Genomic DNA, 123,128 nt, shown 5'->3' with positions numbered 1-123,128 from the left:
CTCAAGTATCGTTTTTTAAATTATAACACATTCCAAGTCTTGAAGAATATCCTCAAGGCTTGTCTTACTTCTCTTTTACACAACCTTATTAATTTATCCATCCTATATTAATTGGTACCCACCATGCCAAACAGTGTAATGCTATCACCTGGCTGTGCATCTCACTCTCATGTCTTCTTTCGTCTCTTTCTCAGGCAAAAATTTCTGCCATAAATCCCATGACCATATGTGATTTGTCTACTCTACTCATGGAAGGTAGTTGAATTTTAAATACTGGAGTTAAGTATTGGTTTTAGGGGCCAAAAGATTACTCTCCACTCCCAGCTCTGCTGTTTGCTAGTCTTGTAACTTTGTTTGACCCTCTTAATCTTTGGTTGTCTTCATTTGTAAAGTCAGAGGTAAGAATAGCTATATATAGTGCTTATTTAAAAACAGGAACAAATGGAATAACACATGTATTGAGTAAAACTTTTTGTCTTGGTTACTTTTCTGTCACTGTAATAGGACACCATGACCAAGACAACTTAGAAAAGAAAGAGTTCATTTGAGGCTTACAGTTTCAAAGGATCAGAGTCTATATCCTATATCAGGTAAGATATCATGGTAGGGAGCCTGGTGGCAGGAAGATAGGCATGGCTCTGGGGCAGTAGCTGAGAGCTTAGATCTTGATACACAAACCAGAGGATGGGGGGCAAGGGGTTTTGAGATCTAAAAGCCTGTCTCCAGTGACTCACCTGCTTCAAGGCCATACCATCTCATCCTTCCTAAACAGGGGATCAAACATTCCAATATATCAGTGCATGGGGCTACTCTCATTCAAAACATCACATGTGGGTACCATTGTTCTAGGTGAAGACATGTGACTTCACACTACCCTGTTAGGACTGGGTCAATGGATAAATCAGGACTCTTGGGATGCCAGTATTCACCTGAGTCCCCCTGCTACAATGTTTGTTGTAAATATCTGGCATCACTTTGAGTGACTAGTATTCATACTAGACTTGGAAACAACTGTGCCAAGCATACACAGACTGAGAACTTAAAAATTCATCCCAAACAAGCCCTTTCCGTCTGTAAGTTACTTTGCTTGGGTATGTTGTCACAACAATAAAAAGGTAATAGGATAAAAAAAAGATAATAGAATCCTAAAATAAGATGTCTAGGTAATTCAATCACCCACCTAAAATATAATACCTAAGTATGAGAAGAAGCATAACTCAGGGAAACAACTTCTGTGATAAAAATCACATGTGCTTCCACATGTAAATACATGGACAGCAAGGCACTGAAGACATAACAAAGTGGTTATATGCTTGCACTTATTTATAATGAGTAAGCATGGGTTCAGAAGGCCTCAAGTCCTTCTGTTTAAGATGTTTGGTGAAATGAAACAGGGAAGTAGGAATGGGTACAAGGACAAAAAAAGGAGTGCTGGCTAAGTACCAACAGGCTAAACATTTTTGTATCTGATAATCAAAAGAAGGGAATCTTCTGGACTTAAGTAGGGAAAAATGTCAATGGAAAATAAATTCAGAGTCTAGATGTGTTCTTGCAAATAAGCTAACCCATGTTTATGACAGTAATGTCAAAATAATTCCCAATGTTATTAAATGGATTAGTAAAGCTACAAAATATCAAAGAAAATTTCCTATCTTTTAAGACATGCAAGTCTTAGATCTCTCTTAGAATGCTTTTCTGTGACATCTACAGATGAAGACAAACAGGTTTGCGGTCCAGCTTACTCAAGACTAAGTTGGGCGTGGTCGCTTCGAGCATCATTTTCCAAAATGCTAATGAATCTTGCTGAGGGGGATCATGACAAAGCCCAGGATAGCTTTCTTTTGCTCTTTAGTTAGTTTTTACCCTGAATTTTCTGCATATCTTAAGAGTGTTTCAAAGACTTCATGTCTCTGTGCAAAATAGCATTTGGGGTTAGGCTCAAATAACTGCAAACAAATTCTCCTTTATGTGACTATTTGGTGGCGGCGTGGTGGGGAGGTGTATTCAAAGGGTGAAGATTTGCCTTCCTCTTTGGGTTTATTTCCTCTGCCTTGTAGGGCATTTAGCAACCCTGCTCTATCAGAGACTACAGAGTACAGTCACCAATTGTGGAAACCAGCAGGGCTCCCAAGCATTTCTGAAAAGGCCTCTAGGGGGCGGTACCACCACTACTGAGAACCAGCAAGATGGTTGATGTTGCTAGCGTTTGGCAGGCTCTTCTCTACCAGCCTCTGAGAACACACTTTCTGTTTGTTTCTTGGTTGCCTAACCTAGGAAGTCTGATATGATAATTATAATTTTAATGTTCAATGCACTATAACAAAAATTTTTAAAAGAAACCCCTGAAAAAGTACAACTTGATGACTCTTTTTTTGTTTATACATAACATGTGGATGTTAACATAGTAAAAGAGATACTTTAAAGTATTTCTCAATGGACTTTATGTTGCTTCTCCACCAATGAGAACAGCCATTGGTCTGTAATTGTTGCTTTTGGTGATTTCTGTTGCAAACATTGAAGAGGACATGTTCATATACATTAGCAAGAAAAGAGGGATGGTCTCAGTGCTTGGGACCACACTCACTCCTTAGGAAGGACAGCCATCCATCAAGATTTATGCCTGAAGGGCACACAAGGCATAGGCATAGCCCAGAGGATGAATGGAGTAAGTGGGGAAAGGAAGAATTTGGGTATAACAATATAAGGCAACATTCTAAAGGCTAGGTCAGCAAAGTAGAGTCTTGGCAAGCCCACTGCCAGTAGGAAAACTTCCCCACTTATTCCTGTCCTGTATGAGACTCATGTGTGAAATTACTGGTCTGTTTGAGTGGCCTTCAAGAGCAAAGTATGATGTTGTGAAATATTAGCTTAAGATGTGTTACATTTGTTTATGCCATGGAAATTTTTTTAAAGATGTGTTGCATTATTTTATGTTGCATTTGATTAACTCTGTGAATCTGTGTTATTTTGCCTGCCTAAAACACCTAATTGGTCAAATAAAGAGCTGAACAGCCAATAGCTAGGCAGTAGAGGAAAAGGTGGGGCTGCCAGGCAGAGAGAATAAACAAGAGAGGAGAGAAGGGAGAGAAATGAGAAAAGGAGGAGAGGACGATGCCAGGGGCCAGCCACAGCCAGCCATGGAGTAAGAAGTAAAGAAAGATATATGGAATAAAGAAAGGTAAAAGCCCACAGGCAAAAGGTAGCCAGGATAATTTAAGTTAAGAAAAGCTGGCTAGAAGCAAACCAAACTAAGGCTGGGCATTCATGAGTAAGAATAAGTCTGTGTGTATTTATTTGGGAGCTAGGTGGCAGGCCCCCAAAGAGCAAAGAGTTAAAAAGAAATCAACATAGTATGAAGTAGAGGCCCTGATACCAGGGTTTGGCAGAAGATCTGAGGACTAATCCAGGAGACAGGCTGGCCTCAGAACAGAGCTGAAGAAGATGTCTCAGCATGAACAGCAAGGGTGGGCCAGGTTGGGAGAGGTGGCAGCTATTGCAGACTCTACAAGCAAGCAAGTGGTCTCAGGTCTCCAATGTGCCTTACAGCAAGTAGGACCCCAAGAGTTATGTGAAAAGACGAATACCTACTCTTGGACCCTTGCTCCACAAGTTGGTGCTGTTGAATCCAAATAAAAGAGAAACCATGATTGTTTGAGTAACTCTTGGCTTGGTCTGGAAAAGTAGGATCTGGCTGGGCTCAATGGTAAAGAACCAAATAAAACAAAAAATGGAACCCAGCTGGGTGGGCGATAAAAAAAGGGGGGTGGAGGTGAGTTAGAAACCATCATTTATTTAGAACAAAGTTAAGTAGGGTGATATATTTTAACCTATAATGCACAATGAAGTGTTTGAATTCTTATTAGTTTCCACTCTGTAAGTAAATCATGGGAACTAAGGCTTAATACTTAGTGTCCCAAACAGAGGGTAAGCTGATCAAAATTTCCAGGCTTTATTTTCAGTAAGTAAAATGTTAGGGAATGGCCTAAAGTATTCCAGATGGAATGTGACTTGAAGTGGGGGGCAGGAAGGAGGGAGGAGTGGGCGCCGTTTCTCACCTTGACTTTACATCTGTTATTACTTTCTCACTTCCCTGAAATACCAGACTTGTCTCCACAAAAACAATCCCCTCTTCATGCACACTACTCCTGAAGCCTACCCCCCAAGAACACAAGAAAGCAGAAGCATAAATGTAAGATTCCTTTGTTTCTAAACCTATCAGTAGGATTGATTTTATTTGAGCAACAGTTATCCTAAATTTCAAAATTGTCTTATTTCTCAACAAAGTAATGACTCCTTGCATAGAAACCCGTATCACATCACCGTTTAAGGAAAAGGATGTGATGACAGGATATTTCACTATAAACAAAAGTCTCATTTTATGTTATGGAAATCTTAACCTTCTCAAACAGCACAATGATGTATTAAGGATTCATGGTGAACATTACTCCCAAGCAGGATCTAGTGAGGACCCCAGACGGTCTATAAAACCCAGCAGAAATCATTATTTCAACCTAACATTTGTGCATTTGTGGTGTGTGTGTGTGTGTGTGTGTGTGTGTGTGTGTGTGTGGGTGTATCAAAATCAAGGAAAGAAACAGAATTGTTTGAAAAATAGAAAGCAAAATAAGCAAAAAAATATATAAGTACATATCTGGGGGTCTAGAAAGTTATGCTTGCTGGGGAAAAATATTGTTCACTTTGTTGGTTTGTTCATGGGTTAGACTTAGAAACAGTACATTTAAATTCTGGAGGCAAAGATAAGGTTTCCATAGTGATGCTTCATGGTGATCACACAGCTTTAGACAAAGCCCTATGATGCTGTGACCAAGTACAACCACTGCTGAAGGTCAGATTCCACCTGGATGATGATAACTAACAAAATATTGTTGCCACACTGTATCAGTTCTCACTGTTTCCCAAGTCATTCCACATAAGCTGAAAGCTAGATTAACCCACAGAAACCAAAAGAATTCTTCCACATTTTATAAGAAGCATGACTGCAAAGATGTTTTGTTGTTGTTTTGTTTTGTTTTTTATTTTGAAAAAAAATGATCCTAACCAGGTTGGATAAATTAAACCTATCCTTGTTATTTTGGGAATGGACTGTGTTTCTCTTTCCCTTGACTACAATACCCTCTTTCACAATACCCTTTACCTCATCTACACTACAGGACACCCTGTGCTCCTCTAAGCACTCTGTCATTCATCACTGTAGGCCCTGGACCTCACTGCTCACCTCCTACAGACCCGATAAATCCTAACTCTATGAACTGACTTGCATTTCTAAGTGTGTGTGTGCTGGCTGTTGCCTTCTTTACCAGGACAAGTACTCCCTCAAAGTGAGTCTACATTGGAATTGTACAAAAATGAGTTGCTATTACTATTTCTGGCAAAATGAGTTGCCAATTTACAAAGCACTTCTTCCCAGCACGTCCTCATTCAATCCTCATGGTTACCCCATGAGGATGCTACCATCATTTCATAGACCAGGAGATAGTTCACAGCCATCATATTTTCTGCCCTTTAACCCTCAGGAAATGAGTTTGGTGCAGGACAAAGGCCCTCTCCACTGTATCTAGGCTGAGAAAGTATCCCTCCATAGGGAGTGGGCTCCAAAAAGCCTGTTTATGCACTAGGGATAAATACTGGTTCCACTGCCAAAGGCCCCATAGACTGCCCAAGCCCCTTATGTGACACCCACATTCAGGGAGCCTGGTTCAGTCTTATGCAGGCTCCCCAGCTGTCAGACTGGGGTCTGTGAGCTCCCACTTGCTCAGGTCAGCTGTTTCTGTGTATTTCCCCAGCATGGTCTTGACCTCTTCAGCTACTGGATGAAGGCTGAATGATGGCATATAAGGTGGTCATCAATCTCATTATAGGGGAAGGGTTTTTAAAGGTAGCCTCTCCACTATTGCTTAAATTATTAGTTGGGGTCATCTTTGTGGATTCCTGGGAATTTATCTAGTGCCAGGTACCCTATGAAACGTCTGTTAGGTCATTTCTCACCTTCTGTACAGTTAAACACAGCAACTCAGGGTTAGTCTTGTGCATGTCTCTTGAGCATGTTGCTGGGGTTTCTCTCCAGCCAATGTCAAGAAGCAAAAATGAAGGGCTCTTCAGCCAAGGTCAGTGTATCCATAGCTAGGCATTTCTAGTGATACTTATTGCCAGACTTTGAAAAAAAGTTTCAGAACGATCAGTATGGAACTGAATCTTTATGTGGTTTAAATGCATTTCTCTAATTACCAGCACAATTGAACCCCTTTTAGTAGATTTATTGACCCCCTTATCTTCTCTGAATAATCTGCTTATCATCTGTGCTCGTCTTCCCTAAATGTTTCCTATTGGTGGAGTAAGTTCTCAGTTGTACGTACTGTGGACCTCACTCACTTGCACTACTGTTCTACTGTAACCATGGAAGTTTGGACTGCTAGGATAGATACTCATTAATGTGTAATTTCACATTGCACATAATGTGTAATTAATGTAATTTCACTACATTAATGTGTTTTCTAACTTAGGGCACAGGGGTATTTCCCTGATGGTTCTAGCGTGCTGTCTCTTTGATGCTTAGTTCTTCCACCTTGCTTCCTGTATACATGTGGTGTGAGGCAGGGATTTCCTTACTTTCCATCTGCAAGCCAGGTGTCCTGGAGCTTCATGCAGGGTAACCCTTCACTGACCCTCTGCTATTTCTGTGCTTACCCAGTTTCCACAAACTTCGGATGCTTGATGTGGACTCCCGTTTTCCATCCTGTGATGAGAGATTTGCAGCTTTTTACCTATTAGAGAAGATTCCTTACTTTAAATTCACTCGACTCTCTTTCGGCTCTTTGTTCTTCCATGTAAGACTAAAGACAACATCATCTAATTGAACAAAATCTTTCAGTAACTGATTACATTGATAATTGCATTGGATTTATAGGTGTACTATAACCATAACTTCAATAACTAAAATTTCAAATCTCAGCACTTAACACAGCCATCTATGTATACACAGACATATGCACATACACATACACTCACATATATACACCCACATACATTCATATACATGCACATGAAAACTTTATGCATTCTGCCCAGTCCTGCAGCCCCTTATAAAATAATCACTCTGAGATTTAATATTAATTATAATTGTTTGGCCAATGGCTCAGGAATATTACTGACTAGCTCTCACAATTAAATCAACCCATTTCTACCAGTTTATATTTTACCATGAAGCTTGTGGCTTGTTACCTCACATTTTGCTTCTCTGGCAGCTATACGGTGTCTCCCTGAGCAGTATACAGAAGGACATCCCACATCACATACACTCACGTACACACAGACACCCCTACACAAACACATGCATAAACTCACATGCATACACACATATGAACATACACACACACTCACACACACATACACATGCACATAATACATGTATACACATATGCTTACATAATGTAATTGCTATTAGAAAACAACCTTCCTGGAGAATTAGGACTCTGCCTGTTTTGTTCACTGCTACAAGCTGGTGCTCACAAACATGTCTAAGCAGAGTGGGCACTTGACAGCTATCTGTACCACAAATGAGTGAGCAGGGGTGGGTATGCATCCTCGTAAACTCCCTTTCTCATAACTGCACTTTGAAATATCTTTGAAGCCATTACAGAGAAGATAAATGTTTTTCCTGGTATATTTACAAAAGATGAAAAAACATCACTCTCAGGAGACATTTCCTACAGTGTGTTATCCTTTTGCTTAAATTAAAGATAAGGAAGAAGAGGCACAAGATGAGACACAGGATGAGACATATTAGACATGTTAATTACTCTATTATAGGCCCGACAGAGTAGAGAGACTGAGAGAGAAGAGAAACAGGGTTAATGGCTGACTGCCGTGGCAGGTCGCCATAGAGAGAGAGCACGTAGGTGGGAGAAGAGAAGAACAGAGAAGGAGAGAGTAGAGAGAAGAGTAGAGAGAGAATAAAAGAGAGAGGGGTCAGTCTTTTAAAAGGGTCCTTTGCACTTGCAGGCAGACTTAGTTCCCATGGAACCCTGGGCTGACCCGGGTACTGCCTGAGCAGATTCCGACAGGTAACAGAGGCAGGCCAGCATAATGCCTGAACCTTTCACAGTGCCCTACACAGACATTAGACCAAGAGGATGTTGGGAGAGAGCATTTGGCTGTTGTATCTACGAAGTCAAAAGAATACTTGAGACACGTTATGAGCATGGTTTTCTTCTTTCAAGTGTTATCTTGAGTTATATATTTGTTCACACAATAACTGGTTTAGAAGTCTCTTCAGACCTGTGTTCTGGATCCCTGCCCTCGAGTGTTCTTTCCACAGATCCTTAGTGCGTATACCCAAGCATCAACCAGAGATACATGCTATGTGCTGGACTAATTAATGGCACCGATCAGAGAGGAACTCCTGACCACTCTGGCAAAGAGGATAACTTCCCTCCCAAACAACAGTCTCTGATACTCTTCTTTGTTTTACTCCCTTACCTCTGCCATTCCTGACTTACACTCTCCTTCTTCGCCCTCCTCCCGTCCTCTTTTCAATCCTTCCTCCCTTTCCTATCCTCCCTCCAGCTGTCTCTAAAGAGTTAGGACTTCATTTACTTGGTGTTATAGATTCCAGTGCCTATGATAGTTGGTATAGAATACGTGTCAAAATATATTTTAAAACTGGAGGTAGGAAGGAGAGAGGGGAAGGGGAAAGGAGAAGGAAAGAAAAAACTGATTGATATATCCACTCTTCTGGCTAGTTTTCCATCAACTTGACACAAGCTTGAGTTATCAGAGAGGAGGAAACCTTAATTGAGAAAAATGCCTCCATAAGATTAGGCTATAGGCAATCCTGTAGGACATTTTCTTAATTAGTGATTGATGGGGAAGGGCCCAGCCCATTGTAATGATGCTATCCCTGGCCTGGTGGTCTTGGGTTCTATAAAAAATCAGGCTGAGCAAGCCATGGGGAGCAAGCCAGTAAGCAGCATCCCTCCATGACCTCTGCATCAGTTCCTGCCTCCAGGATCCTGCCCTGAATTCCTGTCCTGACTTTCTCTGATAATGAACAATGATGTGTAAGTGTAAGCTGAATAAACACTTTGCTCACCATATTGCCTTGGTCATGGTGTTTCATCACAGGGATAGTCACCCTAAATAAGATATTCAACTTGCATGGATATAAGAAAATCACGTTTTTTTTCTAAAATCTACTTTGGAAAAAAAAAAGGCTGCAAATATCACTCCTCAGTCACATGTGTGGGATGGAACTATATTGTCTTACTCCTCTAGTTGACTTTCATTTCTATATTGAGTCCTTGGGGCTCCATTTTTATTTCCAGGGTTATCAAGTGTTAGTGGGAAGGCAGGTCAACTTTCCATTCTGGCATCTGATAAAGCCTTGTTGCTGTCTAAGCCACAGTTATTCATCCACATAGGTCCCTTAAGATGTGGTCAGTTTAGCTAACCCCTGGCAACATCAAAGGCCAGGATGAAATAACCTGGGAAACCATGCTTTCTTGGCCTCTTCAAGATATATAGACTGTATTGTTACTTCTGAGTAGAGAAGATAGTCCAGTGGTTCGTAACCTTCCTAAGGCTGCAACCTGTTGACACAGTTCCTTGTGTTATGCTGACCCCCAACCATAAAATTATTTTCATTGCGATTTCATTACTGTAATTTTGCTAATCACAATGTAAATATCTGATATCTGATATGTGACACCCCCAAAGGGGTCTCGACCACAGCTGGAACACCACTGAACTAGATAGTAGAGGGTAGGACTTCCGGAAACAATTAAGGAATAAACAGAGGACAAAGCTCTGGAGATGGCCAAGAGGCAACATGACAAAGGGGCAACTTGGGAACCCATGAAGGGGTTTGTAAGGGAGATAGCCAACAGTATTAAATACTCAAACACTGATAAAAAGCAATGGGAGGTGAAAGAGAGGTCTTAGTATCATGTTCCCTGGATGTCCAAAGAGTAATTATATAATTAAAAAATATCTTAAGGGATTAAAAATAGAGATTGGCACCGTATAACATAGACAAAACAAGGGGCACGAGTGTGGGCATGCATCTGTGTGTGTGTGTGTGTGTGTGTGTGTGTGTGTGTGTGTGCGTGTGTGTGTGTGTGTGTGTGTGTGTTTAGTTTCCACACAGGAACTAAACGACAAGTGTCAAATGCTGGTCCAGTGTGACCTTGCCACTTTTTGTGAGATCATTTTACAGCAGGGTTGGTCACTGACTGTTTCCTCATGCCCTGATTGAACTGACTTGGCACACTTTGAAAATATTTAACATTTCCTCTTTCACTCTGTGCTGTTTCTTCGATGTCAGTGACCTTTCGCTATGGTCAGTTTCTCACTTGCTACCCACCCCACTCTCTCTGAAGGGATTCCTAGAGGCATTACACAGAACAGCTGCTTGGAACATGCATAGGCCAGTTTACATTAGGCTGTTTTTTCTTGAGAAAGTCATAGTTTAAACAAATGGTTGTGTCTATTTTAATCATTTTTGCCCTCTTTTGAAGTGTTTTTTTTCAAACATGAGGGTTTTTTTTTGTTTTTTTTTTTGTTTTTTTTTAATCCAGTTTTGCATTATAAATTAGCCTGCCCTACCATGTGGCTTTTAAACACAGCTGTTACTCCAATGTAAACAGAGTTTTAAAATGTAGATAAACAATTACTAGAGGAAGAGCTTCAAGTGTCTCTAACACATGGTCATTTTTTTGCTTACTTGAATACTGTGGTTTGAATGTTGAATTCAAAATACACTTTTGATTTCAAAGATGTCAGCCTATTCAATACAGCTGTTCCGGATGTCCCCCAAAAGGCATTTTAATGTCACAGGCAGCACAGTTTTGACAATATCACATTTTTGAAATCATGTCAGTAGTAAGCCTAAAAAAGAATACGGATATTCTACAACAGCACCCTGCACAATGCTTCTTTCAGGCAAAAATGTTGAATGGAAAAATTATCTTGTGGACTGAAGCTATATTATAAAAGAGTTTGCAATGGCCATTCCAAGAATGTGACATGCGTAGTCAGTGTCCATATTTTGAAAGGAGCTACTGTGTTATTCCTGGGAAGAGACAATGAAAACACTGACTCATCATTGGGAGGGGGGACTGTGTGCCCTAAGGATTTCTTTCAAAGCCTACACCTTAAAGAGTTTAAACTCTGATCCTATTTGGATAGAAAGCTTTTGACCTATCTAAGTGTATTATTTTAATAAAAGTTAAACAAAGCAACTTAACATAGCAAACATTTCGTATGTCTGTGTGAGGGGTGCATGCATACTGGTGTATGTGTAAAGACACACATGTGTGCATGTGTAGCCAGAGGTCAACGTCTGTTCTTAGGAGTCGGCCACCTTGTTTTTTGAAACAGGGTCTTTCACTAGGACCCGGGGCTCACCTATTTGGCTACCAGGAAGCTCTGGGAATCTGCCTGCCTCTGCCTCCCTGGCCCTGGGATTACATGTGTGCCAGTGTGCCTGGCTTTTTATGTGGGTGCTACAGATTGAACTCAGGTCCTCAGGCTTGTATGGTAAGCATTTTACCAGTGGAGCCATATCCTCAGTCTCAAGAATCTCATACGTCCTGATGTCAACTACAAACCTTAGGTCTCCCAGGTACAAAGGAAGCCCAGCATTTGGCAGCAGGAAAGTATTTAGGCTAGAGCATTTAAATAATTTTGGAAGATAGTAAATTTGAAATCAATTCTCACATTAAATACCTGATAATCTATTAAAATATTCTAATATTATAAATCATCTTGAAAATTCACTTCAGTTAATATTTGAAATACTACTTCAATGTGTTGTTTAGCTGTAATGCTGTGATTTTTGCTACTTTAAGTGATAGTTGTTCAAATCTGATAGTTTTCAAAGATTATTTGGCAGATGCATATCTAAGCAATGCCACATAAAATAAAACTGAAAATAAAATTAAATTCTATCTAAAATGCAGTTTAGCTAGAAATAACATTCATTTAAATGTCCAAGAATAACATACAGAATTTCTCCCCATATTTTTTCCCAAACCGCTATGTCTAAGTTATGGATCTTGTGGAGGAAACTGGGTTGCTGAACTTAATTACTCTCTGTTTGCCTTGGAAAAAACAGTTAACTGATTATTTTGTTATATCACACAACCCAACATGACCTCATTTTCAATAAAAACATATGATTTGATCCAAAGCCTTCTGTAGTACTCCATAATTAGACACCTTATCCATCAGGCTGCAAGGAAACAGTGGTAAAGACAGAAACAAGAATTTTCATGTGTTAAGTTATACACCAGAGGGAGTCCCACGAATATAATACAAACATACTGATATTGCCAAAGAAAAGCCAATTAAAAATTATATGAACTCTAAGAGTCACAGAGCTCAAAACATGTATAATCCAGATCAAATATTCATGAACATTAGACTATTTATTAGTGATCATCCCTAAGATTGCTAAGGATTTTCCTAGATGGATTTTAGAACTGACAGCAAAACACCCAAACAGCATAGTTTCTTCATCAGAATGCTCTGTGTGTTTGTACCTAAGAAGACACATATTGTGAACTTACAGGGAACACTGGACTTGGCTCCCCTCCCTCCTGCCCCAGGCTTCATGGCACATCTCCCCCTCTCATGTTTGTGTTGCTGATAAATGTTAATCTTGTGGAGAGTTAAGTTGAGTGCCTCTCTTCAATAAAAGAGAATTTTGATTTCTTCCAAACACTTGTCCTGTATTTTTTCCTGTCGGTGGTGGTCTCCTCTGCCTGCCCGAAATCATATAAGTGCAACTAAGACGACTCACTTCTGTGTCTGCCACCATTTCCCCTTGTTTCTTTTTCGTTTTTAGTCAGTTTTACACTGTTCGGTTTGCCCGGAGACAACAGTGGCTCTGGGCTTGGGAGGCTGCAGTCCCCAGAGAGCGTCTCATAAGGCTTGGAGCTTTCAGTTCAAGGAATGCTGTTACTGTCCTCACAAGCACTCCATTTGCTTTCTTGTGTTAAAAAGTTAAATAAATACCATAAAGTGGTATTTTTCCCTATTACTTCTGCCCATTGATGTAATTAGTACAAATTGCATCACCAAATGTTATTTTATTAGGACAATACAAAAGGAGCCTCCCCCATTCATTACTTTCTAACTAAGGGGAAAGCATCAGTTGAGATACTTTAAAAAAATTTCAGATCTTGTGTTAAATCTCTGGTGAGACTGTATATTCTCCCGATAACTATACCTCCTTTGGAGGTGAACACTTAGTTTCACACTGGAAGGGGTTGTCCTGAAGTTAGATATCAAAAAAGGTTTTAGGTCATGAGTAAGATTAGAATCCTATAAGAACGTAACTCTTTGACATTTTGACATAGGGTGTTTCTGCAAATATCACCATTCCTAGAAGATGTTAATTCTCATTTTTATAAACAGGGCCAGGAGTCTTCAAGGAAGGGGTACTGTGGTGAATGGAATCTGCTATTCTTTACTACATTCTGCCTCCTACACTCACAAGCTTTCTCTTGTCCTAGTTTCTGCCCAAGTGCCTTCACATCCTCCACCTCACATTAGCTGCCCCGTTTTCAGTTTTGCTTGCATGACATTGGTGATGGAGAAATGGAGGAATAATAGGTCTTCAGAGTTTCAAGTGTGACTTGATTTAGGGGCTTATACAATGGTACTGAAATCTTTGATTCTTAATTTTGGATTTCCCTCTTTCATTCCAGCTCTAGAGATACAGTGAGAGGAAAGTCATAGCTCTCTCCTGGTGGCTGAGTGATTTTTTTAACCACATAAATTTTAATCATTTGGCAAAAGAACTGTGGTGGTCAAAAGTTCAGGCTCTGGTGTCAGCTTGGCTGGGTTCAAGTTGTCACTCCACCAATGACTAGTTGTGTGACCTCGGGTAGGTCTCTGAGTCTTAAGTCCTGGTTTCCTTGTGAATTGAGATAAGGAAAATATCTGCCCAAAGCGTTATTGTGATAGACATACAAATGATATAATTCTAGACACCAAAGTCTCCAAAGCCTCCCCCAGTCTTTCCTCTAGTTTCTGAAAAGGGACACTGCTGAACACAGGTTATGTCAAATAGAACCTGGGGGATATTGTGCAGTCTACCACACAGATGCAGGGCTCAGCTAGCTCAGTGTATGGGACTATCCGATCTCATGAGACCCACCTTTATGCTTGAGAGCGATACAACTTTGAGTGCCTCTTAAGTGGTACCCGGCTGCCAAAACAGCATCATGACTCGATTCTTCACACCCTGCCACTGTTGTTTTGCCAGGGATGTACAGGGGAGAAGGGTTGTGGTGGAGGGTGTGGAGGTATCTGAACAATTTAGCTTGAGTTTTCTCTCCATGTGATTTTCTTCCAGGTAAGGAGCAGACTCAGCCCACATTACACATTAGTGTTTGCACCTACCTTGTGTTACATTACATTTTGGGGGTGGATTTTTTTTTTTGTCTACTGTCAGATATCTGGCTAAATGGGATTTTACTCCGTGTTGTTCAGCCATTTCAAATTAAACACTCTGGATTTTCATCTCACACCTCAAAATGCAAAGTGATTGTTCAAACGCTTGTTGTTTTAATCTCTGGGTTTAGTTCTACAAATTTCACTTTTCAATTAGTAGTTTTGTTGGATTCCCTTACTGTCCCCCAAACAGTGAGGTTTCCAAGTGACTTTGAGTCAAGCTCACAGTATAGCCTAGAAGGAATAAAGTAGAGAGAAGGCTGAGGGATGTGTATGATGTTGGAAGTGGCACCAGGTACTTAGGCACATAAACCTGTCACTTCAGTTGCCCTGTATTCAAAGAAGGTAGCATAGAAATTGGTAAAGGAAAATAGATTCACTGACAGTTTGGCCAGAATTGGAAAGAGAGAAGTTACTATATACTTCCCACTCTCCTTTAAGTAGAAACACAATCGTGTAGAACAGATGAAACTAAAGTAATGAAGCATGCATGTGTGAATTTATCCCCAAGTAAACAGGAACAAGTGAACAAGCAGGACAACATACTGTATAGTAAGTGAGATACAACACTGGTCGGCAGTGCTCAAAGACACACTACCCTCTGCCTCCTGAGTCTTTGTACTCACAGGTGGAAGTTAGCATTAGCCCTTCTGGAAAGGGAGCCAAGGAAATAACTTTGAAAAACAAAATGCTGATTTGGGCTAGGCTTGTCACAAAGGAAGCTGACTTTTTGGCATCAGTACTGCTTCTACCCGTTGTATGGGCTGATATGCTATGGATGTCTGCTGTTTGTGTATTCACAGCAGGCTGCTCCTCCAATGGTAAAACATACCCATTTCCATTTGGGAAATCAACCACCATAGAATGCAGTATTGGTGTTAGGTGGTGGTGGCACACACCTTTGATCCCAGCACTCAGGAGGTAGAGGCAGGCAGATCTCTGTGAGTTAGAGACCAGCCTGGTCTACAAAGCAAGTTTCAGGACAGTCTCCAAAACTACATGGAGAAGCCCTGTCTTGAAAAAAAAAATCAGTATTGACAGGATGTGGTAGTTGGAATGTAATTGGTCCCCATAAGCTCATAGGGAGTGGCACTATTAGGAGGTATGGCCTTGTTGGAGGAAGTATGTCACTGTGGCAGCAGGCTTTGGGGTCTCCTATGCTCAGGCTATTCCTAATTCAGTTCACTTCCTGTTGCCTGTGGATCAAGATGTAGATCCTTAGCTCTTAGCTCCTCCTCCAGTACCATGTCTGCTTGCATGCCACCATGTCTTGGCATGGTGGTAATGGACTAAATCTCTGAACTGTAAGCCACCCAAATTAAATGTTTAATTTATAAGAGTTGCCGTGGTCACGGTGTCTCTTCACAGCAACAGAAGTCCTAAGACACAGGACCCATATTTGATTTGGCAAGGAGTGGGAATGAGATCCAAATGTAGACTCTGCATTTTCTCCTCTGTGATTTGATTCTGACTGTCAAGTATAATGACTCAATGAAGGGACTTACCTCATCCTGACTCTAGCAGCCTGCTGATGACACAAGGACATCTGTTCCCTAAATGACTGAAGCTATGCTGGGTCTGTCCTCTTTAACCCCAAGGCAACAATTCTCTTTAATTATGAAAACAACCCTAAGCCTTTATTGATTGATTTGGCCTGTCTCACTTTCCTTAGCCTGCTACTGTGGAACTTGAGGAAGTCTTCACCGGACCTTGGATGTAGAAGAGTCACTTAATAGTTATCATCAATTTCTTCAAAAGCAGATGGAATAATGGGGCTGAATGATCACAAGTTGCTTTTATTTTATGACATTCTGGAATTTTATCTTAAGCTAAAACAATCTGTCTTCTTAGTTATATTCATTTTAAAATAGAAATTTACTGAGTTCCTATTGTGCTTCTCACTGGACCTACAGAAGTGAATTTGGAATAACATATGTTATGATCTATTTCAGGAGGTGAATTATAAATAAATACACAAATCTGCGCCCTTAGTGTAACCCCACCTACTTAGGAGGCTAAGGCAGAATGATCTCAAGTTCAACATTAGCCTGGGCTACAGGATGAGGTCAAGGCCAGCCTGTACAACCTGGCAAGACACTGTCTCAAAATTCAAAATAAGAAAAAAGAAAGAAAAGAAAAAGCCCTGAGATATAGTTTAGTGGTATAGTGTTCCCTGGCTTACTTGGGACATTAGGTTTAGTCGTTAGCATAGCAAACACATAAGCAAATGACATTTTAGTTATAGAAGGGCTTTGCAAACCTCATACCAACCAGTTTGTAAGATAGACAATCAGTGGGTAAGGCCAGTTTAGATAAAATAGCCAGGGAACCCTGTTTGGAAAATTGGAATGAAAAGCCATGGATAAGAATGGTTCAGTCATGAAAGAGGAGGGGAAAGGACAGTCTATGCAGAGAGAACAGGGAATGTCAAGGTCTGGAGTTAAGAAAGGGTCTTGGTTCCTAGACTATAGAGAGGAATGGGGAGAATGATAGAAAACGAGGTACAGGATGATGGAAACCAACACCAGGCTACAATTGGTGAGCCAAAGAAAACCATTTTTTTTATTTTTCAAGATTTTATCTTATTTTAAATTCTGTATGTGTGGAAATGTACACCTGAATGCCATGGGGGCCAGAAGTCAATGAATACTCAGGAATTACAGGAGCTGAGAGCTGGGTTCAAGAAACCAAACTTGGGCCTCTATAAGAACAGCCTGTGTTCTGATGAGCCATCTCTACTGCCTACAAACTTTATCCTAAAAGATCCAACTTAGAATCCTCCGGGAGCTCTGTGGGGTCCAGAATGATGTTAGATGGGTACAGAAGCCCTTAGAAAATGTAGAGCAGGAACCTAGGGAGAAGGAGCCAGAGACTTGACTGGAAAGGTGTCAGTAAAGGACAGAGAGAAACACTTGGGTTTGCTGACACTCTGTGACCAGCAGCAGAGGACTCAAAGAGGACTGAGTTTCAGGAAAAGAGAGAAACCTAAGATTACCCTGGGACATTTGGTCTGAGTAGGTGAAGCTGGTCCCTTTGTGAAATGAGGGGTCGAGGGAGTGATGGGTAGAGAGTACATGATAGTGGAAGGGACAAGGAGAGATTCATTTTACCTGAAAGTTTAATATCCTTATTAGACATGCCAAGTATTGAAAAATCCAAAAAGTTGAATATAAATGTCTGGAACTCAAGGAAGAGATCAAGGCTCTTTGATATGATCAAGAGATCAAATCTCAGTAAAGGTTTGAGGATCTAAGCACCCACGTGCTATTCAATGCTAGGTGAATCTGTGGACTCTTTGGAGGAAGGGATTTAAAGACAGAAGAGTTCCCAAGTAGATGCCAAGCAACATTAAGAGTCCAACTAAGGGCCCTGAGAAGTGAGGAGGCTGTGTGGGAGAAGGAGGAAGGCAGGGGAAGAGGGGGAGGAAGGAGGAGAGAGCAAGCACAGGGTGTAGTGGGATGGATGCTGAGTGTGTGGATGCTGCCTGAAGGAGGGAGTGGCTGACTGACTACACTACCATTCGGGGGTTCTTGAATGTCAGAGATGCACAGAAGCCACTGGTGACCATAAGCAGAGCAGTACTAGTAGAGTGGTGGGGACAAAAGCCAGAATGGCAGTCCCGGAGTCCCGAGTGAAGGAGAAGTGATAAGGCACTGATAGCATGTTCAGAGAAGTCTTTGGAGAAATTTGCTCTGAAAGAAAGCGGAGAAATGAGGCAATGGCTGACTAGCCTAGCTGAAGGGCTGACTAGCCTACTTGAAGCAGACTGTAGTCCGGGCATGCTGTTAACATAGCCAGGTGTGGACGCTTCAATAGCACAAAAGTACTGGTGATACTTTTCCTTGCTGGCAAGGAAATGTCCCCAAGGAACTAGAGGAGATAGGGTTTGAACATGAAGGAAGAGACTCTTCGTCCCTTTAAAGCATAGAGAATTTCTTTCACAAAAGTAGGAAGAGTGCACCAATGAAGGTGACGAAGCAGATGATGGAGTGGCCATGTGGGCTGAGCCACCAAGGGGCTGGATGAATGCCTGAAGCTGGGTGCCAAAAACTACTTGGAGATTTGCAGCAGCAAGAGAAAAACACGATGAACAGCGAGAAAGTTACGAAGGAATCAGTTTGAAACAGGCGACAGGAACACATCTCTGGGATTTAGGGATCCTAATTTCAAATTGGGCCCTGTGGGTGGGATAGATCCAGGTGGTGATATATTATTTATGATTTAGTAAAGCCACTGGAGATCAAAATGCAAAGCTAGCCATAGCCATAGAGCCAGACAGTGGTGATACACACCTTTAATTCCACCAGGCTCACTAGTTAGCTTTAGAAGCTGGGCAGTGGTGGCACATGCCTTTAATCACCACACTTAGTTCAAAGCCACCCAGGGTTACATTAGAGTGAAGAGAAACAGCTCACACAAAGGTGATCTCAGCACTTGGGATCACACACCTTTAATGCCAGTCAGTACTAGGGAGGTGAGCACAGGAGTGATATGACAGGACGGAGAGGGGAATATAAGGCAGGAGGAGACAGGAACTCAGGGACCGTGGTCTGAGGCTTGGTGGAGAGCAGTGCAGTCTGCATTGTGCTCTGAGGATTCCTGGAGACAGGATCACCAATTTTGGTCTGAGATAGAGGTAAGAGCTAGTGGCTGGCTGCTTTGCTTTTCTGATCTTCAGCTTGAACCCAAATATCCGTCCCTGGGTCTTTATTATTCACGTTACAGATATTCGAAAAGAGATTTAAAAAAGGGTTGAAGCTCACTTACTTACTTTTACCCTCCCACCCTTCTTCTATGGTTCCCACTTTCCCCTCCTTCTTCTCCTCTTCTTTGTTTTAACCAGGAGACACAGAAGGGGAACTGAGGGCTCCTCCAAATCACTGGGGCTCAGTGAGATCCCAGCAGGGTGAAAAGCAGAGTGAAGCTGGAAGGTGCCGTGAATTGTGCACTGGTCACAGGGTGACTGAGGAGAAAAAGGTGGCACCACTCAAGTAGGAACTTCTGTGGCCTCTGGAAGCCATTCACAAAAGTCAGCTGCAAGGGTTCGAGGTGGAAGGCAGGACTGAGGGAATGGGCTTTACATAATCAAGATTTCAGAGCCCACTGAATTAATTGATTTGCATCGGGGATGGATTTGGGGACATAAGAAACAAGAAATGTAATGCTGACAGAGAGACAGACCCATAGACCAATCCATTTGTTTTTGTTTTTTAATCACTCACCTTTCTTTGCCTAAATTTGTACCTATTTTCCAAAACCAAAGGACTTTATTTCTAATCAAACACAGGCTTGAGGGTGTCCTGGCAAGCAGGCTGAATCTGCTCAGCTAGAAATGCATTCTGCTACAAATAATAGAAAACTCAACCAAGAGACAGATGGTCGCTTTTCTTGTATGAGTAGTTTAGAGTGGAGACAACTAGTTTTGTTTTAGGACATAGTCTGTGACTCTTCCACCTTTGCCTCTTGGCCATTTGGTGACTGCAACTTCTTCCTGCATCACAAGTTCTTGGCTAATTCTTTGCTGAGGCCTGTTTTAAATTCTGGAGAAAGGATGAGAGAAGTGATCCAACCTGGGCATCCACTGGAGTCTTTGACATTTGGGAACTCCTGCCCCTTGTTCCTGACTAAATTACAAAAGCTTTCCCTGTAACTATTAAATAGTTAAATGATCATCCAACTCAAAGTGTTATTAAAAGATTTGTTTGTGAATATACATGCTGGATCATTCAGAACCCTGTAATTTATATTTGGGCAAATAATGGCTCAGCACTTACTATTGAGAGTTTAAACATGAATGTAGAACTACAATCAAGAAATATGGGTTTCACCTACAAGGATTTTCCGGCCATTTCTGAAACCCCGCAACCTCCTCCCACTACCCATAAATCCTGAAGCATATCCAGTTTCTTATTGGAAGCAGGTGGGGGGCTTTCAGGAGTTGCCACCTCCATGCAAGTGACTTGAGGTCTGAGTGCTCCGGGCATCTGTGGAATCTAAAACGGATGAATGGGCTAATGAAGGGAAAGTAATTAAAACACTATATATAAAACTGCAACCACCCAACTTCAGAGGAGTTGCTTAGCTATTTTGAATTCTTCTAATCTTGCTTATCTAAATAAAAATCATAGCTGGATATACTGTCTCAATTTCTGGCTGTTTGATCTTTGACGTTTATTGGGTTTGAGGTACTTGGTTTTATTAAATTATTTTATTGTATTCCTCGATTCTCTGCTGCATTATGTCTTTGTGGCAATTAATTATGTGTGTTCATTATTGCTGAATTTAACAGCTTAACAGGGCAGTGTGCCTTCAGTTGAAAAGATGGCATCTAGGTACCTACGTGTCTTTAGTTAGTAGTAGCTACATACAACAATGCATGCTGTCAGAACATTTTTTTGTAGCATGAAAAATAAATGACCCAGAGACAGATAGCAGGGTTCAAGCTTCAAACTGAAGATTAGGAAAGCAAAACAGAAGGCCACTAGCTCTACCTCAGACTCCACCAAACCTCAGACTGCTGCCTCCCCTCAGCGTGGCTGGAGAATCCTGAGACTTCAATGTCTTCTGATCCTCAGTGTAGCTGGAGAATGAATGCCTGATACTGACTACTGAAGACCCTGCTCCTACCTTTTATACCCCCCTGGTGCTGAGATCATCTTTATAAGAGCTGTTTCTCTTTAGGACTGGATCAATCTTGTGAAGACCTGCGTGGCCTTGGACTCACAGAGATCTGTCTACCTTTTAATCCTGAGTCCTAGGATTAGAGGTTTGTACCACCACCTCCTAGCTTCTGGCTGCTGGGATTAAAGGTGTGTGGCTGGCTTCTATGGATTGTAGCTGACTTTGCTTTCTGAATCCTCAGGCAAAATTTAATAAACCATAAATAATATATCATCACAATTTTTAAATGCATATGAGCCCAGGACAAGGGTTCCTTAGAACATGCTCTTAATATTGCTTGCTCTTTATTTTATTTATTTGTTGTTTTTTGTTCCTCCTCCTTTTTTAACATAGGGTTTCACTATGTAAGCATGTAAGCAGGCTGGCCTCAAAGACAAAGATTCACCTGTCTCTGCTTCCAGATTGCTACGATCAAAAGTGTGTACCACGGCGCCTGGGGAATATATATATATATAATATATATATATATATATATATATATTTCCTCACTGTAGATGCTGGAAAAACCCAGACAAACACACCCATAAATAATGGACAAGTTAAATATACATTTACTCTTGACCTTAACATTCCCCACTCAAAACTCATTATTTCCCTGTATAGAACAGATAAAGGGAAATTTCTCTGATTCATGGTGCCCTTGACATATTTACACTTTCTTCAAAGTGTCATTGACCAGCACACTATCAGTATTATCATTGCCATAAATAATGATAAAAACCTCTGAAACTGTAGAATCATATATACCTAATTTCCTTAAGTATTTGTTTACATTTGTGTGTGTGTTCGTGTGTGTGTGTGTGTGTGTGTGTGTGTGTGTGTGTGTGTGAGAGAGAGAGAGAGAGAGAGAGAGAGAGAGAGAGAGAGAGAGAGACCACAACACACATGTGGAGGTCAGAAGACAGCTTGTGGGAGTCAGTTCTCTCCTCCCACCATGTGAGTCCTGGGGTTCAAACTCAGGTCGCAGACTTGGCAGCAAGCGCCTTTACCCACAGAGTCTTCTCACTAGCCTGATGCTCATAATTTCCTCTTTGTTTTTTCTATTTAAGATGTGAATGACAACCTCTATTTCACTCACCATCATTTAACAGGAAAACAAGGAACTTGTAAGAGTTTCTAATAGAAGAACTAGTCTAGTGAGCAGGATTTATAAGTTGCTGTGGAAATATGGACACTAACACAGAAACTCTCCATGAGAATACAGAAAAATGTGTATTTCTATTCATTAGTGTGCACACTCAGTCTTCTGACCAGTTGAGATGGACAGTTTGATGTGGCTGGAGTTGGAGCAAGGCCTTCCTCTCACAGCTCTGTTCATCTGGACTAAGTGACTCGAGATATTGTTGAAAGAGAATTCAAGTCCCAGCTACATCAAGGTTATGAGAGCCAGTTCAGAAGCCAGGAAAGTAGACATTAATATGAATCTGCATAAAATTTACTGAACATCTATTTTATCCTAAACACTGAGCTAAACACAAACAACACCACATACTGCAAGTTATCCCTCCGTTCTTGCTATTGTTGTGTGAGAGTAAGGGAGGTGGGGGAGGGAAAGAACAAGGGACGGGGGAGGGCGAGAGGTGTTGTACATGTGGTGTGTTGTCCTTGGCCCAAGGTCAATGCTCCTGTGTCTTTACTTAATCACTCTCCTTTATTTTGTGAGACAGGGTCTCTCACTGAACCTGACATTCATTGATTCATACAGGGGGGATGGCCAATGAGCTTCAGGAATCTTTCTGTCTCTAACCCATCAAGCCTAGAAATACAGGCACAGGGCATCATGTCTGGCTTTATATGTGTGTGCTAGGAATCTGAACTAAGACCTTCATGCTTGCCTGCAAATATTATGGCAACTGACTCATCACCATAGCCTCTCTTTCTACCGTTCTTTCACCTTTTCCCAAGACTTGGGAGAGGTAAGAAGAGTCAGGAAGCGAGAAAAAAACAGATGAGAATCTAAAGAAGCAAAAAGCTTCTGATGGTGTTTTGACAGGAAGATTCATAACGGTTGCCCATACTCTGTAGATCAACAACAAAGCCAATCTTTAAAGTAGTAATTGATTTGTACAGGATGCAGGTGTCTTTGAGCAAGTCTTCAGACTACTGGAAACAGTTATCACCCCAGAAGACTGACAAGTCCAGCTCTGTTGACAAACCATTAGAACTACTGCCAGGTGTTTAGTGCCGTCTTTGAGTCATGCAGTTCAAAACCTAGCAAACTCGGAAAAGTGTTAATAGCTCTCTTCCCACGCTTGGTTGACATGCTAGATTGGGGAGTAAAGGGCCCTTAGCCTTCCCATTCATATTAATTCAATTCAGCAATGTTCATTTGGAATGGATTGATGACATGACTTGGCCGTAGGTATTTGGAAAGCTCTTCATACCTCATTTTCTCACAAATCCAAGTCTCACTGACTTCCATCTGGCTGGGCTTTCCCTGTGGTTTGATCCCTAACATAATCCTTCTGTGTGTCACATCTCAGGGCAGAGAACACTATCACTTCAGATAACCAAGAGTGGAACCTGACCTCTTTTTCTTCCTTACTCCCTCAATCTTCCTAATTCCATGACCGTTTAACACAGTTCCTCACGTTAGGATGACCCCCCAACCACAAAATTACTTTCATTGCTACTTCATAAGTGTAATTTTAGTACTGTTATGAATATAAATATCTGATATGCAGGACATATGACATGTGACTCTTGAGAATGGGTCATTCTACCCTCGAAGTTGTCTCAATCCACAGGTTGACAACCACTGTCCCACTGTCGCATACAGTGAGTATATCCATTTGTCCTGGGGAGGCATATTCCTGGTCCTGGCACCAAGTGGTACACAAGCCAGTGGTACACACATCTGTACTCCTAGGGAGCATGCTCTCTAGTTGGACAGATAACAAATACGATGAACAGAAATGCATGAGAAGGAAGTGGTAAGATGGGCAGAGAAATCAAAGTTAGGAAAATGGGGGCTGTGGACTTTAAAAATATTTAAGCCACTGGTCAGGTGACTTTGAGAAAAGACTTTTAAAGGTGAAGAATGAAGCAAATGAGTTTCTGTGAGAGATGCATGCCAGAGAGAGGACACGGTAGAGATGAAGGCTATGAGTGTATTTGAGGCATAGACACAGGAGCATGGAGCTGGGAGCATGAAGAAAAGTTGGAGAGGAGATGGAGGCTAGATCATGTAGAGCCTTGTAGACTACCCTAAGAATACTGGCCTTGAGGGCTAGTGACACAGCTCAGCAGTAGAGCTGTGTGCATAGAAAAAAAATGTCTAGCATACATGAGACTTTGGGTTTGAGTTCCAGCACTGCAAACAAACAAAGAAACAATGACAAAATTCTATGGCTTTACTCCTAGTAAGGTAGGACGCCATCAACAGGCTCCAGGAGGGGAGAACATATTCTAAATAGTCATTCTGTGATAACTTTATAGCACACTGAATCTGAAATAAATATGTCAGTCTATTGTGGAAGGCAGAGGGAGAAAAAGGGAAGAAATAAGGGGAGGGGAAGTAGAAGAGAAATGAATGAGTTGCAAGGGCAATCATTTCTTAAAATAACTGCTAAAATGTGTATTTTGTAATCATCATTGCTAGCATAAGAAACAACCCAGGGTTATTAATAGATGCCAAAGCCATAGGGTAAAAGATTGTTGAATATAAGTGTTTGGAAGATGCCAAAATAGCGTGGTCCAGGTTCATTATTAACGAGAGAAAACTTTGCCTCCATTGTCACTGGAGAACTCTATCAACTCATCAGTGGAGTGGTAAGTCAGCATCATTAGTATTAGAGTAACTTGACATCCCGTGCTCCATCCATACATGTGTGCGACATCCCTATTAACAAACCAATAAATCAAAAAAAAAGAAACCATGGAATGTTCTAAATCAAAAATCAAACCACCATTTTAAAAAGCGGGATAAGAGTAAAGCAAAGCAATGTAATAACTAAATGAAATTGCACTTGGTTAGATTCTGGGCCTGAAGAAAAATTGAAAAGCTGAGAAGCTAAATCCTATGGAAGAGTTCTCTCAGTACTTGTGTATGCTTCGGAAGTTTCCGGTAAGAGTGTTGGAGGTACTGTGTCTCTCTGGTTGCTATGCAGAGAACAGGCTGCAGGACAAGGGAGGAGGCCCTTACAGAATGTGAGAGTGGGTGACTCATTAGGTGGTGTAAGAGAAGGCAGGATACACTCAGTTCTTTGTAGGTTTTAAAGATAAAGCTGGGGTATGTGCTAATACACTCACTGTGAAGTGTGTATTTAAAAGAAGGATCAACAATTACATCAAAACTTCAGTTGCAAGCACCTGCAAGTGGATTCATTACTAACAAAAGTAGAGACACCTGCACATCAAAGGGGCTCCATGAACTGACATTCAGATTGGAGCATATGAACTTTTAAGGACTTTGCCAGACATCTAAATGAATATGTTGTGTGAGCCACTGCATATTAGTGCTTAGAGTTAAGAAGTAAAGATGGCAGATCAACTTGAATGTCATCCTAAGATTGGTTAGAATTGCCAAGGGAGAGTTTGCATCAAGAGAAAAGAAGAGAACCAAGGATTGGGCCCTTGGGGATGGAGGAGGGTCTGCCTGCATCATTAAGATGTTGATTATTGGAACATTAAGCTTGAGTCCAGAAGGAATCACCAGGTCCTATGGACTTGGCCCCCATGCCCACTGATCCTTAGTTTGCAAGGTTTGTCCCATTTCCTCTTTGCATGATGATGGTGTGAGATAGCATGGGCTTGGAAGACACACACTGTTCTTTCACACATGGAGACCCTTCTAAGCGTGAAACAAATTATCTAGGGGAGATGAGCGCAAGTGTGGATAGAGGTCATAAAACTAAAGACAAGCCCATGGGATGGTGTAAACGGGATGTGGGGAGGAGGGTGAGATGTGAAAACTAAATGGGAATACGCTGAGTGGCAGATTACAGCAGGTATAAGAGATGAGAAAGGCATGGAGGAGAGAAGTGGGTAAGAATCAACCCAAAGTAAGTGTGCGTCAAAGTGCCACGGGGAAACGGACATCTGTAAGTCAATTAATTTGTGTGTGTGTGTGCAGTGTGTGGTGTGTGTGTGTGTGTGTGTGTGTGTGTGTGTGTGTGTGTGTGTGTGATTAACGATAGTGGATAATGGAGATGTATTTTATGTTGACTCTTGGTTGAATGGTTGGAGTAAAATTGAGATTTCCACATGGAGAGTTTCATAATTAATTTTATGTCAATGTCATGCCCGCCTAGATATCTGGTTTATATGTATATATATATATTTGGTTTTTCGAGACAGGGTTTCTCTGTGGCTTTGGAGCCTATCCTGGCACTTGCTCTGGAGACCAGGCTGGCCTTGAACTCACAGAGATCCGCCTGCCTCTGCTTCCCCAGTGCTGGGAATAAAGGCGTGCACCGCCAACACCAGACCAGGTTAATAAATTTTTGTGTGAATGTGTTTCCAGAACATACCATATAAGAAAAACATTTTGAGTTTCTTATTGTGGGCATGTGTTACCCACATTTTTATGGTTCCGGATATAAGAGAATAACAGAGAGAGGGAACACTCTTTCTTTTCTGGCTTACTTAAGTATGGCATTAATTAAGAAGATTCAGACCTCAGAGTGCAACTTACACTCTTCCTCAAACTTAGTTCTCAAGTATAAGGTTTTCCTAGAATTGATATCATTGCTTGGGCCAATTCTCAGAACATTGGACCAAGATTTGAAAGTGTCAGTGAACTTTCTGGGTTCCCAGGTCACAGGCAGTGAAGACACAGCATGACATCAGGCTTACCTGGGTCAATTTTCTATACTACCCTTTCTCTACTACATATGTCACTTTTCCCAACTGGTTCTTCTTATTTGGGAAATCTCAATTTAAAAGAATATAGTAAACATTCAAATCAAAAAGTTAACGAACCAAAAACAGATCAGGTCTCTTAGCTTGGCACAGAAGGTGCTTAAAGTCTAGTTCTTGGCTTCCCTTTCCGTCTTAGCCTGTACACCTCCCCTACAAATCTCATGCCCTGAGCTTCAGCCATGCTGAATTTGCCAAGTCCCTGCTGCTTAGATGAGTGGAAACAAATACATATCCTGTAAAGGGTCAGTCTCAGCAAATAAACAACAATAAAATCAAGTGTTTACTGCAGCCTGTAAATCTACTGAAGCCAAAAGGGGGCATTTAAAATAAGAAGGTCTTTTTAAAAAAATTATTTTGAAGCCTGGAGCAGTTTACTTATAATTCTGCAGAAGGCTCAGAAGAGGTGACCTCAGACAAAGTTCATTCAGAGCACTGAATCCATTTCCTGTGTGTTCTCTCATCGTATTAGAAATCAGAGCGGCCGGGTGCCCTTATTACTAAATTTTAAAAGCTTACATTTTGGGTGACCCCTCCCAAAAGAGCGCATGAGTCAGGTGATGAGCCACTCATCAGTCATAGGAAACATGCAGCACTGAAAATTTAATACAAACACACCTCCCAAAACCCCCACAAAAACCAGCCACAGTTTCCTATCACAGGGGATATGACTCACGTCTCAGCAGGGGTACACATACCTTATTATAGTCGCAAAAGAAAAAAAGAACATGTCTCAAACAAATGTCTCCCCCAATATCATCTGCACAGGGCAGCTGTTTGTGAAAATCTTTTTGAAACTTGCAAAGTAATTTCTGTCTTTGTGGTTGGTCCATAGTGCTGTGGCTTGTTTTCACCACAGTGACTCTTAATTTAAGGAACAAAATGATGGCAATGACTCCTTTAACCATAATCAGCTGAATTCAGACTCAGTTTGGAGATGAATGGAAAGAGAAGGCCCTTGGCTGACCTGGCCTCTGGACCTCCCAGAAACTGCTCCCACACTCCAGGGGCTGTCCCAGAAGCCCCACAGGATCCTAAGCTGGTATCTTTGTTTCAAGTAAGTTCCTTTTTGCTTACAAAGGAACAATTTTCCTTGCTGATGGCGGGGGCGGGGTTGGGGAGGCATTGGGAGGGGGGAATTAGAAATGAGGGAGGAAGAGAGAATCACAAAATACTAGTATTGATCTGAATCTATAGAATTAAATCCACCCACAAAGTTGCAAAACATATTTGGCAATTTTGTTCATAAGCAAAGGGTAAGGCGAATGAGTGATCAGTAGCCTGGAGACCTCATTTATATATTTATTCGGCTATTCAGTAACAATAATTATGGAGGAAAGATGGAGATAAAATACAGAGGAAGGGCAGTGCAAAATAACAGCAAGGATATCTGGAAAAGTCATAAGGGATCACACTATTAACTACCTGCCTAAAAATAAAATCTGAATACATGTAAATCTATGTGTAAGAATGTGTATTGTGGGGGAAATACTGACCATGCCAGCTTGGGAACTTGCACAGGTGATGCAGACCACGCCCAAGTATATATAGCTTAAATAAAATTTCCTCATCTGGGCTCACTATGTTTCCTTCAAGAGCCAAAGACAACCTAACAAAAACACTAACCAAGCACAAGAAGGCCTCTTTTGAGTTATTTGGTCAGGGTTGTCCAAGAGACTTTTAAAACATTGTAGACTATTGTTATTTTCCTTGGATGCCCTCCAGGGGTGAGAGGTGAATATCTATTGCTAAAACACCATGCTCTTCAGACAAAGGGCCTGAGGCCCCTGAACTGGAACTGACCTGGATACCTCTTTCCTAAGGAGAAGCTCTCTTGGTACCAAAAGGCAAGCTCCCAAAGGAGGGAAACAACCAACAATTCTACCTAGTTGCAGTGCCTATGGACCACAGCAGTGACCATCAAGGCACAACAACTCTAAGGATGCAATAGTGGCATGTATATTTTGGTGGTAACCACAGCTCTCAAATTGCACTTAAGACACCTTCAACAAGAGGGAAATCATGTCTCATATTGTGAACCTAACCAGTTACCCAGGACTAGTGAGGTCACGGGCCTGTGAGGAAAAAAATCACAACCACTTTACTAAACTAGATTAATCCCTAACCACACCCTCAAATTTGTCCTTCTACCTGGAGAAAAGTGTGGTTCTTACTCTTTATCAAGGAAACTTATCTTTACAATAGATGATTATTACAGAACACCACAACCAATCAAAATAAAGAGTTGCAGAGCCTTGCCCCAATACATACATCTACCAAAATAATCCTACCCCTAAGGTTCAGGGAACATTGTGGAAGAAGGGGCAAAAGGATTGTAAGAACCAGAGGATCAGGGAGTTTGCTATGAAATTATGTCTTTTCATAAAGCCAGAAGCTACACATAAGATTTCACTAACATGATTGTCTAAATATGAGCTGGACAAAGATAACAGTAGACATGTTAAAGTGGTGGTGGGGAGAATGAGACACCAGGACACTCAGTCCTACACAAAGTATTACATGCACCTAAGGAATGCTGAGAGCAGGAGAAATAATCTTCCCTAAGGAAGAGTAGACAAATTGGTTATCCAATACCAAATGGTCAGCCCTGAAAACAGACACACAAGCAACATTATAGAGACTGAGCTGGTTATATATAGGAATATACATGGATGTACATATGAAAAATGTACATAATGAAAAAAGAATCCATGAAATTGAAGGACAGTAAGGAGGTGCATGTGGCACACTTTGGAGGGAGAGAAAAAAGGGAGAAATGATATAATCATAAAAGAAGAAAATTTTATGGAGGGGAGGGTTTTTTTTTAACTCAAAACTGGATTTCCCTTCTGTTTAAAATTACATCAAATCATTATAGTGTTATTTAACATGTAAACTGTATGGCTATATAAAAATGAAGTATGATCTAAAAATCCTTGAATCTTTATAGATAGTTCTTAGTGGTTAGCCCCTCTGTTAGATATTTAATCACTTTTAAAATCTATAGTCAAGGCACCCTGTCCTATTATGAACTAATGACTCCTAAATGGTGGTTGACCATATCAAAGTTTTACTGTAGGATAGATATATTTGTATTTTGTATTGCTAGAGAATTAGGGGTTGGGATTAGAGTCCAAAGTAATTACACTTTCAGCTAGAATCCTTGACCTAATGACATTCTTGTACCTTGTGTCTCTCTGATGGTGTCACTCAAGTAGAAAAATGTTCTAGTTTCGGTAAAATTTTTCCTTTTATTGAATTTATTTGTTCAATATTTGTGCTGGATATTGAACCCGGGATTTTATGCATGCTAAGCACATGTTCTATCACTGAGCTTCACTCCAGAACTCCCAGACTGAATTAAGTCCTAGGCACCGCTAGTCCCTCCAGACATTGCTATTTCCTTACACCACACCAGGGTGTCACACCAGATGACTTGACACTGGTGACCAATGTTTCAGAGAAAGCTCAGGGCTCACAATTAATTAGCCTGACAGAGGCACTTCATATCATTTCCTTTCTGTAGACGTCTCCAGTGAGGGGTTGAAGAATGGCTCCCAAAGACACATTTGTTTGAATGCTTGGTCAAACAAGGAGTGGAGCTATTTGAAATGATTGCAAAGATTAGGATGTATGGCCTTGTTGGAGGAAGTGTGTCACTTCAGATAGGCTTTGAGGTTTCAAAAGCCCATGTTAGGCCCATATAACTAATATAGCACCTGTGTGTTTATTTGGGGCTCAAGGGCAGCCCAGACTTGGAGGGACAAGAAGCTGCCAGCGACACCCAGTTCTCTGTTTGGTGCATTATTCCCTTAGTTCTCATGGAGGAATCATTGTCCTTGTAGCGGGTGTGTGTGTGGTGCCCACCAACATCTTGAAGGGGTCACATCTTTTATAATAGATATGACAGGAAAGTGGAGAGTGAATTTGCCTTCTCCCATAGGGAGGGTCTTTTCAAGTTGACCACTTAAACTATTCCATGCCACTGGCCACTGCCATTAAAAGAAAGACCACTCTAGGTGCTTTTACACAGGAGGTAGCGATTCAAACTTAACCAGTCTGTCATTTATTTGAAAGAGGTGCCTGTAGCTATAAAATACCAATTTATCTCCTTCACGATGAACATTTAAGTCTGTTCATTACAGAGCACTTCCGAGATGTACTTTGACAGTTCTGTTTTCCGCTAATCGTTCTGAAACTTATCACATTTATCTTCCATTTGACTGAGTTTCCTGTCCCCCATACCTCAGAGCTTGTCACAGATCATGACCTCAATGACTCTGAACAATTCCTAGGCAGCTTTAGCTCCATCAGCATTACCTGGAAGGCTCATTAACACCAGTAGGGGAGCAGCACCCCACCCCGTGAGGGTTTCTGATGCATAAAGAGTTGGAGTTTGAGACTATTCTACCAGGTTCCAGGGTCACTGCCCTGGAGCATGCAGGGGCCTCTTCAGCCACATCGTTAAAATTATTGCAAGATAGAAATCTTCTAAAGAAAAAGTATTTTATTCACATTCAGAGTTACAAAAAAAAATACTCATGCTACTTATTCTAAACAAAAGACAATTAAAAGTGCTCTTCTACCATTGGAATTTTGACAGAGGTTTTCAAATTGAGCCTATCAATATATATCTCTATATATACAGATAGATGTACCTTTCAAATCCTTGAATGTGTGTATGTGTGAGAGATAGGGAGGTGGCGGGGGATGGGGAGAGCATGCCTTGGATGTCCGTCTTCATGCACTTTTAATTGAGAAAAAGACTCTCACTGGCCTGGAACTCTCTGATTAAAACAAGCCCTAGAGCTAGAGTAGACACCTCTACTAGAGTTAGAATCATAAGCATGTACTGTTATACCCCAAATTCTAGTGTAGGGGGACCTAATATTGCTATTGATACATTTATAATTTAGGTTCTGCTTTCTTTATCTTCAGTGGCCAGGCTCCATACAACTCTGGTAGTTACTTGTCTTTCTCACCCATGCCACCTCATACCTATAATGTCAGTTATATTTTAAGAACCATGTTTCTGGTTACTGTTTTCAAAGACTAACGTAGCTGTATTTCTCTAGGTAGTAATGTTTATACAATCTAGGAGTGTTCTTGAATTTCCTACTTTCTCAGGAATGCCCAGTGGCTCCCTGGTGCTGCCCATATAGACTCTACATTTCTTTGACTAAGCTTAAAAGCACTCATCTCTGGCGATTAGATACCTAGTACATACCACAGAATTCAAAGTTTTTTTTGTTTGTTTGTTTGTTTTGTTTTTTTTTTTTTTAAATCTCATCATGTAGCCGAGGATGGTCTTAAATTGGGAATCCTCCTGGCTTCACATCCCAAGTGCTGGGATTACAGATGTGAACTGGCCTTCCTATGGATTTTTATTTGCTTCTTTTCCTAGACAGGCCAGGAAATACATTTCCAAATTCTTTGTAGACTAACCTGGTTCAGTGTTCCCTTTGGGTAAAAACTGGAATAATGTCCTGTGAGTGTAGCTCACGGTGGTGGACTATGAGCATAGCATGACCCAGATCCTGGCTTTAATCCCCAGCACTGTGAAGTTAACTGTCAAAGAAAGACATTTAGCTACTTTCCTCATTACTACAACTAAGTGTCTTATAGGTATGACTTAAGGGAGGAAGGTCTTATTGTGACTCAGGGTTCAGAGGGTACATTCATGGCAGTAGGGATGCCTAGTGGTTGGGGCAGCTCCACCCATAGCAGCAGAACAAGAGACAAGAAATCCTCACATCTTAGTGATCAGGAAGCAGAGAACATGGGCAAGAACCAGAAATGGATGCTGCCTACAAGATATCAACAGTTCACTTTGGCTACCTTAGACCATAACCCAAAGGTCCCTTAAGTCACCACTAGGTGAACATGCGCTCCTGGGAGACATTTTATATCTGATCCATAACACTACATCGTTTAGGAGAAAAGATCAAAAGGTCTCTCTCAAAACCACTACTTCCAAGATGCTTGGTTGTTTTATGTCCACAAGAAACAGGCAATAGTCTTTCTTCTGTTTCTGTGCGTGACTGTGCCCCACTTAAACCTAACAAGGATGGGCCCTTGAGCAGAGGGCACCCGAGAACATCCGATCTTGTGATTGAATGAATGTTCAGGCCATTGCTGTACTCAGTTTGAGTCACTTCAGGAAATCCAGGGGGCTTTCATTACACATGGTGAGTGTGCTTCCTGCAGGAGGGACTGACCGTACTTGGCATCTTCTGAGTGTGTATGAATCACCACTCCATCTGGCTGCTATAGAAGTATGTATTGTGTTTTATTGAATAAGGGGGTAGAAAGTCACAGAAAAACATCACACACTGCAAATGACCAGGGAATAATTTGACTTGCCATGGTGCAACTTAATTTACACATTGGTCTCGAAGAAGAAGAAGAAGAAGAAGAAGAAGAAGAAGAAGAAGAAGAAGAAGAAGAAGAAGAAGAAGAAGAAGAAGAAACCATCTGTTCCTTAAATACAGCTTAGTCTGGGCACATGCACCAAGAATGGCTTTGATTATTATTTGTTTTAGTTCAAATCTCCTAGCTTTATTTTTTAATTGTAACATTTTAAAAATAGAATAAAGTGCTTCCAGGCAATAAGAGAATGATAAATAGTATGAAAATAGGGAAAGAAGATCTTGTATTAAGCAAAATAGATGAAAAATAAAATAGAACAAAGAACAAAGATCCCTCCGAAATTTTAAAGCATTTATTCCCGACCTTACTAAATATGATCTATTTAGTAGATTTTTTCAAACATCTGATCTGTAGCCGTATTTTAATACTTGACATATTGTCTCAAGAAAGAAAATAAAATGAAATTGTTTTCCAAGCTTAGATCATACAGGGAGTGGGCTATTATTCAAATAGAAGAATCAAGCTGGTTTTGCCAATTCTTCATGTTCTACACACTGTCAACAGTCTTGGAAATGTACAGACATGAGGGTTTTACATGAGCATTGTAAGATGGAGATTTGAGTACTTCTATCAGAGAAGGAGAAAACTCCAACAGTACCTAAATGTCCCAAGAACAACACACATTTGCCTTGAAACGATGTCCAGCTGAGTGGTGTTGAATGTCTTCTGAGGGCAACCTGGATTGCTTGAGACCTTCACCGAATGTGGCTATCCATAAGTCTGAATTTACGGCACAGTCTGAATTTGTTTCTATGTAGGATTAGAATTAAGTAAGAGGACAGCTAGCACCAAAATTGTGCTCTCGGTTGTCTCTGGCTTTCCCATGCCCAAGACTCTATATTATCCAACAGGCTTCCACAGCAGAGTTGAGTAATAGGTATGGGTTTTTAGCTTTTCTTTATTTCTCATAGGCATTAAAACTTTGTTTTTTGTATTGCAGTATGCTGTTTATGTATGTCAAATATTTGCAACGGCTTGCCCCTTCCTAGAAGGGGCTAAGCTGTGGTCTCAGTATCTTGATAATACTGAGTGTTATAATTTAAGAAAAGCAGCTTGGGAGAGAAAGATGCCACGTAACAGGGTTCAAGTAGAAGGGTTTTTTATTAAGGGAAAAGGATCATAAAAAGGGGGAAGGGGAGGGAAGAGACCAGCTTCCAGGGATAGGAGCATTGGGAAAGAGGAAAGATGGGCGCGCGCGCGCACGCGCACACACACACACACACAACACACACACACACACACACACACACACACACACACACACACACACACACACACACTCTCTCGGCGGGCGGGTGGGGGGGGGGCGGGTCAGGCAGACATCGGGAGGGTGAGAGATTGGAGGAAGTTAGTGGATGTCCACAGGTGGTGCTCTTAGTGGCTACAACTGAGGGCATATCCTGTCAGAACCCCAAGGATAGGCCAGCACAGATGCCTGAATACTAACACCGAGATTATCAAGTATTCTACTTCACTGTCTCTTGTCTGCTCAGTCTTCCTGTGCTACACTGAGAGTACTGTAGTCATTAGTAAGTATCACTCCTTGAACTCAGCAACCCCCTCCCCCCCCCCCCCCCGCACCACAAAACTGTTCCCTTCTCCTACAGTGCTTCTTGCTGGGAAGATAAGAATGTCTCCCTAAGGTGGTGAGAAAGTCCTCTTCCTTCAAACCGTTTTCCTTTTTATCTGTGCCTTGGATTTCAGTAGTCAAGCCCTGTCCTAGAGCTCCCATGAGGCAAAGGGCCACATGATGTCTCCCTGCTTAAATATAGAAAGAAAAAGCAGTCAACACCTCAAAGTGTTACCCCATTAAGCAAGTATTTTCTTGCTCTTGGACTTTTCAGCTTGGGATCTTGATGTGACTATTTAAACTCATGGTAGAGACGTGAGGTGCTTTGGGAGTTTGGAACTGAGTTTGGCTGAACCCTGTCACTGAACTTGCATTAGAATGGCTATCGTAAAAAGGATGAAAGATAAAAAATGCAGTGAGGAGGAAGAGAAAGGAGAAGGGATGTACTATGTTGGTGGGACTGTAAATAGAATAGCCTGTTACAGTAATTTGAGCACTAGGGAGGCAAAGGCAGGCAGATCTCTGAGTTTGAGGCCAACCTAGTCTACAAAGCAAGTTCCAGGAGAGCAAGGGCTACACAGAGAAACCCTGTCTCAGGAAAAAGAAAGAAAGAAAGAAAGAAAGAAAGAAAGAAAGAAAGAAAGAAAGAAAGAAAGAAAGGAAAAGAATGTGGACATTCCCTTAAAAACCATAGAGAATTACCAAAGCTCCAGTGTTCCCAGTTTGTGGTATATATTGAAAGAAAACAAAACTAGTGTATGTAAAGAGATGTCTGCACTACTGTTCACTATAGCACTCACTATCCATGATAAGTGAGAATTCTGGAAGTACCCTATGGGTCCCTAGTAGATGGGTGGATAAAGAAACTCGCTATGTGCACACAAAGCTCCAAAGAGAGAAGGAAATCCCATCATTTGTGAAGACAGGGATGAATGAAGAGAACAATATGCTGTGGGAAACAAGCCAGGCATTGAAAGACAAAGAGCACAGCAAGTAACTTATATGTTATTAAAGATAATCTATCTCATAGCTGTAGAGATAGGAGTGATGCTTATCATTGCCTCGGGAAACTAGGGAGGGAAAAGTCAAAGGATGCAAGGTCTGTGACAGGAAGGATGCATTTAAAAAATCTGAAAGATAACAAACATACCGACATGTTCAGTGACAATATTGTATAACTGAGACTGCTTTTCAAAAAGGATTTTAACTATTCTCACCATAGAAATAAAGTATGTGAGGTAATACATAGGATAATTCACTCAACTTAGGCACACTATAATACTACATTATTCAACAGGTAATGTACTATAATAATTTGCAATGTATAACTTTGTCAAACATATAGTACCCTTCTTAAAAACAAAGATTTTATTTTATATGTATGTATGTCTGTGTACCACATGTGTGCCTGGTACCTACAGAAGCTAATCTGAACCTCTATTTTCTTGCCATCTACCTTATATAAGTATAACTTCTACAAAACTCAGAGTTACCAATCTACTTTGTATCTACAGAAAATAGAGAGTGAAGAATAAATAGAAAAAAAAGGCATGCTTCTGATTTTAGTCATGCAGATTCTAGCAATATCCAAGTTTCCTTATGGCCAATTTAATTTCTATTGCTAGAAATTGATAAATATCTTACAAATGCTTGGGGTTTGTTTTTTGTTTGTTTGTTTGTTTGTTTTTTGGTTTTTTTGGGAGGGTTGGCAGGGAAGGTTGGTTTTTCAAGACAGGGTTTCTCTGTAGCTTTGGCGCCTGTCCTGGAACTTGCTTTGTAGCCCAAGCTGGCCTCAAACTCACCGAGACCCACATATCTCTGCCTCCTGAGTGCTAGGACTACAGTCATGTGCCACCACTGCCCAGCAATCTTACAAACTCTTAGCTGCAGGTAACCTCTTCACCCACTGACTGGGCCAACTCCATATAAATGAGTTATGCTTAAGATGAAATACAAACAGTGAGTAGCAGGACAAACTTGTTTGTGGAAACCCACTTTAGGAGCCAAGAACACAGAGCATACCTCCTTCTCTTGTTTGCTGCTGAGAACAAGAGGTGGTCTAGCTGGAGCTTGATAGAGAGGCAAGATGGCCTCAAGACATCTGGGGAAAATTGACTCCATAGATGAGAGGCAGGCTCAGAGACTCTCGTGGGACCCTTCACTTCCAGGGATCTCTTGGAATTCTGGCTTCCTCTTGGGATGATTCTAAGCCCTTTGGCATCATCAAGCCACCAATCAGAGCTACACATAATTCCTCTTCTGCTGGGTCCCTCCATCTTTCTAGCATCGAAGACTTTCCAGCACCAGGGTCTCATGTCCTGAAGTCTACAAGATATCTTTTATAGCCTTCAATCTGTTACCACCACACCTACAGAACCCTTTGTTACCTTTGCCTGTATTTTCTAGTCTGAGTGGTGGTAATGAAGGGCTGGGGGTAGGTTTCAAGTCACCTCTTATATTAGGGATCAGTAACATCAGCCTTTAAAGCCAAAAGTATTTGTAAGATCTCTTTTTAAATCTATAGCAGACTTAACTTCTTCCACTTAAACTGATTTCAGGAGGAAATGTCAGGTTCAAAGCAAAGTTCGGTCTCTTCTCTGTGTGTTTGCAAATGAACAGAGCTGGATCTGTTGTGTCCTGTCTGAACGGCTATCTATTTGTACAGCTTTACGCATCTCTTCACAGAACACCCATGAAGTCACAGCTCATATTTCGGCTCTAAATATTCAATCCTTTGGCTTTAAACACCCATAAAGGCTATTTGTCAAAATGGATCTTAAACTTCGCCCCACAGTTCTGCAGAGGATCTTTAAAGCAATGCTGTAGGGGTGGGGAGGAAAGGGTGGGGGAGATGGGGAAAAGTCGGCCATTGGGCAAGCATTTATTGAGTGCCAAGTACGTGCAGAGCATATGGTATCTAGTAATAGGTGCTCTGAGAGGGATAAAAAAGAAATGGAATACATGTTCTTGCTCTCTAGATAAGGAGACAGAAATATAAACACCGTCAGCTCAGTGCCACATCCAGACATTTCAACCTTGTTTTCCAAAGATACTTGCATGAAAATCAGGAGCCAACAACATGGGGCACAAAAGAACATTTTAGCAGTTGTGTGTGTGTATGTGTCAATGTGTGCCTGTGTGCATATCTCAATGTATGTGTGAGGGTGTGCATATGTGTGTGTGTATTTATGTTTGTGCATGTGAGTATGTGCATGTTTGTTTATATATGTCTCTGTGTGTATAACCCTATGTATATGTTTTTGTATGTATATGTCCAAGAGTTGTGTGTGTGTGTGTGTGTGTGTGTGTGTGTGTGTGTGTTCATGAGCTTGTGTGTGTACTCTTGCATGTACATTTGGCTGTGGGAAACAGACAGATAGACATTAGTGATTATAGAAATAAGATTGATGATGTAAAACACAGTTATACTATGTCCTTGATGAGCTTTCTTTCATCTTCCGACCCACGATGCCTTTACTTCACTTTCTGAGATTCCCAGCAGCAGCTCCCATGTCTCCCTTCATTGCATCAGCACCTTTCTGACCCTTGGATTAAGGTTATTTGCTTTGTCAAGTTTGCATTTCTTGTGGTCTTGGGTGAGGACAAACTTAGCTCCCTGCTGATGGCCATTCACGTTTAGACTGCTTTGGTTCTGAAATGCATGGCAATCAGATACTTGGAGGACACTTGATATGTGTGGGCTCTAGAGGACGGCCTCAGACGCCTGTCTCTGTCTCAAACATATGAGCTGATCAATAAAACTTCACAAGAGCAACTGATCCTCACATTCTTCATCTGCTAAACAAAAATTCCCTCACAACATTATTATGACAGCTAAATAAATTAATGCATGGAAATCAATGAACACAATACTTGACACCTAGTGTCTTGGTTAGTGTTCCCATTACTGCAAAGTGACACCATGACCATGGCAATTCTTATAAAAGAAAAACATTTAATTGGGGAGAGGGCTTACAATTCGGAGGTTTGATCCAATATCAGCATGGTGTTGCTATTAGTATTTAGGCATCTGTGCTGGCCTGCCTTTGGAGTTCTGACAAGATACACCCTCAGCTGCTGCCACTAAAAGCATCACCTGTGCTTTTTCAATATGTTCCCTGACCTGAACAAATGCCTAAATACTAACAATGGCATGGCATACAGGCAGACATAGTGCTGGAGAAGTAGATGAGAGTCGTATATCTTGATTCAAAGGCAACAGGAACTCAAACAGGGTGGGAACCTGGAGGCAGGAGCTGATGCAGAGGCCATGGAGGAGAGATGCTTACTGGCTTACATCTCCTGGCTTGCATCCCCTGCCTTGTTTAGCCTGCTTTCTTATAGAATCAGGACCCCAGCCCAGGGATGGCACCATCCAGCATGGGCTGAGCCCTACCCATCAATCACCAATTAAGAAAATGCCTTACAGCTGGATCTCATGGAGGCATTTCCTCAGCTTATGCTCCTTCCTCTCTGATGACTTTAGCTTGGGCCAAGTTGACACACAAAACCAGCCAGTATACCTAGGCAGCATTTAATAAAATTTTAACTAACATGTGAGCTGAGACAATGGCTCAGTTGGCAAGATACTTGCCATACAAGCATGAGGACCCAAGCTTGATTGCCCATAGGAAAAAATAATCAATGCTAAGACTGGGCAAATAACTGCATGGATAACTTGTTTGCCACACAAGCATGTGAAGCCTGGAGTTTTGATCTCAAAGCCAGGCAGATGTATAGGAAAACAGGATTTCTGGAGTAAGCTGGCTAGCTAAACTACACAGGATTGGTGAGAACAGGGTTAATCGAGAGACCCAATCTCAACAAAATAAAGGGGCGGAGCTATTGAAGAAGATATCCAGATTAATTTCAGGCATTCACAGAAACACACACACACACACACACACACACACACACACACACACACACACACACACAATGACTTTTAAAAGCTAGATACTAGAGCTGTGTGGTGTTGGCTCACGCCTTTAATCCCAGCACTCAGGAGGCAGAGGCAGGCAGATCTCTGTGAGTTTGAGGCCAGCCTGGTCTACAGAGTGAGTTCCATTATGGCCAGGGTTACACAAAGAAACCCTGAGTTGAAAAGCAAAAACACAAACAAACAAACAAAAAAGCTGGATACTCTGATCTGTGCCTATAATCTCAGTGCTGGGGAGGCAGAGATAGAAGGTCCCTTGCTCTCTGGCAGTCAGTCCAGTCTCATTAGCTTAAGGTTCAGCCAAAGACCTTGTCTCATAAGCATAGACTACAGCATGATTGAGGAGACATCAAATGTTGACCTCTGACCTCTACAGGTGCTCACACACACAACAAACTTAAAATTTATGTTAATATCATTTTCATTAATATTCATCTACTGTCTGGACACTTGTGACAAGATTATTTTTATTCCAGCCTGCAAAGTATATAACTAAGAGAAATACAGGAGCTGGGACCCACTCCGTCCTTTAAAGCCAGCCTTTAAAAAAAAATGCTGGCCTTATAGCCAAGCACTGCATGGAGGACTTTCCTCCCCCTCCCTCTTTCATCTCCCCACAAACATTTCTTATATATATTTGAGGTGTTGGTATTGCATTGGATTTTAGGAGAATAATGAGAAGATAGACACAGCTTATGGTCAGGGAGAAAAAAAAAATGACAAAATTACTTCAGGTGTTGAGCCTGAAGAGATGAGCTCTGAGTTCTTCACAAGGGGTTCACAGAACACAGGTTCTCCAAAAGTTCAGGCACACAGCATGTTATGAACTTACATTTTTGAAGCCTGTTATTTGACTGTCATTAATTCAGTGGTGCTTTCATCCTATGGTCCCTAAACAAGACTGCCATTTTCCAGTGAGCTACCAAAACAATTCATACATTTCCAAGCCCATATTTTAAGTGACAAAGTGGACCTTCATTTTCAGATTTGAACATAACAATTGGGCTTTCCCCATCAGCTTCCACTGATTAAAACAAAAACAAACAAACAAAAAAAAAACGAAGTATGAATTTAGTTTAAAAAAACTTTTCAAAATATATCTATAACTGTTTATTTTAGCCAAGAGTTTTAAGACTCTTCTGGATAACTCATAGGGATGGAGAATTTATACTGATTGATTGATTGATTGATTGATTGATTGATAAATCATGTGTGAGAATCAAGTGCAGTCTCATTTAATTCACACAACAAGGAAGGCAAATCAGTTTTGTTTCTATCTCTTTTTATGTTTTAGGAAACTAAGACAGGGAGATTTTGAAACTTAGTCCAAATTTCATATCGAGCTCATATTTAAAGCCAAGGATACTATTTATTGGCTCTGAATGGTACTCCTAATTTGGGTATGAGTGCCCTGGCCATTTATAGATCAAGAAAGGGGTTTCCTTCTACATCCCTGGTCTGTGTGACTTTATATAAGCACCACTAGTGCAAACCTTTCCAACCATCTGTCTCTTCTGCATTGCCTAACACAGCTCTCCTCCGGCTTCTACCCATCAAGTCATAATGTTCTTTCTTCCATTCACAGACAAAGACAATGCTTGTTTCTTAAACTAATGATCTATTTTATATCTCCCATTTCTGATTTTCCCTTGTTCTTTCATTCTGATGATCAGCTATCAGGGTCACTAGGGTTATTTTATATTGTCCAAAGTAACTCTAACCAGGCTTCCTAAGACTGTGTAATGTGCTAACTTAAGAATCACAGCCCTAGATAATAAGAGTTAAAAGTGATGGTTAAGACCTTTTAAACTCCATCCCCAGATCACAGTTCTTGTTAGTCTTCAACATTCTTTTCCTATGTAGCGAATTGAAGTTCCTAGCCCAATGTCAAGCATGTAGGAGAATTCATCCAAGCATCCAGCCATGTACATAGTGTTCATAGAATGCACATTGCTCTAGATCATCTCTTGGCTTCACTCATGCAATCACTATGGACCATCCCTTGACATCTTGCATGGAGTAACCCCTGGAGCATCTCTGGGTGTCATATGTGCAGTATCCCTGTTTCCATCTCTTCCTCTCTGCTTTCATCTTCAAACATAACAGTTTGTATTTTTTCAAACATTTCTGATGCTCTTGTAGGTCCCAAAGCTACTGTGTGTGCACTCTTCTAATCCTCCCAATACCCCGATGTTGTGGGAATTAGCAACAGTCCCTCCAACTCCAAGATCTGTGTTTCTGAGTTTGCAACACAGAAATTAAAATAATGCTACCTGCTCGGACTGTTTTAAGTGAGTTAATATAAGAAGTCCCCAGGATAGGGTAAGCTCTGAAGAGCTTTTATTTAGGAGTGTTATTCGGCTATCTTATAAATTTGGAAATTGAAGTTCATATGGAGTTATAACCAGAACAATCAAAATTCAAACACAGCCGTGTCTCCAGAGTCTAAACCACTCTCCACTGCTCCACCACTTGCATTTTCATCTTCTTTATTCAAATATCCCACCCTCTCTAATGTCAGTCCTCATTTGTATTCCAAGAATACCTTCGAATGTGGTGCATAACATTGACCCTGAAAGACAATACAGAGCTACACACCTAAGACAGGTAAGATGTCAAATATACGAGATATGATATTCTTGTGTCAATTGCCTTGACAGGTGGTGCAAATTTCCCATTCTCTGCATGTACCGAGAAGATTCGTGGAATAGTCCCTGTGGATACTTCTAGCTGTGGCTAAGATTCTTAATCCAGTGCCTTGGACCACTCTGCCACGCTACTCAGCTACAGCTAAGATTTTTTACACCACAAAGACAACAAAAATCAGAGTCAGCAAATGGAAATGGTGCTTGGGGCAAAATCTGCAGGGGAGGAGGCCAAATTTCCAGGAGTCATTTCCCAGTGGGGGCCCTCAAGATGGGCCCATTTCTCTGGCAATGAGTGAGGACAGCAGGTAGGAAAGGGGGAATTATCAGGGGTACTCCCCCAGAGATGTTTGCCCAGGGGTTTCACTGTGGGCCTAGGACACAATAAGATTCCAGACTTAAGAGCCCTTTCTGTCCTTCTTTGGGTACTATGAAAGCAGGTGTTCAGTCCGAACCAATCCTTGTGTCATTAGACAGACCACATTGTTTGTCCCACTTTAGAAATGTGGGGGACACTCCAGTGGCAGAAGCTTCTTTGTGTTAACTTGGAGGGGTGTTGGAAAGAGATGAACATTTGAATCAGTGGGTATCTGTGGCTATAAATAACATAGAGGAGCCCATCTAGTGAACAAGAGGCCTGGAAGAATAATACCCAGCCTGCCTCCCTGAGCAAGAGTGAAATCCTGAACAGACGCTTCTGGACTTCAAATCAGCTCACCGGTGTTTCTTCCCACCAGCCCGTGGACTGGAACTGCACATCAGCTCTTTTGAGTCTAAAGCCTGCCTAGCTACTCTGCAGATTTTGGACTCACTATCAGTGGCTTGTTAGTCAGTTTCGTACAAGACACTTTCTTCTCATCCTACTGGTTCTGTTTCTCCAGAAACCTTGACCCCTCCCCAAACTAAATTTTTCCAGATACCAGCCAAGCCTCAACCTTGCAAGTAGATTTTGCAAGAATTGCAGAGCCCTTGAGAGAAGTCTCCCTCCACTGTGCCTTCCTGTTAACTCATTTCTGCACATTACTAACTTGCGTGCCAGAAGTCACATGGATGTTAAACCATGGAGCAGTGGAGCTCACAAGCAATCATGGAGTTGAAGAAAAAGTACATGGACAGAAGTTGACTGTTAGTGTAGGAATGGTTGAGACAGCGGGCACAGAACCCGGATCAGTGGCTTTCCTGGGGTAGGGGAACATTCAATGAGGACTCCAGAGTAATGAGACTAATTGTGGAGGACTGAAGAAGGCTAGAAACTCTTTGCCATTCCTTACACGAATAAGTAGAGTTGATTTCCTGTATTCCTAGATCTGGAATGGTATGTATTTACTGTCTCTAATAGAATGCAGTCAGTGTGGCATTGTGGGAGTCCTGGAAAGGAGCTTTAAGCAGCCTGGCCCTTTTGTGTTTCTGTTCTTGGGACCCCTGAATAGACAGGTGATGATGCCTGAGTACCTGCTGAAGAAACCAAGAGAAGGGGTGAGGGAGAACAGCCAGACACAATAGGACCAGCTGTTCCAACTGAGGTGACACCCAGCTAATTAATGTCACTGTGCCTTAGCCAAAGTCAGCCTCAGAGGAAGCGTTGGATAAAGACAGACTGTCATAGCATCACCCTGCAGGGTCCCACGGTGACCACGGAATCATGAACAAATAATACAATGAGGTGGCTTGAAGCCAGTAACTGTGGGCATCTGACTTCACAGCAAGAGATAAGCATTACAGAGTGGCAGCTGGGACAGTCGGAGCACAGTGGCTTCCTTGTAATGATGGAGCCCAGAGCAAAAAGCAGGAGCAAGACATCTGAGCTGAGGCAGCAGGGCGGCTCGGATCTTTTCCTGCCAGTTTTCCACTGTTTCACAACACTGACGTGTGTCACTTCACAGCAAAAACAATCTGTACCCTTCTGAATGAGGCACTACCCCGGAATCTCTTCCAGACCTCATCAGCCCTCAAACCACGGTCTGTGAGCAGCCGAGGGAGATCCCATACACAGTGAGTCATGTTTATCTTTGGAGTGCTGAACGCCTTGTGTGGATCTTAGGTCACCGCTGACCCGTAGCCTGCAGCTTGTTTCTTCACCGGGAGCCAAAACACAGTGCATAACCTCATCTCCGGCAACATTCTCAACAGGGCCCGAGTGTCTGTGCACGGGTGCCAAATGTGCCTACAGTGAGTCCAGAAATGTAAGAATTGCCCACAGCCAGTCTGGCCGATTTTCTGGACAGTACTGTTGAGGTACTTAATTACAACACTTAAATCTAAATGTGCGTATCCAGGCACTGGATGCTCCATTTATAGCACAAGGGGAATTCACCTATCCATTTAGCAACACAGCGGGGGAGGGGGGCTGGAGGGTGGGGGGGACACTTAGCCTGTCACAGACACATTTAGAAGCCGTGCTTCCTGAACTCCGGGGATTGCTTTTATGTCTCTCACAAGAGATAAGACAGGATCATAAGGGGATCTGGTCAAGGCAACACATGGGTAAATGGCATAACAGAGAATACGGTGAGAGGAAAGTTCGGGGATGGCGGACATCACTTCTGGCCAAAGGAAATAGAAACTTGAAAGATTTCTTAGAAGTGTAATCTATCACCCTCAAACTCGGCATTTAAAAGCCCCACACAGTTATTAGCTATATGACCTTGTGCAAATCATAAATTTTCGACGTCTTAGTTTGCTTATCTTTTTAAAAGGAAGGGTTGGGCTAAGCGATCTTAAAGGTTTTTCTGCTCTAAAGACCTGGGATACATGAGTTTTCATGAGAAGACCCAGCTAAATGTGTGACAATCTATTCTTCATACAACCAGAGTGGCTTTTAAAACCCAAATAAGATAATGTTTCCCATGGCTTAAAACCCTTTCATGGCAGCATTTCAAAGAAAGCCCAAACTCTTGTGATGCGCAGTTGCCTGTGCTCCCAGCAACTCTGACTCCCCCATCCTCCCTCTGGCCTTCACCCATTCACCCAGGGGCTTCTTTCCCTCTGTCTGAATGTAGGAATTGTATTTTTCAGGGTAGCTGTGTTTCAATTCTTGTTCCTCTGAACCCCTGCTTCCTCTGAGCTAGGCAGCCTGGGAGTGGAAAACAGTACCACCCAGGAATCCTGGCAGGGTGAACCGTTGCAGGGAGAGCTGGCAAGGCGGAGTGTAGGCTTCTCCTTTGCTCTATACTGACTTTCAGATCCATCTCTTGACTTCTCCCCACACTTCCATCTCTGGCTTTCAGGGCTTTCAATTGCTGAAGGTTTTTGGGGAGGCTTGACAATGTGCCTTAGATCCACTACTAAGTGCTCAGTGTTTTGCATTGTGCTAGCCCACCCAACCTTGCACTTTTCAGCTTACAAAAATGTCTTCACTCTTAGAGTCTACAATCCTCTCCTCTCCTCTCCCCTCCCCTCTCCTCCTCTTCTCTCTTCTACTCTCATTTCTTCTCCCCTTCTTTCCTCTCCTCTTCCCCTCTCCTTGGCCTTATCTCCCTCTCCTTCTCCCTTCCCCCCCTCCTTGCCACTCAGTTCTCTCCTTTCCTCTCTCTTTTTTTGTCCCTCCCTTCTTTCCACCCATTCTCTCTGTCTTTGTTTGTGCAAAGACAAGGATTAAGGAATGCCTCATTTCTCCCGTGTTTAGATGGAGTGCATCTGGTTTCCTCTTATGGTTGTTCCTCCTTGTTTAGGTATTAGTTAATGTAAGAGCTGGATTCCAGTGCCTGTTCTGAGCCCCAGTAGGTCCCTCCTGGAACTGTTTATTAAAGAGTCCTGCTGGCTTCTTTCTCAACATTTGCTGTAATATTCAGCTATGTTGTCATTACTTAGCAATTCAGTGATTTTAAGTCTACCGCTCCCACTACAATGCACTCACAGGGGAGGCAGGGGCCATCCTTTTCCTCCCATCAGTTAGTGCTAAGTGCTTAACACAGTACCTCATTTTGGACAAATGCTTGAGGATTCCTCCTAATGAATGTTGGCACTCTCCATTAACTGAGATTTGCTGAGGGGAAAACGGGGTGAAAAGAGACAAAGATCAGCAAATCACACGAGGGAGAAGACTCAGGAACATCATCTTTGGTGTGCAAACTTTAGAATAGGAGCTGTAAGACCTCTCAGATGAATTATGTAACAGGGGACAGAGATAATGATATCCCAAATGAATTACATAAGAGTGAGGGGCAGAGTTAACGATTGTACATTCACTCCTGAGGCTGCCGTACAATTACAATGAGTCCATATAGGTAGAGCTGTGGGAGCAGTGTCTGGCACGTAGTGTTGGAGTAGTTGGTTGGCGATGGAAGCTGTATATCCAAGACCTGTTCATTGCTTTAAGCCTCTGTGGTTATTCAGGAATATTTATTGCACCGAATAACTAATGCAATGTACAACTGGTGGAAATCTCACAAAGCAACCCAAAACCTCATTTCCTTCCTCTCATGGGTTGTCAAACCTGTTTACCAGATTTCAAAGCTCTCTTTTGTTATTTTGACTTTTTGTGTGTTTGTGTATTGTTTGTTTGTTTGGCTACTACTACAGTCTGAATCCATCACAGCAAATTTCATATGGAAACTCAGTCGCTATTTTGTTACAATTAAAACACAGGGCCTGCAAGAAATCCTGGATCACAGGGGTCAGCTCTCAGCTGGGATTAGTGCTCCATAAATGACCCTGATGGTATCTGCTAGCCTCTCCATTATGAGGACATAGCTTACAAGCTTCGTATCAAACATGACATCTCTTTGTCCCTCCCTCACTCACCAAGAAGTCTACCACACCTGTGAGTACATGGGAAGCACACATTGAACTTGGTGGGCTATAAGAGGCTGGGAAAAGGCTGGGGTGGATCTGGAGGAGTTAGGGGAATAGTGTAAATGAAAATGATCAAAGTGCATCACATGTGTGTATGAAATTTTCAAAGGATTAGCCAAAATGTTATATTAAATAAAAGAGCTCTACCACTAAGCTGTATTCCACCTACAAACACCGAACATTCTGATGTCTTTTTCTGGCACCTCTGAGCCTCCAGAAAAGGGAGGACTAAATCACTGCTTTTCATAACTCAACTAAGCTGTGTGTGAGAGAGGGGTACACGTGTGTCAAGCTATGGTTGTGAAGGGCTACACAGGCCAAGGTATGGGCATGGAGGTGTGTGTGGGAGGAGGGCTACACATGTACCAGGGTATGGTGATGGGGGATGTTCTTCTGTATGCTGTGAATATACAATATACGTTTCTCTTATTGGTTGTTGAATAAAGCTGTTTTGGCCGATGTACTGGCGGGATGTAGTCAGGCAGGAAGAATAGGCAGGGCTACCAGACTAGAATTCTGAGAAGAGGAACAGAGTGAGTGAGTTGTGGGAGAGATGCCATGTAGCTGCCCAGAAAGAAAGAGGTCTGGACATCACCAGTAAGCCAAGACCACATGGAGATACACAGATTAATAGAAATGGGTTAAAAATTAAGAGAGAGCTAGCCAATAAGAAGCCTAAGCTATAGGCCAAACAGTTTATAATTAATATAAGCCTCTGTGTATATATTGGAGATTAAACAGCTGCAGGGCTGGTCTACATATGGATGAGGAGGTATGGGGAGTACACATGTACCAGGAGTACGGTTATGCAGGCATGGGGGGAGGGGTAACACATGTGCCAGGGTATGGATGTGGAGGTCAGAGGACAATTTAAAGACTTCGTTCTCTGCTTGCACTATGTGGGTTCCAGGGATTGAACACAGGTTATCAGGATTGGTGACAAGTGTCTATACCTCCTTAGCTATCTCACTGGTCCCCAGTTTGCTTCCAGAGATGTCATGTCCTTTTTCTTAGGCAGCAACTCGTGACAGTCATCCCATGATAGCAAGGTTCCCTCTAAGACTCATCATCTCTTGCCTTGGACCACCACTGGCAACATCATGAGGCCAGGAAACACCTCTCTGCCTCTCAGGCTAGTCACAAGCTAATCTCAGCTAAACAACAAAGCTTACCAAAGAATTGAATTAGTTATTTCCATAAAAGTGGATCCTCTTTTATACATGACCCATCATTAATAGTTCAAAATCCTCAGACTCTAGCTAAGCCAAATGTCCTGAATCCCATGTATTCTGGGGACAGAATTATATTTCACTGTAGGGACATTTTCCTTGACCTTCTGTTGCCAAATACTTTACTCCAGAGTTTTCTGCTCCTTCCCTTCTTGTCCCTCTTTCCTCATTCATCTTACCTAAAACACACACAGGCACACACACACACACACACACACACACAGAGAGAGAGAGAGAGAGAGAGAGAGAGAGAGAGAGAGAGAGAGAGAGAAAGAGAGAGAGAGAGATTCTGATTAAGGCTATTCTTGTTGCCATGTAAGACTTGCTGGCCAAATTGTGGTGAAATTTAACAATGTGGTGAGAACAAGAAATTGTGGCGTCGGGGATAAGTAGTGTCCTGGTGATGCCAGGGGCTACTCGTCGAGCTGACCGTGTGCTGAAAATGGCAGACACTTCTTAAAATGGCCCTTGGAAGAGCCAATGGGAATCCCAAGTAAATGTCAGCCTTCTTGCTGACAGACAGGGAGGGGGAGTTGGGGAAGAGGGACTTCTATTTTCCCAGTCAGGGTGAATTTCCTCCATTGTGATAAGTGACCTCTTCTATTTCCTAGCAAACTAGATTATAACCCTCCAAAATGAAACACCTCGCCACTAATACCTTCATGAAATGGGGTGGACAGCTGTTGTATTTGCCTGTCTAGGCTGTATCACTCTCTAGTCTGATAACAGTCCGCTGGGATCATGGTGGGGGACAGCTCACTCCATACTGGTGTCTAGGGCAGGCTCAAGACTCAAGCTGTGTCACCCCAGAAAGGAACACACTTGCCAAAAAAACTTTCTAAAATGAAACTCATTCACATGCCTTGATTCCAACCTCAGTAACCTGAAGAGGATCCAGGCTGAACCTAGGCTCTCATAGCTGCTCACACACCTGTACTGAGACCGGACTCTTATGCCATCATTTTTATTCTGGGAGCCAGTCCTAGACTTTTCTTTCTCTTTCCTTTTGAAATCTTACAATATGGGTCTCTTGTGTCTTGTGTCTTCAGTCAAATACCTCAAAGACCCAGTGGAAGAAGAGATGGACCTGGGATATCACGAGAGGAAATGTTGTAACCATGCTCATTCATTATTTGCTCTATTGGGGAGTCTGTGGTGTTTCCCAAAAGTATATGTGCTAAAAAGGCATAGTCCCAGCTTGGTTTTATTGACAAATGGCAGAACCTTTAGGATATTAGACCCAGGGAGAGGTCACTGGGGATGCATCTCTGCAGGGGACAGTGAGACTCTTGCCATTCTTTGCTCCTTCTTTGCCTTTTCTACCTCATCTGTACCATATGTTCATACCACAAGAGTCTGTGCTGCCACTGGCCCAAAGCAGTGGGATCAAGCAACTATGAACCCTCTAAGTCTGCGAACCCAAATAAATGTGTCTTCTCATAAGTAGATTTATTTCTAGTATTTATTGTGATAGCAAAGATTTGACAAAAACAAACATGTACAGCAGGAAAGCCTGATTCTCTCATTTCTTGTTCATGTTCATTTCACCATGAAGTCACAAATTTCACGGCAACCCTCCTTCCCCCTACCATAGCCATCATTTCTTTACTGAATACATTTTGAACACCTGCTGTATGTCAGACTGTGATTGTAATGGCAAAAATTCTGTTTTTGGTGAGGCTTGCATTCCAAAAGGAAAAAGAGACATTACTGAAGCAAACAAGTAGATTAGCAAAGCAGCTGGACACAACAGTATGAAATAGGAGAATGGCACAGAGTAACCACAGCCTTGTGGTTAGGGGAAACCTGCCTGAAGAGCAGACTTTCAAGACATAGATCATTTTGGGGGAAGCAACCATGTGAAACTATGTGGGAAGGAATGTTATCTAGGCAAACAAAACAGCAAGGGAAAAGCCCCGACGTGGGGACAAGCATGATGTATCACAACACATGTGAGAGAAAGATACAAAATGGCCAAGGACATTTGCAGGGGCCAAGTCATGCTTGGGCTTCTAGACTTCACTAAGCTAAGAAGTTTGGATTCATCTTCATTACTGGTAAGGTCTGGGAAAAGAATGCCGCAATGTAATTTGTGTTATTACCATAATTGGTCAAAGCGTTGGTAATTGATTATAGGAAGAAGAAACCAGATGGTGGCCATTAATAGTCATTCGTTCTTTCAGGAAATAATGAGACTCAGGTGAACATGGTGAGAGAGAGGCGAGGGGACCCAAGATGTGTTTGGCCATGCAGCTACAGGTGCTGGAAAAGGATGCATAGGACTCTGCTTTTTCCTAAGATGAGGAAAACTTAGAGGTGGGATAGGAAAGGAAGACGTCAAAGCTCCGTGCCAAGGAGAAAATTGTCCTTCAGATGCCCATGTTCAGCTGTCTGGAGTCCTGTGGAATGTGGGGTTAATGCAAAGTTGGAAGCCCTTAGCATATAAATGGTGATTGTAGCATATAGATGGTTTAATTATGGTTTGAGAATCCTGTACCAGGCTTTTTCTTTAGGCCCATCAATCAGCTTCCAAATCATTACATGGAAACTTATTAGTTTTGAATGCTCTGCCTAGCTTAGGCACATTTCTGGCTATCTCTTTCAACTTAAATTAACCTGTTTCTCTTTATTTACTTTTTGCCTTAAGGATTTTTACTTTTCTTACTTCTGTATATTTTACTTTCACTGCTTCTCATGTCTGCTGACTGGCAGCTGCCTGGATTCTTGACCCGGGAATGTCCCTCATTCTCTCCTCCCCCTTTTCTTGTTCCTCTGCAATTGACAGTTCTCTTTGCCCTCCAGCCCTGCTTATGCCTCTTCTTCCTAGCTGTTGGCCGTTTAGCTCTTTATTAGCGCAATCAGGTGCCTTAGGCAGGCAAGGTGAAACAGGTGCAACACATCTTTACATAATTAGGCACACATCCTTACATCATCAAACAGTTGCAGCACAGATGTAATGCACCTTCGCACAGGTAAAGTCACGTTCTGCAGCATAAACAAATGTAACATATCTTTGCCTTGTTAAAATAACATCCCACAATAGTGTCCCCGAAAAGTTCATGCATTGATTGTAAGCTTGATCCTCAATGTGGTGGCAGAGGCTGCATTAGTCATTTTCCCATTGGTGTAATAAAAAATGCCATCACCAAAAGCAACTCAGGGAAAGAAACATGCATTTTTTGGCTTACAGTGTCAGAGGGATAAAGTTCATCATGGGAAGCAGAAGGTGAGAAAAGGAAGGCTATAAAACCTCAAAGCCCACCCCCAGTGATAGACTTCCTCCAGCAGAGGTACCATTTCCTGAAAGCTTCATAACCTCCCTAATATCTCTACCAGTGGGAGACCAAGTGCTCAAAGGCATGCGTCTGTGGAGGTGCATTGCTCATTCAAACCGCCACACATGTAGCGAACCTTAAAGAGGTGGACCTACAGTGAGGTCCTTAAACTCTCAGAGGTACTGTGCTCAGAAAGGAATACAGGGCTCCAGGAGGAAGAACAAGTTATCTTAAGCTTGGAGAGTACTTGGAGTCACTGCCTCTGGCTTCCATCTTTGAAATGGGATAGTTACCCCTACACATGCTCTGCTATCTGCTCTGGGTTCTTATTTGTGTCATGATTCTTGGACATTGGACCCCGGAACTACACATTAAAAAACCTTCTTTACTTATAAAGTTAATCTGCCTCTGGTGTTTTAGTATAGTGATTAAAAATGGGTTGGCAGAGGTGGTGTTTATGATCGTGGGAATACATGAAATAGCCAAAGGAAAATTATGCTAACTGATGAAAAAGGGGCTATAGATGAAGCCTATGTGAATTTGTTAAAAAGTTTAACTATCATTGGTAATTTAATAAGTCATAAACTTTCAAAAACACTTAAGCTCTTCAGCCAGATATCTGATAAGTTTAACATCTAATATGTTTTTAATATATTTGTAATAATTCTTTGATAATTTCATATGTGTATACAATGTATTTTTACCATCTATACCCCTCCACCCTGGCCCTTCACTCTTTCCAAATTCTTCTCACCCCTCAAATTTGTGTCTTTTTTTAATGAAAAAAGATTCCATACAGTTCATTTTGATTATGCTTTTCTTCTCCAAATTTCTCCTATTCTCCACACCTCCCTCACCACCCAATTTTATGCTTTCTCTCTCTCTCTCTCTCTCTCTCTCTCTCTCTCTCTCTCTCTCTCTCTCTCACACACACACACACACACACACACACACACACACACATACACACATACACACACACAAACAAAACTAAACAAAATCAAGATACACAAACCACAAAAATGGAAATCAAAATAAACAAGAAAAAACAAATAAAACAAACAATACCAAAGAAAAGCAAAATGAGACAAAAAGTCTACAAAAATTCCATTGAGGTGGTTTTGTATTGGCATGGGGCATGAGGCTTGCCCTGAAGTATGGTTAATATACCCTGTGAGACTCCACAGAAACCCAATTTTTCCGTTTCCAGGAGTTATCAATTGCAGATAGTGTCTTGGTGAGGGTGGGAGCCAGTGTCCATTTCCTGTTCTGAGTGCTGGGACCCCTTCTGGCTTGAACCTGTGCAGGTCTTGTACATGCTACCACAGTCTCTGAATTCATAAGTGCATCAGTCCTGTTCTGTCTGGAGGACACCGTTTCCTTGGAGTCAATCATCCATCCCCTGTGGTGTGTACCCCCTCCCCACATCTACTTCTGCAGTTTCCTGGCTTCAGGGGAGGGATGTGAAGACATCCACTGAGGACTGAGTGCTTCAACATCTCTCTATGCACTTGGCGCAGCTGTGGGTCTCTATGTTAGTTCCCATCCATTTCAAAACGAAGCATCACTGATGAGAACTGAGAGGGACTCTGATCTCCAGGTATAATAGGATGTCATTATGAGTCATTTTATGGCTCTTTCATTAGCAGAGCAATAGGTGGATGTTTTCCCTAGGCCCAGGACCATTCTAGTCTCAGGTTCTTGGCCATTGTAGCAGGAAACAGTGTTGGGCTGGCATTTGTGGTCTCATAGAATTAGTAGAGGCCCCTCCACCTTTCAGAATCTCCATTGAGATATTAGGTATTATTCTGAGCTGGCCATTTCCCCACACAGCTTTTAATACCCTTGATTTGTTCTGAACACTAAGTGATCTTTATTATTACAAGTGGTGGGGAGTTTCTTTTCTGGTCCTGTATGTTTGGTATTCTGTATGCTTCTTGTACCTTGATATTGCATTTCTCAGGGCTTATGTCAGCAGGGTTACTGGCTTCTTGAGAAGGCTTATTGACACGATTATTGATATTCGTGTTTTTGCACTGGGATCTAGGCATCTGGGGTTATGATGTTTGAGGTTCTTGGTGTTGATATTTGGTCATGACTTTGATAATTGAGTGTTCTGTATTTTTAGTTGCTGTGGTCTTCTCTGTATCCTAGGCAAGTGTGGTAGCTGTAGGCTCCCATCTGCAGGTCAGTGAGTGGCACAAAGAAATGGAGATTGGAGAGGAAGAGCAGCTGGGAGACAGGGTGTGAGAAGGAGCTAGGGGATTGGGATCCACAACAACAAGTGGATTCCCCAGGTAATGGAGGTGGGGCAGGACAAGGGCCTCCTGCAAGCCTTCTACTACAGGACTGAGAGTGAGTGTGGAGAGCTCATAGAGGAGGACAGGAAGGCTAGTGAAAACAGCCTACCTGAGTTCCAGCCCAGTGTGATCTTTGAGAGTGGGTCCCTGGTAAAGGAGAGTGTTTCCAAGGATCAGTGGCTGACACAAAGAATGGAAATGGCCTAGAAGGGAAGGCTGTGAGGGTTAGGTACGAAAGAGGTAAGCTGTGAGCTAGCTCACAGCTGTGGTGTCAGCCACTGGAGCCTAGGTGAACCTACTAGGGATCAGCCTTAAGGAAAATTGACTCTGTCTCCCAGAAGCTATCAACTGTCCAGAGCCCATCAGCTAGAGGCTGGTGCTCATGAGCTCCTCTCTATACGGAATGTTGACTGTTGCTAGAATGTTGCCTCCACCGAGGCAGCCATTTTTTTTTCTTGTTCACTGCAATATCCCACACAATTATAACTAGATTCTGGCACACAGAAATAATAACTATGCCACTAATGAATGAATAACTTAATGTCACAAAAGAGGTGGTTCTTTAGCAAACAGTATTTACTTATCATCCACATTTACTATCTAGATACTATCATCTTTATTGCGAAATACCAAGAAAAACGAAAGCTTTCTAAGAAGCGAGGCTTTCAACAAGCCTTTGTCTTATTCTTGGTTGAAAATCGGTGTTGTATAGTAAGTATACAAAGTGGTGTTTTCCTTCCATTTTAAATCCTCACAGAAGCAGTTTCAGAAGTAACAACATAACGTAATATATAAAAGTAATAATCAGAAGACAGAGAGGCCGTCAATTTTAGAGAGAGTGGGTGAGGGGTTGGAGGGAAGAAAGGGAAGGGGAAACGATGTCTTTATATTTTTAATTAAAATAAAAGATAAAATTTATGAAGAAAATAAGAAAAACTTTTGGAAAATTGGACGTAAAACACAGAGTGTTTTACCTAATGTGTGTGAGACCCGGGTTTGATCCCAGCCATGGAGCAGAGGAGGATTTTCAGTCCATTCGCCACACCCCTTATCATTTAAGTCAGGAGTATCTTTTCATAGGGCAAGTAAAGCAGTTACCCACCATGTGACGTGCTCTGGCCAATGAGATGCAAGAAAATGTTTGCTTGCTCTTCTGCAGTTTAATTTGTCCCATTGGGCAAGTCTTAGTCAGACCCTCACCCCAGAATGAAACAGACAAAGCCAACTTGAACACATCCATTGAGCAAGATGAAATCTTACTGCCCATGCGCAGATCCCCGAAAACGGAGACTGCAGTCACAAGCCGAGAGTCAATGTTGTTTGCTACCTAGAATTAGAATACTTAAAAAAAAAATCAACTAATACCATTTCAAATATAGGTCACCATAGTGGTTGCTCTCCTAGTTGGAATTCAAAGTAGAAAGAAACTTCTATCTTCCATTAAAACCAGCATGAAGGGGTTTTTTGTTTGTTTGGTTGGTTGGTTGATTGGTTTTTTGTTTGTTTGGTTTTTTGCCTTGAAGGTAAGTGCTTTAAAAAGCCCAAAGTGAGTCTTACTTCCTAAAGGAAATGTCACTTAAGATGCCATTCTTATGAAGATAAAATAGTCATGCCCTGAAAATGAGCGAGAGAGGAAGTGAGTCCAGCCTGAGCCACGTCGCCTCCGCCCTTGGGTGAGCCACTGCAGTCTGGCAATCCGGAATGTTCCCCCAGTAGCCAGAGCACGAGGAAGGGAGGGCAGTGTTAGCTACTTTCTGATCTAGCGTTAGATTTTCCGCTCTTCTTTAAGACCAGAGTAAAAATAGGGTAGACGTATTTTATTAATGAGTGGAAATAACTTAAAAGCACATTTTGAAAACACTCCACGCAAATAAATTATCCTGATTTTATAAGCAGAATAATCTTTAAATCAATGGAAAGAAAAAGAAGCGCAAGCCCCCAGATCAAACCCAGTAGAAATGATAAACTTTGTAGGCCAGGGAGCCCATTCCGCGCAACAGCTTGTAGACACTTTTCTTTGATTTAAAAACAATAAAAAGAAAAAAAACGTACTGAAGCACACCATGTTTGGTTATATGAATAAGCTTTTTGAAATCACCAGTGACTAGAAGGCAAGGCTGTTGAAAGTTAATCATGTCTAATGTGATAGCTCAAGCGCCTTTGACTTGCTCTCTGCGTTAGCCTTGTCCACTGGTCTCAGAGCCGCTTCTCTAACAATGATGGACGAGCGGTGCCAAACTTTGCCTCCCCATTATGTCCAAGAGTCTGAGGGCAGGAGTGGAGCCAGAGAAATGATTGCCCTCTTCAAGGCAAACTCTGGGGGAGGGGATTCCTTTTGGGTTTTCTTTTTCTTTCTTTTTATTTTTTTAAACTCCTCTTTAAGGAAGACGATCTGTCTCGGTGCCATGTCTGGTGTTCTCCTGATCGCTCTCTGCGGTCTGCCTGCAGCCAGCAATCTGCTACAGCCGGCTGCTTTGTTCCGCCCAGGAGCCCTGTCATCTCTCAAGGAAGGAGAATCATCAATGGCATCTCACTTCAACAAATTAGCCACAGTGTTTACACTGCAGGTCCGCGGGCTGGACTCTCTTGTGTTTCAAGAAATTCCCAGGATTCTAATGGTTTTCAAAGTGGGAGGGTTTTGATAATATGTATTTTATTTCTCTGGCTTAGCCTACATGGTTCCTTATGATCCTGCTAGACACTTAAAGCAGAATCCCAGAAACACACACATGCATACAGTCATACACAATCATACACATACACAAACACACACTCAGACACATATACTCACACACACATTCTCACACACTCACACACGCATTCTCACATACACAAACACACACACACTCATATACACAAACATTCTCACATACAAAAACACACTCACACACAAACATTCTCACACAAACACTCACACACACATTCTCACATACACAAACACACTCACACACACACATCCTCACACAAACACACACAAACACTCACACATAAACTCAGACATACACACACATTCTAACACACACACACACACACACACACACACACACACACACACACACACTGCTGATAATAAAGCTGAGCACAGGAAAGAACAGATCTTAAAGTCAGGAACCCATGAGACTATGTCCTAATTCTGTTTCAGGTAAGTGGCTTGTATAACTTGCACTTCCAGTTTAAAAGTTTACAGTGATGGTCACGTCAGATATTCCTACCATCTCTCCCAGCTTTACATTCTCTGTCTTTGGACTACTGATGGGTGGCCCAATAGAACTGCATTTTCTTACATCAAGTCAGTAGGAACCACTGTCACACTAAACAGAAGAGTCTCATGATGGGGACAGATTGAAAAGAACACTCAAAGATCCACCAAACCCCAGCCTCAGTTTCCCCCAGAAGATGGGGGACACGGCTCCAGAGGATGCCACTGTTGGGTTCCATTAGCCGGTGCTGGTCTCTGAGAGCACTAAGAATGTATAGTTTTAGCATTTAAAGAGCTCCCGTTTTAGGGCTGAGGGAAAGGGAACAAATAATACAAAAACCCAGCATGGTCAGAAGGAGTAATGTCGCCCTAAGTTCCCTTTAAGGCCACCAGTCGATGTATGAGGAGGGGGTGAGCACATTAGTAAAACAAATGCTCATCTGCTCAGTGTCTAATTATACCTGTCACTTTCATTGTCCTCATTCAAGGCCTGATACGGTCTCTCTCTCTCTGTGAAGTCACATAGCTGTGTTTTCAGATCAATTTCAGGTCCATCTGTGTATTTTCTGTGTGACATGTCTCTTTCACGTGACAGTTCAAAATTACCCAGAGGAACCCTCAGACTTCTCTGAAGCAGAACCCAGCAGGCCAGAGACCACACAGGCCCTTTCCTTTCCTTTCCCCAGTGCCTCCTCTTGAATTCCCAGCCATCTCTCAAGGCCAAGCTCAAATCCTTATTCCTACAAGAAGTCTTTCTCGATCCCTTTCCCATCAGACCTAATCCCTCCATGCCGTCTACTCCCCGAGTGCTTTGTACCTTTATTATTTTAGCACTTACTTAGCAGAGTCTGTCTTACATTAAAGTTATTTTGTGCATATGTCTGTCCTATGGCACTTGGAGCCTCTGGAGGGGAGGAACATGGTTTATTTTCTTTTCTGCGGTGGGCGGCATCCAGCAAGATGCTTTGCACAGAGTGGGGACGTAGAAGTGTCCAGTGAATTGTAAAGACACAGAATAAGTGAGACAGGAATCTCATCTCATTTGTTCTTTTGTTTTCCCATATTAGCAAGAGGCTTTTTTTTCCTAATGGAATAAAGCACTTAACATTGTTGGAACTCTTAAAAATGCATTAAACAAGGCAAAAATAGTAAGGAAGAAACCAATTGTCCCTGTCATTTGTACATAGTGCTGTTAAAACATATTTGGGCTGTTTCATCAATGTCAAGAATGAAATTTTCCAGAGTATTCATTTGAAAGTAAATGCTCCTTTCCCTCATCCAATGGATTCATTCATAACAATTCTGTACACGCTTTAATTCAAAAGGAATGTAAACTTTTAATGAAACACTCAGGTTATTTAATTAATCATTTCCAAAAAGCCATAAAAGACATGAAAAGCCATCTTTTCACTCACACGGCTGCTTCCTAGTATAACAAACTTCTCTAATCTTAGGGCAAAGCTATAGAAATTCCTGATACAATATTTTATATTTGTCCCTTTTACCACCCCCAAGCCTCTCTGCTTATCCTCCCCACACTGTCTGTCTGTCTGACTGTCTGTCTGTCTGTCTGTCTCTTGCTTGATCAATGAAACTCAACCAAAGACTGTTCAAATGATTTTTGGTATGGTCTTTAGCTGAACCCCTCTCTGCCTCTATTTCTATTATACCTGACACCATGACATACTACACAGGTACTTGATTTTTTTAAAAGATTTTTTAAGCATGTGAGTGTGCATGTGTGTTCACTCCTGAATGTCTTGTGTATCACATGTGCAGATTCCCCTGAAGGCAAATTTGGCACTGGATCCCCTGGAACTATAATTGTAGGAGATTTCTAGCAGACAGGTGTGGTTCCTGGGAACTGAACCCACATTCGCCACAAGAACAGTGAGAGCTCTTAACCACTGAGCCATCTCTCCAGCCCGCCTGTATATACTTCTTAAAACTCACAGACTTGTAGAAAATTGTAGAGTCTTGATTACTTTGTTCTTTTTTTGTGTGGAGTTCCCTATAGCACAACCTTCTTTAGATAAACTTAATTTTCTGTAGTAGAACAAATAAGGACATACCCTGCTCTTCCCTCCTCCTGGGTTACTATAAAATAGTGCTTATTAATATAACCTAATGTTTCATCTGCTTACAGAAAGATTTCGGTGGAGAAGCATAGGACAAATGCTACAAATCTCTGACCATAGTCACTCATTCAGCAAAATGCTGCTCACCGATACTGATTATTGAGTATTGTGAGGCACAAGATGACCTCAAAAGACTGACACTCTCAGGGAGAGAGATCATCAATCCTGTAATAAAACAACACTCCAGAGTTCCCCCTGAGGAAACAACAAAAAAGTTAAAGTAATCTGTGGAATGCAGACAAAGAACTGCACACAGTTTTATGGAGGAATTAACGCAAGGAGGAATCTGTTCTTCAATAGGTGAGAATAAAACATTCTTAATACAAGCATTAAGACTTGTATTCTGGGGCTGTGATGGAATTACCCACCTGAAAAGAGTCTTTCTACTGAGGGACTCTTTTCCAATACAGAGATAGGGAAATTGACCAAGAGAGCTTGGTGTGAAAACTAAGTAAAATAGAGATGTCTGAGAGAAAAAGGAAATGCCATTCGTGGCAGGGGTAGGGCAGCATGGGAAGGTTGTTGAGCCATCACCTTCCCAAGATGGTACCGAACTACCTGTTACTTCAAACATGTATCTGTGCTACCAACTACGTGTGAGATAACCAGCCCTGGGTCACCCTTTCACCTCTTCATCTGCTATTGGCTGTGTGAAAACTCTCTCTCTTGAGGTGCAGCTCTTATTTAATAGCCAGGGAGAAAACAAAGAATGGCACCATCAAAGTGGTTTGCTGACTTTAGCTAAGAAAAGAAAGCCCTAATGGAGTGACACAGAGTGTGGACTTTTACTATAACACGGTTAGGGCAGCCACTTCTCAAATTCAGCTCCTTTACTATAACCCTGTGGCAGGGCGGCTGTGGGACATCTCTGACATCAGGTGTTTCTGTTGGGCCGTTACTCAAGAGCCACAATGCCTGTTAACTTTGGGCAAATTACTTTCTGCCTCAATTCCCTCATCTGTAAGCGGTGATAACAATAGCATCCCTTTCACAGGATGACTGTGAACATTTGGTGGGCTACACTGGCAAACGGATTAGAACAGCAGACTGTGCACAGTATACAGGAAGCAAACACAACAGCATGCACAGTATCTGAAATACAACAATCAAACCTAAGGCCTGTCTGACTCGGATCAAGGGGCTGAGGAGGGGAATCTACTCCTATTATTTCCCACCAGCTATGGGTCCCTTCCCACCTCTTCCCTTTTTGTGTTTGTTTTGTTCAGCTGGGGAGACCACCAAGCAGGGTCTCTTCTCTATTACACAGTGAGCGCCTGATAAATATTTATACTAGAAATAATAATGATGTATATGGAAAAGAATCGCTCCATCATCTCGGGATGGGAGCCACTGCCAAGAAGTAGATGACTTCAAGCCACTCGGCTGTGCTCCATGGTAGATTAGGAGAGGAAGTGAAAAACTCAACTTGTTTGGGGATTTATGATGAGAAATAGTTCTAGTAACCAGTCTCTTGGATCCAACCCAGCCTGGTAATCCCACTCGGATACATATTTGGAGGTTTTATCATAAATACAAAAGAAAAAAATTCTCACATAGCCTGAGAGACTCAAAGTGTGTGTGCGTGTGTGTGTGTGTGTGTGTGTGTGTGTGTGTGTGTGTGTGTGTGTGTGTGTGTGTAATGGAATTCTCCCCCACCTCCTAGCCCATAGGGATGGTGAGCAGACTGTAAGGAGAGAAGGTCGCCTCCTGGGAGATATCCTCAACCACACACATCCATTTCTTTCTGCCAAAGCACTTTCTGCACCTGCACTTACTCTAAAAGTGGACCAGAGACAGGCACAGTCTCCATTGTCACCTAGCCACTGGCCTTTCTTTATGCCAGTCCTCACACCTAGTCCTCACACTCTGTTTGACATCTACTCTACCACTTCTTACTGTACTTTTCCCTCCATTCTGCTGGGTACAGCATCCTTATTCTAGAAGGGCCTCTTTGAGCATACTTGCTGGGCATATTCATATTTTTGTGTGAAATTTTCAGGCAATGACCAAGTTGTGGCCGTGTGTCTCAGTTGAGTTTCTGTTGCTGCAATAAAGACTACACACCAAAAGCAAGTTGGGTTTCTTTTCTCTCACCCTTCATCACAGAATAGCATCTGTAAAATCTGTAAAAATCTCTGGAATTTACAGATGGAATGGAATCACCATTACCATCCAGGGCTTCCTATGGGCTTGTTATATGGGAGAAAGGTATTTTCTCTTGCCTAGGCCCCTATTTTTGTAAATGTATTCCCCGTCATATACAACTGAATTTAATCCTAAAATATAATTTAATCACAACTTGTATTAATTAACCTATTTATGTGGCAACTCCTACTCGATTTTGTAATTTTAAAATTTATTTAAAGAATTGGTTTATTTTCAATTAGTCAATTTCATTTTAGAGTACAGTTTCAGATTCATGGTAAAGTGAAGCAGAAAGTATCTAATTCCCATGTAGCACCCTCCACACATTCAGCCTCTCCCATCATCAATGACCCACTCTACATTTTGCTAACCTTGATAAAACAGCATTGACACATCATTATCAACCCAAGTCTATGGCTACCATTATGAATCGGTCTTCCATGGTAACTCTTCAGGTTTTGACAGATGTGAAATGAGATCTATTTGCCCTCATAGTAATCCTGGAGAACAATTGACTGTCCTACAAGTCCCGGAACCCCACCTACTTATCTCTCCTGACCTGACTATGAGCATTTGGCAATCGTGGGTTTTTCTACTGCCATAGTCTTAATGCACACATTCTTGGAACTACATAGTCTATAGTGTTTCTGGATGAATAAGCTTCTTTTGCTTGGTGATTCTGATGTCTCTAAGTTTCCTCCATACCCTGTAGCTCATTCCTATGGATCTGCCTCAGTTTATCTTATTGGGTATCTTGGTTGTTTTCAAGTTTGGGCAATTATAAATAAAGCTACTCTGAACTTTGGTGTGGAACTCAGCTTCTAACTCATTCCGGAAAATATTAGCAAACATGATTGCTGGATGGTAAAAATTACATTTAGCTTTGTAAGAAATTGCCCCCAGAGGTCTCCCCCAGAGCAGCATCCTGACAAGGAACTAATGAGGCTTCTTACCCATCCACAGCCTCACTGGAACTGTCAGAGTTGAATTTAGGTCATTCTATTGGATGTGTGGTGGAATTCCACTGTTGTTTAAATATGCAATTCCATGAAGGTTAATGAGATCAATCACCTTTCCATAATCTTTTAAAATATAATCTCTTCTACAGTGATGTGGAATACCAGTGTTGCTCCCGCTTCTGTGTGAAAATAGATACACAAGAAAACACTGTTTTGTGTGCATTCCGGTCAGGAAGGGTACTGAACCACACTTAGTCTCCTGAGCCATAAAGTCAACTGATGCTTGCTGGCTGATGAATTTTAGGGGTCACTCTGTCTGTTTCATAGGAGCCAAGACTTTTTTTTAAAAAATACTTTGAGGAGAGGTTATGCATGGCCTTGTCTGTGTGTTACTGAATGAAGGTGACATTTGGAAAATTAGCATTTGGCATGAAAAAACAGTCCTATAGTAGACAGGCTTGGCTACCTGAAACAAGGTATGCTGGTCAGGGCCATTCTTGCTTAATGTCAGCCAAGCTTCCCTTTCATTAACTGAAGAACAAATGCAAAAGAAGCCATTGCAGACAACACAAATAAAAAAACAACCCACAATCCCAAAACTCATGGTGCACGCAGCATTTTTATGGAAGGCTTTTATTTCCTTGTATACACTGCAGGTATAAAAGCTGCATGTATACCCTCCAGAAAACTGAATTGGGATTGGGTTCTGTGCTCTAAGCCCAGTGTGTTCTGGCTATTTACCAAAAACTTGATAAATGTAAAAGAAAAAAAAAAAAGAAACAATTTCCATCTGAACTCAGTTATAAAATCACACACCACAACACCCGGCTCATAAATAACAAAATCAAACTCTTCCAAAAGGGAAATCGAGATAGGAACTTCTACTTATTTGTTTGCTTGTTTTAAAGTTCATTTTTGTGTGTTTGTGTATGTGCAGGTATGTAGGTGAATGCTTATGTATACTTATGCACTTGGAGACCTGAAGTCAACCTCAGGTGTCACTCCTCAGGAGCCGCCCACTTTGTTTTTTGAGGCATTATCTCAGGCTATTATGCTAGACTGCACGGTCAGCAAGCTCCAAGCAGCTCTCTTTCTTTACCTCCCCAGCACTGAAATTATAACTACGAGCAGCCGCACCTGGCTTTATATTTATTTCTATGCTAGATAATGAACACAGTTCTTCACATTTATATAGCAAGTTCTTTATTGACTGAGCTATTTTCCCATCTCCAGACAGGAACTTTTAAAATAATAATAATAAAATGTAATAGGTTTGTTCCTGTAGACCATCCCCAACACACACACACACACACATACACATACACACACACACACACACACACACACACACACCATCACAGGTTATTGCCAAGGCTATTGGTTTCTCTCCATAACCTGATGATAAGGCCCTATTGCTGAAGACAACATTTACATACATCACAGAACTTGGAGAAATTAAAGTGTACCCAACCATAAGCTTTACCCCTACTGATAACCATTCATGGTACTGGAAGGTATTCTGTATGCTACCAGAGAGGTTATCATCAATATCTCACCCAGCTACAAGTCCTGCAACCTACAACAGCTATCTGCCTGCAAGATAATCAGGTGTTGTGGAATATTAATTTAAGATTTGTCACATTCATTTATGCTGAGGAATATTTGTTTAATGATGCAAAGACATGTTACATTTGTTTGATTAAATAAAATTAACCTGTGGTTAGGAGGCTGAGTCAGCAAGTAGCTGACATGAAGAGGTAGGGAAGAACCAGGTCGTAGCCAAGGTTCTTAAGTGGGGGCTGAGCAGAGGGACACCTGTTTTTTTGAGGAGCAATAGAATAAGAAGAGGAGGACACTAGGGGCCACCCACCCAGACAGCCAAGAAGTAAGAGTGAAAGTAAGATGTATAGAAAGAAGAAAAGAAAAAAGCCCAGAGACAAAAGGTAAATGGGATAATTTAACTTAAGGAAAGCTGGCTAGAAACAAGCCAAGCTAAGGCTGGGCATTGGTAAGAAAGAATTAGACTTGGTGTGTGATTTATTTGGGAGCTAAGTGGTGGACTCCACAAAAGGGTAAAAAAGAACCAACAACAATCAGGTACAATAGTGAAACAAATGCTATTGGAGTAAACAAACATCCATGAGATAGAATCCATATCTGATTTGGCTAAAGTGGCCAAAGAACTTGAAACAAGATAGGCCATTGTCCCTAGGGGAAGACATACAACTATCATTCTGCTAAAGGAACATAGCAATAAAATGACTCCCAGTGGCATCTGGCTATACTTAGTGTGCTGCTCAACCCTTATCAGAAAAGCTTTTTCTTAAAGTGCATGGTGATTAACAGAGATCTACAACTGGACAATGGGCAGAGAGTGAGAGACTTTGGAGTACTTGGTCCTAAATGGGATTATCAAACCCTTCTCTACAAGGCCCAGGGCTCTTTTCAGAAGGGACTAGGGTCTTCCAGACACAACAGGAAGACATATAAACTCACAGAGGCTGTGGCCAAATACATAGGATCTGCACAGGACCAAACCAAAGTCCCAGCATTGAGAAGGGGAGGTAGACACAAAGTCCCATCCCTACCGTAAAGCCATTTGTAATAGGTCCTTTCTGGGAAAGGGAAATCAGTTTTCTCCTGTGGAGTGTCACTGGGTGTATCAACCATACTTGAGGACAGGCCCCATGCCCAGGAGTAGTTGGCCAACACAAGACAGATTCCATGTTTTATTTTCTGTTTGGAACAGGGGTCTTTATGTTTTATTTTATTTTGGTTTGGTATTTTTTGTCTTTTTGTTTTGTTTTGATCTTTTGTTGAGACAGAGAGAACATGAAATTGGGTGTGTACAGAGGTAGGAAGGAGCTGGGATGAATTGGGGGAGGGGAAAATGATCAAAATACATTGTATGAAATTTTTGTTAATAAAAACCTGGTATCTTCCCATGAATAAGAATTTCTCTTGAGGTTTTTAGTTTTGTCACTTTGTTACATAGATGTTCTAGGAGGCCCTTGGCTACTAGAGAATGTAACATTTGAGCAGTGTTGGGAAGTGGGGTGGAATATTTGGAGATGACATAAATTTTTATTTAGTAAATAGAGCAGGTCCTGAATTCTGTATATACATTTTGGCAGTGCTATGACTTAGTTGGCCATCTTTCTTTTCTTTCTTTCTTTTTTTTTCTTTACCATTTGAAGAATTAAGTAACATCAGCATAGACAAAGTAGAAAATTAGAAGTTGCTTTCTGAAACTAAAGTAAATGCAACAACAAAATAAACAGGGTCTGAGGAGGTGGCTTGCTGCATAAGTGTGAGGCGCTGAGTTTAATGGCTATAGCACCAGTAGGACAAAGGAGGTATGATGACAAGTACCTAGAATGCCAGCACTGGGGTGATGGGAAGACAAGTGAGTCCCATGAGCTTAGAAACTCTTTGACTGGCCAGTTTAATCAAAACAAAAAGGTCTAGGTTTAGTGAAAGACCCTGTTCCCCCAACACACACTCACAAACAAAAAACAAAAAACAAAAAACAACAACAACAAAAAATCAAAACAAAAAACCAGGAAAGCAATCCAGGAAAATGTCCCAAATTGATGTCTGGCCTACATGCATGCACACACCACAGACATACAAACACACACATAAATAAATAAATAAATAAATAAATAAATGGGGGAGAAGGAAGCAAACAAGGAAAGGAATCAGAAAGGAAGAAGGAGAGAAAAAGGAGGGAGAGGGTGGAGGGAGGGAGGGAGGGAGGAAGGGAGGGAGGGAGAGAGAGAAGGGCAGGACAAGAGAAAAGAAGCATGGAAATACAGAGAAAAATCCTCCAGTTCATTCTCATGTTGTTTTGGTGGCTCTCTCCCTCAGAACTACTGAAAGTACCTTAGCCTCTGCCAACATTACCAATGAATTCCCAGACCCTTGTTTTCTGTTTTGTCCATGGACTATGCTAGTATATATCTGTGGCCATCAGTGATTCAGGATTCTGTATTCACTAAAGCATGTCATCACCTTGTCACAAGATAAATGAACTGTTAGAAGACATTGGGGTGCATTGGAAATCTGTGATAAACTGCCTTCCCGAGAAATCAGCAGGCACATGGCCCCATGACTATAATCAGAGTCAGTGATGACCAGACAAACTCAAAGATTTTCGGTTTGTCCTTCTGGTCAACCTTATCGTGGTGACCTTGTCCTTCAGATTTGTCATCTCGTGGTCACAAATTGACTGTCATAATTCTAAGCATCACATCCTGTCAAGACAGTAAGAAAGGGTAATAGTACAAGTCCAAGGAAAAGTCTCCCACCATAAATCCGTCTCTTTTTATCCCCAAAAGTAAGTATGTCTTAGAATCCCCAAGAGAGAGATGGGCAGACCATGTTGCATAGCCAATGCCAGGAGCAAAATAACTTGAAAGAGATGACAGTGAGTCTAGAAGTTTGAGTATTTATCATGGGAAGAAAGGGCAGAGAATGAACCTGTATGAACATCAATGCCTGCTGTTGTCAAGAAACATTCCTAGGTACCAGAGGAAAACTCTTCCCCAAAGCAAATGACATATTAGGGATGTGGGACCATCACACAACCACAAACTCAGTTACGTGAGAAAGTGAGTCCTACAGCTGAGAGAGAGAGAGAGAGAGAGAGAGAGAGAGAGAGAGAGAGAGAGAGGGGGGAGCCTACAATCCCTGACCCGCCTGATTCTCCACTCCTCAAAGTGCAGAAATCCCTACCATTAGTAATGGTCTGAAAGAGGAACTCACTGTACCATGAAGCTGGTTTTGCTATTCTTCTTGCTGCCTGTCTCCCATGGTTCTGTTTCTTAATTCCACTGGTCCCAGATGGGACTCCCTCAATAAAACTTAACTCTTGTTCATTCCCTGGGGCCCAAATGTTTTTCACTGAACCATTAGAGTTGAATATTTTCACGGATTTTCCCATGGAAAGATGGAGGTTGAGAAAACCCACCCAGCCCCCCGGCCCCATAAAATCTGCCATCCCCTCCTCCAGGACTTTCAATCATCATGCCAGCTCAGAAGACTGCAGCTCAAAAGCACATTTTATTTTTCTGCTTAAAATGTGAGGAATGAGTGGGGGTTTTGTTTTGTCTTTTTCTTTCTTTCTTGCAAATAACTGGTCCTTCCAGATTGGAATCGCTCTAGCTCAGGAGTCTCCACTAATTAAGGTGCATTTAGCTTACCTTGTGGAAACTATCCAATTCTCTTTATTTGTTTAAACAATGTGTAGGTTGGGAATTTTAAATTCTTTTCATGCTAAGCATACAACTAAAAACTTCTTTTAATACAAGAACAGAGAGATCATGCACAATGCACAATCCTTAGTCTGGATTTAACTTGAAGAATTGAAAATATTTGCATTATCTTGGTTTTCAGTAGGAGTTGCCCAGCAGGATCAGATCTCTGTTTGTGTGGTTTAATACCACACTTCATGTTTAGGCAGAATCAGATATGCCAAAGAAAAGGGAAAAGAAAATAAGGAGGGAACATCCAGCCTGCTGCACCTGGCCATTGTGTAATAGCCATGCTGGAGTGAGGTGGGAATTCCATCTGGCCCCTCCCTCCACATGTGATCAATTTACATCCTGGAACTTGAGACTTTATTTCCTTGTGTCTTTTTTGTTCTAGTTCACATAAATTTACATGCCAGTCATGCTCATAAATGTCTAATCCATCTGCAGATCCAAGTCCCAAATGCTCCGAGCTGAATATGTCAGTTGGTTCAAAAGATGCTGGGCAGTGTACATCCTTTCTTCACCCCCCCCATTCTTATTTACATTTCCTCTCTTTCAGCTGCAGTAAAATGTGCCCTGTTCTGGTTTGGAACAAGCGGAAGCATACGTGAATTTCTGTCTTACACTGAAAGTTCCCTGTGACTCTAGTTTAATGATTTGCGACTGTTGCTGCTGCAACACTAACTGAGAAATTTCCTAAGTGGATGCAGACAAACTAAACTAAGGAGGATCCAGTGTGCATTGGAGACCCAGAGCTGTACCGGGGATAGCTTTCCTCAGGGTGTGCTTCTGCAGCTCTTCTCATGATGGCTCCATCAAGAAAGGGCTTCATAGTTAGGTGGGCTACACACCTCATCCAATGAGTGAGCGTCTGAATCCCAAGCCAAAGACCTAGACAGCAACAACAAATAGAAAACTGTTGGTCTTATTTGCTTGCCTCTATATTTCCCAAAGTTGATTACCTTTGGAGCTCAGTTTCATGAGAAACGTATCAATTTCTTATGGACCAGTCTTGAAACACTGCTTAAATAATTTACACAACCTATCTTCTCTTCTATAAATAATTTAATCATTAACTATAGCCAGACTCCTACAGCATCCCACAGAGAAAGAGAACCTGGATGGACAGCTCCAAACTCTTGGTTCCAGCTTAGGTCAGATGAGGCCATGGCTCTGCATTTGAATTCCTTAAACCACAACACAAAACTGAATGTTACTACTCATCAAAGCTCCTGACAGGACTGAGTAAAGGACAAGCAAAAGATGTGAGGATAATGTATTCAACAATTTTTAAAGATTATATATTAAGATTCTATGTTCTATATATGCCATAGTCTATATGCACAGCATATATACTATTCCGTTATCTATTATATATACTTAGGATATGTTACCCAGAATCCTTTAATGATATATGTGTATATCTTATATAAAACATACAGACACTTTCTTTTATTAGTTGAGATCTAGGTTACTGCAATCCACCCTTACATTTCAATGCTTTATGTAGCAAATGGTCCATTTCTCTCACATACATCCTCCATTTCAGGTATTGCTCTTCAGGTAATTCTCTTGGGTGATTTCCAGCTAGATAGAAACTCAGGGATCCAGGTTTTCCTAACAGGGAAAAGAAGAATGTATGGAGGACTCCACAAAATTATTTAATACTGCAAGTACGCTCTCATTTTATGGGTTAGAGCAGCTATGGAACTCCTTCTCAAGGCAAGGCGCCTTGGGAAAATGGTATTTCTCAGTCCCACAAAGAAATGGAGTCCGTAAACACATAATACATAAGCACACAGTATTGTCTTAGAGACAGATAAAACTCCCAAATAGTCTATGAGCCTCTCTGAGACGTGGTGCTTGGTAGGTGCAAATGCTCACAAGGAAGCAGTTGGTATGGGTTTGTTTTCTTCTCTGACCACATCCTTTGTTAACATTTAGGACAAAGACCTTCTAAAGTCACGTGAACGATTTCAGAGAAAACTGGAAAACACTCTCATGGAAATGCAGTCTGGAGAGAGACAGAGAGAGAGAGAGAGAGAGAGAGAGAGAGAGAGAGAGAGAGAGAGAGAGAGAGAGAGAGAGAGAGACAGAGAGAGAGACAGAGAGAGAGACAGAGAGACAGAGAGAGACAGAGAGAGAGAGAATAAGACCCTACACAAACACAGCTAAGCACCAACCATAGACTCTGCCAACTATTCCAAACTAATTGCTGCTGTGCACAGGCAACATAAATCTATTTTCAATTGTAGATGGGGTTTCTTTCCTGCCTGGTCCCGCTGCCATTTAAACAAGCAGGAAAGAAACCCTGTCCACAGGCAGTGGGAAAGGCTGAAAGGGTGACATGGGTTGGATATGTGAACTAATTGGAGCCAGAAGGAAAATATTGGGGAGCAGAAATCTTTATACAGTATTTTTCATCAGACTGTAATCTTCCTAGCTACAAAATTACATATATAGGAAAGGCAGAAAAACACAAAACAAAGTGAAAACCACTATTAATCCCAGTTCCCATCCACTCTACACAAAATCCTCACTGTTTAAATGATTATTATCTACTGTTCTTATAGATGAACTCAACTTTTCATAGCATATATTTCCCTCTAAATACCACACTCACTCTGCAGGTTTTGTGGCTCATTTTTATAAAGCTCACAATATCGTCTGGATGTTTCATAATATTATTATGGATGGCTACATAGTCAACAATGGTTGAGCATGACTGTTTCTAGCTTTTTTTTCTCATGAAAAAAATTGGCATATTGAGCATCTCTCTGTGCCCATTTTCTACAGATATCTGATCATTTGTATTCTAAGAGATTTGTGATAATGTTGACTAACACTTAATGAAGTTTATAGTGTGCTTAATTTTGAAGTAAGTTTCTTACTTTCTGCATCTAAGTCAGTCTTTCAAACAAGTGTCTGCTGGTCATATTAACAGTGTATCCATGCTCTACGTAAGGAAACAATGTCTGAGAAAAGGTAAATCCTTTGCCTGTTATGATACAGCTACTTAATGGAAGAAACCGGATTTGAACCCAGAGTGACTGACTTCAGCATCCAAGATCCTCCATTTCCTACTCTACCCTGGAGAGCACTTAAATTCTCACTAGCAGATTAACCTTCATGGAGAGTTGACAGAGTAATGGATATGGCTTGAGAAGGGGTATGTATAATCAAGAGGAACTGCTTATATGATGGCTAAGAGAAGAAGAGAAGGTAAAGTTTTATGAGGGACAGTAACTTTTGCCGGTTGAAGTAAAAACAAAAAACTATGAGTTAATATATCCAGAGAGGCAAAGTCATTTCAAAGGACAATCTCCAAGCCAAAGTTCAGGACTGTTTAAAAATTATTGAAAGGGACAATGGGAGTGCCTGTCCAGTTGAACAAAGAGGAGCGATGTCAAAACAGTACTTGATAAAGACATACTCTGAGTCGGTCTTTGATTTAAGAAAGTGGCCTTTGGCTTGTGGAATGAGATAAAATCCAAGTTTCTGAGGCCTTTTAGGAGACCCTTTGTCATAATTTTCCTCCAGTCTGACAACTTCTCTGTGGGGATGCACTTTCTTCACAGTAGCTGGAGAATCTGAAGGGAGCCAGAAGCCAGGGCCTTAGATCCTGTTTTCACTTCCAGCCTCCACTCACAACCACTTCCCAGAAGGCCTTGCAAGTCCCTGATGGAATCAGGGAGGGAAGATTGATGGCAAGAGGCAGAAAAGTCAACTATAGAAATGTTAGGACAGGGTGGAAGATGAGAATTATGAGTTTATATTCTGTGTTCAGACGACCTAGGTTCAAATGCAGGTGACTGTTGACTAACAACATGACTAGGGCGAGATGACTATCCTCACTGTACCTCAGTTTCCTTAATTGTAAAATATGATAGTAATAATAATACCTACTCTGCAGATCACTGTGAAGATCAAATGAGGAGATCAAAGTCACAGATGCGGGCTACCATCCCCACAAGGTAAAGCCTGATGGCTTGACAGTTCATGCCCATTGTCCCAGCTCTAGGACACCATAGGCCATCATAGATATGTATGAATTTAAACATGAGTTTAGGTCCTGTTAAACCCTTGTTCCTATGGAACAGACACACATTAATTGAAAATCCTAAATATGCTTATTTACAAACAGCTTACACTCTAATGCAGAGATTCTCAACCTGTGGGTCAAGATGTGTCCTTTTCACGGGGGTGACATATCAGATATCCTTAGTATCAGATGTTTACATTACAATTCATAACAGTAGAAAATTATAGTTATGAAGTAGCAATAAAAGTAATTTTACAGTTGGGGATCACCATAGCGTGAGGAACTGTGTTGAAGGACAGCATCAGGAAGGTTGAGAACCACTGTGCTAATGCTTTCTTTTCCCTTCTGAACTTTCTGGAAACCAGCTGCACTCTTCTATGTGCACAGAGAACTCTTGGACCCATGTCCCCTTTTACCTCCTCTCCGTCAGACCTTACTCCCCTCATCTCTGCTTGCAGATTAGGCAATTTCTGTGTGCACAGATGTACAAGGATCTCAGCTCTACCATCTCTCCTGTCCCATTCCCCTGATGGTAGCGGAAGCTGCATCAGGACCAGGGACCTTAGCCATACTGGTTAGAGGAAATGTAAATATACTAGAGACTTGGTATTGCTCCCAAGTTGGCAAAGTACCTAGAAGTCTCCTACTGAAAGGACATAAAGACCCCCACCTACTGTCTCAAATATCTTTAACTGAAGCTTGTTCTCTTAGACGTTAGCATTTCTAATGCTCTCTAAACCTGATGATTTGTTTGAGGTCAACTAATGGACCAATCTTACAATTAAAGCAATAATTATAAGATACACAGCTGCTTGCTGTACTGAGAATTAAATGGGATGGAAGGGATATCTGGGAACTAACTACTATGGAAGAAATTATGTCGATGGGGAAATGCACTCCAAATTCCAGATAACTCATTCACTCACTGACTTTTGGAATATAATGCTTTAATAGGTTAAAAAGACTGACTAAAAATATTAAGTCTCTTAATGAAATTTTTATTCATGTAATTCTTTGGATTTTTATCTTAAGAGATTGAAGCAATTCTAGTCTCCTCCACAAGAATTGTTTCCCTGGTATGGGAGACATAATTAAAAGAGGACTTTGGATTTTCTGAGATGATAGGTAGGACCCAACTATTTTAATTAGTTTAATGGATGTAAGACCAATTGTTTTAAGGCAGTAGACAAAATGATTCATGTTATTGGCAGGTTTGTCCACTTGATTTCCCAAGGGTCAATCATTTCAGCTCACACGAAAGATGCATCTATTGTAGGTGAGAACATTTGAGAAATATTTTGGAATCATTTCAAAATCACATTCTACATGTGGAAGTAACAGGAACCCATCTAAAGCCTTTTTTATTACCTCTACAATACTAATGAGTTCCCGCTCACAAGGAGACATGACATTTATATCCTTTCAAGTTTTCCTTCCTTTTGGGCAGCTTTAAAACAAAAACGGACTATTTTTCCTTCATCATTATAAACTGGGCATCTGGTGAGATTTTTAAGCAAACGAGTGAGAGTTAGCCAGGCTGTGGTGGTGCACGCCTTTAATCCCAGCAGTTGGAAGGCAGAGGCAGGTGTATCTCTATGAGTTTGAGGCCAGCCTGATCTAAAGGGTGAGTTCCAGGACAGCCACGGTTACACCAAGAACCACTGCCTCAAATAACAACAACAACAACAAAGCTGAGAAAAATACATTTATGAAGGACCTTTTTGTCTGTGATTTAAACTCAAGCAGAAAAGCTGCCTCCTGCAAGTGGGCAGGGTGTGGGCCTGGCCAGAAGACTGGATTTTGGCTCTGCTGCCTGGGGCTTTGATGAAGTCACTCACGGGTGAGCCCCATTATCTCCATCTGAACAAATGAGGTTTGGCATCGGTGCCTGTGAGCTCCTTCCCGACCCTCTGTTTTGTTTTTGTGGTTGGAAATAATGCAGGGATTTGGGGGATGCAATCTTCCCAAATCCAGGCTTTCCACTCTGTCACTTCAGGGGAAGCAAGGGGCTGCCAACATCACTTTTGCTTTCAGTTCCTATCAACACGAACTGTGCTTAAACAACCAGTAAGTTAGGCCTCTCTGAACAGCAATTGGTATGTTCCAAAAATTAGCTTAATTTCCCTTTCCTCCCCCCCCCCTTTTTCTTTTCCTCTCCTTCCTTCCTTCCTTTCACGTCTTAAAGAAAAAAAGAGGAGGAGGAGGAGGAGGAGGAGGAGGAGGAGGAGGAGGAGGAGGAGGAGGAGGGAGGAGGAGGAGGAGGAGGAGGAGGAGGAGAAGAAGAAGAAGAAGAAGAAGAAGAAGAAGAAGAAGAAGAAGAAGAAGAAGAAGAAGAAGAAGAAGAAGAAGACGACGACGACGACGACGACGACGACGACGACGACGACGACGACGATGACGACGACCTTGCTCAGCATGGATTAGGATCTAGCTCCGGGAAAGCCCTCAAGTGTTGCAAATGCACAGCAAGGGTCAGGATCTAGCTTAGGAAAGCCTTAAGTATTGTATTCTATCTAGAGTCCAGGAGTTTAATGAAGTGAGCTAAGACACCACTTGTGACACCGCCAACTCTCCCTATTCCAGACAGTTCAGCTGTGAAGGCTCAGATGGCTTCCAGCTTTCAGTTGCCAAATTCCAGGAGGTACAACACCTGCTCAGGAGAGCCAGGGCTCCTAGAGAAACCAACAGAGGGCTGCCCTTTGTCTTCTGCCCCTGCCCCACCTTTGAGTACCCTTACTCTGAATTTTGAGTCTAGTTATAGATAATCTTTAGACATTCGTTTTCTCAAATTAATGCTTCTTCACTTTAAAATCCCATGTTCGATAGAGGGGGGATGCTGAGGTGGAGTGGGTCAGTGTAGGACGGAAAGGCAGGAGGACTGAGAGAAAATGGCATAGTGACAGGGATAAGAGTGAATGATGGGAAGACGAAGCGTGGTCAAAGTGAAAGGACAGGGGAGCGAATGAACGAAACGGTGGGCAAGTGAATGAAAACCAAATTGAGTGTGGCTCGGTCTCTGCTCCAAGCAGGGAAAGGATTAAACAAATACTTTGTTACGACCAGGATCCATCACTGTGAAGAAATGCAAGCGATACCAACCCAGTCCAGGAGATGAGAAGGGTGGTGTTCAAGTTGGATATTTTTACGCCAACCCCACCCCACTCCCACCCGAATAGAAATCTAAAACTAAATTACATTAAAATATGGTGTTTTGTTTTGTTCCCCAAACGAAACCCAAGCACACATACTGCTCTACCCCACCCTCCACCCCCACACGGAAAGCTCCCTCCCTAGTCCAGTCTGTGTGGGTCCTGTGGGTCTCATTCCATGCCAAGCCTTAAGGACATGCTCCTTGCCCTGCTTCCCAAGCCGGATGTGGAGCGCCACCTAGAGTCTGACAAACACATTCTCACAGAGACCACAAGGACGCTTTAAATCCTAGGGTATTCGCCAGGTTTTGAAGATGGAATTATACATACATACATACATACATACATACATACATACATACATACATACATACATACTAAAACACGGGTAAGTAAATTAATAGATTTAATATATGAGCAAAACATCTGGTAAATATGAAGGCAAACACTGTCACTCACTAATGCTGGCACCAGAATGAATTAAAAAACGAGTTTCTAGGAAATTCCAATTTCCTGCCAGGGAGAATTCTAGACAATGAATTGAAAGTAACATGTTCCATGGCCACATCCTAAGTGTTGTTGTCAAAGCCAGAATTTCAAGAAGACATCTTGTTCTTATTAATAACTATCTGACAATTTACTGAGTGCATCTAAATTATGGAAATATTTATACCATTAAGATGGACTCAGCTGTTGTGATTTATGGAATGGGCTAACATTGTGGCTGTGAAGGAAATGGGAGGGGCACAAATCTGTCCCTTTTACTTCATTGTAAGAAAGGGAGCACGCCTGTGTCACCACACTATAATAAGCTTGACCAGAAAATGTAGATAGAGTTGCATTTCACAGACATTATCAAAGACATAAAAAGAAATTTTATGTCTTTACACAAAGCATGTTCTTTGTCTCCCCAAGCTTTGACCTAAGGAGAAAAACATCCAAGTGAGGAAGACACACCACCCACCCTTTAGCAACACTGTGCATCAGAACCACTGCTGAGTGGCTCCAGAGAGCATCTTCTCTCTGAGACATAGAGTCAAAACAGAAGAGCAGGAAAACAGGGTATTAAAATACATTTGAGTCACCTTGGTTCAGTCTTATCTATTCATATAGCTGTATCATTTTCCATACTATCTAGCACAGAGTGGCTAGCCGATGAAGACTTCTTGAACACCAAATGAAGGCTCACTAGAAACACTCATATACGCTGGGTGTTGGTGGCGCACACCTTTAATCCCAGCACTCCGGAGGCAGAGGCAGGCAGATCTCTGTGAGTTTGAGGCCAGCCTGGTCTCCAGAGGGAGCGCCAGGATAGGCTCCAAAGCTACACAGAGAAACCCTGTCTCGAAAAAGAAAGAAAGAAAAGAAAGAAAGAAAGAAAGAAAGAAAGAAAGAAAGAAAGAAAGAAAGGAAGGAAGGAAGGAAGGAAGGAAGGATGAAAGGAAGAAAGAAAGGAAGAAAGACATATACATGCGTAGGGAAAAAAATCAGTTGGTACCTATCTCTCTCATCTGCAGTCCACTTAGGAGGTGGCTGATTGGCATCTTTTCTCCGAAGCCTTCAATGGCTGTTCACTACTCCACCAAATTTCAGTTCTTCTGCCTATTTTCAGATGTCCTATTTACATACAATTCAATATGAACCACCTTGCCCTCTGCTATGTATTTCTTCATGGTGCCACCAATCCTACACACATTTCCATTTGCAAACTTTTTTACCTCTCCCTTTCCCCAAAGCTATGGAAAGTCCACATTATCCAAGAACTATTATTCTATCAGAAAAACATTTTTCTCATATTATGTATTTTTATAATTTCCCCCATCACCCCACCTACTCCATGTCCATTCTCTCTCTGTCTTTCTCTCTCTCTCTCTCTCTCTCTCTCTCTCTCTCTCTCTCTCTCTCTCTCTCTCTCTCTCTCTCTCAGGAATGGGAGGAGGAAGAAAGGAGGGAGAGAGCAAGGAAGGGATAGAGTGAAGAAGGGAGGGAGAGAGGGAGGAAGGGAGGTAGGGAGGGAAGGAGGGAGGGAGGGAGGGAGGAATGAAGGAAGGAAGATCTATTTATTTTGAGTTCAGTGTTTTCCTTCCCTGGTGCATTCTTCCTTCCTCCTTCCCCTCCTCTCCATCTGCTCCCCTCTTGTTGCAAGCTGATACACTCTCTCTGATCTACACCACATCAAGGAGCCATAGCTACACATGTCCTCTCCATCTTCTACTTTCATGGATGTTAGCTTTGTCATTTTGTATAGCCCCTTTACCTCATCCAGTGTATGGTTCATGTCTTATTGTTAATCTATAATAAACTCCTTTTTGGTTGGCACAGAACAAAATTGGGTCTACCTCATGAAGAACCTGGAGTGTCAGGTCCAAAGATTTATTTTAGCCTTGAAACAGACATAAGATTGCAAAAGGAAAGCCAGTCTTCCAAAAGCATCCTCTTTTCCACAGATGCTCAGGGATCACAGCCAAGTAATTATCACTTGTTAATTATAAAGGGAAGATATGGAGGAGGAAAATTCCTACCATGGTCCATGTCCCATAGAGCTTTCTGAAAGCTTTCTGATTGTGTGTGTCCAGTGAGTGGTGAGGGGTAGATGTTGCACCTCAGTTCTCATCTCCCTGTCATTAGGAAAGATGGGGTCTACTGTTGGCCATGAGATGTTCAATGAGCCTGTTCTACCCAGACCTTAAGTGGGGCTGAAGTGTTGCCTGGTTTTATTCTTGATTGGAATGAGCAGATCCATTATCCCGAGGCATCCAGAAGCATGATGATAGAATTAAATATAGTGTGGGAAGGCTGAAGGGGGGAAGGTAAACCAGCCAGAGGGGAAAAGGAGTAGTGTTGGGGGGGAATAATTGAGAACAAAGTGAGACGGCATATATCTACAAGATGCCATAGTGAAACCCATTATTTTGTCTGCTAACCTGAATTTAATTTGAAGAAAAGAAGAAGAAGAAAAAAAAAAGAACTTCAAACAGAATCAAGCATTTTGTTTGTACAACTGTTTGACGAGCTCTTCTCTAAAAGCTACAGTCTTGATAAATGTGCTTAGTAAAAGTCTACTTGAAACCAAATAATGTAACTTTGGAGGCAGAGGATTTGAATAAGAAAAAACAAAAGGGATGCATTTCATGATTCCCTGGCATTTGTATTCAGACATTTGGGCTGAAAGATCAATGTTTCACCTCCTCTCTGAAAGCTGGGATTTCCTTGACGGGGCTAGCACAATGGCTGTCAGGAAGTTGTCAGTCTTCATTATCATAGATTTGCAGTTAGAAATTCACCCGCTTGATAAAAATCAATATTACTGGCACAAATTCATGGACATGCACAGAATGGCAAAAACTGTGAGCCACCCAACTCACAACTTCCCACTTGTGCCTGGACAAGGTGATGCTCTGCCCTGTTGTCTCTGTGTCCATATTAAAAAATGAGTGGGGTTTTTTGTTTGTTTGTTTGTTTGTTTGTTTTTTGCAGAGTTAAGAAGATTTAGTGTTTTGGTTCACTTTGTTAATGATTTAGCTATTTAAAATAAAATGTTCCCAAGTATAGTGCTGTATGTTCCCAAGTGCAAGAATGTGATGTGCTTTATGAAGGAAATGAATGTGTTAGATAAGCTTTCTTTAAACATGCCGTTTGCCAAGAGTTCATCATTTGTTAATAAACAGCATTATGAAATGAGGCCTCTTCAAATAGCCTTTTTTACCCACATCTAAAGCAAGGTTCTGCACTATTGGTGAGGGGAAAATGTGATCAAAGACTTCAGGAACAACTCCTGTGTCCTCTAGAACAGTGGTTCCCAACCTTTCTATTGCAGCCACCCTTTAACACAGTTCCCCACTTTGCCCCAACCATAAAATTATTTTCATTGGTATTTCATAACTGTAATTTTGCTACTTTCATGAATCGTAATGTAAATATGTGATATTCACCGTCTGATATGTGATCCCTGTGAAAGGGTGGTCTAACCCCGCCCCAAGGGTCGAGACCTGCAGGTTGACAATCACTGCTCTAGAAGCAACAGTTCAGCCTTCTTTGATTGAACATTTGCAGCAGCTTTGTAGAACAAAACTACTGAGACTGCTAAGGCTCAGCTCCACGTACATTCAATGGTTGTGGTACATTCAATGACCACAATGAAACATCAGGTCACTTGACATGTGATATAGAACCAGAGCCTTGATTTTGATGCCAGATGCATTGTAATGGGCCTTCAAAGCACCTACCCACTTTGAGGAAGACTGCACAGTTCTTTTTACCTTCCTAAGGCAATGGTTCAAGATGGCAAAGAGAATTAAGTGATGGGCATAGAGTCTAGCACAGTGTTTAGGATGTGGTAATCGGGGATGACTTTGTCACTGTGACTAAATACCTGACAGGAAGCAACTAAGGAAGGAAGAGGTTGTTAGGGCTCATACGTTGAGTATATAGCCCATCATCACAGGGCAGGCACAGCTTCTAACTGGCAGCAGGAATATAAGGCTGCTTGTTCATATCTTGGTTGGTCAAGAAACAGAAAGCAGAATGCTGGGACAATGCTGTCTTTCTCCTGTCTTTTTATTCAGTCTATGATCCCAGCCCATGGGATGATGCTGCCCTCATGCAGGGCAGGTTGTCCCCTACCCTTAGACCTCTCTAGAATGGCCTTCACTGGCATGCCCAAAGGCACACTTTGTTAATATCCTACCTATTTTTTAAGCTAGTTAAGTTCACAATCAAAAATTAACTATTACAAACTGCTTGACACAGTGTTGTTATTGACTGTCATTCTTTCTTTCTCAAATAGATGTCATCTCTGTTTCAGTGGCTCATGACATTACAAGAATGAAAATGACTTCCTGTGGGCAGATCTCTGCATTTGGCAATGGGACACTGAATGCCCTATGTATATAGAAATGTATGTCAAGAGCCAGGCAGGAATCAATTTTCTGTCAAAAAATATAGCTCTCCACCACATCCCAGTTACTGTCCCAATGTCTACATATATACAGCTCAACTGGGCGTAAACAACAATACAACTGTCTTATTGTCAACACTACTCACAAATGGAGCTCTATGGATTGCTCAGCCTGTTCTTGAGTTCAAATTAAAACATCATGTCCCAATTCATCCAGAGTTCCCAGTGGAGAAGATGGTGTTTGTGGAGGGGTGACACTCTGCCATTGTATTATTGACCCCTGTGCATATTCCTCAATGGGTAGCATTAGTCTTGGGCTCCACGCATTGGCCTCCAGCATGGATAGAGATGGAGCCACATGAGCCCAAGTGCACTGCTAGGTGATGTAGATATGAATTCTCAGCCTCTACTGAGGAAGAAGGGGCAAGAAGCCTTGAAAATGAATTTCCAAAATTGCATGTTTTTTTTTTTTAACAGAGAAAATTATCCTCCTTTGTTTGGCTTTTTTTTTTTTTTGACCCATTTTTCTAGAAGAACAGATAGCTGCCTACCAGCCTCAATTTTAACTGCCTCTTGTCTCACTTACTTTCATGATGAGAGTTACCAGAGAAGGTAGGAGAACCAATCCACCCCTCCTGCGTCACAGGTGCCATTTGTTAGAAAAAAAAGAGAAAAAAAACCGACAATTTTCTTCTCCCTTAGCTGAAACAAACAGATCACATCAGTTATCAAAAGGGGGAAGAGATCAAGGAAATCCCAAGTATAAGGAGAAATAACACACAGTCCCTGGATCTCCACAGATTGAAAAACCTGCTGAAGATAGTAATTATGGAGGATGTTTTCCAAAGAATATCAGAGCACATCTGGAAACTAAATAACAACGGTGAGGGTTCCAATCAGCTGGCGTTTTCCAGATAATCCCTTAAGACAATTAATAAAATGCTGCACACAGAGGCAAAGAGAAATTTTCACTCTGCTCTGTTTATGCGAAATCTTGAAAAGAGCATATCAAAATTCACCTCTAATCGCTTGGCCTGATTAAGCGCCCTCCTTGTGGGGTTCTGCAGAGATCCCTGGGATCTGCCTGTCTTGCAACTGTCTCCTTTGGTTTCCTTTTGTCTGCACTGAATAGATGTGTGGCTGTTTCAAATGGTCCTTTTGACACTACACCATTCTGACAGCATCAGTGTGTCTGAGCCCCAAGGAAGAAGGCCATTTGCTGTGGGAGGCAAGGATGGGGAAAGCACATTTTTCTTGAGAAATACCCTGATGAGGGGACTCCCGCCAAAGAGCCAAGGTCAAAATTAAGCCTGGACTGGGCTCTCCCCTGACTAGCGGGAGGCATTTATTTGGAGATCTTCTTTGTTAGGAAGATGGCTATTAGACAGGGTAAAGAAAGAGAAAGGAAGTGACTTCAACCTTTTGCTTATCTGTGAAAGCAGCCATTCCTCCCTGGGCTTCAGTACGGCTAGGCTAGTCTGTCAAAAATCATGGAGTGGGGGCAAATTGAGGCCAGAGTAGAAAAAAAAGGCCAAGTCTAGACTTCACAGCCTCCTCCCTCCCTTCCTCTTCTCTTGCTGTGTTTTCTCTTCCCTTTTCTTCCAGGTACATGCTAACCTCTTGTAAATCAAATGCTCTCTATCCGCTGCAAAACTTTGATCCACTTAGCCTGGAGAACATCCATTGACGTTTTTTCTCTAAAAGCTCACAATGAATTCCTAACCCCAGCCCCTCAAACTACCACCATGTTTTGGAGATAGAGTCATTTCCAAAGTAACTAGGTTAAAATAAAGTCATTAGGATGAGCTCTAATCAAATATGACTGATATTCCTATTAAAGGGGATAACTGGGAGGCAGACACATAGTAGGGTTCAAAATACCAAATGAACAAAAGCTGAACATCAACAGGCCAAGAAGATAGTCCTCAAACAGAGCTTTCTTTCACAAATCACAGCGGAAACCGACCCTGCAGATTCTGACTTCCAGCTTCCAGAATTCTAAACAGTGCATTTCCATGTGGAAGCCATTCCTCAGAAGTCCTTTGTTATGGCAGTCCCAAGACTATAACACTTGCACTCCAGCATGAGGGGGGCTTTGAAATCCTTGGTTTACTTATTTCATTATCATGTCCTTAATTTAAAGACATATAGGCAGGCCTAGTGGTACACACATAATCTAGCTATTCTAGAGACAGAAAGTTCACAAGTTCAAGGCCATTATGGGCAACCAGGTAAGACAGTCTCAAAAATTAAAAGAGATAGACAGCTGGAGATGACAGCACAGTGGCAGCTTGCCTAGCATGTGTGAGGCCTCTGATTCAATTCCCAGTACCATAACAAAGAAAAATAATTAGTTAAGCCACCCATTTGTTGTTTTTATTTTTATGTATATGTTTGTGTGTTTGTGGGGAAGTACACACGTGTGTAGATGCATGTGCATTTGTGCATGTGTGTGTTCGGATGTCAGAGGGCAACCTTGGGTGTCATCCTGTATAATGCCATCCACCTTCATTGAAACAGGGTTTCTCATTGGTCTATATGCCAATTAGGCTAGACTAGCTGGCCAGCAAGCCCAGAGACCCTGCCAGTCTCCTCCCCCTCACACTGGGAGTATGAGTGTGAGCCACTGCACCTGAGAGCTTCCTAAATTTACCATTTGACTAAAACATCTGGACTGTGAATTTACTGCCCCATGTTCTCTGCTTGACCCTCCCCGCTTATTCCTTACTCTATTGTAGCTGTACAGATCTACTCAGGTCTCAGAGAGAACCTGTTCTCTACACATGTGGTCCCCTCTTCCTCACAAATTCCCCCTCCCCGTAAGTCCAGCTTACAAGCACTGTAGACACACAGATTTTCTGAGCTGCCATGTTTGGGAGATGTCATTCCCGAACTGCAAAATCAGGTGAGATACTCCCAGCACCGTGAGCTTGTGTGTGTGTGTGTGTGTGTGTGTGTGTGTGTGTGTGTGTGTGTGTGTGTGTCTCAAGAAGAATATTCTGTGATGAAAACCTCTTCCTTTGCTCACCTCACCCACTAGACTAGAGGAATGGCTGCCCAGTGTTCAGTTTCAGAGTTGCAATACCTGGCTCAGTGAGTATCAAGAAATTCAGTTTCACGCAACAATAATGCATTAAAACTTCTTGTGTTGGAGGCTGCTGGTATAACTGGGTTGTAGAATGCTCACCTAGAATGTACAAGGCCTGGGGTTTGATCCCCAGCACCAAAACAGACCATTGTAGTGTTCTTAACTAATCAATATGAAATAACTACAATAGGAAACTCCACTTTTCATATTGGAAATGGCCTTTCCTCATCCTCAGAGTTTAGCAAGCATTGCTGTCATTCAGCAGACCCAGGACAAAGTCCAGCCTGCGGAATGGTTGCCTTGCCCATCCCAGAGCTCCAAGTGGCTTTCCCTGGGAGTGCAGGCTTGGAGGCACTGAGGGCATCCTTCAGTCCTACTGTGGGCACTCACTGCTTTTCTCATTAGCATTGGATTCTTTGAAAATATTTCCCCAGAAATTCCTCATCCAATGTACTTTCTTAGCATTCCACTTCCCCAAACTTGTTAATGTAATTCTAAGCAAAAGTCTAATTGGTTGTCTTTCTTCAGAGAAAACATACATGCTATCCAAAGCCTATGAGGGGGTTTTGAAGGGATAGATGTGAACAAATAGTTTTTCCTGTAAGAGGAAAACATTCAAAGACACGTGAGTAGTTCTTTCATCTCCTCTTGTAGAAGGTACACATGCTGTAAACAAATAGTTAATTCTTACCTTCACTTTCCTTTCCCTAGACCCTGCTGGGGACCAGTGCCCTGCAATAGTCAAATCAGGGTGAGGGTAGAAGTTAGTGTGAGCAGGATCGTATCAGCCTCAGGATGTCAGCCCTTGGGTAGCAGTGTGTTAAGTCATTGAGCGAGGAAGAAGGTCTGGCTTGTTCTGTCTGTGATCAGACCTCACACTGGATTTACAACTGCCCTTAAACTCTCAGGGATCACCCTGCCTCAGCCTCTTGGGTCCTGGGGATTATAAGTATGAACAACATTCCAGTTCATGGGTTCCGTTTTAACTCTCTTTATGACTTTCTACAGATTCAGAAAAGGAGAACACTAGTTTCACTTCAGAATATGCCCATGTAGTTTCTGCGTCACAGCAGAAAGTAGACACAAGTCTTGGTGGATTTATTTGTGAGGTACTCAAACAAGAAAAGTCAGGAAGTGTTGCTGAGGATGTGAGAAGGCCTTGCCTTTCCAAGTGGTGGAAGGATCTGTCTACCTGTGGTTGACTGAGTCCCCAACCCTGCCTCATCACGTCCCTGTTGACTTTGAGGGAAAAAAAATCTTAGTCATTTGCAAGCCCAGATTCCTAGGCCAGATGTAGCTTCTTCCCTGACCTCCCTGGCTGCCCTGTTTTCAAGACTGACATGTTTGTGTCCACAGTTACCCTGTCTTCCCCTCCCCCTTTTGCCAACATTTTAGCCCAATCTGCCAACTGCCCTATACATCCATGACTTCAGACCTGAAACATTTTAAGCCACAGTGGAGAATTCTGTAGAGCACTTCCCCCAGAGAATTCAGTCTCTAATCTCTTCCCTTCCCCCCCCGGCTGACTCACTAGGGCAATGGTTTCCTCAAAGAATTCCAACAAATTATTTAGGCACTACTCCCCTTCCTGAGAGATGTCGGCTGTCTTTAATCAAGCTTGCTTTTCCAACTGTTCCCCATTTGATACCTTCAAGCAGTTAGAATGTTTTCTTCAACTAACACTGCATGGCTTCTCACTCTCTGCAGACTCACAACCATGGATCACACTTCAGCAGTGGAATAATGTGTAAGACACAGGGAAAGGCTTCGTAAGGCTGATTTTCACAGGAATAGACATTTCCCATCAAAACACAAACGTAAATACTTGTAATCAGAGTCATTGTCAATGCTCACTCAGTTTGTTAGCATTGCCTTTACATATTTGAATGAATGTTTAAGTTAGACCATCCCAATTATGTGATCCTAGTACCATGTAGTCCCTACATACTTGTAAAGGGTATTTACTTCATGGTAGCGCTGCCAAATCCTAACTTCTGAAGTCAATGGGTTATGTTATACAGACCTGCAATTAAATAGCTATGAAACATTTGCTGAAGGCTTTGATAGTTTAAAGCCTTCTGTTAGACTCGTACATAGATATGTATATTCTTATAGATATGTATATTTTGGAATACATGTGTATCTCCACAACACCTCATGTGTGGTCATGATATCCATCACATAAACTTCTTCATTTTTCCAAACCTTGGGATACAATTTCAAACCACATATAAACGGACTTTATACTGCACATATGTGCCACACTGGGCCCTACCACACAGATAGCATCATTATTTCCACACTGACTGATTCACAGTCTAAACCCAGGAAAAGGTCTCCAAGAAAAGATGTTTTAGGACCAACTTTCCGAGTGGAAAGTCTCCATGGGAATGTCCAGAGTAACTCTGATACTTTGTGGTGGGGGGCAACAAAGAAAGCCCCCAAACCAGGACCAAAACCAAACAAAAGGAAGAGCATTAAAAAGCTATGTGATGAAGTGGGATGCTATAAACCTTTTACTATGGCTTGCTTGGAAAGAGCTTGCTTAACAAACGTAGCCATCTTCTATTCAAATGCAAAACAATAAAACATTTTATGGTATACTATCACATACCACGATGTGGATGGAATGGTTAGGTTCAATCGAATCTTGGAAAAGAACAGCGTGTGTTTGCTCTTCGAGGAAAAGTCAGCCCTTTAAAAGAGACAGAAAAGGGAAAAAAGGGAAGAGGGAGAAAGAAAGGGAAGCAAAGAAACTTTTTCTACAGAGTTTTGGGGATGATGGGAATTGTCTGGAAATGATGCCAACTGGAGAATGGGGACAAAAGAGAAGCAAGCTTTTGTCCTGGAAAAGGGGAGTCCAGGGAGGGAGATGAAGACTGTTTTCACATATTTTAAGGGCAATTACTCAGGAGAGTTGTTAATTGTAGAGTTACGATGTGAAGCGAAAAAGAACAGAACTAGAGCCAATGGGTAAACACTGGAGGGGAAGAGTGGACTTGTCTCAATAAAGACCATTCTGCATGATAGCTTCACCACAAAGGAATGGGCTGTGCTGGGAACAATTGAATATTCTGAGACTGAGAGGCTCAGCCAACCTCCAGGAAGAGTGTTCTACACTGCTACAGTTTGGATCTTAAGTGTCCCCCAAAAGTTCACATGATACAGGTATAGTCCCCAGGGTAGAGCCATTAGGGGGTGTTAGAATTTTAGCATGTGAGCCTTTAGATAACTGGAGGAACCCCAATTCCTTTCTTCTCCTGCAGTTTTTATCTGGCATCCCCTTTCATCGTGATGAAAAACACCCTTACCAAAGGACCCATGGATCATGGAAGCTGCAGAAGTACTTCTCAAAACAAACCTTTCCCTTCACAAACTGACAATTGGGTATTTTTTTATAGTGACAAGAAGCTGACTATCATGCACAGGTAATGGATTCCCACAGCCAGCAGACTCCAGATGCCGTGACCTACATGACACTGACTGAATTGGGGTGTCTTACAAGCCTAGAACTTGCTTGAAACTCCAAACCAGTCATTCCAGACATGCTCTCAAAGCTGACTGTGCCCCGAATAGGATTTGCACTGAAACAGTGATACATACTGGATTGACCTCACTGTCTGGCATTCACCATGAAGGAAAGAATTCTTCCTCTTAAAGCATAATTTTTCAAGAATAAAGCCTTTCTCAAATTTGGAGCACAAAGGTTTTGTTTTGTTTTGTTTTGTTTTCTTGTGGGGAGGTGTTTTTTTCTTCCTATCATTTATTCTGAGTTCTTACTATTTATTACATGTGTTGAAGTTTGGAACCACAATATACTGTAAGAGTGCAGGGGAATCCCACTGCCAGGGCCTCCTCTTTTTTTGGCCATCTTCCTTCATCTTTACTTGTCATGTCTTCGTGGGTTCTGTTCTCGACTCCCTTAGCATATTTTCTTTCTGAGGTAAAATGAAGGACACTATTGCTCTGCTCTTCCCTAGTCAAGAAGGCAAACAGCCTTTTGGAAGAGATCAGAATATGGAAGTCAAAGAATCACTGAGGGGGGCTCTTCATCTTGTTCCTGGTTTGTCGTCAGACTTGCCCCTCTAAATTGCCAAGGAAGAGAGAACCTGCTCCATCATTTAAATAGATTCCTTTCTCCTTTGTTTCCACACTTACTTCACAACACAAGAGAACCTAAGGCAGAAGAGGGCAACACAGTAAGTCATGATGGGCTTCATCCTCATGAAGAGCCTCTCATTCCTCAGAGGCTAACCATCAACATTCAACACCCGGATCCTCACTGCTGAGAGCCAGCCTGATGCTGGGGAGTGCCCACAAAAGCAAAGGTTAAGTTCCATCCCAGGCAGTCACTCCCCCTTCCTAAGCATTAACACTTCTCCGAGGTTCTGCCCCGTTGATTTTGCATTGCTCAGTCTAGACAGGAGTCTTCCTGTGTGTGATTTGTTCATGCGTTTTCCTCACCTTCCTTTTGGGGGTTCTCTTCTGGGGATGCTATAAAGCGATGAATAACGGATACAAAATCCGTAAGGTTAGGATAACTTTTAGTAGATAAATGCCAACCAACAGCAAGCCAGAGCATGCCAAAGCAGCAAGGCTAGAGAGCTCCCATGTGCCTTGTCTGTCTCTTAAAAACCTCTCCTATATCACCCTCACATCACCTTGACCACACCCTGACGGCCGTGGTTGGGCACACCTGTAGCCAGTCCTTAGGAGGCATGGTTATGGCGTCTCCCTATAGCGCTATTTTCCCTCTTATGTAGAATTCCTAGTTTAAGTCAATGAAAATCCACTTTGGGTGGAGATTCTATGAAGACAGGGCACCTCACGAGGCACAAAGGCAACTGTCATTTAAGTTTTCCATTACATAGGAATCACTTATAAAGCAAAATATTAAATGTGAACAGCACATGACCTCTAAGTGCCTTAAATGAAAAGGCATCTCCTTGGCTATGCAGATGGTTGAGGGATACATGAAGCAAACTGATCTACCACTGTCGGGGAAGACATCAAGATAACTGGTAGCCCAGTGTGTTTTTTCCAGTATCTCTTACTTTATGTTTAATATTTCATATATCTCACACAATGGACCTATGACAATGTGGCATTATATTACTTTTATCCCAAAGGGGAAAATGGAAGCTTAAAGAGATTAAGCAAGGCCTACTTCAATTCAGGCTAACTCTGAATTATTAGAGAGCCCTTGCTCCTCTGGATTCCAGGATCTGTTCCCCGACCCACCTCACCCCAGGTATTTCTCCAAGAGTGACATTTCCATCTATAGTGCATTCTTCTATTTCTACTTGAGACAATTCAATGTTTATTTGGTTGTGATTTGAGGCAAACTCCCAAGTACTTGAAGTTCTCCAGTCTGAGCAGGCTCTGGGAGATGCCACAGGGGTCTTCATTCTGGTTTCGTTTCATTTCTACTGTGCTCTGGGCCTAATTTCTCTAAAGAGTCCTTGGATTGGGCTTGGGAAGGGCAGGGGGGTGGAGGACAGAATGTAGTCAAGCGTTCATTTCTCACTGAAAGGGCAACTGTCTACTGAGTCCTCACAGTAACTTGAGTAGGTGTGTTACTTAATACGCCAGGAGAAAATGCCCACCCCGAGAGTCTGAAATCATGGATTTAATAGGCCTCCCACTGCTGCTCGGCCGCCTTCCCAAGGCTCGTTTGAATTGTTTCCTCGGCTAGTGGCCCCTTCTGTCAGAGACTCGGGGATACTGTAATTATTGGTCTGTGGCAAGGGGTGACCTGTGGCTGTTCTGCAATTGTGGAATATTAAAATTGATATTAAAGAACTTCTTGTGAAGGATGAAGAGAGACTGGGAAAAGAAAGAAGAGCATTTGATCTTGCACCTGACTGAGTCTGTGCCTCTTGGGGGAAGGTGTTCTGGCTGGTATCCAGCTTTCCACACTCAGAAAAAACTAAGCCTTCTAAAGACCTATTCCGGGAATACCTTGGCATGTGGACACACTGGCCAGCCACGCACAAGCCAAGCCTGTGCAGAGTCTTGCTTAGGACTCCTCACCCAACTCAACAACATCCCACTGTAGAGGAGGTAGCTCAGGAGGAGACGGCTGCCTTTTCACATAGGCATCTCCCTTTTAAAAGGAGGAAGACTCTGCCACAGGGCTGTAAGACATGGCTGTGGAAGATGTGATGGCCTTTTGAGTTCTAGCCTGAGACATAATAAACGTCATTGACCGGGAGACTTGTACAAGTCACTAACTGAACTTGTTACTATTGAAAAGCTATGGATCTAGAAGGTTCTCCAGATTATGAGAAGTACATGCTTCATGAAGTTTAAGAATAGAATCAGCCTTTTGACCATATTCATCTCCTCTTGGAGACTGTAGATAGGTTGCAGCAGCAGAGAAGCAAGAGGTGCTGGCTGTGTGTTTTATAACAATGGCTAGACTTTTCTTCTCTGATTACGCTTCTGTGTTTAATCCTTCATGGAAATGACTGTACCTTTGGCTTGAGAGCTCCTGCATTCTCACCACTTTGACCTATCAGAAGGTTCTAGGAAGAGAGTGCAACTATTTCTGAAACCAAAAATACATTGTACAGACTTCCTTGATGGGGGATGTCCTTCTGTATATATGTTTATATTATTGGTTGGTGAATAAAACACTGTTTGGCCAATAGCCAGTAGAGGCAGGAAGATAGGTGGGACTAGGGACTAGGAGAATTGTGGGAAAAATAGGCAAAGAGAGGTGCCAGTAGAGACACCATGGAGGAACCAGGAGGATAAGATACGCCAGACATTCTCCAGTAAGATAAGACGATGTGGAAATAAATAGATTAATAGAAATGGGTTAATAATTAAGACAGAGCTAGCCAATAAGAAGCCCTAGCCATCGGCCAACAGATTTATAATTAATATAGCATCTCTATGTGCTTAATTTGGGGCCAAACAGAAAATGCCAGTAGCACTTCCTTTCTGAAAAGCTTTCTCAGAAAATGCAACCAGACTCTAATCAATGTTAGACCGAGTATTTGATGGCACTCACCAATCATCTGAGTGTGTAGTGGGCTACACCATCTGTTCTTCATACCTAAACAACAACAACAGAATCACATAGTAATGCATTTCTCAGAGGTGGGAAATGGGGTAAAAGATTCCATATGATGAGAAAACAGGAGGGGCTAACTGTGGGAAAAAAAGGAAGCCAGTTGCAGGGAGAGGGGCAATATGGGAGGAGGACAGAGGTTGGGCACTGTGAAGTAGGGAATGAATGAGAGCAGTTTCAGGACACATCAGTAGGAAAATGTCATAATAAAACACACTATTTGATATGCTAACCTAAAAACTGATTTTAAAAAATTAGTTCATTTCAAAAAAGTTTAGAGTTGTTTACTATTGCAAGCTATCCCACTGCTGCCCCAGTAGGACACAAGTTTCTGTTTATCCAACATACACATACTATGAATACTACCTACCCCTTGGTTTTCAAAATGGCCATTGTGGTGTCACAGTGCTTCTGTAGCCCCTACAGATTCAAATAAACAAAAACAGAAACTACAAAGTGCATATGGAGGGTTCTCTAAGGACACACATACAGAAAAGAACACACCAGATGTAGGCTAGATACTACCTATACTTTCAAACATTCCCCTAAAGTCTTGAAATGGACATCCTGTGGATACTGGAACTTACTTATGTAAAATCTACTTTTGCACACAAGTGCCTAGGCCAGTATATTCTCAAAAAAAAAGTAAATTTATCTTGTCAAATATTAATATGGGAGCATGAGGGAGACATCAATCATTGCTGAGAAGGCTTCTTCATCTGCCAGTGTGACTGGTTCTGCAATCAAAGGTTTAAATTCTGTCTCTGTCACTTCCCAGGCTGGGTGTCAATACATTGCTTGTGTTCTGGTTGTTCAGTTGAATAAAATGCAGATAATACCATTCCTGACACCATGTAGGTATTTGAGAAGCAGTTAAGTTCATATCTATCTATCTGTCTGTCTGTCTGTCTGTCTGTCTATCCATTTCCATCTATCCATTCATCCATCCACCATCTTTGTATTCATCCATCGTCTACCTATCATCTATTTTATTGTGAACTATATCATCCGTGTGTGTGTCTTAAGTGTGTGAGTCTCATGTATGCACATGTGCGTAAAATACATAGGATATTGTCTAAAATAAATGCTCAAAAATTGACAGTGATTAATTTCTAGAACCAGATAGAAGGGATAGTAAAATAAAGGAATTAAAAACCAAAAGTAGGCTTTTAGGTTCAACGGTGAGAGAATAAAAAAGATCAAAGATGAATATGCATTTTCTGAGCAGGTTAGGAGATGCAGTTGAGTGTGCGGGCAGCTGTCAGAGAGGAGAAGCAACTTGGCTGCTGCATAAAAAATCCACAGTTGTCAGGCCCATGCTGGAGGCTGTTCTTCACTGCTTTCCAGGACTCACAGAACCAGCTGCCTGCACCCAGCATGAGCTCACACAGTCCCTTTGCTAATTCTACTCCTAGAATTGAAAAGTCAGAGCCAAATGTATCTAGTACCTCAGAGCAATAACCTCATCCACCAACAACACCAAGGCCTGAGAGTTGAATTTGCATGTGGACTGCAGCAAATACACAGTGAGGAAATAGCTTTGTGTTCTGGAAGCATCCGGCCTCTTTGCAACGGTTCTTCATTTCTTGAAGTTCTGAGAGATTATTGTACTCTCAGGGTGATCCACTCTGTTTCCTGAACCTATAGGACTGCAGACATCCGTCTGTTGGGACAGCCGTACCAACGTGTCACTAAGTGATGGATGCTTTCCTATGGCTCTGCTCAAGAGCTTGAAGGTAAGCTCTCACTTCAGCTCCACAGACAGCTGAGGCAACAGATGGTCTTTCTGGAGGTCTGCTCAATTGCTGCAGTCTGAGGTTTGGAGGCCGGCCCCCATTTGTTGGTAGTTAAAATAGACTAGGAAAGTAAAGAACTCTTACAGAAATGGATGCAGCAAATATAGTGGCTACTAGGATGAATGGGTAGGAAGTTGGGAAATGTTTGTGGAATTGTCTCCCTGACTTTAAAGGATCTAATAAATTTATGCTACAAGGCATATGAGGGAGCCAGAGTTGTTTTGAAGCCATCTCTATAATGCTTGCATCCTGGCTATCTTTCAGCACACAAAAATGTCAAGTGAGCCAAACACAACTAAAAGACAACAGGGTAGATCTCTTCTCAAAACTGAGTGGTATACTTAACAATTACTTATAACCAGGCCTTGGAACATGTGTATTTTCGTAAGCACTTTGAGGGATATGGGAGAATGTGTACTTTGTTTCAGACCATCTCTGAGACTCAAACATCCTCCACAATAAGAAATATCTGTTCATATAAAACTAGAACACTCAATGAGGGGCTGGTGTGATGACTCAGTTGGATGAGTGCATGCTATATACACAAGAGGACTTGAGTTCTGATTCCCAACACAGGTAAAAGAAAAAAAAAAGATAGGTATAATGATGTACCTGTAACCCCCATGTTAGCAGGGCAGAGAGAGATGGACTCCTGAAGCTCATTGGCCAGCCAGCCTAGCTAAATCCGTAATCTCTGGGTTCAGTGAGAGACTCTGTCTCAAGAAGTAATTCAGAGAACAATTGAGAAAGACATCCAAAACCAATCTCTGGTTTACATACATGTTCACATTTATTCACATACCACACACAGAGAGAGACACACAAAGAATATTTGATAAACCCATGGGATTCTTAGCAATATACTAACTAAAAATAGTCATTATTCAGAGACATAAACTTCACAGGAAAACAGTTTGGTTTGAAGCTTGCTATTTATATTGCATGGTAGAAACCTTGATGCCATCTTAACCCTGCAACTGAAGGGCAAGTTGTGAGATGGCTCCAACAGTTTGTCTCTGAGGAGCTGGGGAGACAGTGCAGTTGCTAAGGTGCTTGCCACACAAGTATGCTAACCTGAATCAAGAGTCTCAGCATTCAGTTAAAAACCAGGAAGATATCACATCATAAGGTCAAACGGTTGGACAAGTCTGAAAGTTATATTACAGTGAAGGGCACCAACACTTCAAGAAACGTACTATCAACTAGAAAGGGAAGTTGATCTCAGGACAAAGTACCATTGCAGCCAGGATGCTACGGGAAAGATGGTGATATCCTCAGACTCTCTCTAGAATGCAGTGGGTGCCCTACCACACTAGTGACACATAAAACGCCACAATGTCATAGACCATAAGATGATTCCCATCCAAACAGTGCAGAGCCATGTTTCTCAACCTGTGGGTCACAACCCTTTTTGTGGGTCAAATGACCCTTTCACAGGGGTCATCTAGGACCATCAGAAAACACAGATATTTACATTATGGTTCATAACAGTAGCAAAATTACAGTTATGGAGTAGCAATGGAAATAATTTTATTGTGGCAGGGGGTGGTCACCACGACATGAGGAACTGTATTAAAGGGTTGCAGCGTTAGAAGGTTGAGAACCACTGGGGTAGAGGCAGGAACTGCAGGAACACCTCAGCCTAACAGAATTTGAGTTTTCCAGGGGAAAAGTAGGATCATTCCATTTAGATGGCACCTTTACCTGCACTCTAGAAATGAACACTTGGCACTGATCAGGAAAATTACTTATCAAGCAAGTCACTTAGGTTTATTGTGTCATTGTGAACAGAGATTCTGGGTAAAAGAGAAAAGGATGTAGTGAAAAGATGGCAAAGCTGTACACACTGAAAAAACATTTCAGTGGGGTCCTTAGTCCTTGGCAGTTCTGTGTATTTACACCCTGGTCAACACTCAGCTGAATCCTTACAAGGAGCACTCTGTAAACCTTAGAAACCTCCATCCAGACCATTCTTTCCCCAAAACTAGCTGCCTTGGCAGTTATTTGCAAGCATGGAAGTTAATATGGCCCTTGTTCTCCTGTGGCTCACAAGTGGAAATCTGTTCATTTTAAATGAAAAGTAAAGAGGTAGAGAAATAGTTTAGCAGTAAAGAGCACTGGCTGCTCTTCCAGAGGACCCATGTGAAGACGCACAATGATCTGTAGCTTCCATTCCTGGAGATCCAATGTCCATGAAGTCTCCCCAATATGACTGCCTAAACAAGACCTGAACAAAGTGATACCAACAGCATGCCAACATGGGAAGGAGGAATCCCTTGGGGTCCCAATCCTAAACAAAGAACTACCGGCAATTAAGGAATGCTGAGGATGGGAGAAAAGTCTTCCTCAGTGAAGCCTCCCAATTAGTAATCCAATGCTAAGTGATCAACCTTGAAATTATATACAGAGGCCGGGCAGTGGTGTCGGTGGTGCCTGCCTTTAATCCCAGCACTTGAGAGGCAGGGACAGACAGATCTCTGTGAGTTCAAGGCCAACCTGGTCTACAGAGTGAGTTCCAGGATTGCCAGAGCTAGACAGAGCAATACTTTCTCTGTCTCTCTATCTCTCTCTGTGTGTCTCTCCCTCCCCCTCTCTGTCTCTCTCTCTGTCTCTCTCTGTCTCTCTGTCTCTCTCTCTCTCTCTCTCTCTCTCTCTCTCTCTCTCTCTCTCTCTCTCACACACACACACACACACACACACACACACACATGAGATCTGGACGTGGATATTGACAAATTAAGTCTGAGAAGTTGGGTGAATGAAAACACCACTTCCCCATATATTTAGTGGTGGTTTAGGACTTTCAAAACAGTTTTAATGAACTGAGTAGGTAAGAGACACCAAGCCTGTATTCATGTTCACACCAAAAAAAAAAAAAAAAAAAAAACACAAAATTAAAGTTTCCACACTGCCAGTCTTCAAAGGCACCGAGGTTGCAAAAATGAAATATGAAATATCAGTCCTGTGCCCATTTCCAGCAAAGGCCCTACATGGACTTCAGATTCATTTGCTTAAAAGTGTTTGACTTTTTTTGTCTTTAAGGAAAGAGCACTCCAGGAGAAATTTTCCAACTTTTTCTCTGCCCTTTCCAGGATTTCCTAACCCTAGCAGGGTTTTGTTTTTTTGGTTTTTTTTGTTTTGTTTTGTTTTTGCTTTTTGTTTTTTTTTCCAGCTCTTTACAGCTCTCCAAACAAATGCCATGACACGTATCTTCAATTTGGTCCAGTAAATCTTTTCTGAATGAATCACAGAAAACAGATCCGTAAGTTTATTTAAAAAATGAAATATATAGAAATTAAATGTTTTATGGCACCTACTTATAACAATCAAGGTAATAATCTAATTGCAGCCCCCTCCCTCCAAAAAAAAAGTCAGTAGATCTTCTATGCTCCCTGCAAGCTCGGTTGGAAAGTGAAGCAATTATCTGGATAATTCAGTCCAAAAAAAAAAAGTATTAAAGGAGTAGTGGGGGTGGGCTTTTCCTGTCCCCAATTCACTGGAGCCATCCACTAACATGACCCACTGTGGTGGAATTTGGCATTAAAAAGGCTTGTGTTGGACCCTGTCCAGTGGCGTTTAGTTACTGGATTCTTTGAAGGACATTGTGCAAACATGGTCTCCCATGTAACTTGGGTCTAAGACCTGGGTTTTAAGAACCTTGATCTTACCACGCAGCTCCGCTGGATCGAATTATCCAGACGCTTCCATCATCCCACTTCCTGTTGCCGGGTTTAACAATGACAGTGTGTATTGCCACCACTTCCGCGTGAATGCTTGGATCCTGCAAGCAGAAACAGCTGGGTGAAAGGTGGCCGCCCTTTGCTGCTGACTCTTCGCTCTCTAGCCCGAGCATCTGCACTGAGTCGCTGGGATAATTGTGTTGATTTGACTAATGGTAGAAACGAAGGTGGGATGGCTCCCCATCTCAAACCCGGAGTCCTGCTTTTTCTGCAAGAGCAACCATGCTGGGGAAATAGCAGCATCGCTTCTGTTTGATCTGCTCGTGCTTCCTAACCACGCCTAAGCAGAGGCTTCTGTAAAAGGACCCTGAACCAACTAGGTACACCTGGCAAATTGAAGCCTTCTATCCTGGGGTAGCAGGGAGGAGGGGGGCACACATGTGTGCTGAGATTCCACTTTCTTTGCCTGTAGAAGAGACAAGCACCATCTGGCTCCTGCTGAGACAGTCTCACAGGACTGGAGGAAACACTGCTTAAACATTCTGCATTTACTCACTACTTATCAGTGGGGAGAGATTTCTCAAGAGGAAGGCAAGTCCTTTGTCTCTAGCCATGAGGTCCTCTTTCTAAATAGAGGATGACCTGGGAAGTGGAGGCTGGTACTGTGTTTCCTGTGTGTGAGCCTCAAGTGTGAGCTTTCATTTAGAGGTCTGAACTCAAATAAGAAGTGCATTGTAGAAATACTAGAAAAACTACAGTTTTCCACAACGATATGATTTCAAGAAGCAAATATGTTATCTTGCTTCTAACAGGTTACCTTATCGCCTCTTTGGAGCAAATGTTGTTAAAATTGTGATAAATAATTAAAAAAATAATTTTTTGTGGGGTGCTAGGAATCGAACCCAGGACATGGGCAAGCCACGCAAGTCCTTTACCACTGAGCCACACTTGCAAATCTCCTGAAAATAAGTTTTAATATCATCAACCTCAAGACAACTGACAGCACAGTCCTCTTTGGTGTTTTGTGTAGACAAAATACTTTTCCATGTGGACATACAGATTTTACATGAGCCTAGGGACTCTGGGATATAAGAAAATTCAGGGTCAGACATTTTGTTAATGAATGGCGGTGAAGGGAAGCTCCATTCCCACTATTATATGGGACAACAGAGAAAACAATTTAAAAATTAAATTTCTATATTTCTACCTTTAATTTAGGATGCCTACATGCTTGTTTTCCTTCTCTTCCTCCCCACTTCTCTTTAGCCTTTTGAGACTTGTTCAGATTCTGGTTTCTCTGATATTATTCATGTCATTCCATTTAATGCTGTGCTCAAAGCCATCCAAGGAAACTTACTTTTGCTTAAGTTTCCCAACCATAAAATTAACAAAGCATAATGGAAACCTAACTGACCTGGGCAATTGTTCTGGAAACAGATCTCATTACAATTATATGAAAGGGATTTTTTTTTTAATGGCTGTAAAACAGGAGGCATATTTATGCTCTCCCCAAAGATGAATAGACTTATTTATAGGTAGGCAGACATTCCATATGATAAGCTTAAATTAATCACGCTGCTGAAGAGGTTAGAGTCCAAATTAAATATAGAAGGGCAGCCAGGCTTCTTCCTCTGGTGTATTTTAATGAAGACTACAAAGGCTGAGGAAATATTTATATTCTTTCATTCATATTTTCAGGATTGCCTCATGTCTCAATCTCCAACCACCACCCCCCCATCTCTCATTTAAGGGAGGGTACTTCAAAGTGAATGAGGCTATTCTCAATTCTTCATATCTTAAGAAGAAGGAGGAGAGAAGGAAAGAAGGAAGGAAGGGAGGAAGGAAGGAAGGAAGGAAGGAAGGAAGGAAGAAAAGGAAGAAAAGGAAGAAAGGAAGGAATTAGTGGGGCTGATCATTAAAAAAAAAAACCAGCTGTCTTGACTGTGATTACTGCCATGAGTGGGACGCATGGGGTCACCCTCCAGCACTTTCTGTAGCTTTGGTGCAGATGATGATATCTTGGGGGAGTGAGAGACTTGGACCGGTACTCAGACTGTCTCTAGGTAACCACTGCAGATTTCCCTCAAAGCACACAATAGATAAGGAGCTGTTTCCCTAGCTGTCTAACTGCCTGTGGTTGACAGGAGCCCCTGCGAAGCATTTGGGGTAATTTAGTTAAAGATGGATATCAGAATGCTGGTGGTAAGGGAGGAATTCCTGCCCCAGATGACTTGCTGCTTTCTTCAATGAAGTTCAAGGGTAGAGACGAACCATCTTCCTGTTTTCCATTAGCAGTAGGACTAGAGCACTCAGCTGAACTCCAGAATGCAGGGTCAGGAAGAGACTCCTAATTGCTCTAGTCTTAGTTGGGCTTAAGTGATATCTCTGCCCTTCTGGCCGCACATTCAGTCTGTCTCTCTGCAGAGTCACATAGCTGAATCACGACACCCCAAGTGAGAAAACAATGTCTTCAGACAGTGGGAGATAAGGAGAGAGAGGAGAGTCCCGGGGCATAGTGGTGTGCATGTTGATATCACTGAGTTATGAACTATTTCCTTTTAATCTGGTTTCAAAAGATGACTTCCTCCATATGTGATTAATTCCACATAGAACTACAAGGAACTGCATATTTTAGAACTGTAGTGCCATCAGTACGAATGTTTAAACAATCTCTGTGGTCTCTTTCCCACAAACTGATTTAACATGTATATAAAAAGGCTTTTGGAATGAGCACTTTACATTTGCTTCTCAAACTTCAGCGTCTGTTTTCAGTAAATATTGAAGACGAAACTTCCCTCATTCATGCCTGCAGCACTGGCCAATTGCAACTGAGGAATGCAGTTTCAGGACTTCTCCTGAATGCAAAGTTCTTCATTGTGAACTTTGTTGTTTTTTTTCCAACCAGATCAACCAGACCACCGCAGACAGTGTTCACGGTCATGCTGCTGACCTAGTCATGGTTCTCTTAATCAATATGAAAACAGAGGGAGTCACAGAGGCCAGAGTTCAAATCTTCATTCCAACATTTACATCTGAAGTGACCACATATCCTGGCCAGCAGTGACCCCAGTTCACTGCTCTGATGTATATAATCAAATGTATATATGATTGCCTACTACTAAATCAGCTGAGGTCTCTATCATCCTGCTTGCATTTGGGGGAGGGATGTTTTGTTTTTGGTTTGTCTTTTTGTTTTGTTTTCTTTGTTTGGTTTTTTGAGACAGGGGTTCTCTTTGTAGTTCTGGCTGTCCTGGAACTCACTGTGTAGACCAGGCTGACCTTGAATTCAGAGATCTACCTGCCTCTGCCTCCTGAGAGCTGGGACTAAAGATGTGCACCCCCACCATCTGCCTCTGACCTTGCTTTTTCTGGGTGCAGCAATATGTACCTGAGTTCTAATCCCAGCATCTCATTTCAAGTGACAAAACTATCAAAAACTCATCACAGATTTAACAAAGTTAGATAGCAAAGAAAGACTTCTGTAAGAGAGAAGACAGCACCTCCCCATCCCATAAGTCACCTGCTGCTCTTCTTGACTTATTAAACACCCTAAGGCCATTCGAGACATAGCTAAATACCCCAGATTCCAAGGAAGACAAATGAAGGCATTAAAGGGCAGGCAATGGGAAAGGAAGACTCTTCTCCCTGTTAGGATGGGGTCAGGAAACTAAAGACCCCTGAAGATGTGAGCAGAAGAGGCAGAGGTAGAGACTCTAGGCAGAATCAGTTTGCAGGACAGAGGCAAAAACAGCCACAAAAGAGCTTAAAGCAAGTTAGGGATTTTGCTGAGCAGGGAGGCTAGTGACACTCCACAGGGATGTGTTCAGGCAGCTGGTCCTGCCCAGGAGAGATGGATTCTCTCCATAGACCAGGCTGGCCTCGAACTTAGAGATCCACCTGCCTCTATCTCCTGAGTGCTGGGACTAAAGGCATGCGCTCAGCTGAGAGATTCCTTAGATGATGCCTCCAACAGTGAGAACACAACTGTGGGCTTCACAGTGGGACACCAGTGTACCCAGAGACTGGAGATTTCAGCCCACCCTCCCCAGTTGTCTGTCTTCATTGCAATTAAACATTCTACATTCTGGGAAAGAGGGGGTCTACAAGCAGGAGGTAAATATTTTTGCCATCTTTGAGAATGGATGAAGGCTGGAAGTCAGAAAATTACATTGATTTAAAGAAATAAGGAAATTGATATGTTTTGCTCACTTCAGTTTGTAGGCTGAAATTTATTCCACATATGTCTTTATAAATATTTAAGTGTATAAAACCAAATGTTTAATATAAGATCCACATTGTAAATATTCCTTTGAGAGTATTTTTCTGCATGGACTGGGATGGCTGAACTTCTTAAAATATAAGTCCATGGGGTGGAGGGGACGGTGCCTGCTTTTTTGGTAAGCCGCCCTGGGATACCCACAGGCTTTCTTCACTGCTGCAGGGAGTTCTAATGTACATTTAAAATTCAGATTGTTTGTCTCCAACATTTTCCTTGCCTGTTTCATATGCAAAAATATCCAGAGTTACTGGAAGGTAGGCGCTGTTGGATGAAAAGTTTCCATTGCTTTAGTTAACTAATTACAAAGTTGAACATTTTTTTCTCTAATGACAGTAAATATTTTTATAACATACATTCTTCTTTATAATAGTATCTTTTTAAATTTTATGTGCATTGGTGTTTTGTCTGCATGTATGTCTGTGTGAAGGTGTCAGATCTTGGAGTTACAGACAGTCATAAACTGTCATATGGGTGCTGGGAATTGAACCCAGGTCCTTTGGGAGAACAGCCAATGCTCTTTACCACTGAGCCATCTCTCCAGCCCCTGTAATAGTATCTTATTGGAGCAAGTTAACCTGCTACAGTATCCTCCTCTGTCCCAAGAGGATCACAGTCACCTCTTGGGGGTGCTGCCTGGGTTAAGAGGAGTCTTATGGAACACCTGGCATATATGGCTGTTGTTTGGACCAGAATATTACTCCACTATACTGATTCCACCATAGTAACTGCTTCTATTTCAAGTTCATGGTTACCTTAGTGGGAGGGGGTGTGATTTTCTTTTTGTAATCTAAATGAGTACTCCCAAATCATCTGATCTCCACACATGTGCCATGGCATATATTCCACACATACGTATAGATAGATTAGATAGATAGATAGATAGATAGATAGATAGATAGATAGATAGATAGATAGAATTAAAAGGCCTATTGAATGGGAACAGCTCTATGAAGGTGACTTGGCTCACAGGAGAACCCCAGATCTCCGACTCACCCCCTTCATCCCAATAAATGTGGTCTCAGATCCTACCTCCCCACTTTGTCAGTGAAACTCTAACTGTACCTATTTTTGTCTATTGCCTATCTAAGTGAGATTTCTTTTAACAAACTACCTTTGTAGCCAAAGGCAACAAAAGCAAAGTAAAAAGAGCATTGGAAAAGAAGTCTGATCCGGTCCACCCCTCTATTTTCAGAGTTGATGAAGTTTAACACTAGAAGACTAAGTGTCTTCATGGACATCACACAGCAAGCCAGTGGCAGAGCCCGGAACCGGCTCAGCTCATCTCCTCTCCCGCTGAAAGAGGCAGCTAAAATCACAGAAATTGCAGGGTCAAGATTTACACCTCATACATCAGATATACAAAAAAACAGTAGCTTATTTATTTTATATTACTGATGCAATCTCACTCAAAAACCTTCGTTTCGACAGATGTCAGAAATAACTAAAACTTGGCAAGTAGCAGTTCCTTCTGAGGGAAAAGAGGAGGGAAGTTGACTAAATTCGACTTTGCAACCCACAAGCAAAGCTGATCCTGTCTCCTCGGAATTTCCTGTCACCTCTTCTTCCTCCCCAAATGCTCTCTGGATAATGAGAAGTCCGGGGATGCTCTCAGAGGCCCATTTGCACCCTCTGCAGGCTCTTCCCCTGGACCTCCCTGCCATCTTTGGGCCTCTGCTCTCCCATGAGCTGTGCTGTCCGCAGCTGGAGTCATTTGCGGTCTGTTTCTCTCAGCGTGGGCAATCTATGGTGATAGCTCCCAGGGAGCTGGGCCATCTCTCCTGTGAAAGTTCTACCCTGGGGTGCCAGCGCTGTGGGAAAGCCTGCAACTGCTGTTTAGGAAGACCTTAGAAGACCTTCTTTATCGGGAACTCACCAAGTTAGGACTGAAGACAATCGCAGACATGAGTCCCTTAACTTTTTCTTGGGGCAGAAAATTAAAAGCAGACACATAATTACTTTGAAAAGTAAGTCTCTTCTTGAAGGCAGAAGAGTAAAATCACTGATGCCATCCCCCTCCCAATAACAAAAATAGAAGGGGGGGACACCCTCTCGGCATCATGGATGAAATAGAGAAATCTCTCTAATTCCAAACCACAAACTAGGAAAAGTGCCTGCCAAATATTGCTGTGGCATGGATAGAGACGCGGGAGGCCCTAAACGCTGACAAATGCCGGCTTGGATCTCGTGCAATCAAGAGTTCTCTCAAATTAAGTGAGGCAGCTGACAAAGTCAGACCAATAGTCCTTTGATTAGAGACAGGATGTAAAACATGATGCTTTGGATGCTGCGGATTCTTACTTTCTTCTTTGGGCTTTCCTATGTGTCCTGAATTTTTTGGAGGGGGAGGGATATATTTCTGCCAAATGATAGTTATTCTAGCCATAAATGAAAAGTGAACAGAACAAACAAAGCAAGTGGTGGTACCAACTATGCTAACAAAACTCTCCTTAGGTGGGGCAGTCTTCAGGCAAACATCTTACTAAGCTCAGGGTGCTATAAAACAGAGTTGGGAAGAAGAGGAGGAAGGTCAAGTTGTCCTGCATTTAAAACCAGGCCCAACTACTGGGCTTTGCCTGCAACTGTGTCCTACTTTAGCTGGAGGAGAGGAAAGAAGAAGCCAAGAGATGATGAGGTCAGGGTGAGAGTGGAGGAAATATTAGATCCTGAATTTTCTGAAATGGCCAAAACTCTTTCAAATTAGGCAATACTGAGGTTTGAAAGTAAGTTTAAGTTACCTCGACACAAAACCCTTCTCAATTCTCCTCAGATTTCTACTGTGTACCCACAAAGGCCTTGCTTGTGTCTAGTTTTTCATTCACATTATTGTTCATTTGCTTATTTGTGTCGTGAGATTGAAGAGAAATGAAGGGAGCTAGGAATGAAACAGGACTTACAGGTGGGAAGTGAGCAGCTCAAGTGTGGACTCTGATGCAGCTAATTAAGGAAAGCAAGCTAGAAGCCCACATCTTCCATCCCAGCATGGATCTCTGTGAGTTTGATGGCAGCCTGGTCTACAGACCAAGTTCCAGGCCAGCCAAGCCTACACAGAGAAACCCTATCTCAAAAAGCAAAACAAAAAACAAAAACAAAAAAACCAAACCAGCCAAGCAGTTGTGGTACACACCTTTAAGCCCAGCACTTGGGAGAGAGAGGCAGGCAGACTTCTATGAGTTTGAGACCAGCCTGGTCTACAAGAGCTAGTTCAGGAAAGGCTCCAAAGAGAAACCCTGTCTGGAAAAACAAAAAAGAAAAGAAGAAGAAGAAGAAGAAGAAGAAGAAGAAGAAGAAGAAGAAGAAGAAGAAGGAGGAGGAGGAGGAGGAGGAGGAGGAGGAGGAGGAGGAGGAGGAGGAGGAGGAGGAAAGGAAGAAAGAAAGGAAGAAAGAAAGAAAGAAAGAAAGAAACCAAGCAAAGCAAGATAAGATGTTTACATATAAAAAGACTCTTTCACACTCCTCCCTTAGTCAGTGGGGTCAGGATTGGGTAGCTGGTGTGGATAGAAAACCCTTGATTACACCCATGCCCTGATACTGTACCAGTGGCCCATTACTCAAGTGAACAGTGGGGGCAAAAAAGCCAGATGGGGTGACACTCAGGAGGCAGAGTCAGGTGAATCTTGGTGAGTTAGAGGCCACCCTGGTCTACAAAACCAGTTCAAGGACAACCAAGTGCGTACACAGAGAAACCCTGTTTCAAAACAAACCAAACCATAACAAGAAGCTCCTCCTGCCTCTGTCCCCAGCACAGCCACCTCCTACCCAGGGTCTTGCTCTGGTCTACACAGGGATCCAAGCCACTTTTGCTTGTGCAACCACAGATTGCTGCCTAAACCACACAAGGCTTTGGGTTAGAGGGAGGAAGATGGAGTCCCTTTCATGCAATCTAGGTAGAACTCCTTCCAGGTTTTGGTCTTTGCCAAGATATCTGGGTTATGTTTTTTCATTCTTAACACATTTCTTGTCATTCTGGACTATTCCTGCTGGAGTGTTTTTATCACTGTGACAAAGTCCCTGGGGTGATTTATATAGAGGAAAGGCTGACAGGTCCATTGCCTGTACTGCCGTGACATCACCACAGGGGGTGTGGGAAGTTCAGCTGTTTGCTCTAAGACTTTCATCATGCAGGAGGAGAGGTATACCCACCCTCATGCAGTCCCTATCTTAAAAAATTCCAATAGTATTAAAGGCTGACCCAAAGTCAATGACATAGTCATCTCTGTCCGTGTTTGTGATACTAGGGCTGGAAGAAACGAGGCAACCAAGTCTTATTTAGTTTTGTTTTGAATGTCCAATTTAAAACATAGACAAGAGGGAACTACTTGGCAATCACCAATCAGAACCAGTGGCAAATGGAAAACCCTGCTGAACTGGGATAAAAATGGTTCCTAGGAAGCAATATTACTTGGCTGATGTTTCTAGAAGCTGCCGTCTGGAATGATCTCTTTGATATTATCTTCCATGGATGCCTCTTGAACAAAGCTTTGCTACTGTGGATATCCAGACCTGCAGTTTGTTTATGAGTCCTGGGGGCTGTAGCCAGGCAGTGTTAGGAGGCATGGACAGTGTGGCTTCTTTTCTACCTATTTTGTATCAGTTACATGTACATGAAGAGCAACCCCAGATCCCATGTTCATGGTCTGTGAACCTTATTAGTCACTCTTTACTTTTGACACTACTGTCTGTCTATCTCTTCTCAGATCCCCAATGGCTACTGTTTAAAGCAACTTGAAATCATAACTTCTCAGAGGGAGACACGTCTCTGACCTAAACTTCTCCTGTGGGCCACAGCAAGGGCTCAGAAAGCCCCTGCAATCAATGAGAGTCCCCATAAAAGCTCACACTGTCATTTTAAAGGCAAGCTTCCTAAGAGTTTGCAGAGGGAGTTGAAGAGGCATCTGTCTTGCCATATTCTCAAAGCTGATGGGGCATGTTGGGCTTTTCTTCATCTTGGACATGGGCACAAAGAGAGAGACTCCCCCCAGGGGAACAATGATGGCATGTAATTCCTGAATCTCACCCACCCTGGTTAACAGAAAGCAATCCCTAAGCTTAATTCCACATTGCAGATTCTGACACATTTTTGTCTCACTGTATTTCTTCCCCAACCCGTGTGTGTGTGTGTGTGTGTGTGTGTGTGTGTGTGTGTGTGTGTGTGTGTGTGTGTTTTGTTGTTGTTGTTGTTGTTGTTATTCTTGTTGTGGTGTAGTGGTGGTGCTGCTGCTGCCAAAAGAGGTTATCAAGACTTACTAGTAAAACACAGCAACTTCTTGGAAGGCCCAGAGAAGAGGGGAGTTGAGGCTAGGTTTTAGGAACCCAGTCTAGATCACAGGCAGAGTAGCCTATGGGTGCTGCCTCAGCTGCTCTTTGCCAGCCCCTTCACCTGGAAAATGCCACAGGACCCATTCTGTTCCCTGTTCTTGCTAACTTCCAAATCCAAGCCTCATGTAGATGTGTTTGTTCCCTTTCTATAAATAAGGAAGGAGTTCTGGAAAGTTCTGCACCAGGAAGGTAAAGCTCATAGTGGCAAACAATGAAAATGCAGTGCAGAAATTTTCCAGAATGGCAGCATCTACTGAAAAGGATAGATATTCATCTTCTGTATTGAGAACTTTTCCCTTTGGACTTTTAAAAAATAAACTGGAGGCCCTTGAAGTTATCAAACTTGTAGACCATAAGGGTGAAAACAAGGGCTGACTGAAAGCAGGGGGCAGCTAAGTATCGAGAGTCCCTCACCCTTTCTCCGTGTATTCAGAAAATCATCTTCAACTTTCCCTTTCCTTTCTCTCCTGAAAAATGTCTAGAACTGTATTGTTTGATGAAGAAGGTCTAGGTCTGCAGGCACCGTGTCTCAAGATAGTTAGGGCCAAGAGGCTGGGTTCATAGGCAAAGTGATAAATTTTGCTTGGTGAGGAGAAGATGTGTTTCCAAAGCTCTGAGAGTTGTCTTTAGCACATCTAACCATATTCCCACATGAGTGTTCTAAGGAGTTCCTCCTCGGTTCCAGGCAGTTTGGTTGTGAACTGAGGGAGGAGAACAAAGTAGAGGGTGGTACTTGTTACTTCTACTACAGGATTTAGAAGGGCATGGTGCCCCCTTTTTTATTTTCCCTGGGTGTAGTGGCATCTTGCTTTGCCAGTGAACTTGCAGTGGTGGCACACTCTATGGGCATGCATGGTTTCAGGTGTGCAGATGTGACCCCTTATAAGGTAGAGGAGGGGCTGACTTGTTCTCTTGGGTTGCAGTGAGAGCATTGGAAGGGCAGAGACTGCATCTTCTGGAGCAGGAAGACCGTGGTGGTTATTTACTCTTATCTGTGTAAGTGCTTTCCCAATAAATACCTATCTATCATTTAATAAGGTCTGGTGGACTCATTTAAACCCCACCTTCAAGTCCTGTGAAAGCATCATACAAGGGTTCTGAGGTGCCCTTGGAAAGGTCAAGGAGATTGCCGAGCCTTACCCATTTCCATTTAGGAAATAAATGATTAGCCAACAGCACAGACTTCATTGAGCTGGGTTGTCAAGCACAATATCTAACAGTTAAAACTACACTTTTCTGGAAGACAGGAAGTCCTTGATGCTATTGGCATGAGGTAGCCATGCTCTGGTGGATAGCTTCACGCCCAGCGGCCCTGGTAAAAGTCAGTGGATCACAAAACAAATACAAGACATGAAAAAGTGGAATGGAGACTTCATGGTGGTAGGCGGGAGTGAGGGGAAGATAAGAGATGGATCGGGGAGCCAGAGCAGAATGTATGAGAATGCCAAGGGGTAAATTACTTTTTTAAGGTAAAGAAGAGGTTGAGGCTTCTGGCTTGTATCTTGCATGCATGGATACGTCCACACAAACGTGCACACAGGTAAACACCACACACACACACACACACACACACACACACACACACACGAAAATAAGAAATAGCAAACTGCCCCACTTTTATTCCTAACTGAACTTAGGAGTCATGTGGTTGAGAAAAGTTGGCTTCCCTGGCATCCTCCTGTCTCATGTCTCTGCATTCCACCAGCCTGATGCCAGACGCCATCTGCTGGCTATAAACTATATAGCCCCAGAGTTACCACAGAGGCCACAGAGGGACTGGGAAGTCCTCCCTGTTCCAGGAAGCTTCCACCGGCCCTCTGCTTCAACTCTTAGGCTTGTGCAAGTCCATGAACAAGGTCATACCACTACCTTAATAGGGATGAGAAAAACGAAGAATATCCCATGTGGGCCTCTATCTCAAAACTGTTATTATTCACTTAAAGTTGGTAACCACAGAGACACGTCTATGCTCTCGGGTGATTCAAAGTTTTGATACGGGAAGAAAATATTACTTCTAGAAACATAAATGAGTTGAATTCAGATTGATGTGATTTTTATACCACATCTTCTAAAGAATGAAGGACCTTCTCGGGGACTCATGTCCCAGGCTCTGTACCAGCCTTCGTGATGTAGCATTGTCCTGCTCAGTCTTCCCTGGGTTCCACCCTTTGTTCAACACAGGCAGATATATTACTAGGATTTCTCTGATGCCTGTGACAACAGAGAACAGATAACACTGGCCTGTGCCATTTCCAAAGAAAATGTTATTAAATAATCTTACTGAAAATCACGGTTATTTTTCCTGTGTTCTAATTATCATATTGTTTCCTATCACATTCAAAATTTTTAAACAAAACAGGGTCTGACCCAGTTGCCATGGTGTTGGGACCCTGGAAAGATACTCAGTAGTGACAACCAAATTACTCTCCAGGTTTGTTCCAAGACTGCATTGGATGACTCTGTAAAAAGGGTGGCAGAAAAACAATGCAGATACCCTTGCATGTTAAGAGATGCCTAATCATCAGGGCCACCATTTGCAAACTGTAATAGTAAGTATACAATATTATAAATGTGGAAGACCAAGATAGAAAAATGCTATATAGCTTATTAAGCAATATAAGCCTGGAATCCCCAGCCTGGAAGTCAGGGGATTTCAGTCTTGTTCAGTCGAGTCATGTTATTAATTCCTATAAATTGACTGTTTAAAACTAACGTAGCCTGTGGAGTCTTTATCTCACATTTTATAAGAAGTCATAAGAGGAGCCGTTAACTCATGACGCAATCAGCTACGAGTCTGCCATGATCATCAGCTTGTATGTTCAGGGATTGGAAAGGTTTGGAAAGGCACATGGCTATTTTTCAGGCTCCTATGGGCCTTTGGTGTAACCTCTGGCCAATGTCTTTGTCATGTCTCCAAAATGGAGCCATCCTAATGGTCAAGGCACAGAATCCAATTTAGTTTGGGTTTTTTTTTTCTTGCTTTTTATTTTTTTTATTTTTTATGACAGTGTCTTACAGGGTAGCCTAGGCTAGCATGGAAGCCCTCTACTTTCCATACTTACTCCAAACATTTGTGTCCAAGATCTAAAAGGCCCAGGGCCCAGTTGTAGAGACCAAAGGATAATTTTTCAAAACAGAATTTGAAAGTCACAGAAGAGACACCTCAGTAGTAGAAAGTGAAGTAGGCATAAATCAACCAACACACTCCATCTCTGGTCCTACAAAAAGCCATTCAGAGGGAGGTGGGAAAGCCCATGCAGAAACTGAAGATCTTGCCAATAAGTACCACTATTAGGAAACAGCAGAGCATAACTAGAAATGCAAAGGTGGCTGCTATTCTGGCCTGAGAACAGGCATTTCATGTTTGACACATATCCTTTAGAAAACCTTGAACATTATCCCTGATGTTATTTTCATTTATTTTTTTTAACATTTATTTAATGTGGGGAAGAGATTCATATGCCACAGCCATATGAGTGGAGGTCAGAGGACAATCTGTGGAGTGGGTTCTCTCCTTCTACCATGTAGTCCTGGGAATCGAGCTCAGATCATCAGCATTAGTGGTAAGTGCAATCACCAGCTAAACCATCTCACCAACTCTTAGAAGTCATTACCTAAAGGATTTTCCCAGAGATGATAGCAGCTATATATGCACAGGTACACACACATGCAAGCTTTCAAACACTACACATTTAATGATGTGGGAAACCATTCGTATGTGTTAAAATGAAAAAGAAATCAGGGCTAGAGAGATGTTTCAGAGGTGATGAGCACTTGTTTTTGCAAAGGACCTGTGTTTGGTTCCCAGAACCCATGGGGTGGCTCACAACCATCCTAACTCCAGTCCTGGTGATCCGATGACTTCTTCTGACCTCCATAGGTCCATGTAGGCAAAATACTCAAACACATAAAATAAACATTAATTCTAAAAGGAAAGGAAAAGAAAGCCACAAAGCGGAATGCACAGCATGCAGGTCCATATTGTAGGGAGCCGTCCCTGCATTCTCCATTACAAGATGGCGCCTGCATCCGGCAGGCACCGAATGCAAACAAGTTAGTGCGCGCAGGCACTGGGTAACTTTCCATTCCTTGATCTCTGCCTCTTCCGTGGCGTCATATGGTCCGATGAGCTGCAGCCAATCATGGGGTGACACGTCCGAGGTGGCGGTTGCCAGCCTTTATTAGGGGATGGGATTCTTGGCTCGGGGTCTCCGCTCTGTAAGCTTATGCTCTCTCTCTCAAGACGCATTAAAGCTTTACTGCAGAAGGATCCGAGTGTTCTGTGTCGTTCTTGCCGGCGAGACAATCCCGCGGGACACCATATCATAAGACGGGTGGAGAGCAGAAAGGCATGCACATCTAAGGCATCCTGACAAAGTAAAACTGTTGTCTCTAATAAGTTATTCTTCAGAAACAAAACCTACAGGTGGTTTCTTGTTGTTGTTGTTGTTGTTGATTATGTTTATGCTTTTGTTCCTTAAATTTACACCACGAATATGTAATATTTGTTTACTCAGCTGAAAACTAGTAAAACTCCTTGCCATGGTTTGGGTGTAAAACATCCCCCCACAGACACTGGAGACCAAGTGTGCAATGCCGTGTGGAGAAGCTATAGAATGTTTGGAACAGGAGGCATGACTAGCAGAGGTGGGTCACTAGAGGAATGACTTTGGGGAGTATAGTTTGGATATTAGGCACAGGCCCTCCACGTTTCCATAGTAAAGTCAGCCACCTCATGCTCTGGTAGCTATGCAATCCCCTTCCCACTTCCATGCTTTTCTGGCCACAGTGGACTATGTCGCTGCAAACTATGAGCTGGCATTAATTCTTTCTCTCTCTGAAGTACTTCTCTGGTATTTTGTCTCAGCAACAAGTAAGATAATTAATTCTGTCACATTTGAAAAGGCTCCTTTGGTGGATTATGAATTTACAGTTGGCAAATTTTACTCAGAATTCTTTTGTTTTTCTTTTAAGGTAAGAAATCTGCTATTCAGTGGCTAAGCATTTTCTCTTATTCTAATTACCCTATTCATATTTCAAGGCAATCTTGTGTGATTGTTAAGTACTGTGCCTATGGTCACTTGGATGATAATGGCAGAATGGCCAATGCTAGGGTATGGCAGCCCATCACCCCTCCAGAGATGCCTTTCACTCAGAGTTCTCTATCTCAGCTGCAAATGGCTCTGAGTATAAATTTCCACATCATTCTATTAAAAGAAAAAGTCTCAACTTCTCTCCCAAGTAGATAAAGAGAATGAAGAGTGACCATGCACAGTAAGGTGCTACAGGAGACAAGAAAGGCATAGAAGAGTAACTAGAATCTACATGCCCCACAGTCAGCCCATGGTGGCCTGGATTATAATATTTAGGTTTCCGTGTTTATATCCTGTCAGGGGAAAGCAGAATATCACATTCTATCAAGTCACTTGAAAAGAACCACTGATTTACAACTCCAAGGCCCTAACAGAGTGTTTGATTTAAAAGAGTGTATCTATGTAGCTGGAATAAACATACCACACTCCAGAAAGTCTGAAGATAGCTTCCCTCTGAGTAAATGGCAAAGAACTAAGACTTGTTTATATTCCTTCCCCTCCCCGAGGGTTATCTCAGCCTTTTTCATCACCTTGAAGGGAAAACAAATGATCAAAAGATGAATGACCTCTGTCCCTTACATATCTCCTTCTTGGTATGCCAAAAGGCTGCTCAACAAGGCAGGGCAAGCTAATTATTTTTTTCCTAATCAATCGGGCTATTTTAATGATGTGTGACATGCCTGATCTATCAGTGCCATTAAGATAATGTCCACTCTGCTAAGTTTATGGATAATCCACTAGCCAGCCTGGACCCTCAAATAAACCCAAACTCATGTTCCTCTGAGTGTAAGCCTCAAGAGTCCTGAGCATAGGGGATAAAGTGTCTGGGTGGCTGTGCTTTAGGGAACTGACAGACTATGGCTGACCCTAAAGCCTCCCCCAGAATTTGAATTACCACTTAACTTAATCCTTTGAATTTTAACTTTGTCATTAAAAACAAGAACAAAACCACACACCTCAGCCCTGAACTTATGTATGTATTAAGAACTGTTTCCATAATAGCAATCTCTTGTTAGAGAGGAAGCCTCTGAAATCTGACGCATATCGAAGTGGCCCTGGTTGTTGAGGGGAAGTGGTGAAGCTGCTGAGAGAACATGGAGGTCCTAGTAAGGAGGTCAGGAGAGAGTGTAAAGGGGTGTCAGGAGATCTGCCAGAATGGCTGCCCTGGTGAGGGAATCCATGCTTGCTTGTGCCTTTGTATTACCTGGAGCCCCCTGCATAGTTAGCAGGATGGGGGTTTTCTTCCTGGAGCTCCCAGGCATAGGCCAAATGGAAGCCTGATGGTGGCCGCTGAGGAAAGCGACACTGGGAAGACTGTCTCTGGATGCCTGCATGCTCCTGCTCTTTGCACTTTTGCCTCTCCAGCTTGGGCACCTCCAGAGGTCCCACACAATCAAACAGGGGAACTCTCATCTCCCCAGCCCACTGTGGCCCTGACCAGATGCTTCACAGGAAGCTTCTACACCCCCTCTCCCATTAGGCAGTAATAGTACCAGGCCCGGGGAGGGGCTGGGGAGAGGTACTGGGCTGCTTGGCCACAGCTGGCAAGCAGCTTTTGTTCTTGATGACTTCAGCTTGGAAAATTGGCCTGAAGAATGTCTTAGAAAGAAAGAAAGAAAGAAAGAAAGAAAGAAAGAAAGAAAGAAAGAAAGAAAGGGAAAAGAAGAGAAAGGCCTATCTGGGCTAGGATACAAGCTGCTTTTACCTCTGAATGGGTGGAGGGGGGAAGCATCCCTCCTCCCTGTTTGTAGACAGCTTTTCATTAAGCAAGAAGAACTCAGGATAGCCATTCCCACCCACCCTGTCTCTGGACAGACTCTTTAGGAGTGACCAGCTATCCCTGGGGCCTGTCTCTTTCTGTAGCATGGATGCCAGTCTGCAGGGCTGCGGCAAATGGAAAGCAGTATGAAGCCAGACACCAGAACATCGTGTGTTTCCTGTTCCTAGATTGGTTATAAACAGAAAGGGGAGGGGCCAGGAGTAGAAACATGACATTATAGCATGGTATCACAAAGGTTGATAGAGGTCTAGGAGACAGTGTGAAAACACTAGAGAGAAGACTGCAGGAGAGACAACCACAGGAACCACATTGTGGTTCCTGAAGTACAATTCATGAGAAAAGCAGTCCAGACAAGCATACTGAGACAGAGAGGCACAGTCATCCCCGCACAACTGATTCTGTTTCTGTAAGAATAATCAAGGAGAAGGAGATGCAAGCTTCTATGTACTCCTTTGACTTACTGGATGTCACCTTGAGTGCCAAGCATGATGCCCTGGGAATAAATCTGAAGGGATCTGACTTCCCTAGGGCTTCGAGTTGAGCCAAGGAGATAGCCAGTCAGGGAAGAGACAAGTCCATGCAGAATCGACACACCAACCGGGGCAGGTGCTTTGAAAGCAGAAAGCAAGTTTTTGTGTAGAGGAAAAGAAAGTAGGAAAAACCTTGCCCCAGACAAGTTTGTAACAGAAGCCTCTTGGAGCTGCCAGGGAGGCCTAATCCAGGCAGAGGAGACGGACTAAAAAAGGTTGGGAAGTTTATTTAAGACAAGGAAACAAAACAAAAACAAGATAAAAACCAAAGACAATGTGGAAGGAAAGTACCTTGGACAAGGTCTTAAGGGTCAGATTAGGGTCTGAACACACTGAATAGGATGAGTAAAAGCATAAACAGGGGTTAGTTGGGAAAAAAATAACAAACTGAGTTTGTATAGAGATTGCAGTAAGGGAAGTCAATAGTGGACATTCGGGGTGGGGGGGTGGCTTGACAGAACCCAAGGTGAGAAAGTGCTGGTGATGGCTTCAACATGGCAACACAGGACAAGGAAATGGATGGTACTAATCTGTCACTCTGTCTGTCTCTCTTTTTCTCTGTCTCTGTATGTCTGTCTCTGTTTCTCTATATCTCTCTGTCTCTGTCTATCTGTGTCTCTGTGTCTGTCTGTTTCCCTATATCTGTCTCTGTCTGTGTCTCTCTGTGTCTGCCTGTCTCTCTCTGTTCTCTATGTTTTTCTCTGTCAGAATGTGTGTGTCTTTCTGTCTTTATCTCTGTCTCTCTGTCCATCCCTCCCACCCCTCCCACCAAACACACACACACACACACACACACACACACACACACACACACACAATCAGTACTTTGGAAAGAGAGCAGGACACCATCTGTCTCTTTCCTCCCACTGTACCAAGTTCTCTATGTGTCCTCTTGGTGTGGAAAAGCAGGAACCACAGACAATGGAGGTGAGACCTCATCTCAATGGCCTCTCTTGGCAAGAGACTCCTGGAGACTTTTTCTGCACTTGGTGGTCTTCCTCACTCTCTGTTCAGCTCTATATACAGGGCCCCTGTGGAGAAGAGAAGTGGTAGCCACTTGCCCAGCCCACGTCCCTCAGACTCTTAGAACCTGATCTTGTTTCTCAGAGATGCTGGCAAGACAAGCCTGCTGTAGGTGTTACCACAGCTGGATCCTGTCATTTCTGCTGTCTTGTTCTCAAGCTCAACCTTAAAGTCTCCCAGGTCACCCTTCTCCAGAAGCTGAAGAACATTCACACTGGGAGCAAGGGTGTGTGCTCCAAGGTTCACACCAGTTTATCACTGACAACCTGCCTCCCTTCAGAAAGCCCTAGCGAAGCCTCAGTCATTTTCAAGGTCCCAGTGCTGCCTAGGAAAGTCTCCACACAACCTCTCCTTTTGAGAGATGTGAAGATTATGACTTACTCTGTTTTATTGGATTTCAATGACCTTCACTGTGCGTTGAAAAGATAGAAGATAGTTGTACCCATGTATGTATATGTTGAGCACCTGTGTGTGCAAGTGTGCGATCTCCAACATATACAAAGCTCTTTCCACATACTTTCTCATTTAGTCCTTACCATCACTTTTCCATTTTATTATCTGGGGGGCGGGAGCTCTCAGAGTGACAAGGTTATGGGCACACATCTTTTATAAACTCTAGATTGTTTTCATTATATCCAGAGCCTACCACAGTGCCTGACACATAGTAGGTACTTGGTCAATATTTGTTGAATGAATTGTGAAGCGGATTATTACTGCTGTGTCTCTTGAAGAGCTGGGAATACAATTCTAAATTCTAATCTTGCTACCCATGACACCTGGATGTCTTCTGGCAAAATAATGAGTTTAGCCATACAAATCAAAAGAAATAAAGTACCTGCTCACATCGGTCCTGTAGATTTAAAATATTTCCTTGGAATACATCCAAGCCATGATCTGTGTCAGTGACTGCACACTTAGCATTGAGTTGACTGAGAGGCCATACTAAGGAGGCTTCATGGAGCAAGAGGCTCTATGACCTTTGGTTGCCCTGCACCCTAGCCCATAGCCTAATCCCAAAACATGTGTTCTGCATACTGCTTCTAGCTTATACAGTCAAACTCCATACATATTCAGGATTAGCTTGGAGGGTTTTGTTTTTTTCATTTCAGTTGGGATATTTAGTACCCAGTAAAGGCTCCTGATAAACTGTATACCACCACAATGTGCAAAGCTACCATCAGATTACAAGAGGAGGGAAGGAAGGAAGGAAGGAAGGACAGAAAGACAGAGGAGCACAAATGTGCTCTTCCTACATCTCAAGGGGGCCAAGAGGGTCAGCTCCCGGGGACTTCTAATTGGCTTGGGAAGCTGAAAGGTAGCACAAGGCTGGTGAAATAATCATTCATCTTAAGAAACCCAGGAACAGCCAGGCCGTAGTGCACACACCTTTAATTCCAGCCCTCAATAGGCAGGGGCAGGTGGATGTCTGTGAGTTCGAAGCCAGCTTGGTCTACAGAGCAATTTCCAGGACAGCCAGTACTACACAGAGAAACACTGTCTTGAAAAACCAAAACCAAAAAAAAAAGGGGGGGGGAGGGGAAGAAACCAAAGAGCAGCCTGCTGGTTGGCAAGCGAGTTTTTCATTTACTTCTGAGGAATAAGAGAAGGTTGGTTGTACATTCAAATCCTTGCTGACCCATGGCTGGCAGCTGAGTAGGCTGACACATTGCATCAGGTCTCATTTATTTATATGAACACCATCTACTTAATGATTCATTTATCCTTCGAGAATTTTGAGATCCAGACCATTTTTTTTTTTACCCCTTCCTCCCACTAATATTCTTGGTAAATACAAATAGCGGGGTTTTATAAACACTCTTTTAATAAACCCCAGAAATGGAGCCAAGACTAGCATCTACAATCCCGCTTTCGGGAACAAGCCCCTTTCCCTCAGATCATTATTCCTTGTGAAAATACCACATTCGGTTAAACAGACTAGCTGGTGTGGTCAAATAAAATGGTAAAACTCAAAATGAAAAACCTTTTGTATGTAGGAATGAATGAAGTAAAATAACTCTCCTGCCAGCTCAAATACTTCTAAGCATCTTGGGAGTTCTGGGAACCTTCAAAATGAAGATGAATTTGTGAAGATTAACAGTGACAGCCACTGGATGTAGAGAAGGATAGCAGAGGCCAGCCCAGTTTTTAATGAGGAAAAACAAATCCAACCATCAGGAAGTCGGTGGCCCCAGTGCTACGCACAGCAACTGAGTATGACATAAGCCTATTGCATTCTTCTCACCACCTGTGTCTCTATCCTAGAAAGGTCAAACTTCTCCAAGATTGTGAAGATCTATGCAACCCATATTTACCTGTGCTTATCATAAAAGAAAACATAAAGCAAAAAATGTGCACAAGGAGTAATATATTTAGCAAAATTGCTATATTACACTCTGTGTATTATGAACTATTAACAAAGGTTAATAGTACTCAGGCAAACTTGGGAGCAAGGAATAATGGTAGTAACTACATTTAATACTTGCTACCATGCTCTGGGTACCATTCTCAGTACTGCACGTACATTGACTTGTTTAACCTTCATAACTCACAGAAGACAAGCATTATCTATGTTTGGTGGTTAAGGAAAAGGAGGCATAGACAGAGTCACTTCCCCAAAGTTAAACACACACCAAATAATGGAGATGATATTTTTAATATCATGTTCTCAGAATCTGGACTCCATTTTTATTTACTCTAAGGGAGAACTCGGTGTAGCTGTAGATGATGAAATTCCTTATGGGTGTGTTGGAATACCCAGAGTGAAGCAGGACAGCTTTGTAATCTCCTACCCTCCGCATAGAAAACTGGACCTGCCTGAGAGCCTGCCTAAGCGGGATTCTTGGAGGTTCTGTCTTGACGAAGCACCAAGGTATTCTAGGAAGTTCTGTCTTGCTGAAGCACCAAGGAAACTGTCTGCTGGTTCAGAGAAGTGGGGAAAAGGAAGGAAGGAATCGCATACAAAAACTAGAAACCCCATGATCATCCTACCCAGGAGTGGATTTCAAAGCCACAACTACCTACACGATGTAGGGTTAAACCTGTACGTCGCAAGGAGAAAGACCAGTTAGTTCTTCAATTATCCAACTAAAGCAAACTTTATTTACTACTAGCCAGGAAGACAGGCACTGGCCAAGTCCATACCGGGAGTTCCCAGGGAATGGCTGCTACCTACACTGACCAGGTGCCTCTAAAGGCTAAACCCACAAGGTTGCAAACTTCTCGCCTTCATCCAATCAGGGGCAAGCATACACTCTGACGCACTTCCTGCCTACGTACCTCCTGCCTGTGTGTGATCAAGAACATCCGGTGCAGCTGGGTCAAATAGACTTATTTAAGATGTGGAGACATGTGGTTTGTTATATGGACACCCAGCTTTTAGCACCTCAGGAAGTCTCTCTCCTTAGGCAAGTGGGGCTTATCAGTTAACTTAGCCCTTACAATAGGAATGAGAAATGAACAGGAAAAATGGTCTAGAGACACAGGCACATTCTGAACCTCTCACTAGACATGAAAAAACAAAACAAAACAAAACAAAAAACAAGAGGCAGAAGCACAAAAAGAAACTCCCATGAAATGAAATGTGGGTAGCAAGTGTATCATAGAGTCCTAAAGCAATCTAAAAGGGGCTCTAGGAGTTTTTTTAAATATTATTTAAGAGAAAAAGAAAAGAATGACAAAAACTGGAATAAAAAGGAAAGTTTTGCTTTAAAGTGGCAATATACATTCTAGCAGGAAAAAGACAAGCCATTAACCCTGTCAAGCTTTAATGTATGAATTATAGATTTCTTTTAGAGATTTATTTATTTGATTTTATGTGTTTGAGTGTTTTGTCTGCATGTATGTATGTGCACTGTGCATGTGTGCATGCATGCCTGGTGTCTGAAAAGATCAGAAGAGGGTAACAGATCCTCTGGAACTGGAGTGATGGACAGTTGTGAGCTGCCATGTGTGAGCTGGGAATCGAACCTAAGTCCTCTGCAAGAGCAGCAGCCAGTGTTCCTAACCTCTGAGTTAGGAACCTCATCTCTCTGGCCCCCCAAGTCATGAATATTAGACAGAAAAAGAATGTGAGCTCCAAGTATGACACTGAACCTAAATGCTGTCACCACGACTGCATTACATAAAAATGAAGACATTCATGTAAGTTAGCAACAAGTTAGAGCTCACCCATTACAACTGACTTCTCAGAAACCATGGATTCCAGAAGATAGTGAAAGAAAATTGTTTCCACACTAAGGTGTTTCCACAACTTATTTAAGCTTTCTATAACTTGCTACGATTTCACTTTTAAATGAGAAAAAAAAATAAAGATCCTGACAGACTTTGAACAACAGACACTACTTGCTACCAAGACCTTCAGAGAAATACCGAAGGATATACCAAAGGCCAGAACAAAATTAAATTCAGAAGGGAAGAGTGAAGCACAGAAACACACTGGCAAATGGAAATAAGCAAATCATGTTGGGAAACCTCCATCAGCCTTGACTGTGGAGATACAGGGCCCTGTTGGCAATAACACCAAAGGGGGGCACTTCGAAATTAAGGAGTTTAGAAGTACTTGTCTATCTTAGGAGAGGTGAACATGTGAATAAACTTTAGACTTTGGAAATGATGCTATAAGTTTAACAGTATAAACTATGTTAATTGAGAAAGAGGATTTCTTGGCTATAAACTGAATGCCCTTGGGGAAAAAAATTCAAGACATATTTTCAGACCTTCTTGTAAGTTCTTGTCCAGAGTGTCTGGAAGTGTCTCTATTTCTGTGTGAATTAGCACTACCTGCATCCAAGTTAAGTTTGCTGAGAAATCATAGTTCATACTATTCATGCTCAGTGGGACTTGTTTTCTGGGTTCTTCCTTTCAGGGTCCCCAGGATGAAGAGACAAACTGTGAGCCAGGAAATATCAGAAAACCAATGTGCCAGAAGGAGATGCTTTCTAAGCTAGTGTCTTGGCATGTAATGTTTTTGCAGGTGATTGGTGTCAGGAGGTAATTTACTAGACCCTGATCATCAGAAACTAATTATTTTGAAGTGACAATTTAAATTGTGTATTGGCAGGAATTGAATATTTAAGCTAATGAGTTTAATGAGTATCAGGAAGTGTTTTCCTCTTTTCTTTTTCTTTCTTTTTTATTTTTTTACAATGATGTAATAACCGTTGGCATTCTCTGTGTAATAGTAGGAAGGCTTAAGTGCTGAAATGTTTGAGCAGTCCCGTTGGAGAGAAAAGTGCTCTGGAAAAAAAAAAAAAAATATATATATATATATATATGTATGTGTGTGTGTGTGTGTGTGTGTGTGTGTGTGTGTGTGTGTGTGTGTGTGTGTGCTATTAGCTTCCTCCTTAGCCTGGGCGAGATGCAGAACTCATTGTCTGAAATTGTCCAGCACATATTGGCTTATCTAAAATCCAGAGCCACATACCAACTCCTTGGGTAGAAGTCTTTTCATCTGTATGTGATGAATATTAACCAATGTTGCCCCCTGTCTGCAAGCACATCGATGGATGCTTGTGGGGAGGAATAATGGTCTGGGGAAATACTGGTGTAATGACCTGTGGGGGGCGGACTTTTTCTCAAAGGTGTGGCGTGTTACTCTTTATCTAAAGACCTAAACTATGGAGTGGTTGAAAGAAACCATACCCTTTGTTCACAGAGTGTACAGACTGAGCAAGCACACTGGGAGAATGGTTACCAAGTTCTTCTACCCACAGCAGTCCTAAAACAGCAAGACCTTGTCAGCTCAGTCATGTCTCATTGCTGTCATTCTGTGAGAAGTGGACAACTCAAGAGCAGCAGTCTACTCTTTTGAATCAGGGACTCTCCGGATTCAGCCCAGCACCTGGCACATAGTGGTTTCCCAATCAACTTTTGTTTTTGAGTGGAAGTTAATTAAGGAACTCCTGGAGCTCAGTGTGACTCCCATCGTCTCAGGAAAACATTATCTCCTCCACAGCTTATTAGTCTTTTATCCCATGTAACCCAGACAACATTAGGACTTGCTCTCTACTATATAGTTAAATTTGGATATATACATATACATACACATGAGTTTACACACACGCGCGCGCGCACACACACACACACACACATGAAATTTACATTTCAATTCCTCATACTAACCACACTTTAAGAGTTCAATATCCACACATGACTAACAGCTACTACAGTCAGTAGTACAGCTATGGGACATTTCCATCATTCTAGAAAGTTCTATGTCATGAGGCTACTATAGAAACCTAGCTGGGATCTCTATGGCCAAGTCTTATTTGACTACTTACTGAGTAGATACAGTTTTCCCTGCCTGAAGCACTCCTTTTTCCCACAGTACTTAACAAAGTCCTTCTCTTCTTTTGGTATTGATGACTGAATCATCCTATCTCCAGCTAGGTCAAACTGATTGATCCTTGCCATATGGATATTTTAAGTACCTTTATGTAATTACTTGGTTAAATACTTGGCCTATTGTTGTGTAATATTAAATTAAGATGTGTTACATTTGTTTATGCTGTGGAACATTTGTTTTAGTGATGCAAAGATGTGTTGTATTCTCCTATGGAGCTAGTATTGTTTAACTCTGTGAAGCTGTGTTACTTTGCCTGTCTAAAACACCTGATTGGTCTAATAAAGAGCTGAAAGGCCAATAGTGAGGCAGGAGAAAGGATAGGCAGGGCTGATAGGCAGAGAGAATAAATAGGAGAAAAAAAGAAAAAGGGAGATCGAGAATTGAGAAAAGAAGGGGCCAGCTACCCAGCCATTACAGTCAGCCATGGAGTAAAAGTGAAAGTAAGATATACAGAAGTTAGAAAAAGAAAAAGCCCAGAGGCAAAAAGTAGATGGGATAATTTAAGTTAAGGAAAACTGGTTAGAAATAAGCCAAGCTAAGGCTGATCATTATAAGCAATAATAGGTCTTTCCGTATGTGATTTATTTGGGAGCTGGTTGGTGGGCCCCTCCAAAAAGCCAAAAGAATAAAAAGAGCAGGAAAAAAAAAAAACAAACTGCTAGCACTAGGAGTCTAGGAACAGCCATATTTTGTCCAGCATTGTATCTCCACTGCCTAGAAAACCAAGAGAGTTTGCATTTGTTGCAATTTTCACTGGCCAGCCTGTGAATGAACCATCAACTTCAGTGTTTGCACCTGGGCATTGCAATGGTTGGTGTCCTGCAAGACTGACACTCAGCTGACAGACAAAGAGAAAGCTTGGTCCATTGTTCACAGCCATCATTCCTTGGTTGCCATCTCTCTTTGTCCACCTTCCTTGGCTATGGTAAATATTTCTAACATTGCTCTGTCACCCATGAAGGTCTGTCAGAGTATTTCAGACTCTCAGGGTGAGTAGCCTGACCGTGCCAAATGAGCATTTGCTTCATAGAACACAGCCTTCCATGTAGATTTTGAAATAAGTTCTCGAATTCTTCCTATGTAGATATGACACCTTTTCATCATCAGAAGCTTGATGCTGAACCCTTGGATGTTTTCTGGAGGATGTTTCCCTAGGAAAAGGTTTACTGCCTGGTCCAACTCTGAACACACACACACACACACACACACACACACACACACACACACACACACACACACACATCAATGTTTCAATACTGTGGCCACCATTCTCCCAAGTGTCCCAGACTTTTGCTGTTACCTGGGCAAACCTTCGTTAGCGGCCCCAGCCTATTGCTGCCAGGAGACTGGGGAAAATAGACAGTTACATTTGAGTGTTTCCTGAAGTGTTTCGGTCAGCACATTTCACAAGTGTAGAGCACAGGCAGACCGAAACGGCAACATAAAGGACAGCCCACTCAGGCTCCTGTGAGCTTTCTTGTCTGAGTTCATGCGGCTCTCGCTCCCAAACGGAAGTGGAAAACCAAATAAAGTCAACTCCATGGAGGTCCCGGGGACTAACACTGAGCAGCCTCACGAATACCAGAGTGATGCATCATGATTCATGTTATTACAATAAATGCCTAAGAAAGTAATAAGGATTTGGCACTTAGTATAAAGCATTGGCAAGACAGCTTGAAAGTTTTCTGCTTGTTATAAAGTATAGCCCAGGACATTGTCTATCATTGAGCAACAGGCATGAGCAATGTTATCTATGGTAGGATAGGAGTTATTCACAGAACTTTAGTAAATGATGTCAAGCTTCCTCCCTCCCTCCCTCCCTCCCTCCTCCCTCCCTCCCTCCTTCCCTCCCTTTCTTCCTCCCTCCCTCCCTACCTACCTTTCCGTGTCCTTTCCTTCCTGGGAGAGGCTTCAGAGCAAACATTAAGATATTTTTCCCAGTGCATCTCCAACAGTCTACTATTAGAAGATGAAATACAGACCCAGAGAATTCAGATGTCACCTTCCCCAAAGTGACTTGCGTGGGGGAAAGATGCTCTGGAAAGCTAGACAAGTGTCCTCCTGATTTAACATCATTCACCTTTCCATAATGGGCTCTGCACAGCACAGGGGCTGGTTCAGACAGGAAGTATTGGACTAGCACTTAGAGGACAACAGAAGAGATGCAGTCCAAGTAGTTTTCTAGGTTCTTCAGAGCACGGAAAAAGGCTGTGGCCTCCCTGGGAAAGAGGTTCTCTCATGGAGAAAAACAAAATCATCTTGGATCTCCTCAGGCAACTAAATGGTGTCTATCCAGCAAACACATCCACACAGGCCAGTGTTGAGATGGCTATATCATACAGGCAAGTCAATCAGTCCTGTGATGGTTCCAAGGCAGCCAAAGTATGTAGGAACGAGGTGGCCATCCTTCATCTTGTGGGTAGAACAAGTTCTCCTGGTAGAGAGCCCAAGGGCTTGGCTGAGGAGAGAAGAGCTGGAAGGATCTTGAGAAGCATTGGCTATGTCTGCTTTCCCGCTTGTTTTGAGGGATCTGAACAGTATCTGCCAAGACTTACCAGATCTGAACCCTCAAGCAATGGGAGTCAGGAAAAGGGGGAGTGAGAAGAGAGGTACTTCTGCAAGGCAGTGGCTCTGTTCCCTGAGATAAAAGGCCTTCTGCCATCTCTCCACAAGTCTTCCAATCCCTACAATAGAAGGTCTTCCCCAGTTTGGCCAAGGAAATTTGGCAAACCCTCCAAGGTTTGGTGAGACAAGGTTGAGTGCTTCCCTGGATCGTCCCACCACTAGCATGATGGACCATGAGGCTTGCCTGGTAAGCAGTGGCTTCCTGATGTATACGAGTTTTCAAGTTAAAATGAGGACAGTCACCCTACCTGCCATGCTCTTTGAACTGACCTTCCCCCGACTTCTTGTTTTCAGCCATCACAGTTCACTTAGAGCATGGTAGACTGTCAATTGGTTGAGGTTGGGTTTGGAGTCATTCATCTTTGTAACCCCTGATCTGGGGGAGAGAAAATAATAAAAATCTAATACTTCAACCGAATTTAGTGCTGAATGAATGAAAGGTAGCTCTTACTCCTGTGCCCCACAGCTTTTCCAGATGTCTTGAATCTAGACATGGAGACTAAGGTGGTACCTC

General features: G+C 42.2%; 2 long non-coding RNA genes across 16 annotated transcripts; one reads left to right on the top strand and one right to left on the bottom strand.

The window, feature by feature from the left end:
- Window positions 1-27,741: 27,741 nt before the first annotated feature.
- Window positions 27,742-86,773, top strand: LOC103163365. Of its 15 annotated transcripts, none has more exons than XR_004772100.1 (5): window positions 27,742-28,072; window positions 42,614-50,678; window positions 56,580-56,763; window positions 59,542-59,833; window positions 68,452-72,737. It is a non-coding gene; the product is annotated as an uncharacterized LOC103163365 (long non-coding RNA). The 15 variants fall into 15 exon arrangements; XR_004772102.1 differs by having other exon boundaries at window positions 27,747-28,072; window positions 42,614-47,360; XR_004772099.1 differs by lacking the exon at window positions 56,580-56,763 and having other exon boundaries at window positions 27,743-28,072.
- LOC118238231 lies at window positions 67,683-122,000 on the bottom strand. The gene is made up of 4 exons (XR_004772113.1): window positions 121,869-122,000; window positions 95,611-95,723; window positions 69,384-69,509; window positions 67,683-68,783 (listed from the first exon to the last, which is right to left on the bottom strand). It is a non-coding gene; the product is annotated as an uncharacterized LOC118238231 (long non-coding RNA).
- Between the last annotated feature and the right edge of the window lie 1,128 nt (window positions 122,001-123,128).

Source organism: Cricetulus griseus (genome assembly GCF_003668045.3).
Source record: "Cricetulus griseus strain 17A/GY chromosome 1 unlocalized genomic scaffold, alternate assembly CriGri-PICRH-1.0 chr1_0, whole genome shotgun sequence".
NCBI classification, from domain to species: domain Eukaryota; kingdom Metazoa; phylum Chordata; class Mammalia; order Rodentia; family Cricetidae; genus Cricetulus; species Cricetulus griseus.
Note: the sequence above shows the minus strand (reverse complement) of the source record. Positions and strands in the feature narration are given on the sequence as shown.